This window comes from Symphalangus syndactylus, chromosome 10, assembly GCF_028878055.3.
Source record: "Symphalangus syndactylus isolate Jambi chromosome 10, NHGRI_mSymSyn1-v2.1_pri, whole genome shotgun sequence".
In the NCBI taxonomy this organism is placed as follows: domain Eukaryota; kingdom Metazoa; phylum Chordata; class Mammalia; order Primates; family Hylobatidae; genus Symphalangus; species Symphalangus syndactylus.
In genome coordinates this window covers 127845771-127989949 of record NC_072432.2, presented here as the reverse complement: position 1 = coordinate 127989949, position 144179 = coordinate 127845771, and the positions used below count along the sequence as shown (strand labels likewise).

General features: G+C 37.9%; 1 long non-coding RNA gene across 1 annotated transcript; it reads right to left on the bottom strand.

The window, feature by feature from the left end:
* Window positions 1-44873: 44873 nt before the first annotated feature.
* LOC129491499 (uncharacterized) lies at window positions 44874-138166 on the bottom strand. Its single transcript, XR_008660566.2, has 3 exons — window positions 137965-138166; window positions 106654-106787; window positions 44874-44976 (listed from the first exon to the last, which is right to left on the bottom strand). It is a non-coding gene; the product is annotated as an uncharacterized lncRNA (long non-coding RNA).
* Window positions 138167-144179: the final 6013 nt, after the last annotated feature.

Below are 144179 nucleotides of genomic sequence, written 5' to 3'. Positions count from 1 at the left end.
TGAAGATGGGGGAGAAACATGTAGTGGTTGTTACCAATTGCTTGTAAAATAGCATATGTTTCTGAAACTTTACAAACATACACAACCTTGTGGACACATTTTTAGCACCCCTCTCAAGGCCTTGAAACAGCAGGTTCCTGAAAGTAAGGATCTTTCTTTTTTTTTTTGAGACAGTCTCACTCTGTCACCCAGGCTGGAGTGTAATGACATGATCTCAGCTCACTGCAACCTCCGCCACCCAGGTTCAAGTGATTCTCCTGCCTCAGCCTCCCAAGTAGCTGGGATTACAGGCAGGAGCCACCACGCCCAGCTAATTTTTGTGCTTTTAGTAGAGACAGGGTTTCATCATGTTGACCAGGCTGGTCTCGAACTCCTGGCCTGAAGAGATCCTCCCATCTTGGCCTCCCAAAGTGTTGGGATTACAGGCATGAGCCACTGTACCTAGCCAGCTATTCTTTTTAATATCCTCTGTGTGAAGTCAACTATGTCCTTGGTGACTTATCATCTAAGAAGACAAAGTCCTGCCATCAGCATTTGAGGTAACCAGGCTCTTCTTTTCACATGACCTAATTTTTCCCCATTTTCCTAGTACTGTTTACACCTCTTCTTAGTTCTTCAAGCTTTCTTTCTTTACTGAATCTTTTCCTCAAAACTAAAATTAGGATTAAGAATCCCCTCATTACAAAAACAGTATTAACATGATTTATAGTCCTTTGGGTATATACCCAGTAATGGGATGGCTGGGTCAAATGGTATTTCTAGTTCTAGATCCCTGAGGAATCGCCACACTGACTTCCACAATGGTTGAACTAGTTTACAGTCCCACCAACAGTGTAAAAGTGTTCCTATTTCTCCACATCCTCTCCAGCACCTGTTGTTTCCTGATTTTTTAATGATGGCCATTCTAACTGGTGTGAGATGGTATCTCACTGTGGTTTTGATTTGCATTTCTCTGATGGCCAGTGATGATGAGCATTTCTTCATGTGTTTTTTGGCTGCATAAATGTCTTCTTTTGAGAAGTGTCTGTTCATGTCCTCTGCCCACTTTTTGATGGGGTTGTTTGTTTTTTTCTTGTAAATTTGTTTGAGTTCATTGTAGATTCTGGATATTAGCCCTTTGTCAGATGAGTAGGTTGCCAAAATTTTCTCCCATTGTGTAGGTTGCCTGTTCACTCTGATGGTAGTTTCTTTTGCTGTGCAGAAGCTCTTTAGTTTAATGAGATCCCATTTGTCGATTTTGGCTTTTGTTGCCATTGCTTTTGGTGTTTTAGACATGAAGTCCTTGCCCACGCCTATGTCCTGAATGGTATTGCCTAGGTTTTCTTGTAGGATTTTAATGGTTTTAGGTCGAACATATAAGTCTTTAATCCATCTTGAATTAATTTTTGTATAAGGTGTAAGGAAGAGATCCAGTTGCAGCTTTCTACATATGGCTAGCCAGTTTTCCCAGCACCATTTATTAAATAGGGAATCCTTTCCCCATTTCTTGTTTTTGTCAGGTTTGTCAAAGATCAGATAGTTGTAGCTATGCGGCATCATTTCTGAGGGCTCTGTTCTGTTCCATTGATCTATGTCTCTGTTGTGGTACCAGTACCATGCTGTTTTGGTTACTGTAGCCTTGTAGTATAGTTTAAAGTCAGGTAGCGTGATGCCTCCAGCTTTGTTCTTTTGGCTTAGGATTGACTTGGCAATGCGGGCTCTTTTTTGGTTCCATATGAACTTTAAAGTAGTTTTTTCCAATTCTGTGAAGAAAGTCACTATTCACAATAGCAAAGAGTTGGAACCAACCCAAATGTCCAACAACGATAGACTGGATTAAGAAAATGTGGCACATATACACCATGGAATACTATGCAGCCATAAAAAATGATGAGTTCGTGTCCTTTGTAGGGACATGGATGAAACTGGAAAACATCATTCTCAGTAAACTATCGCAAGGACAAAAAACCAAACATCGCATGTTCTCACTCATAGGTGGGAATTGAACAATGAGAACTCATGGACACAGGAAGGGGAACATCACGCTCTGGGGACTGTTGTGGGGTGGGGGGAGGGGGGTGGGACAGCATTAGGAGATACACCTAATGCTAAATGACGAGTTAATGGGTGCAGGAAATCAACATGGCACATGGATACATATGTAACAAACCTGCACATTGTGCACATGTACCCTAAAACCCTAAAGTATAATAAAAAAAAAAAAAAAAGAAAGAAAAAAAAAGTATTAAAATCTACTTCCTCATTGTTTCCTTATCTCATAATCAATCTATAGTCTTATCTCTTATTTCCTTCATCACTACAATGATCACAAGAGGAGTTACAACTTCTGCCTACACTTTTTCACTTTCATTTTAAAATCAACCTACTGAAATCAGGCTTCTTCCTCTGCAATCTATTGAAAATACACGTGTCATAATCACCTATGATCTACTTGTTAAATTTAAATGCCCTTTTGATTTCTCAGTCTATGAGACTGTCACATAGTACTTTGATTGCTTGTGACATTTGGATTTTTGAATTGCTGTCATTATAATGTATTAATCCTAACTGGCTGGGTAGGTACATATTGCTAAGAGCAAGGTTCATATCTGAGCATATGACTCATTGGGATTGCATATATTAAGTTCCTGAAACCCAGCTCATCCCAGTCCAGCTTATCCTGCTGCCTGCTGAGATCTAAGCTCTTGTTGTGACATTTCCCTCGTTGAGAGGCTGTAAATAACATTCTCAGACCACATATGGGGCACTGTGAGAACTGATGCTCATTAAGTGTGTTAAGTGAAAGTCATGAGTGGAGTACCAAACATTAGCTATAAATCAAAATTAACAAATGTGACTTGAGTTCTCAGGAGGCAAAACACTTCGAATCTTAAGTATTATGGCTGTCAGGAATCACATTGAAAGATGCATTTCTACCCAAATATGTGCATAGATGAAATGCAAAGAAGAAAGCTGTCAAGATAGACAAGGAAAAGGAAATCTGTTGCTTGGCCCTTGAAACAAGCTAATTTAGCATTATAAGCCATTGGAGTTTCCTTCTCAAATGGATCCATGTGGAAAATCCAGATGGCTGAATACCCAACTCATAAATGTGAAAACCAAATACATTAGCTCCAAGGCCTGAGTATAGTCAAGGCATTTTACATTTTTAAAATCATTTGTATTTAGGAAAGAAATATACAAATGATTCCTTAAAAAATATTAGTTCATGCTGACTTTTCCAGCAACAATCAGTATGTAGGGTTAGTAGGGTAGGGAAAAGTACTAGAGAAATTAAGATAATTTAGAAAAAAACATTAACAGGCATCATCTATCTACCAGACACTCTGCTGCTAGATATTGAGGCTACAAAAAGTAGCACTTTTATGGAATTCACTAACTCAGTGTATTACTAATGTTAAGAAAGGGGAAATCATTCTGGACTCTTCTATCTCCCCTATCTTCTTTCCTATCATTTAATAAATTAGCAAGCAGTATTGAGTTTACCTTTTGAAAGTCCCTTCAACATGTTCACTCATTCTTATCCACATTGCTACTGCCTACTACGTGCTTTCCTAATCTCTTAGCTAGATTATTGCAAGTGCCTCCCACTCCCAATATATCCTTCTCACTACCTTCCAAGAGTCCTTTCTTACTGGAAAATCAGTTTATGTTGGTCTCTTGCTTAAAATTTATTAATGGCTACCTGGAGCCCTTATGTTTATGTTTCTCTGCATAACCTAAAACTCTTCCTTCTTGTGTTATCTCAGTTCTCACCTTTATCTTCCACATAGCCCAGTCTTTCTGAGTTACTGGCTATTTCCCCAAATGTCTCATGTTCTAGTATGCATTTATGCCTTTGTACCCTTACTCCCTCTGGCTGGAAGGACTTCATTTTATCTGCCTGAAAACATGCTAGTCATTCATATATGTCACCTGCTGTTTGACTTTACCTTTCAATCTTCACTGACTATCAGGCAAATTTAGATATTCCCTAATTTGTATCTCCTCTCTTCCTTGCCCTTACTTCCATTTACCTTCTGTCGTTCTTTTCCCCCCACTTAATTGTAAGTCCTTTAAAGCAAGGATCATGTCTTTATGTCTTCATAGTCTAAGTGCCTAACAATGGTTGGCACCTAATATGTATGCATTTAAATACAGACTAAAAGGCAATAACATAAAAGCAGACACATACTTGCCCTTATATGATATCTTAGCCAGGTTTCTCCAGCAGGCAAAACTAGACAAAAAAAAAATCATGCATCCCTACTTTATTAATAAGTGTAATTCCAGAGAACCAATGAATGACGGAGGAGGCTTTTGAAATAGGAAAGGCAAGAAAGTCAATATGGCTGGTAGATCATGAGCTGGTTACTATAATTGATTGCTTTTCTGCATAGAGTTGTCATTTGAGAGACCATATTGCATTATAATGAGGTCCATACTAATGGCAGAAAGGAGAATAATACATCTACTGGCTCTCAACTCTCATTAGACAAAAGTATTCTCTGTGGAACATTAATCCCCATCCACTTCCAACATATATGGAAATGGGTGTTGAACAGGTTATGTAGCACTTAATGCATCAAGACAACAAAAATCTCTGGAGCAAGAGGAAAGAGGCATGTGACAGTGGCATGAAGCAAGAAGTTGTCATATTATGACTGGAACAAAATGAATGGCCAACGGGCCAAAGAAAGCTGTGCCTGGGAAGATCTGAAGCAGTGTGCAACTCTTGAACCACTCCAATACCCTTTTACTCTATTCATGTCTGGTTCCCGTTCTACAGTAATGCCTTTTTTTTTTTGGTGGGGGGGACAGAGTTTTGCTCTTGTTGCCCAGGCTGGAGTGCAATGGCACGATCTCGGCTCACTGCAACCTCCGCCTCCTGGGTTCAAGTGATTCTCTTGACTCAACCTCCTGAGTAGCTGAGATTACAGGCACATGCCATCACACCTGGATAATTTTTGTATTTTTAGTAGAGATGGGGTTTCATGTTGGTAAGGCAGGTCTTGAACTCCTGACCTCGTGATCCACCCACCTTGGCCTCCCAAAGTGCTGGGATTACAGGCATGAGCCAAATGCTTCCATTTTTAAGAGAAAAATATAACCCCCACTTCCCCCAAGATGATATGATATGAGTTTAAATAGCTGACTAGACATAGCCTCTGAAATGTTTTAATGCAAATGAAATAAGCCATACTCCCTGATATTGCAGCTGAATATGTGTCCTGAAGACACATCTGAGTTTCATCATCTTCCTCTATACTCTCCAAACAGAGTGGCATCACCTTCACCAGCACTTTGTCCTTTGGTCAGGTAGGCTGCCTAATAGAAAAATCAAACTACATCCCTGTGGGGTCCAAGCCTTTATTGCCTTGTTTTTCTTGGGTAATTGTTCCAATAATTCTCTGTTGTTATCACTGGAGAAACACGATGCAGTCTTTCTCAGTAAATTTTAAATTCTAAATAGGAGTCTCATTTCTCACATTTGTTGGCAGCAATTCTACATCTTTTTTGGTATTTAGGATTCATTACTGCATGAGTATATTACCTACATTTTCTGACTGTTGACACACTGGCATGAAGAGCCAAAAGGGACCACATGGTCGTAGCAGAGTCTAGTTCATTGTAATACTTATTCTACTCTACTCAGAATTGTTTCTCTTTTTTGGAATGAGAAACTCTAACCAGCCGACACCAATCTTATGGGGATGGCAAGCAAAGTTCTGAAAGTAGGCCACTGGAGTGATAGTGAAAGACCAATGCCCTGATTATGCTCATGGATCCATGTGGAGTCAATTGGTTGCCAGAATGCAAAAGTCTGGAAAACATCTCAACAGACTCATCTTGAGTTCTACAATAGTGACATTACCTATAGGAGCATTTGGGGAAGTTATGGGACAATGGCTGGTTGACGTTTAATTACACCTACGACTCTTACTAGCTATGAAAGTTTCCCTTAACTACTCAGCCTCAGTTTCTTATCTGTAGAATGGGGATGTTTATAACAGAATCCACAGCAGTGGAGTGCATACGTGCACACGCACACACACACACACCACACGCATATATATGGAATGAAGAGAATTATAATGATTGTTATGGATAAATGAGCCAGCACATGTTCGGCGGCCTGATATGATGGAGAATGGTGAGTTTAGAGAACTAAGGAGGTTTGATACAGCTAATGCTCAAGTGTGTATGAGATGAAAAGCAGCAAGAAATAAAATAGAAAAGGTCATCTGGTACTAGTTCCAATAGGGATTCTGCTGCTTGATTAAGGATTTTGATCTTTATCCTTTAGGTGATGGGAACCTCTGAAGGGTTTTCAGCAAATGAGTGACATAATCAGACTTTTACTTAAGGAGAGTAACTCTGATGAGTTTGGAGATTAGATGGGGTGGGAGCCTGCAGCTTAGAGGCGGGAAGATGGGACACTGATTAAATGGCTGATTCAGTGTTGCAGGTAAGAAAGGAGACTGAATCAAGATATGTGTGAATACGCAATTTTTTTTCACTTTGCCCTTCATCATCATTCAAAAACTATTGTTTTCTCAAAATACAATTTTTCTAACATGTCTTAATAATTCTCTATTCAAACAGATTGAATAACACATCCTCATGGAATAAGCAGCAGCCACACTGCAGTCTACCAATATGCCTTGCACACTTGCACAAATGCTGCCAGAGTGCCATCCCTGCTGGGTTGACTGAATACCAGCTCATTTCTCACTTATACAATCATTGATTCCTTCTCTTCTTCCCTTCTGCATGGGCACTTTGCTGAACATAGTTTTGTGTTTGCTAGCCTGACTAGAAAAAAAAAAAAAGACTTGTTTAGGTAAGATGCTTAATTAACGAATAGTGCTCTCTTGTTCCTTTCAAGCTGTCTCCCACATTTTAAATTTACTGGACAATGCTAATAAACTCAAATGGGACCTAATGGTTTTCTTTGGGGATAGAGAAAGTTAGAAAATTGCTAAGTAAACACAGCATAGTGAAGACAAAGCAATGCCAAATTCGAATCTTAATGATACCACACATTACACAGATAGTAAAGGAGAGGATGTCAACAACGTTTGCTTTCTCATACACATTAAAATTTTTAAGGGCTAACTGTTCCAGGAGCAACCATGTCAAATCTTTTTATGCATAAAATGATTGAAAAATGAAACATAAAAATATTTTCTTATTTATATTAAAGATTCCAACCTCTCAGACACATAATCTTAAGGTTTTTTTTTACTTTTTTTAATCACAATTTTCTTCTTGAATCCAGAAGTCAATCCTCCATTCATAATTTTAAAACTTTTTGAATTATATGCTTTAGCCTTTCTAAATCTGATTTTTATTTCATAGGAAGGAGGAGAAACCTATTACACGTGGGCATTGTGATTTTATAATCTTAGGGTACATTATTTTCTCCAAGTTATGTCCACCTGCCCTTAACAAATATATTTATTTCATCCTTATTGAATCTTTATTATTAGTTCTGTCTTTGGATGACAGTCTGTTCTTTTCCAGAGAACATGTCCTCATTTTTTTCTTTGTTAAGGCATTTTCTTTTGTAGTAGCTGGCAATTTGTGATTTCACCACACACTTGGCAGAGATACCCTTATTCTTCGTAATGATCACATCAACATCAGCAATGAATATCAATGATAATGATGTCCCTCTTCAGGCTCTTTCCTAGGCTGATGCATCTGGCCGCCTTGAATGGCATTCATTAGAACCAAGCACCGGGATAATAATACACCGAAGCCAATGATGCCAGCCTTTCTCTCTTTGACCAATTACCTCCTGGACCTTGTTCAAATGGAAACCAAACCACCCTGAATAACTTTACTCATCTTTAGAAGTTAGGAAAATACATGAGAAGCTACAAATAAAACCTCAGAGCTCTTTTTTTGGATGATATAAAGAGATGTTCCTTCTAACTATATAATATCAGCATTTTCTTATGCCACTGTTTGTCAGTACTGCAGAGCAGAGAATGAGTTTTATACAGATATTCAAAGTGATAGTGTATAAAGTATTGAAAGTTTAGGGCATATGTTTATATCCTCAACTGTAGGATAACCTGATGGTCATTAAATTAAAGTCCAGGGCTACAGTAATATTGGATTAAGAGAGATTTCTGAACTGTTATATCAATCAAAGTTAAACGAATTTGATGATTAGTGGCTATATCAGTCAGACACTTATTGCAATATAATTCTGTAATGAATAACAATAAAAATAAAGCATAGTATTATGATACTCATGTAGGATACCCGATTATTATTTTTTTAGTACAACATGGTAACTGGAAAATAAACACAATAAAGAAATAGAGTTATTAGCAACACTACAAAACCAGATTGAGAATGAGTCAAAATGTCAGAGTGATGATAAGCTTTTGTGGAAAGCAGCTGAAGATCCTAATTAAATCATAGTCTACACACTTTGATGATAGTACTGATTTCTGACATTGACATGTATATAAAACATACCATTTTATAGGCATATTTACATATATGTTGGTACACATATATAGATACACATATAAGCATAGATGTAGACCAAAACTCCTCATAAAAGGCTTAGCACAACTTTAAATAATTTTACACCAACCATATAATCTTTGTTAACTGATATTCTGCTAATCATATCTTTCTTTTAATTGGTGTTTCAGAACATGTACAGTACCATTATGTTTAATGATACTGTAGTATAGCTTAATAATTTAAAAATGGATTTTGGGCCGGGCGCGATGGCTCACGCTTGTAATCCCAGCACTTTGGGAGGCCGAGGCGGGCAGATCACGAGGTCAGGAGATCGAGACCATGGTGAAACCCCGTCTCTACTAAAAATACAAAAAAATTAGCCGGGTGTGGTGGCGGGCGCCCGTAGTCCCAGCTACTCGGGAGGCTGAGGCAGGAGAATGGCGTGAACCCGGGAGGCGGAGCTTGCAGTGAGCCGAGATCGCGCCACTGCACTCCAGCCTGGGCAACAGCGCAAGACTCCGTCTCAAAAAAACAAACAAACAAACAAAAAAATGGATTTTGGAGTTATTGCTTGGAAACCAAAGAAAGGAAATTATTTGAGAACTACAATAGTGTTTCACCAGAATATTCCATTTTTAACAACACCAGGTAACAAGGAGTTAGTATTTTTATGTTAGTCATACCTTTACTTATGTTCACTGATATCTGCCTTTTATCTCAATTAACTTACAAACTTCTCAAGGACAGGGCATTTGTTAAAAAATCTTTGTTTCTATGTCTGGTTATCATCTTTCAATATAGACTGAAGGTTCATCTCAAATGATAAATGTAACATGAAATCACCTCATAGATTGTGCTAATTTAGATACTATTCTGGGTTAGTTGTGATAGCTCAATTAAGCTGTACAGCCAGTGCCATAGGCAACAGATATCCAAGTGTTAGGTCTACCCAGAAGTAGAAGGATCCGGAGCTACTCACATATTGGATAAGAATCTCATCAACCATGAGCTTGGCACACATGAATAAGTAAGTCATTGTAAAACTTTGTTAAAAACGTTTTAATTTTGTTCAAATGTTTTAAGTGTTTAGAGAAAAAAAGTTTTGGTTCCTAAAGAGAACTACAACAAAACAAAAAAATAAAGAATTTATAAAGTACAGTTAATCCTTGAACAACATGGGGGTTAGGGGTGCCACCTCCCCCCAACCTGTGCAGTTAAAATTCATGTATAACATTTGACTTTCCAAAAACATAACTATAAATAGCCGTCTGTTGACCAGAAGGCTTATCCATAATATAAACAATCCATTAACACATATTTTGTATGTCATGTGTATTATATACTATATTCTTACAATAAAGTAAGCTAGAGAGAAGAAAATGTTATTAAGAAGATCATAGGGCTGGACGTGGTGGCTCACACCTGTAATCCCAGCACTTTAGGAGGCCAAGGCAAGTGGATCATGAGGTCAGAAGTTCGAGACCAGCCTGATCAACACAGTGAAACCCCGTCTCTACTAAAAATACAAAAAATTAGCCAGATGTGGTGGCATGCACCTGTAGTCCCAGCTACTCAGGAGGCTGAGGCAGAAGAATTGCTTGAACCCAGGAGGCGGAGGTTGCAGTGAGCCGAGATCACGCCATTGCACTCCAGTGGGCAACAGAGTGAGACTCTGTCTAAAAAAAATACAAAAATAATTTTAAAAAAGAGGTTTAATGGACTCTCAGAGGATCCCTCATGATCATGGCAGAAGGCACAAAGGAGCAAGTCACATCTCACATGGATGGCGGCAGGCAAAGAGAAGAGAGCTTGTGTAGGGAAACTCCCATTTCATCAGATTGAATGAGACCCATTCACTATCAAGTGAACAGCATGGGAAAGACTCACCCCACATAATTCAATCATCTCCCACTGGGTCCCTCCCACAACACATGGGAATTATGGAAGCTATAAGATGAGATTTGGGTGGGGACACAGAGCCAAATCATATCACTTCTGATTTCAAATTTCCTGTTCTTTTCACTAGAGTATGAAAGGCTTCAACTCTAAAATGATGGTATTTCTAAGTTCCACAATTCTGCCAAAGATTGGTTTTAAAATACATGTTAGAGGTTTACAAATGATTCGTAAGAGTAACTACATTTCTACATGAGGGAGCATATGTTCACTGTTCAAAGGACTAGTGTAAGGTTGCAGCATATACATGTGTAATGTATTAAAAATTAAACATGCATTTGATCAGAAAACATAGAGAAATTTTATTTAAGATCACAGGTGTTTTACCCCATTGTTCCCTCAGTGATCATATGTCTACCAACAAGCAAGTAGGCAGACACAGAGATCTGTTTGTCAGGCAATCTCATTTTCTTCCTGCCACTTCTAATGTGAGTATCTCACCACAATAAGTATGATTTGATTGTTTAAAATATTTTGTCATGTGAGCTTTTTTACCTTAGGCATTGTCTTTAAAAACTAAGCTCTTGGGACTCAGCTCTACAATGTTTTTATTTGTTGTTTTGTAACAACGTTTTTGAATATGCCTGCATAATATTAGTTCTATATGATGTTATACAAATAAAAGAATAAATTCTGAGTTGTATTAATAAATTAACAACATTGACTGCAGGATTTTTCAGTTCGCTTCATATGCAAATGTGAGTGTGAATCTCTAAGTTCCAGGGCAGAGATATATTGGGCAAAATTTTCTAGTGTGTGTCATGGGCCTTGTGTACTTGGGAACACATTTTCGGTTTTACACACACACACACATATACACATGCACACACAATCATATATATATGCACATACATGTATATAATTTTTGTATATGAAATGTAGAGCTGTTAGCTTTTTGTGATGAAATATATACTCTCTAATGTTAGAAAGAGGAAATAGGCATTTTTGAGATGGTTGAAAGAAAAGAAAAGGAAAAGGAAGAGACATGTCTGGAAGTTTCCATGGTATCTACTGACTCAGGATTAAGCATCCAATTGTGAAAAGACTTGAGGTTGGAAAATATTTTCTAGATGCTGGTCAAACTAGGTCCAAAGGCACCACATGGAAAGATTGAAGGGACACTGAGTATGTGCAGAAGAGAGCTGTGTCCGCTGCCATCTCCACTGTCCACCCAACCTGAACCAGAGGGTAGTCTGTTCATTTAAATGGGAGGGCTAACTAAACATCTAGCCATTCTGCAGCATCATCTGAAAATCTCAGGGTGGACCAAATGGGAAGGGTATGATACCAGTAAAGGATACTTTCTGAAGGAAATAATGTTTATGCTAGAAAAAGAGGAAGCTGAGTCCTGTCCCAACACTCTCTTTTGAAGCCATTTGCTTCACTCACCTTCAGGTCCTCATGAAGGAAAGTATTATAAGTAATACAGCCTAATAGGAATGAGCATTCTGGCTTTTTCTGTGGGGGAGTTTGTGGGAAGACTTAGTATACACCAGTGACCATCCCAAGTTGTTCTGAGAGGCATTATAGCCATGTTGGCTACAAGCCAACCTGCTGTACTAGTGTGGTTGACACAAACTACACATGAATCATCAAAGGAATTTATTTCAAGGAATTTTACCATAGCAACATTGACCTCTATCATTCTTGGGAAAATGAGTGTTAGTTAATGTGAGATATTCCCAACACATTTTTAGGCAATTACAGTAGATAGGATAGAATCCAATGGGACAATTCCAGGCATCCCTGGAAACTAACTAATTTAAAACTAGCCTTCAGGCTCCCCACCATCCTATCTTCACTCAAAGTCTGTGCTCTTCCACTGTGGAAGATATAATAATAACTATGGGCCAATGAGACCAGTGTGACAGGGAAGAGAGTCTGCAAAATACGTGTCCAAGGTCAGCCACGAGACACCACTTTCCACAAAAATCCATTCACCTTCATGCAGAGGAAATAATGGAACAGTTTTAAGATTGTGAAATTCATGCAGGCACATTTCAAAGTCATGTAATAATTTCTTGTTTAATATGACCATATCTCTCTGTTTAATTGGATCACAATCAAAAGGATAGTTTGATACTGTTTCTGTAACTGTGTTCAGAATCAGAAACCTAATTAAGCCTTATATTTCTTGGGATAAGAAGAAACAATTCAAGCACAGAATTCCAGGGAAAAAACAAATTTCAGAAGGAAGGGTAGAGAGAAACATATCTGGGTAAAGACAAGATAATTTTCACCTCTTCTTTAACATGGCATGCACACCCAAGCACATCCACCACACATCTATCTACACATAATTTTTCCTTTTATTGGACCTCACGCCTTCCCCTCAGCTTGAAGTAAGGCAAACTTTTGGACTGTTGACAATGATAAATAATTGATGATATCTTATAAGTTTGCTCACAAACATCTAAATATCAAAGAAATACTCTGTACACTCCTGGAAACTATCTAGATGTTCATCTAGAAACATCTCAAGGTGCTTATTCATTAGGGTTGTTCTCTCTTCCTTACATTGCCAGGTTGGTTATATGTGTGGCTAAGAGGGAGCATGCTTACCTGTACCCTGTGATGTAGCACTCTAATAAGGGTTGCTGACAGAGCCATTCACCAAAAATACAGTCATCATATGTCTGTCACAGTGACCAAAATCCAAAATAATACTCCATTGGGGCCACTCATTAAAAAATTATGACATAAAGAATCATATATTTTAGAACCAGAAACAGGACTTACTGCCATTTTGTTAATTATTTTCAACTGTTTTTCACTTTTGTCTTCCTTTATGATAATTTTTTATGGTAGTTTACTTTGATTCTTGTTTTATTCTTTGGTGTATTTACTATAGGTTTTTAAATTTATGGTCACCACAGGATGTACGTAAAACATTTTATAGTTATAACATTCAATTTTAAACTGACAACAATTTATAAACACTCTACCCTTTAACTTCTCCTCCCATTCTCATTTTATGTTATTGATGCCGCAATTCTTATTTTTTATATATTGTGTATAATTAATAAGTTATTTTAACTATGTTTATTTTAATGCTCACCTTGCTTGTACAGCCTGCAGGACTATGAATCAAATGACCCCTTTTTCTTTGTAAATTTTCCAGTCTTAGATCTTTCCTTATAGCAATGCAAAATGGACTAACACAGATTTCATGGACATGGATGTTCATTTCCCTCTCCAAATTTGGGAAGTTTTCTGTCATTTATTTCTTTAAATTAGCTTTCTGCCTCTTTTTCTTTCTCTGCTTCTTCTGGCATCCCTAGAATGTGTATATTGTTTCACTTGATGGTATCTCATAAGTTCAACAGGCTTTTCTTTGCTTTTTCCATGTTTTCTTTGTTTTTTCCTCTGACTGATTAATTTCAAATTTCTTTAAGCTCACAGAGTCTTCAATCTACTTGACTGAGTCTGTTGTCAAAGTTCTCTATGAAATTTTTTCAGTTTAGCCATTGTGTTCTTTAGCAGAAGAATTTCTGTATTTTTTATGGTTTTTATCTCTTTGTTAATGTTCTCATTTTGTTTGTATGTTATTTTCCTGATATTGTTCAGGATTCTATCTGTGTTCTTTTGTAGCTCACTGAGCTTCTTTAAGACAATTATTTTGAGCTTCTTTAAGACAGTTACGAACTTTCTCAGGCAGTTCATAGATATCCATTTCTTTAGTATCTGTAACTAGTGCTTTAATTTGTTCCTTTGTGGATGTCATGTTTTCCTGATTATTTGTGATCCTTATTGCCTAGTATTGATTTTTTTGCATTTGAAGAAGTAGGCACCCATTTCAGTCCTTACAGAAGGGCCTCATTAGGAAAAGCCCTTCACCAGTCAGCTTATCATATATTCTTGGCAAGCTCTCTGGTAGTGTCTGCAGTTAGGCTTGCTGCTGGAGCCTTTGGGCAGATGGGTAGGGTGCATGGGTCAGCAGATAGGCAAGAATGACACTGGGTTTACAGGTCATAGTCTGGTTTCTGTGTCTATATGATTGAGCCTGGAACTTGGTTCTGCTGGGGTGGACCTGGATTCTGGGTCCATGAGGGATGGCCTGGTGCTGGAGTTCACCGAAGTAGACCTATTTACTGCATCTGTTGCAGGAAGTCAGGGACCCTGAATGGAGGGGGCTGGCTGGAGCCATGGCAGAGGAACATAAATTGTGAAGATTTCATGGACATTTTTCAGTTCCCAAATAATACTTTCATAATTTCTTATGCCTGTCTTTATTTTAATCTCTTAATCCTGTTATCATCGTAAGCTGAGGGTGCATGTCACCTCAGGACCACTGTGATAATTGTGTTAACTGTACAAATTGATTGTAAAACGTGTGTTTGAACAATATGAAATCAGTGCACCTTGAAAAAGAACAGAATAATAGCGATTCAAGGGAAGACAACCATAAGGTCTGACTGCCTGCTAGATCGGGCAAAAAGAGCCATATTTTTCTTCTTGCAGAGAGACTATAAATGGACGTGCAAGTAGGAGAGATATCGCTAAATTATTTTCCTAGCAAGGAATATTAATATTAATACACTGGGAAAGGAATACATTCCTGGGGGGAGGTCTATAAATGGCCATTCTGGGAATGTCCATATTATGCGGTTGAGATAAGGACTGAGATACGCCCTGGTCTCCTGCAGTACCCTCAGGCTTACTAGAGTGGGGAAAAACTCTGCCCTGGTAAATTTGTGGTCAGACCAGTTCTCTGCTCTCAAATCCTGTTTTCTGTTGTTTAAGATGTTTATCAAGACAATACATGCACCGCTGAACATAGACTGTTATCTGTAGTTCTGCTTTTGCCCTTTGCCTTGTGATCTTTGTTGGACCCTGATCAGTAGTTCTGCTTTTGCCTGTTGGCCTGTTCCCTCAGAAGCATGTGATCTTTATTTGACCCTTATTAGTAGTTCAGCTTTTTGGCCTTTGAAGCGTGTGATCTTTGTACCTACTCCCTGTTCTTACAACCCCTCCCCTTTTGAAACCCTTAATAAAAAACTTGCTGGTTTGAGGCTTAGGTGGACATCATGGTCCTACTGATAGGTGATGTCACCCCCCAGCAGCCCAGCTGTAAAATTCCTCTCTTTATACTGTCTCTCTTTATTTCTCAGCTGGCTGACACTTATGGAAAATAGAAAGAAGCTACACTGAAATATTGGGGGTGAGTTCCCCCAAAATGCATCTGTGGGAGTGGGCCTAGATCATCTGTGGGAGTCAGCCTCAAGCTTGTGTCTATGGGGACCAACCTGGTGCTAGGTTGAACCTTAAGCCTGAGTCCACAAGGGATGACTTGGTACTCAGATGGTCCTGCAGCCTGGGCCCATGAGGCTGGGCCTGTGTCATGGATATGCTGGAGCAAGTATGGATCCTGAGTTAACTGGAACTTGGGCCTTCAGGGATCAACCTGGAACCTGGGACCAGCCTGGTGGTGGGGATACCTTAAGCTTGAGTCAGCAAAAGCTGTTTTGTAGTCTGGGTTCATAGCATTGGTCCTGGAGCTTGGGTCTGTGGATGCCAGTCAAAGCCAGGCTCTAATAAGGTGGGCCTGAACCCTGAGTCCACTGGAGCTTGGGGTTATTGGAGGTGACCTAAAGTCTAGGACCCTGGGTCTGGCCTGGTGCCTGGGGCCACAGGGAATGGCCTGAATCCTGGATCTGCAAGAACCATACAGAAGGCTAGGCTCATGGGGGCTGGCTTACAGCCTGGAGCCACAGGGGCTGGTCTGACACTGGATAGGACCTGAAAGCTACGATCTTATAGGGCAGGCTTGAACCCTGGGTCTGCTGGAGTGAGCCTGGACTCAGGGTCTACTGTAATGTTTGTCTGCAGCTGCTGGCCTGGAGCTGGGGCCATAGGGGTAACTCTGGTACTGGGATGGGCCTGGTGATACAGTCTACAGTATAGTCATGTTCACTTCCCTTTCATTGACCCACATGAAGGGTGGCTGTCTTTGCACTATGGTGCCCAGGCTTGGGGAAAGGATGAAAAGGGTAATGTAAAACAGTGTTTCTACCATCTTCAATATATGTTTTCTTGTTTCTTTGTTACACTCAGATGCTGTAACTTGTCACCTGGATTTTTCTGGCTCTTATGAAGATATTTTTGTGCATGGATAAATTTTTCAAATCAATCTTTCTGCAAAGGACCAGCACTGGAAAATCCTATTCCACCATCTTGCTGACACCATCCTTCAAAGTCTCCAGTTATTTAGAATCTTTCTATTTCTCCTGGTAAGGAGAGCAATCTTCATTCCTCACAAATGAAGATTTCCTTTAGTAGTGTAAATATCCCTTACAAAAGGATACCTTTCTAATCAGTTTCTCCTGAGTGTACAGTTTCTCAAAATAATCAACTCAAAATAGTATTTATGCCAAAAAGGCATATTCTCGGGTGGGATATTCCACTTTCCTATAATTTATGTACCCAGTTCTATTAAGTAACACTTAGGTTGTATCCTACTTTTTTGTTTTACTTCTATGCACGACATTGGTACATTTCCAACAAGTAATAGCTTTACACACTTCTTTAGTTCTCCCCTAATACTACATCTTTGTATATGGAATCTCCTAAGTCAAAAGTTTGCCAATATTCTTAAGATTCTGGTATGATATTGTCAGATGCATTTGAATCGGAGCAATTCCATCTTGAACAGGGACTGGATAAAATGAAGCTGAGACTACTGGGCTACATTACCAGAGGGTTATGCATTCTAAGTCACAAGATGAGATAGGAGGTTAGCACAAGATACAGATCCTAAAGACCTTGCTGATAAAACAGATTGCAGTAAAGAAGATGGCTAAAATCCATCAAAACCAAGATGGCAACGAGAGTGAATTCTGGTCATCCTCACTGCTGCACTCCAACCAGCACCATGACGGTTTACAAAGCCATGGCAACATCAGGAAGTTACCCTATATGGTCTAAAAAGGGGAAGCATTAATAATCCACCATTTGTTTATCATATAATCAAAAAATAACCATAAAAACGGGCAACCAGCAGCCCTCGGGGCTGCTCTGTCTATGGAGTAGCCATTCTTTTATTCCTCTACTGTCTTAATAAACTTGCTTTCACTTTACTCCATGAACTCACCCTGAATTCTGTCTTGCACAAGACCCAAGAACCTTCTCTTGAGATCTGGATCGGGACCTTTTTCTTGTAACAATATAATAGCATCTCTTTCTGAAAATACAAATATATCTACTACCAGCTGTTCTCAGGAAAAGCTGTCCTCAATGATCTATCACTACTTCAATGCATTAACAAGATGGCATGTTCAAGGCTCTGTTTTGTGCCACTGTGTTCTATTTGCATGGTTTCTTTTTAAGCTTCTTGTTTTGAAAAGCCCGGGGATCATTTGAAGTGGCTAGGGATCAGACAGGAGAGAGGAGGAAGAAAAGAATGCAAAATATAAGAGGGAACCAATGACCAAGAAAATGACCCTTTGTTCTATCAGTTCTGGAATCAAAACCACACCATTGTCTAAAAGCAAAAGAAAGAAATACAGTGGGACATGAAATTTTACTGGAATACTGGCCAGTCAAAGCAATTGCAATGATATTTTCCATTACGGCCAGAAAGATATAATTTTCACTGAGAAGGGAAAATCAGGAAAGATGGTTCAAGAATTCCTATTGCCCTGTGTGTGTTAGTTGTAGCCTCTTCCCTTGAGCAGGCTAAGCCCTCTTTAAAGCTCTCCTAAGCTACGGCTCCAGGGTAACATTTAAACAGCTTACACTCTGCCTTGAGTTACAAGCAAAGGTGAACTTATCAATTTTTGCAGCCATGCCATTCTGGGGAAGCGTTTGCTTTTTTAATTGCTCAGCTAGGGTTCATTGGACATAATTGAACAGCTACCTGATTAGAGGGCACAGGCTGAGAACAGCAGGAACCAGCTGTCATGAGTCTCCTGCACTTTGAGTGGGTTCCTCCTGCTGGCTTTCCCCCTGCTGGGGTGAATGAAACTGAACCATTCACTCATGCTACCTTGACTGAGGAAGTGAACAGGAAGTCCTTCAACCCAGCCAGCTAGCCAGCAGCAAGAAAATAGCCAGCCAAGTGTTTCTCTTTCACAACCAGATGTTAACTGAAAGCTTCAAATTTCAGGGATTTCATTAAATGTGAGAATTACACCTCCTCCTCATCACCTGCGAAAAGCAGCAGACTCCCTGGGGAAGAAAGGCAGCTCCACTTGCAGAGTGCCTCTTTCCTGGCTCCCTGCTGACATCTTTGAATAGGGCTGATGCCATGAAAAGGGATCTAGTTTCTAATCCCGAGGGGCCTTAGGACAGGAAGCATTCACATGGAAGGAAAGAGAACATTTTCTGTGAGCATTTGTCTTTGCCATTGCCATAGTTATACTAACTAAAGTTCATCAGCTTTTGAAAAACAATCATCTTGCAATGCAAACAGCTGCTCCAGCTTGATCTTGCTGATAGCTTTCTAAACACTGCAGGCAGAAACTTCTCCTTTGCCCACTCACTACTTCTTAGCCCACTTAATTTGAGTAAGCAAATCTCTCATAATTATCCATAATCTCTTTATATCATAACATGATAGAATTTTAAAGTGAGTAGAAGCAAAGTATTTGGGATAACCTTATTTTCATGAAATTTATTTATTTATGGTAGTAATAATAAAAGTGTAACCTTATATGACCAAAGATGCCAAAAAATAAGGCCAATTATGCATATGCTGTATTTGACTTAGTACATTACTTCTTTTAATCTCTATCCCACGTAGGGAAAAAATGGATAAACTTTCCCTTTAACCTCTGAAGTTTCACTGAAAAGTTAACTTACAAAGATAGGTTAATTTTGAAACCATCTTTGCAAAAATTATAACAGTGAGAAAATAATGACAGTGAAATAGATCTGATCTAACCAACCCTCATCTTGCCTTTAACCTCCAAACTGCCCTAGGTGATTCCCAGGCTTGGGCCAAGCCCTTCCCCAATTCTAAACCACCTTTATAAAACTAATGAAAGGCTACCAGTTTGGGAGGATCAGGGGCCTGAATTCTGCTAAAATGTAGGTGTAATTAAATAATTACCAGCTGTTATTCTGGAGGTTAAAAGATTTGCAACTTCCCCAATTCACTATTGTGAAACCTAAGATTGGCCTTTTCAGATGTCTTTTCAGGCTTTTGCATTTCTGAATAAATGGCTCCATCCAGATGACTCTTGGCTCAACCTGTCCTGTAGCCCCCACCCAGAGGTGGATTCAATGCATGAGGACCATTTTCCACACTTTTATGATTGCATTCCCAACCAATTAGCACCACCCATTCCCCTAGCCGCCTGCCCACCAAACTACCCTTGAACCCCGCCTCCAAATTTTTGGGGATATTGATTTGAGTAATTACTGTCTCCCACATGTTGTGACCGACCTTGTGTCAATTAAAGTCCTTATAGCAATGCCATAATATCAGTGAATTGGTTTTGTCTTTGTGTAAATGCCCAGTGGGTTCACCTTGCTGCTGCCTACACAGGGGCATTACAATAGAGAAAGAGTAATTCATGAAGAGCCAACTGTGTGGGAGACCACAGTTTTATCATTACTCAAATCAGTCTCCTGGAGCATTCAGGTATCAGAGTTTTTAAGGACAACCTGGTGGGTGGGGGGAAGCCAGTGAGCCAGGAGTGCTGATTGGTTAGGTAGGAGATGAAATCATAAGGAATTGAAGCTGTCTTCTTGCACTGAGTCAGTTCCTGGGTGGGGGCCACAAGATCAGATGAGCCAGTTTATCAATCTGGGTGGTGCCAGCTGATCCTTGAAGTGCAAGGTCTGCAAAATATCTCAAGCACTGATCTTAGGAGCAGTTTAGGGAGGGTCAGAATTTTGTAGCTTCCAGCTGCATGACTCCTAAACCATATTTTCTAATCTTGTGACTAATTTGTTAGCCCTACAAAGGCAGTCTAGTTCCCAGGCAAGAAAGAGGTTTGTTTTGGGAAAAGGCTGTTATCATCTTTGTTTTAAACTATAAACTAAGTTCCTCCCAAAGTTAGTTCGGCCTATGCCCAGGAATGAACAAAGACAGCTTGGAGGTTAGAAGCAATATGGAGTTGGTTAGGTCAAATCTCTTTCACTGTTTCAGTTACAATTTTGCAATGGCAGTTTCATCCTCAGTGAGTAGGAAGAACCCATTACGCGATTACAATTGGAGAAAAGGCACACAAATTTATTAACGTGTACAAGGGGAAAATCACAGAGTGATTACCCACCTCCCAATGGAGTTCAGAAGCTTAACTATCACCCTGGCAAAATAAGTTACAAGAGGAACAGAAGAGGAATTCTGTTGAGGGGCAATAAGTGATTACTAGAGAGAATGAATTGTTCAGAGAACTTGTAAATAGTTCTCTTTGGAATTTGAACGATACTGAGAGACAGATATCACCTTGGAAAAGGGTCTGTTCAGGTGTAGTTACATAGTTGGTCTTTTCTGCAATGGATAATGAGGTAACAGTTCCTCAGTCTTAGGGTTCCTGGAGGGGTCTGAAAATAAAACAGCTTCCACTTAAAGCCAACTCACCAAAGAAAACAACTCTTTTGTTTTGTTTCTTGTCACCGCAGTATGTTCCTTCCTTAGCAACTTTTAACCAGAATTCTTTACTAAGGAGTCAGCGGAAACCAGCTCTAGAAAACAAGAAATGGATAACTCATTTCTTCATCACCTTTAGCCAATCATCTAAGGTTACAACTGACTTCCCTGCCCTCTTTGCGGTTCCAGTGTAATAGCTCCCCGGTTTCACAATACATCCTCCCTAGTAATATTAGAGACCACAGATCATAGAGTGGTTTTGGCCAGTCTAGGAGGATTTGCAGTGGGGGTTTTCATATTCACTTCTTCAGCATTTGATGTCAGAGGGCCAATAGCTGCACCCTCCAATCATACGATTGCCCTATTTTTTGTACATGGAACCCATGAAGAGGCATGGTGCTCAATTGTGCATGAGCATGTTTCTCCTTTCATAAATATATGACTCTTCCTATGGCTTATTGATTAGTATATTTGGCCACCCCATTCAGCATAAATCCCTGTATTATTCTTCTGACATTTGAAGTCCTTATTTTTGGATTTCTGGCCAGAGGCTGCCCTTCCCAGTCAGTCAAAATGGCCACCTGCCGACTGCAACCCTTTCTGAGAAATAAAACTCTCTTTTCCAAATGTATGAACCTCATCATTCTACAGCTGGCACCATAATCCAGGGATGTGCTGCTCCAGCAGCACTTTTTGCCATATTTATTGAGAAAAACACATTCTGCTTTGAAGTTGGCTTTATGAGATGTACTTATATGTCCAGAAAATGTCAATCGACATATTTATCTTGAAGTTGACAAGCTGGAAGGAAGTTTGCCTTTCTAGCGCTTATGTATCATGGCTCTTTCGTGGCTGCAGGCAATAATTTGCTATATTCTTGTTAACATCTATCCCTAAAAGCATCCCCTTCAAATGGTAGCTGTGAACTGAACTGACCTCAGAAGTAAAGAAAATGAAATTGTAATTAAAATGCAGATAGATTCACAGAATACTCTCTCCTAGTACACAAATGTTTGTAGGCTAATTTCCCAGTTGATGATGTGGAACTCAGCTTAGTCAATTGGTTTGGGCTTGTGAAAGCTAGTGTTGTGGACATCTTGTTGCTTTTTTGACAGAGAAACAATGTGAGGGTGGAATTGAAATAGATTCTGAGACATGTTTCTTTAGATAATGAATCCTTTAGATCATGCATTCTCAAAGAGTCTATTACTCCCAAAGGGATAGAATTGATTCTTACTTTTGTGGGTTGAAAAAGTGTATATGTTATACATACACACATATTATATATATATTTCTATGTGTATTTCATAAGTAGTATATCTATAGTATTAAAATTTCATGAGAGATGCAATTAGAAAAAAATTGTCTAAAAAATCTTCCATGGGGGAAAATAAAATTGAAATAAAAGTTAAGAAACACAGCTTTAGAATAAAGATAAAAGAAAACTAAAATAGAAATAAAGACTGCTTAAAATTTTTATTTAAAAGCAAATTAAAATTGATAGAGCAGGAACCCGGTGAAAGAGAAAAAAAGACAGTGTTTTTTCTAGGGAGTGAAAATACACAAATCGTTTTCAGCTTAGGGGCATAAATAGGCAAGTGCTTTAAAACTTATGTTTAGAGATAGCAAGGACCTGCTAACAGAAAGAGGAGTGAAAGCACAGAGGGCTCTTTTAATAAATTAAGCGTATGCTGAGTTAGTAGAGTAACATAAAGTTGCACTTTTAAATTATGTTAATTCTATGTAATGTCTTCTAAATACCTTCTTGCTTTTGTGACACTAAGTTGCTCATTTAAATTGACTAAGAATGCTGTACTTCAGAGGAGAGAACAGAAAAGAGTCTGGCATAGTCAGGGCCAGGTTCATGGACATGCAACCTGTGCAGTCATACAGGACACCATATGTAGGGGGACCCTGTGCTTGGTTCAAGACTCTTTGGGCAAAGGAACCAGCATTTCATTTTGTACTATGTCCTGCAAACTATGTAGCTGGTTCTGAGTAGAATACTAAAATAAGGGCTATCCTATATGAACAGATAAGTCCAGTCTTTGCAGAGATATTTCCCTTTGCCAATTTAGGTGTTATGAGAAGGAAGCTGCCTAGGGGAAGTTGTAGACAAACTCTTCTTGCTTAAGTGCTCTAGGGGTAATGATTTACTAAACATTTGCAGAAGTGAGATAACATAGTCTTTAAATGTCAACATATATTCTACTTATAAGAAAGTATTGCTACCACCAACTTCAGCTTCATGCTGTTACTCAATTGTTCTTCCTTTATGGTCTTCAGCTCCACCACCATTATGATTGCCATAAAAAATTGCAGGTGTTGGAGCTTGGAAACCAATAGCTTAACATATGATTCTTTAATATGCTGAACTGAAGAAGAAACTTCAAGATCTCTTTGACCTCCCTTCAACTATCTCTCCCAAAGAACAAGATAAAGTTGTTCTCTAAAGTTATTTTATCCACTTAAAGCTGACTCACCAAGGAAAACAACTCTTTTGTTTTTTTTTGTCTTCTCCCTGTCCTTTCATGGTCAGGAACTCAACTTTTAGGGTTTCTTTGGGGTTCCCTTGGCCAAGGGAGGATTCTTTCAATCAGTATTTTATTTTTTGTTTCTCAATGGGGACATTGCCATGGGACTAGAGAAAGAGTTGGATAGAAAGTTACCTGAGGCTAAAGATAAAGGGCACAGATAGAAGACTTCAGCACTCTGGTCAGCTTCCCAGGCAAGGAAAGAATGGCCAAAGGCAGTTGTGAAACAGGAACATGAAGTACCACTTTTCCTAAAGATAAGATCAAACTTTCCCAGATCTTTTTAAATGATATTATTGCATCAGTTGATGAATTATCTCTTCTAGTGCATGAAGACATGGCAAAAAGATTAAAGCAAGCACAAAGTATTTACTTCCATATAGCAACTAGCTAACCATGGAATGAGGTTTAACTCAGCTTGAAAGAGATAGCAAAATTTAAAGCGGTTTACTGTCTTGGAATTATATTGCTTGGACCACCTTGAAATTATATTGCTAAAGTAGGACAGCTAGAAAAAATAAAGATCAGTGAAATCATCAAATCCCCATTGTATCTTATTATATCAGCCTTTTTTATGTTTAAACCTACCATAACAACTCCTGAAATAAAGAGATACACAAGTTTGCTTTTTCCATCTAGGAAGAAACTATATAGCAAGCAATAAAATGTCAAACTGGAAAGGGTAGAAGAAAAACAGGCAACAGTCTGTTGAGAACCTATGCTTGGTGAATAGAAAATCAGGAGACATATTAATAATTCCTAATGGAGGACCCCATGATGTTGTTCATTGCTTATTTTTGCTTTTATGTTTTAATTCACCAAATGGTCATTGAGCACCTATTGTATGCAAACAATTATGCTAGATATTCTGTGAGATTGAATTTAAGCTATAGTCATTTTTCTTCCAAGCCTGCCTTCTCCAATATTTATATGTATTTACAGGGTTTTATTTATATTGCAATAGAGGCTCCCTTCATCTCTCCACCTCCTAGCATCCATACATAGCTTTAAAGCTCTTTTACAATTAGCTTGAATGTGTGTGAATGAAGCCCATCCAGGAGCATGTAATGACTAACCTTCCCCAGGCCTGTAAAATATTCAGCAGTGCAGCATTATTTCTCTAGTCATATTAATCTAAATTTGAGGTGAGAAAGGAGCAGGGAAGATGAAGCTGGACCTTTTAACTGAGAAGCATGTTTCTCAAAGACTCAGTCCCTGCAGATCATAATTTTTTTCTTGCTGTAAGATCTATGATCTGCTTCATCATTTGAGGTACAAGAAAGACTACATTTTTTTTTTTCAGTTAACTACTTGGAAACCCCACTTCCTATTACTATTAACAGACCGTTCAGTGCCTGCCTATTAATAACATCCAGCATCATCAAACAATCCAATAACTTCAGTGGGTTTCCTCAGAGGACACAGGAGAAGAAGGGTTCCCTCTCAGGGTTCCTGGTGAGGTCTGAAAATAAAACTGACAAAGACAGACACAGGAGAGAAGCATAAGCATTTATTTAATAAATTTTACTTGACATGGGAACCTTCATCAGGAAATAAAGACCCAAAGAAATAGGGAATTCTGTGTATACTGTCTGCTAAGTCTGATAAAGAGGTGGATAGTTGGAGAGAAACAATTGAACAAAAAGGGTTAGGATTTAAGTCATAAACTTGGGGGAAATCAGCAAGGCCTGTTTGTTCAGATTCTCTTCTGTGTCTTTGTGTCCTCAGAGATTATGACATTCCTTCCCTCTGGGGATAGGTAGGACCTCTTTTGGAAGGAGGGTCTTATGATTACCTATTTCAAGGCAAGTTCAGCTGGGCTTCATGGCCCACTTCAGGGGCAAGGGGCAAAAGAAATTCTGTTTCTATGGCCCACTTCAGCAGATAAAGGGATCAAGGATATTTCAGTTTCTTTGGTCCACTTCAGGAGAGAGGGGGTTGGGAAAAGTTCAGAAAGACCACCCTGCTTTTTCAATTTTCTCAATATTTTTCAGCTTAAAAAAACTCCATATGCCAAGGTGCCATACACTGGGGTATTGTGTTCTGAGCCCCAACAAGTGTAGTATTTGTAATTCTAAGAATGGGAATCTGATTGTTCCTATGAGCCCCTAGTTTCAGGACTTCCATAATAATTCTAAATAGCTCCCTTGAAGAGTAAAACCACCCCACTCAATTTACTGTCTGTATTATGAGTTGGCAAGCTATGGCTTGTGGGTCAAATCCAGCCTGTGGCCTCGTTTTGCATAACCCATGGGCAAAGAATAGGTTTTTTTTTATTATTTTTAAAGCATTATAAATAAAAGCAAAAACAATAGCAAGAAAGAATATAAAATAGAGTACTTATGTGGTCCTCCAAACCTAAAATATTTATCATCTGATCATTTAAAGAAAAGGTTTGCTGACTGAAGCAGCTACATTTTCTGGGGTATATGCCCTGGAGTTCATTGTTGCATGCCAGGAAACTTTAAGACGTGGATGTACATGAGGAGTTTAGGAGTGGAGCTTTAATAGGCAGAAGAGAAGAGAAGAAGAAACAACTCTCTCTCTAGAGAGAGAGGTCACCAAGTGGAAAGGACTGGCTAGCGGCATATGTGCCAGATTTTATAGTCAAGGCTGAGGAGAAGGTGGCTGGTTTACACAGGGCTCACAGATTGGTTTGATCAGGTATGATGTTTACATAGTGCATGGGGAAGGCTTGTTGCCCCACCCTAATCTTATTCTGCAAATGGGCTTTTGATTTGATCGGAGCCATCTTGTCTGCTTCTTACTGTACACATGGCTGGCAGAGAAGAGAAGATGGAACTACCATCTTGAACATGTCTAGTCCCTAGTTCCTGCCAGCTTTCACCCGAGCGAGCTCCCAGCTTGCTTGTATATGTCTGCAGCTTGATTTTACAGGCTGCTCTTCATTAAAAAATGATTTGTAGCTGCTTTTCATTAAAAGGAAAAGCCTTACTTAGGACTCCCATACCCTTGCTATCTGCCTAAGTAATTTCTTCTTAACTCCTGTATCATTCCCCTCTCTGGAGTGGTAACCCTAACTGCTGTTATGGGGTGCTGGACTATGACTCTTCTGACTACTTCCTGCTGAAAAGGGGAGTTGTGTAGGGAACAGCAGCTAGGGCTCCTCCTGTGGTCGATCTAAGGGTCCTTGGAAGAAAAGAGTGTCTATTTGTGGTTCTGTCTGCAACACCATTTGGAGTTTGATTGCAGTCAGCCATCCTGATGGGCTGTAACACTGGTTTGCCTCCACCAGATGTTGCTGAAACGTTAGGATAAAAGTGACATTCTGGCTGGGTGCAGTGGCTCACGCCTGTAATCCCAGGACTTTGGGAGGCTGCGGCAGGCAGATCACCTGAGGTTGGGAGTTCGAGACCAGCCTGACCAACATGAAGAAAGCCTGTCCCTACTAAAAATACAAAATTAGCCAGGTGAGGTGGCATATGCCTGTAATCCTAGCTACTCCGGAGGCTGAAGCAGGAGAATTGCTTGAACCTGGGAGGCAGAGGTTGCAGTGAACAGAGATCAGGCCATTGCACTCCAGCCTGGACAACAAGAGCAAAACTCCATCTCAAAATAAATAAATAAATAAACAAATAATTTTTTAAAAAGTAACATTTCTTTTAGGATAAGTGGCATTGGGTTTGGGTGGCTAGAGTAACTTTAGTGTTAACCTTGGCCAAATCTTTCCTTCAATTATTAATCCCTTCATGACTTCCACATACCATCTAAGACATGCTTAAACACTCTGTCTTGTCCTAAACATCCCTCTTTTAAACAGTCAACTATTCTCTTTAGGAAAAGTATTTACCATACAAGCTCCTTTTTTATATAAAATCTCTTTATAATCTTCTTTGCATAGACAGGATATGACATATTACCAAACCCAATAAGAAGTTGTAGAAGATTCGGTGATAGTAAAACTTTTATGCTTCCTTTATGCTGGTAACTATTATCCCTGCTATAAGAATAATAATTAAGCAAAATACTACAGCAATGGAAACTCTCTGTCCGATATTTCAGTTAGAAGATGCTACCTTGTATAGGTCTACTGCAAATAGCAGAGGGAGTATAGCAATTCCCGCAAGGGTGACATAGTAGAGTATTTCCATCTAAAATTTTACTTGTCAAGATATAAAATTTCCATTTGGAGGTCTATGAATTCCCTTGATTTTATTTTCCCAAAGAAACCTCCAGGTTATCGGCATTCTACTCACTTTCATTACCTATCAGAATTTGCAGGTTAATTTCCCAGAACTAGCATATTGATCCAAATCTTTACATTTTTCATCCCTTTTTATTTCTTCCAAGCTGCAGGAGATCACCATTTGATTCACAGGAATAAGCAGGGTTAGTCTACAATGTAGGCAGAAAGCTTAAAAACAATTAATGAGAATAGGATTTAATGGCAAATGTATAATAAGCTTGGGAGCACAATTTCTCTCTCCAGTCCTCATTTTCAGTAAAAACAAATTATGATAGGACCCTGTTATTTGTAGAATAAACTTTAGTCTTTTACTTGACCTGATTATTTGCATAAAGTGGAGCAAGAATAATTATTTCTACATAGGCCTTTTTGATTGACTTTGATGAAACTCTGTTCCACAGAGAATCTCAAATAAGTCCTCTTTTAGCTGAGCCCTGCCATGGGTTTGTATCCTTAAATATCTGTGAGTTGAGTGATTCTTTTCTCTTAAGGTCACGTGATTAACTTGGAGCTCCTATACCTGTTAGAAAGTGACATTCTTTACAGACCACAGGTCAGGAACCCTATGCAGGGACTGTGTATGTGAGGGTATGAGGCCAGTTTTCCCCATGGGGCTTTCAGCTCTGTGAGTCGAGATTGACTGCTTAAAGGGAAACACAACCTTCCAGTCAAAGCCTTGGTAAAATAACCAGTTATTTCCAATTGTGTCCTGTTGCAAAAGAAAAAATGGATTCTTACTGAACTGACGCAAATAACTGTATTGCCATAAGTTAAGAGTACTCACAGATAGTTTCCAAATTCTAGAGGAACCAGACAGAGAGAAACAAACATGCTCCAAGTTTTTTGTTCATAGGAATATACCTTACTAAATTATTAAAGGCCATAAATAGATCAAAATAAGTTTCCTTGATTCTGAAAAACAAACAAGGATCAACAATATTCCAAGCATAAGTTGAACAGGTTGCTTTAGCTTTCTTAGGGCGGTCCATTTAGTCAGCTCTTGTTTTGTTTGATATCTATCTGTGAACATTTCAGTTCTTCACAAGTCCTGTATGTTTTTATTCTCTATTCTAATGTTACAATCTTCAAGGTATTAAAAACCTGCATTTGAGAACACATGTTAAATTCCTATAGCTTGATTATAAACCATCTTTTGAGAAGGAACAATGCAAAACAGTTATCTGCTAATTACAAAATTTCCAGGTAGTTAAAATTAAAAACATGACTGACAAAGAAGTTTAGTTATCCCCATGGTTTACAATGACTTTAACATTAATTATGACTCATAGCATATACTTAGACATTAGATTTTAGAAATCCCATACAATTTTGGAACATATGTTAGTATTACTCATCAAAACATAACCCAAATAATATTGGACATGATTTTGGCAATCTCATACAATTAACAGGTCAAATAATCCTGTTTACCACTTCTCTGGGTGTTTCATGGGCCATCTGAACCATCCAGAAAGCCAGGCATCAGGAAGACAATTTTGAAACTTGAAGTTTCAGTGTTGGGACACCTGTTAAATGTTGAAGGTTTAAAACACTTGATGTTATGAAATAGAATTCCAATTGCTATAAATTATATATTTTGCCAAAATGATGACTCAAAAGGCAAAAATCTTTATTAGCCTTTACTATTACATGAAAATCCTGTTCAAAGCCAAATTTTACACGTAAATAAGTTTATTAAAGTTAAACCACCTTTTGATGAAACCTCATCGAAAATTTCATCTAATCATAACCAATTTGACCATGAGGTAAAATCTTTACAAACCCTTTATAAACCCTTTTGCTAAAAGGCAGACTAGCATCTTAAGACAAACATCTGTGCTTTTATTTCAATACTCAATTTATAAAAAGACCATGTAATACTCTTTTGAATTTAGTTAATGTTTACACATTTTTTGCAAGACTAAATTTTATAATATTTCCACAACTTACTTGAATGCTTAGCTTTATCTTATCAAATTTAAGATAATCTCTTATCTCTGGGAAAAATTTACATTTCCATGCTTTCTTATAATCTTTTACTAAAAACCACATTACTGTTTTTATACACCTTGCATGTAAAACCATTTAGTGATCTCAAATACATGTTACATGGTTAACTCTTAGCAAATTTTACTTTTGGTGAAAAACCTAGTTAGTAAGCGATTTTAATTATGTATAAGGTGTGGAGCCAAGGACCCAGACAGAAGTGCAGATAAGGTCTGATTCTTTATAGCATCTAACTCCACGTGTCCCAGGCCTTACCTAGTTGTAAAGCAACAGTATACAACCTTGGAACATTTAGCAAACCTAGTATCTAAGTTGTATAATTTAGACTATTTGCATTTTGACAACACTTGCATTTTACGAATAATCCTTAAGACTATTTTTATTTCTTAAATATTTAAGGCACACGAACTAAAAAATACTTGATTTCAGTGCTTATTTTTCTTTAAGCCAATCAGTTAGAGCTCTTTTTATAGACATTACACACAACACATATATATCAACATAAAACTGACAGAAGATTCAGCACTTGCAAGATTTTTCATTTGCCAGTTTCTTAATTGGCTTACTGGCTTCAGCATGGGGCCCTTGGAGGGAAAGCGCCAGGATAGCAAGCATTTTTAGGTCCTAATAAGCAGACACAACTGAAGGCAAAGACAGATCCCCAAAATTAAGAGTGCCATTTTGTACTGGATCTTGGATCTCTGAAAAAATGGGAGATACTGTGGAAGAAGATAGTGCAGTTTCTACTACCCATTTCATTGCAAGGCAACCCAAAACCAATCACCTTATTTTGTAATCAACCCATCCCCCATGGGAGTCTCATCTCTCAGTGGGGGGGTGGGAATATTTCCATAGCTTTCAGGTGGCCATGAGCATGCTTCTCTGATTCAAATGGGCAGAGTTAAGTATCCCTCCATAACTACTATTAGCCATCACTTAAAGTGTATTTCCTACCTAGTTATTACACACCAAAGCTCTCTCATAATGCAAGGTAATTTCTGATACCCACAAAACATAAAACTGTCAGGTAACACAATGCAAAACAGAACACAGTCTTTGATTTTGAGAGAAATCTATCCAATTTTAATTCCTGGGGTTTCATGAGGAAAACATAGGTTTTTGTTTTTTTTTCTCTCAAAAGGAGGTCTATGTCTCCTGTTTTTTCCAAGGAGTCCCAGAGTACCAGAAGTTATCTTAGGGCCTCTCATGCTTGCATTAAGAGTGGCAAGACAAAAAATGGAGAAAAATAATTCAATCGGCTGAGAAGGAAAAAACCTTTTTCAAGAAAAACAAGATCCAAGAACAGAAAAACATAAAGGTATTTAAGTATACCTATAACTTCAATATCCACTTTTAATTAAGCTGAGCACTCTGTAAGAAAATTTATTTAAATCCCTTGTTACTCTACATTAGCCACACCAAGCAGTTAAAGTTTTTGGCTTTTGAACTTTACAAAAAGTAATTTCACAGGTGAAACCAACAATCCCTAATTAGGTTATGACTTAACCATGAGTGTAAAAGGTATTTTTAAAGACATGATAAACAGTTTTAAAACCATCATTGCAAAACTGTGACTGAGACAGTGAAAGACATCTGACCCAAACAACCCCATTTTGTTTCTAGTCCCCAAGCTGTCCTTGCTCATCTTTGGGTGTAGGCCAGACCAACTTTGGGAGGAGCCTGTTTTACAGTTTATAGTCTAAAACAAAGATGACAACAGCCCCTTCTTGAGATATACTTCCCTTCTGCCTGGGGACTGGATCAAAAAATTAGCCACAGGATTAGAAACTATGGCCCACAAATCAAGCAGCTGGAGGGGACAGAATTTGACCCTCCCTAAACTGCCCTCAAGATCAGTGCTTAAGATATTTTGTAAACCCTGCCCTTGATAGATCAGCTGGCCCCACCCAGATCAATAAACTAGCTTATCTGATTTTTTTCCCCCAGCCAGGAACTGACTAAGTGCAAGAAGACAGCCACCATTGCAAAATGGCAGAGACTACAACAAAGTATTGCTACATGGTTACAGGTTATGTTCCCAAGGACATAAAACAAGATGGAGAACTGCAGCAAAGTTTATTACTGATCATTTTTTGGCTGGCTTGAAGGGAAGGCTTATGGGGTCCTGGTCCTCCATTCCAACATAACATACCCTTTCTTTTGACAGAAAAATACAGAAAGACATAAAAAGCACACCAAATTGGCTATGGCTTAAGACCAACCTCACAAATTAAAACTTTACAGAGAATATAAACAATGATGCTTATTATCCATTTTGCCAGTTCGAACAGGGAGAGAGAAGCAAAAACTCAACTGGTAAACTTTTACCCTTTTGCTGGCATGTCAGGCATCTGGGTTCCCTTCCCTCTAGCTCAACTCTAAGCCAAGCATTTTAAGATTTGGGAAAACTAACTTTTCAGAGTTTTGAGGAATATTATAAAAAAAGAGATACAAGCAATTTTAAACTGTAAAAGAAGAAAAAACACCATAGAAAAGTCTGGAGGTTCCAATTAGGATTGTCAAGAGGTACTGTCCCTCTTCCTATTGGAATTAGTGTTTCCCGTATTTCTTCACCTTCCCTATTTTCTCTTTTCCATTATGGCCTAGTATAGGAGACCTATTGCTCATCTCTGAAATTCTCTGCTGTTTTCAGAGATGGATGCTTCTTAGCTGCGGTTAGGGTTTGGCTCAGGAGCAGCATAACATTCCTCCATGAGAGGTTAAATGTCTGAGTTAAATTTTGGAAGGCTTCTATATACCTATCAGGGTCTCAGAAAATCAGCCAAGTCTCCCTTTACTTGCCTAAGGTCCTTCAATGAGAAGGGAACATGAACCCTAGTGGCATTACCTCCACTGGGCATTTCTTGTAGGAGTAAGAGTGAAGGTGAGGAGTAGGAAATTTTGGATATGGTGGAGGTGGAAGAACTTGTGGTGTGGTTGGACTAGAAGGGCTATGACACCCAATAGCTGCCTCAGATGGTTCCCCTGGAAGTTGCTTTTCTAGTCTTGGGGAATCATTCTGTTTGGGCCTGCCTTATATGATTGCTAAAAGGGCTGGGTTGATTTTGTAACACCTGCAAAGGTCTAGTAAGAAGGCCATGGCCCTGTGCAAAAGAAAATGAGCAACTTTTTCATCAAAGTCTCAGACTCAGTGGAGTCTCTGTGCTTCAGAATGCACTCCAGAGGAGTACAGGCAAAATATGATAAACAGAAGTGAGAAAAAGGCATCCCTTTAGTCTCCTTCCTTTTGGTGTGACCCAGGGTGGAGAGGAAGACAGTGGAGTTGTCCCCTCTGCTGTTTTTCCCTCCATGGTTCCTGGGTCCCAGCACCTTGTTGAATGTGCTGTCCATGGTTGAAGACATGATCTCCAGCAATGGAACCAGGGGAATTAAGAGATTGGGGTTAGTCATGATCACCCATGTGGCTCTAGTCCTCTGCCAATGATTTCCCTTTGACTTCCTAGACTTGTGTGGCCTGCCTGTCTCCCCAGAAAGTGGATCTCAGGGGAGAGACTATGTGCCTGTTGCATTTGGGCAACTGTTGTACTTCCCTCCTTAACAGAGAAAATGTGCTGATTTGAGCTCTATATCCTTCTATTATGGCCTGTGCAAAAGTGTTTACCCTTAGAGAATGGTTTCAGTTAACTTCCTAAATTAAAATCCCCTTATTAATTAAGTACCATTCTAATTAGAAGCAGAATAGGTGCCTTAAAAGAATGTAGGGACAGAATAGCCATTTTCCTGCTGATGGGACTGTATCAAGACTAATATTTGGCTCTGGAGGATATTTTACTCCTAATTGTTGAAGGCAGAATTTTCCCACTTACAGAAGCAGCATAAAGCCTTGTCTCTAGTAGAGGGGCCCAAAAAGGGAAAACTGGGAAGTTAGAGCGTTTCACTAAAAGGCCAACAATGTGTCTCGTGGAAAGGATCCCTATTCCACTAGGTGTCGCTGTTGACCTTGAAATGCCATGTGCTCTCCAAAACAAGAGCAGAGTGACCTTGACATGCCATGTGCTCTCCAGACCAAGGTCAGAGAGTGACCTGAAAGTGCCATGTGCTCTCCAGACCAAGGGCAGAGAGTGATGCTCACTGTGTGGGGGGACCCTCTTTTCCTAGAAAATAAAAAAGACACCTTCCCTTGAGCTATATCCCTGGTTACTACAACATTACCTGATTTTCCCAAACAAGATTACTTCCCTAAACTGTAAAACTTCCCAAACATTGCATACACAGAGAGGATAAGAGGTATGACTCTCACTGACAGTAAAGGAGGAAATTGCAGTAGAAAATCTAGAAGCCTTTGGATAACACCGGGGGTAGCCCCATCCAGAAATCCTGTTGCCCCAGGACCTCTTTCATCCCCACGTGATGGCTAAGTCCTCTGTGAAAGGAAGCTGGTTCAAACATGGCCAACATGCCCAGCAACCTGTGGGTGCTGGGGGACTCTCCATGTTCTCCCCAGTAAGCCACTCTAATTGTTTTTAAATGGCTGAAGGGGGCCCAGTATTTGGTTTGATTTGGTACTAAAATGGAGACTGAAATCCTTAAAATGAAAGGATCTAGTTGGAGTCCACTCCTCTACTCACTATTTTGATATGTGTTGTACCTTGTTATCTTGGACAAGCCCCTATGTGAAACGGCTACATTGTCTGGGATTTGTTGTCATGCAAGAGGAAAATTTAGGACATGGACACATATGGGAGTTTAGGAGCAGAGGTTTCATAGGCAGAATAGAAGAGAAAGACAAACAGATCTCTCTGTAGAGAGAGGGGTCTCTGAGAGGAAAGGACTGGTTGGTGGCGAGTGTGCCAGATTTTACAGTCAGGTTTGAGGAGGCAGTGTCTGATTTACATAGGGCTTACAGATTGGTTCAATCAGGTATGATGTTTATATAGTGCACGGGGAAGGCTGGTGGCCCCACCCTAATCTTATGCAAATGGGCCTTCAAGTTGATCTGTGCCATCTTGTCTGTTTCTTACTGGACAGTTTGGCTGGCAGAGAAGGGAAGATGGAGCTGCCATCTTGAATATGTCTAGTCCCTAGTTCCTGCCTGCATTCACCCATGCAAGCTCCCAGCTTGCTTGTATATGTCTGTAGCTTGACTTTACAGGCTGCTCTTTGTTAGAAAATGATTTGAGGTTGCTTTTCATCAAAAAGAAAAGCCTTATCAATGGCTCCTATACCCTTACTATCTGCCTAAATAATTTCTTCTTAACTCCTGTATCACAACCACTAATATCCATTAACAAGATTTTATCATTTCATTGTCATTACCAGTATAACTTCACAATTCCAGGAGACTCTTGGAAAATAAATTGTAGATAACTTTATTATTCATTATAACAACTTCCAACTTCCAGAATGACTAATCAGCTCTTTAATAAAGAATCAACATAGGCAGTTTGCATCCTAATAATCTTGAACTGCTCTCTTCAAAATCTTCCTTTGGCTCTGTCTTCAAATCCTAAACTATTTTATCATGATTCTTGCCCAATACTAATCTTTTCCCCAATCCCCACTGCCCTAACTCAAACTTTATTATCTCAATAGATAGACTTTATTCTTCCTCCTCTGTTAGGAAGACTATCAAATTCCATTGAAGCAGTAGTCTCTCTTAATGCAATAAAAAATAAACTTTCCTTTGTCTTAGCAACATGCTTTTCAGATGACATTTGGGAAAGTTTTAAAGAAAAGATAACTCTGACACTTGTTAAAAGAGCGAGGAAGACTATACGAGACCATTGTAAAAGGTGTCAAAGCCATTAGAATAGTGAGGAGAGATCAGAATCAACTTCAAGTACAGCAAAAATAGCTGGGGACTTACAGCCAATGAGAACAGTGAAAGGATCAGTGGATGCAAAATTACCAAGAGGAGACATCAAGGGTAGAGGAGATTCTTGCTAAACCTACTTAATGAGATTCTTGATAAAGGCAGGCCAGGGTCACCAAGTACAAGGGTAGAGGTTGAAGAATTCCATCAGACATCATCAAGAGTGATCAGATATCAAGGGTGGGGGATTTTTGCTAGACTGACTTAACAGGATTCTTGCTAAGACTGAACAATGCAGACCCTGTGAGGATGGAGACCAACATGAAGGCCTTGTTAGGAAGAGGGCTCAGAGGAACCTAACTGAAGTTTGGTCATGGAAACTGTCTTTGTCGTGAGGTAGCATTCTCTAGCTACTCTCTGCAAAACTATTCTGCTTTCTTTCGTGTTGCGGGAAGTCAGGGACCCCTAATGGAGGGACCCCTAATGGAGGGACCGACTGGAGCCGCAGCAGAGGAACATAAATTGTGAGGATTTCATGGACATTTACTAGTTCCCAAATAATACTTTCATAATTTCTTATGCCTGTCTTACTTTAATCTCCTAATCCTGTTATCTTTGTAAGCTGAGGATGTACATCACCTCAGGACTACTGTGATAATTGTGTTAACTGTACAAATTGATTGTAAAACGTGTGTGTTTGAACAATATGAAATCAGTGTACCTTGAAAAAGAACAGAGTAGCACTGATTTTCAGGGAACAAGGGAAGACAACCATAAGGTCTGACTGCCTGTGGAGTCGGGCTAAATAGAGCCATATTTTTCTTCTTGCAGAGAGCCTATAAACGGATGTGCAAGTAGGGAAGATATCACTAAATTCTTTTCCAAGCAAGGAATATTAATAATTAATACCCTGGGGAAGGGATGTATTCCTTGGGGGAGGTCTATAAATGGCCGCTCTGGGAGTGTTTGTCTTATGCGGTTGAGATAAGGACCGAAATATGCCGTGGTCTCCTGCAGTACTCTCAGGCTAACTAGGGTGGGGAAAAACCCCACCCTGGTAAATTGGAGGTCAGACCGGTTCTCTGCTCTCGAACCCTGTTTTCTGTTGTTTAAGATGTTTATCAAGAAAATACGTGCACCGCTGAACATAGACGCTTATCAGTAATTTTGCTTTTGCTCTTTGCCTTGTGATCTTTGCCCTGTGCCTTGTGATATTTGTTGGACCCTTATCAGGAGTTTTTGATTTTGCCCTTTTCCTGTTTCCTCAGAAGCATGTGATCTTTGTTCTCCTTTTTGCCCTTTGAAGCATGTGATCTTTGTGACCTACTCCCTGTTCTTGCACCCCCTGACCTTTTGAAATCCTTAATAAAACTTGCTGGCTTTAAGGCTCAGGTGGGCCTCACAGTCCTACTGATATGTGATGTCACCCCAGGTGACCCAGCTGTAAAATTCCTCTCTTTGTACTCTTTCTTTTTATTTCTCAGCTGGCCAACATGTATGCAAAATAGAAAGAATCTATGTTGAAATATTGGTGGTGGGTTCCCCCGATACTTCCCTTTATTGTGGATAACCTATCTTAAATTATCTTATCTTTAGTTACTGACTTACTTTTAAATTTTGTGTCTCTGCTACCAGAATTTAATCTCTTTATTTTGTATTTGTTAAAGATGGGGTCTCACTCTGTAACCTAGGCTGGAGTGCAGTGGTGCCATCACAGCTCACTGCAGCCTCACCCTCCCAGGGTTCAAGTGATTCTCCCATCTCAGCCTTCTGAGTACCAGGGACTGCAGGTGCACACCACCACCCCTGGCTGATTTTTGCAGATATGGGGTTTCATCATATTGCCCAGGCTGGTCTCAAATTCCCAGGGTCAAGTGATCCTCCTGACTCAGCCTTCCAAAGTGCTGAGATTATAGGCTTGAGCCACTGCCCCTGTCCTACGCTCTTTAAGGGGAGAGATTATGTTGGTTTTGTTTGCTGCTGTATTCCCAGATCCTTAGATGAGATCTCATTACATTGTAGTCACTCAAATATTTAGTGAAAGAATGTGAATTACCTTGAAGAGGGCTGTAAGATGTCACTAATGAAAATAAGTCTTATCCAGTTCTAAGCATTCTTGCTCACTGCTGTGTTGCCTTTATTACTCCAGATCTTGATACCATCTGCAATGGTACCTCACACTGAAGTTTGCCAAGCAGCAACCATTTGTATTTCCTAATCACATTCTCAGCTTTTGCTCTTAAAGCAAGGTTATCATGTCAGGGTTGCTGGATCCAGGAGACTTTCCAACCTCAAGCAGATACAGGAATCAGCACCAAGTGTCTTCAGTAAAACTTTTCAGTTCTCATGAAAAGCCTGTGTTATCAGGATGCTTTTCCATTTCTGTTCTTTACAGTTCCCCTTGGACAGTCTTGGTCCTATCCTGCCAGCAGATCTCAATTAGAGCCTTTCTGTAGATAGATGATATTTGGTGCAGAATTAAATCTCAAAAGGGAAGAGGTCAGATTTTCCATCTTTTTCCTCCAGGATGGTCTTTCGGCAAATTTATGCAGTGACCAGTTTTGCATACCAGGATATATTTGGAAAAGATGTCTTTAGGTCACAAAAGGTCTTCCTGCTTATCCTCCGAGGTTAAGCTTGGGTGGCTACTAAACTAATATTTACATAACCAAACAGGGTTACTCAAAGGTTGCTCTTCAAACTTAGATTTGTTCAAGGTAAATTTTTGTATTTCTCTAAGCCTAGGTGGTATACCTTGTGATATGTGACACATCTAGATTCCTCTTCAGGAATGAAAAACTATATGGCAGTTGCTGGGAAGTTGCAGGAGACCAGCTATCAGGAGTTATCTCCCTTTGGGCTTACATCTGCTGAAGAGAGCTGAGGTCATATCCCTTCCAGGGAAATTGCCCACATTAATGACTGAACTGTGTGGGAATAGAAAGACCTGGCCATCTTACACTGACTTGGAATATCTCTGAATTTTCATTCCAGCTTCAGATTATCTGTAGTATTGACTAGGACTCCCAAGAAAACTACATGGCCATTCAACTTCCCCAAACAATTCTATTCCTCATTCATTCCTTCCATGGCTATTAACCCTAAGGGCACCTCATGCATGGGAACACAGCATGACCACTTGTAATGATAATTATTTTTATTGTTAAAAAGCCAACACTATTATAATGAAAAATAATCTGTGACAATTTACTTATAATTTGAAAATAAAGACACTAAAGTTTGAATACTAGGCTAAACAATGGCTAAGTTTCTATTACAATAAAATGAAATTAAAAATGAAACTTAAAAAGATAGTTAAACAATAGAAATGACTATAGAGTGATTGAAATTAAGATGAAAATGTACCAGGGAAAAATGAAGGTAACTTGCCTGAAATTTTGCAGACAGTGCTGACCGGTGATCCAAATAGTAATTCACATTTGCATTTGCTTTACAATTTCTAAAGAATTTTACATACACCAACCTCTTTTGACATCTCAACAGATCCTGGGGGAGGAAGGTGGGTAAAAAATATTTGCTTTTTAAGAGTTAGTGAACATGCTGAAATATACTCTCTCCCCCCACAATGTAAGATAAATCTTAGATCACTCATTATAGGGGATCTGTGAGAATAAAGTAAAATGTTATTTGAAACTATTTAGCATAGTCATCAAATGTAGCAAATGCCTGATCAACGTTAGCAATCACCATCATCACCATCACCCTCCCTCCAGCTCCTTATAACACCCTTCCTGAAGGTACAAGATAGAACTTTGTAGTCCACTATTGAGTTCCATATCTTACCAATGTTGGAACTAAGACTCCAGGAAGGTTAAAAACTCTACTCAAGACAAATGGGATAGTAAGAGTCACAGGTAAGAGTACAACCTGGGTCTCCTGAGTTCCTGTTCAGAAAGTTAGGACTTCCAAATGTGCTCAAGTTATGCATTAAATCTCAGAGAATCTGGTTTCTTCCTTTTGCTAGATACCAAAATCTGAGAAACTATGTGAAATAAAATGATTTTGGTGTAAATGTAATAGATTTGTGCTCATGGCAAGTCAATACATGGTAACAAGTTGCAGAAGAGAAAGAAATTTAATAACAGGGCTGTTGAATGAGGAGACAGGAAGAAACCTCAAATTAGTCTCCTTGAGGAACTTGGAGTTAGGGTTCTTAAGGGTTTTGGAATGGACTAAAATGTGGAGATTGTTGATTTGTCAAGAGGCTATACTGAAGTCATGAGACAGGGAGACAAAGAAACAATATTCTCATGCCGATTTGGTTTCTCTGTAGGGGTCTTCAAATTGGTTGGTGTCAGCTATTCTTCTGGAAGTCAGGATCTGCTTAAGCAACTCTTAAACCAAAGCCTTATGATCCTAATATGAGAAATCCCATCTGTAGAAACAATGGAGATGCAAATGATCAGTAACTAGTGTTAGGTGACTTTTGGTTACAAGGAAGTGGGTTGAAGGACTGCTTAATTATAATTATATTCCTGTTCAGAATTCTTGTTAACCTTGTGAGGATGGCTTCATTATTTAGAATGTAAGACAAAATCTACAAGAAAATTTTGCTCCCTGGATATTCAATCCAACCTATCCCATAACAGGATGAAAAGTAAACACCAGGCATTGCACCTTCAATAGGGATGTGATGGACTTAGATTATGAAGTTGTGTGATTGGTTAGGTCTATGATTGAAACATAAGTAAGGTTATTAATGTGACTTAATGTGACTTATTGACTCAAGACCCTCAGACACCTCCCTGTCCACACTCATGTGTAAACCCTCTCCATCTCCCCCTTGCTCTCCCTCCTCTGTTCTTATGAAAGAAAAATGATGTGTTGCATTTGTTTCCTTAATGCTCTGGAGATTCTGCTCAGTGGATTATTTTAGTTTACTTATCTATTTTTTTGTTTTAAATGGAGGTTAATTGAGGAGATTTACACAGGCTTGTGGGTTGCTTTTGGTACTGGCAAGATACTAGCTTCTAAGATCCTTTAGTCCTGACACTGAGTCACTCTGCTTTAACACCACAAAATCTGAAGTGAAGTGTTTGCAAAGAGTCTCTCTTGTGTTACTCAAAATATGTATCTTCTCCCTTAACACTGCCTAAGCAAACTCAAACTTGCCAATTAGCAGGTTCTTGCTGCTGAATTCACCCTTGCATTTCCCAAGTTGTTATTTTTAACTTAGGAGATAAAACTTCTATGTCTCCATTTCTAAGTAGAGAATACTAAGGGCAAAGGTGAAGAGCTACGAAGATGTTTTCTAACTTTATATCTGTTACAAAATAAAAGTAACAACACAGTTCATATTGAGTAAGAAACTTTTTATTAAAAAAAGGAAGAAAGAAAAAAAAAAGCAACAACAAATTTCCCTGAACCCAATTGCCTGAATAAATGCAGATGTTTTGCTACAGTTTCTACTGTGGTCTTCTTCAGTGGTTGAAAAGAATGCTGAACTTAATAAAACTGTGGTACACATGGAACCTGTGTTTCTCTTCTCATTTTATAATAATAGATGGCCAGATTAAGTAGGATAAAAGAAAAGATATAGAAAGTTCTTAGGCAGGTATAGTATGCTTCTAAGCAAGAACTGCTGAATATTGGAACCTAACATATGGAAGATAGTACTTGGAAATTATTATGATACTTTCATTTCCTTTCTTCTCATTTAGTGTTTCTGAAATATTAGAGACAGCAGACTGGGGAGTTGTACTTATTCTTGATGAAATGGTCTGTGCAAAGTCTCTCAGCATTGATAGTGAAGATGAGGAGTTGAAACCAGAGGGGATTCAAAAGGTGAATCTGTGTGATGCTCTTCAGCATTTCTGAATAATCTATTTTTTATTGACGAAACCAACTTTTTCATTTATGTTAATTCCCACTCCCACCTCCAATCCTGAGACCCTGAGATGTCTCTTGGTAATCCTTTCATAGGCAAGTCTTAAGTTTTAAAGTTTCTCACAAAAACAATAATAATAATCATAAAGGTCAAATAGGTACATTTGCATTTTATAGAAAAATTAAGTATTTATTCCCAATGTGTCCGGAATTGGTGGGTTCTTGGTCTCACTGACTTCAAGAATGAAGCCGCGGACCCTCATGGTGAGTGTTACAGTTCTTAAAGGCGGTGTGTCCGGTGTTTGTTCCTTCTGATGTTTGGATGTGTTTGGAGTTTCTTCCTTCTGGTGGGTTCGTGGTCTCACTGGCTCAGGAGTGAAGCTGCAGACCTTCGCAGTGAGTGTTACAGCTCTTAAGGCAGTGTGGACCCAAAGAGTGAGCAGCAGCAAGATTTATTGCAAAGAGTGAAAGAACAAAGCTTCCACAGTGTGGAAGGGGACACCAGCAGGTTGCCACTGCTGGCTGGGGCAGCCTGTTTTTATTCTCTTATCTGGCCCCACTCACATCCTGCTGATTGGTCCATTTTACAGACAGCCAATTGGTCTGTTTTACAGACAGCTGATTGGTCCGTTTTGACAGGGTGCTGATTGGTGCGTTTACAATCCTTGAGCTAGACACAAAAGTTCTCCACCTCCCCACTAGATTAGCTAGATACAGAGTGTCGACACAAAGGTTCTCCAAGTCCCCACCAGAGTAGCTAGATACAGAGTGTTGATTAGTGCATTCACAAACCCTGAACTAGACACAGGGTGCTGATTGGTGTGTTTACAAACCTTGAGCTAGATACAGAGTGCCGACTGCTGTATTTACAATCCCTTAGCTAGGCATAAAGGTTCTCCAAGTCCCCACCAGACTCAGCAGCCCAGTTGGCTTCACCCAGTGGATCCTGTACTGGGGCCGCAGGTGGAGCTGCCTGCCAGTCCCATGCTGTGCGCCTGCGCTCCTCGGCCCTTGGGTGGTCGGCAGGACTGGGCACCATGGAGCAGGGGGTGGCACTCGTCAGGGAGGCTCGGGCCATGCAGGATCCCATGGGTGGGGGGAGGCTCAGGCATAGCGGGCTGCAGGTCCCGAGCCCTGCCCCATGGGGAGGCAGCTAAGACCCAGTGAGAAGTCGAGCACAGCAGCTGCCGGCCCAGGTGCTAAGCCCCTCACTGCCCGGGGCCAGTGGGGCCGTCCAGCCACTCTGAGTGTGGGGCCCACCGAGCCTGTGCCCACCCGGAACTTGCGCTGGCCCACAAGCACTGCGTGAAGCCCCGGTTCCCGCCCACGCCTCTCCCTCCACACCTCCCCACAAGCTGAGGGAGCCAGCTCCGGCCTTGGCCAGCCCAGAAAGGGGCTCCCACAGTGGAGTGGTGGGCTGAGGGCTCCTCAAGCACGGCCAGTGTGGGTGCCCAGGCCGAGGAGGCATCGAAAGCGAGCGAGGGCTGTGAGGGCTGCCAGCACGCTGTCACCTCTCACCAAGGCCAAGAATTTTATAGTGTTTAGTCCTAAAATCAATTTTGGAGACAAATTGTAAGAACTGCTAAGGCAAATTGCTAAAATGGAACTCTTCCATAAGTGTCTGTAACGAAGTGGCCACAGTAAAGGTGAGTCTGAAAGCACAATTTTCCTTTGTCTCACATCTCTGCTCAGAATTAGAATTGCTTCTTTGTCATGCTAACAGGGACAGATTTTGAACCTTCTGTTGAAAAGAGACCTCATGGCTAACATAAACTCAGGATCTATCAAAAGCAAGGACAGGAAAGCATAGAGGTTTTTTATGCGTTTTTTACTTGACTTTTGTTTGCAATTTTTCAAAAAAAAATCCCATTTTATGAAAATTTTTAAGTAGAAGAGAAATTAAAAAGACAGTAGGGCGAATACACACATACTTTCTACTTAGGTTTTAAAATTAATCTTTTATTCTAATTGTTTTATTTAATACTACCCACCAGTCCATTCTTCTAATTATCCATCAATCCATCTAATTTCCTTGATGCATTTCATACTATAGAATCAAATTATAGAATTGTGTCCTAAGTTTATTCCTTCCAGTGGGTTCATGGTCTCACTGACTTCACGAATGAAGCTGCAGACTTTCATGGTGAGTGTTACAGCTCTTAAAGGTGGTTTGTCCGGAGTTTGTTCCTTCATATGTTTCCAGAGTTTCTTCCTTCTGGTGGGTTTGTGGTCTTGCTGACTTCAAGAATGAAGTCGTGGCCCAGTGCGGTAGCTCACGCCTGTAATCCCAGCACTTTGGGAGGCCGAGGCAGGTGGATCACAGTCAGGAGATCGAGACCATCCTAGCTAGCATGGTGAAACCCTGTCTCTACTAAAAAATACAAAAAATTAGCCAGGCATGGTGGCAGGTGCCTGTAGTACCAGCTACGTGGGAGGCTGAGGCATGAGAATGGTGTGAACCCGGGAGGTGGAGCTTGCAGTGAGCCGAGATCGTGCCACTGCACTCCAGGCTGGGTGACAGAGTGAGACTCTGTCTCAAAAAAAAAAAAAAAAAAAAGAATGGAGCCAGGGACCTTTGCGGTGAGTGTTACAGCTCTCAAAGATGGCAGGGACCCAAATAGTGAGCAGCAGCAAGATTTATTGTGAAGAGTGAAAGCACAAGACTTCCACAGCGTGGAAGGGGACCCGAGTGGGTTGCCCCTGTTGGCTAGGGGTGGCCAGCTTTTATTACCTTACTTGTCCCCACCCATGTCCTGCTGATTGGTCCATTTTACAGAGTACTGATTGGTCCATTTTACAAATCTCTAGCTAGCTACAGAGCACTGGTTCATTTTACAATCTTCTTTTAAAACAGAAAAGTTCTCCAAGTCCCCACTGGACACAGGAAGTCCAGCTGGCTTCACCTCTCAGAATCAACTACTTTTTACCACAAACCACTTCAGCACACGTTTGCTTGATTGTTAACTTACAATTCTGTTTGCAAGAAAGCTTTATGAAGAAGCCATGCATGTAAGATCCACAAAACGTGTCTCAATTTCAGACTTTTATAATTACTCATTTATTACCTCCATTATATTTAATATTATAGTTTATATAAAATGTTATTCATATGAATTAAATATTTAAATATTATAATCACTTAATTTTATAACATGAAATATTATAATTCAATATTTTTATAATAATATGTAGTTTCAAATTAGACCACACCATTTCATAAAACCACACTATTATACCATACATCATATTGGAAAAACTTGAACTTTTTATTTTAAAGCAAGCAGTATATAATAGAATTAAATTAATAACTAAAGTTTCTTGCTCTTGCTCCCATTACTAGCCCTACTGATTTTGGCTGTTTCTGTTTTCACTTCTACAGTTGATGGTCACCTTAACTCAAAATAACTTAAATAACAATAGCAATTTCATTTCTGGATACACCAACTTTAGACCACACAGCTCTATTGTAACAGAGAGGAATTCTTACCTACTTTTTTCTTTTTGTTCTGCCCTATTTTAAAAAATATGTCCAACAGCTAGGTAAGGTGGTACATACCTGTAGTCTCAGCTTCTCAGGATGCTGCGGCAGGAGGGTTCCTTGAGCCCAGGAGTTCAAGATAGCCTAGGCAACAGTGAGACCAAGACCCTGTCTCAGAAAAAAAAAAAAAAAAAAAAAAAAAAAACAGGTTTAGTTTTAGTGTTTAATTTTACTTATAGTTATGTGTACAAATATAAATGATATTCCTGAACTCCTGTTTCTTGTTCTACCAACTTTAGGAAGTGCTTCTTAGCATCTCAGTATCATAGGAGAAAGACAGAGGTCTTAAAACCACCCTTTATCTCTTATCACTTTTCTGCAATAGCAACAGACTCACGAAGATTAAATAGATTTGGATATTTTGCAGACTTTTTCTTGCTCCCAGTGTCTAGTTTCTACTTGCTGTTGGTGCCCTCTCCAATTTTGGAGGCATGATCAGGGCTGCATGCTCCAGGAACTGGCGAGAGCCAGGCAAGGGGTAGCTCTGCCCCTTCTGAATTGGTTGGGCAGGAGCTCCCTGGTTGCAGCTGCAGGCATCCATCCCGGGTGGGGACCCAGATATTTCTGTGCTCTCGGGGCCCAGGAAGTTTCCCTTGCTCTCCACAGGCTCAGAAGTGCCTGCTCCCAGTGCCTGGCCTTTCCCTGCTCCCAGGACCTGCTCTGATTGTGGAGCAAGGTTGGGGCTGTGCCTGGGTACTGTCGTAGTGGGCATGCTCAGGGCAGTGGTGACACGCCTGCTTCCTGCCACCTCTGGACTTTGATCCCTAGGAGCATGGGAGAGAAGCCGAGGGAGTGAGGCCTGCAGGCTCCCCTTGTCACAAACAGCCTGGGTGCCATGAAGCTGTGGGAGGCAGACTGGCTCGTGGGTGGAAGGAGGCTGCCACGGTGAAGCCCCACCTTCAGGCCAGGGAGGGCCTGAAGCTTGGGAGCTGGGCTTCCAGTCCTGTCTACCAGAGGAGGAACTCATGGTGCTTTTTCCTTGGCCCACTCATGGTTGCTCATGGACTAATCAGCATGTACTTCCCTCTAAAGGGAAGAAAATCCCTGGACTCAGCCAGGAAAAAGCAGACTTCTCCAGGGCTTCCTTTCTGCTGAAAGCTGCGGACAGTTGGGTTGACTAGCTGTAGAGTGGAGCTACCCTATCTTCTGAGAGCCGAACACTCCTCAGGATGACCTGCCTGGAGGGGAGGCCCCCACTCCAGGGCCTCCTCTCTGCTGAGAGCTGATCACTCGATGGGACAACCTGCCTATGGAGAGGAGCTACCCATTACCCACCACAAGCCTCCTCTGGGCTGTTGTAACACTCAATAAAGCTCCTTTTTGTCTTGCTCACTCTCCACTTGTCTGCATACCTCATTCTTCCTGAACAAAGGATAAGAACTCAAAGGCACCATTGGCCACAGAGGTTTCTGGCCAGAAAAGCAACACCCCAAAGACCTCACAACAATAATATCCACTATATTACTTTCCATATCAAATGTATACAATAGAGTGGAATTTTTCCAAATTTATAAAAGAATTTATTGATACATATATATGAGAGATAGATACGTGCATTAATATAATTTATATGTACATTCAGAACTTGTTTTAAGTATGAAAAACAGCACAATGTAGTAGGGAAACAAGCAGCAGTCAGAAGTCTTGTAAGGTTGCTGATTAGCTAAAGAAAGAATAATCCCATAGATTATTGGTTGGAATGGACTCCTGTTACAAAAGATAGATTAACAAGAAAAAAAACCCAAAAGAAGTTAATTAGCACATATATTTCATATGTACATGGAGAGACCTAGGGAATGAGAAGTTCTCAAAGAGGTGACTTTGAATTTCAGCTTATTTATACAGCATCTTCAACAAAGATCAGTAAATGTTTAGAGAAATGACAAGAAAAAGAAAAAGGACTTTGAGTCTCTAAGGGTGGAACTTGGGGGAAGGCAAATAACTGGCAGATAAAAGCTGGTTAGTAAATCTGGTTAATGTAGTTTCCCCTGGTATAATCTCCACATGATAGGGGTCTAAAGTTGTTAACCTTTATTCTCCATGGTAGAGGGGAGGCAGGATTTTTTTTTTGAAAATAAATTTATATCCTGATTTTAAGTAGATAGAGGGAAGGCAGAGAGCTTCCAGCATCTGCATCTTCTTAATTGCTTTCAGCTCAAGAACATTTTGGGGTGGCATATTATGGTCTCCCATAGTTGTGCATTTATAAGATGCAATTTTATATTCTTGCAATTTAGCTCCCCAATTTGAGATGGATGTTGCATTAGATTCATATATAAGGTTCTTTTGATATGTAAGTCAAAATAATTATTAAATGAAACAAAACACCATAGTGTAATTAATAATTAATAAAGTATTATTCATTATCTACTATATTAATGACCTTTAGCTAGGAATGTCTGGGAATGCAAATATATGTATGTACATATATAAGAATCCATGCCCTCAAGAAATTATTAATACTATTTATTGGATATGTAGAAAATGAAAACAGAGTACAAAGATACCAATTAGTAATGAGATTTTTTTTTTCTTTTCTTTCTCTTTCTTGTTTTCTTTCTTCCTTTCTTCTGTGGAAATAAATGAAGATCAACCAAATGAGAACAAACAAAATCTATGTATTCTGAGCTTGCTGTAGCTAAGCAAGTCAGTCACTATCACTTGCATTTTGGTAAATACTCAAAGTCAGGCAGAGGAATGGGGAAGCTTCATAGTGGAAAGGAGGGAAGGCTTCAGGTGTGTCCAGATTGGAGGCTGTTGGCATGGGAAGACTGTGGGTGGGCTGACTAGAAAAAAGACATCCTCTGGGATTAGTTAGGGGGGTATATTTGGCTTTTCCTGGTTGATCCTAAATTTGAAGTAGGGATAAAAATTGGGGGACTGGTCAGCTATTAATCAAGCCCAGGCCATCTTGGATCTGTTGTTCTGAAAGTTATTGTTTAGCTTCCTGGATTGTTATTAGAGATAGCACTTTGGATTCCTACAAGTCTGACCTGTAGCAGGTTGGCTTCTTGGGCTGGTTGTTGTAGGTATGGGGGTGAGTTTTCTTAGCAGATTTTTGACTTCTGTAGGTTGTGGGTGAAAATTCTATTTTCATATATGGTCTGGCCATTGTCTATCTATTTGGCCTCTCACTTCCTTTCTTTCAACTGCATGCTCACTAGCTTTTTCTTTCCTTCTTTCATTCCTTCCTTTTGTCTTTCTCTCTTTCTTTCTTTCTCTCTCCCTTTCTTTCCTCCCTCCCTCCTTTCCTTCTCTTTCTTTCTTTCTTTCTCTTTCTTTCTTTCTTTCTTTCTTTCTTTCTCTTTCTTTCTTTCTTTCTTTCTTTCTTTCTTTCTTTCTTTCTTTCTTTCTTTCTCTCTCAGCCTTTTTTCTTCTTTTCTTCCCTCCATCCTCTCTTTCTTCACTCCCACTCTCCCTTTCTCTCTTCCTTCCTCCCTCCCTTCTTTCCTCCCTCCCTCCCTTCTTCCCTCCCTCCCTTCCTTCCTTCCTTCCTTCCTTCCTTCCTTCCTTCCTTCCTTCTTTCCTTCCTTCCTGTTTTTGTTTGTTTTAGCGTTTTTCCCCTGAGAAGGGAAGGAAAAGGCAAAAGACGAGAGTAAAGTGAAGAGAATGAGAAGAGAAGAATGTCGCAATGGGGTGAGTCTGGGACTTGTGTGCTATCAAAGTACCCCGAAGGGACGTAAATGAAGGACATTTGATAGTAAATGTTGAGAAGGAGGAGGTTGAATGTCCACAATGAAGCTGTACACATGCTACATTGTAAACCCCATACGTGTTCCCCTCTCCCCTTCTCCCTCGTGCTGCAGTTTCCTACTACCACACCCAGATGACTGAAGTAAAAAGCACATCTGTGAACACTCTGTGTATTTGTATATGTGTATGTATTTGTGTATATGTTTGTGTGTTTTGTTTTGTCAAAAATGAGCAAGTAGTTAACAAGAGCACATCAGATGTCTCAGTATTTTAGGTAGATTAATCTTGAGTTAACATTCTCCTTCTTGCCTGACACATACAAAACAAAGTTCGTTGTTGACCAAAGAGAAATATAAAGGGAAAGACAAGATTGTTTGTTTTGAAAACCTCAGCATTTCCCATTGTAGCTAAAATGAGTAAGCAGGTAACTGTAGCAGATGACCTCGGCCTCACCTCCCTCATTCTCATTTCTAGCGAGTTGTCCTTTTCAGAAGTGCCCCTTTGAGTGATGAAAGCACTTTCTGTGAACATGTGCATTTGCCCTTTAATGCAGCTACGACCAAGCGGTTACAGATCATGCTCTCTTGGCTGTAATTTGCTCTGTTTTATAGTTCTCAGTCCTGTGTGGCTCCCCCTACTCAACATTCTTTCCCTGCCCCTAGATTGAGAGATCAATTTCAGATTTACTGTAAAAGGCAACAATACTTTTTATAAAACAAAAAAGGAAAACAAAACAAAACAGTGAAAGCCTAGAAAGTTTGATCAAGTCTCCCCACAAATTTAGTTACAACTTTTGGAAAAGAAAAAGCAGAAAAAAAATTACCAAATCCCAATTGGAGGCATGTGATCCACAGATCATAGGCAAGAGACACTGTCCCTGGCCCTATCTCATGCCTGCAATCCCGGCACTTTGGGAGGCCAAGGTGGGAGGATCACTTGAGCCCAGGAGTACAAAACCAGCCTGGACAACATAGTGGGACCCTATTTCTACAAAATTTTTAAAATTAGATGGGCATGATGGTGTGTGCCTGTGGTCCCAGCTATTCAGGAAGCTGAAGTGGGAGGATTGCTTAAGCCTGGGAGTTAGAGGCTGCAGTGAACCGTGATTGCACCATTGTACTCTGGCCTGGGTGACAGAGAGATACCTTTTCTCAAAATAAAATAAAGTAAAATAAAATAAATGAAACAAAGCACAGATGGTCAGTTTTGATCTTATCTAAATGTCTTTTCTCTTTTCACTGCAAGGCAGAAAGGTGATTATTCCTCCAATATTTTGGAGTTGTATATTGATCAGTGTTTGATTTCTAAATTACACACCACTTTTCTAAAATTGGTGCCTGTTTCACTTATGCAAATTTAAACTCACTTATTAGGAGATTTTATTGGAGGAAAGCGCAGTCATTCCTTCCCATTCATGGGTCTGCATCCATGGATTCAACCAACAGCGGATTGAAAAAGAAAAAAAAAATAGTTGCATTTGGACATAATATGTGCAGACATTATTTCTTATCATTACCCCTAAACAATACAGTGCAACATCTATTTAGCTAGCATTTACATTGTATTAGGTATTATAAGTAATCTAGAGATGATTTAAAGTATATGAGAGGATGTGCATAAGTTATATGTAAATATTACACTATTTTATATCAGGGACTTGTGCATTCACGGATTTTGGTATCCAAGGGGAGTCATAGAATCAATCCTCTACAAGTACTGAGGGACAACAGTATACCAATATATAGTCAGGTAAGAGCACTGGGGTCACACAATATGGTTTTAAATCCTCGCTCTATCACTTACTAACTGTGTGATCCTGAAAAAGTTATTTAATTTATCTGCACCACAGTTTCCTTCATCAGTGAAATGGAATAGCAACTGTGCCTAGCTCATAATTTTCCTATAAGGTTACATGAAATTATCTGTAGAAAGTTCTTAGCCCAATGCCTTTCTAGCTCATAGCAAATTATCAATTAATATTTAAAGTAATAATGGAAGCCAACTGGGGGATGGGTAATCACTCCTTCAAGGAATGTGGTGTTCCAGAAGCAGGTGTCATGAGAGAGAGTCTCATTCAATAGGTATTGTATTTATTTTGAATTTTCTGATATCGATATTTTTAAAAGCATTCATTTCTTAATTTAATACTCTTGCCAGAATTTAATATGCTTAAACATATTAAATTTTAAACAATACCCATGCCTAGGGTATCATGGATATTATCTATATTTTCTGTCTTTTCCTCTGGGGTTCATTACGATATTAATTATTATTTTATTTCATCTTGTGACTCTGATACAGTCTTTAAGCTAAAGATTATTATGAAGAGTGAATGATGATTAAAAATATTCATTAAAATCATGTTTATCTTCCTCTGGTCATATATCATCATATGTCTCCTTTGGTAGAGTGCTCCCTAATTTATTAAAATCATTATTGTGAGTGTAGATTGTCCTATTAAAGGACCACTCTTGGTCAATATTATTCAGTTATTCAGTAAAGTGTTTCAAAAGGCGGGGAAACTGAAACAATAAATAATTAAATGTTACAATAAAATGATTCGACTACCAGCTTTTCTGTTAGCAACTTCGTACCAGCAGGGTAAGTATCTGTCCTGTTCATTTTCTTTTTTTAGTACAGATGGGGTTTCGTCATGTTGGCCAGGCTAGTCTTGAACTCCTGGGCTCAAGTGATCTGCCCCACTTGACCTCCCAAAGTGCTGGGATTACAAGCATGAGGCACTGCACCCGGCCTTGCCCTGTTCATTTTCATATTCTCACAAACACTGTGACAAATTGTAGATGTGTGATAAATACGTATTAAAGTGAATTAAAATAGATTATCTCAATTCCCTTTATAACAGTATGGTTATTATTGAATACCAAATATTTGAGTAAAAGGAAGTTATTTTCATTAGACCAAATAATATTTCTTGCCTGCTGTAGAATATTATGAGAATTTTGAATTGTAAAGTAGGTGGTTTGGGAGATGGGAGTTTATTTTAAAATAATGGATTTAATATAAAAAGCCTAGGACTCTCATAAAAAAAGTTAAAGAATTCAATTTTTTTCTTAATTAGAAAAAATTAAGAGATTACAAGTTCAGTAACAGATTTTGCTTGATTAAACTACAATAAACATGAAAAATAAAGAAAATAGATAGATACTGTATCTTAGTTTATTGCTCACATTTTGCGCATGTCATGTGCTTTAAATTTTCCTATCCATCCATACTTCCATAAGTCTATTCAATCAGAAATATTTATTGAGTTCTTATAAAGGGCAAGTACTAAATATACTCTCCCCAGGTCTCATGGAACATTCAGTCCTATGAGATAGGAATGGATCAAATTAAGTAATGATACTGTGTATATGTGGAAATGAGATTGGGGCTTGGAAGAAACGGAATATGCTGGGGGAAGAAAAGTTCATCTCAGGAAGTGACATGAGTAGAGATCAGGGTGATTATGAGTTTATTTAACAACAAAGAGAGGATGAATATACAGACACAGGGAACTGCATCTGTCAAGATCCTGTTACAGAAGGAAACATGGCACATTTGAGGAACTGCAGCAGAGTGAGTGACAGGATTCCAGAGAGTGAGGCAAAGAAGATGTCAAGTGGGGCTTCCAAGGCAGGCAGGAGCTTTGACCAAACAATCCCTTGAGTACTGATTTGGTTTGGCTGTGTCCCCACCCAAATCTCATCTTGAATTCCCACGTGTTGTGGGAGGGACCCAGTGGGAGGTAATTGAATCATGGGGGCAGATCTTTCTCACGTTGTTCTTGTGATAGTAAATAACTCTCAAGACATCTGACATTTTTAAAAACGAGTTTTTCTGCACAAGCTTTCTTTTTGCCTGCTGCCATCAACGTAAGATGTGACTTGCTCCTCCTTGCCTTCAGCCATGATTGTGAGGCTTCCCCAGCCACGTGGAACTATAAGTCCAGTTAAACCTCTTTCTTTTGTAAATTGCCCAGTCTCAGGTATGTCTTTATCAGCAGCATGAAAATGAACTAATACAAGTACTTTCTGTTTTCTTATCTTTAAAGGAATAGAGAACACTAAAGAGTTTTAGACAGGGGTGAGGTAGGGAGGACACAATCATATTTGTATTTTGAAATAATCAATTTACCATCATTTTGGAGAATGAATTATAGTAGATTGGGGGAGACCTCGTAATGAACTACTACAGGTCTTCAGGTAGGACAGGTTGGCAGCTTGGGCTAGGTTAGCAACCATGAAGATGGAAAGAAGGGATGAAATTCGACAGATATTCACAGTAAAAAGGCTTTGATGGGCCTCAGAAATGGATGAGAAATGTAGGCTGAGGAAGAGAGTTTCTGGTTTATATAACTGGGTGAACGATGATGCTATTCTACCAGATAAAAGGCACTGGAAGAGAACTGGGTTGTTTTCTTCTGTACATGGATAGAGAATCATACAATTGGTTTTGGTTTTGTTGTATCTGAAGATATTTGAGGAAGTAGGTAGAAGTATTGGTGGACAGTTATACACATAGATCTGGAACTCAAGAAGAGAGGCCTGTGCTGAATCATTGGCATGTCAATAATGCTAAAAGTATGGATTGGAATAAAATCCCTAGCCAATATTGTGGAGGGAAAGGAGGGTGAGAATCTGAACTTTAAGAAAAGAAAATATTTAATGCCTGTTTAGAGAAGGAATTTTCCAAGAAGCATAGAGAGATTGACCAGGGAGGCAGGAAGAAACCTAGGATGAAAGAGTTGCAGAGGCCAACAGAAGAACATATCAAGAAGAAGAAAGGGGTTAACTCTATCAAAGGCTGCTGAGAGGTCAATCAACATGATTTCATTGAATACTCTAATAATAGCCTTTTCCCTGCAGTGATCAGAAAAGACACAAGATTTTTGCCTGAGTAAAAGATTAAGGATGGAGACATTGAGATTAAAAGTTTGGCTTTGACAGAGAGGAAATGGAGGATGAGACTTGAGTGTTATTGGGATTCAGGGAGAGTTTTTATCAATATAAGGGATACATCAACATGTTTAAATATCAGAGGGAAGATTTGACTTAAGGAAGCAATGAAATATCAACAAGATAAAAAAATATTAATATTCAGAGTTTCAGAGGTTTTAAGAAGTGGTGAGCAGGTGGGATCCAATGAACAGGTAAATGAAATGTCTAGCCTTAGGCAGGTAAATAAATAATATCTCTTATCAGAAAAAAAAAGATGGAATAGTGCAGAAACAAACAGTGCAATATTTGTTATCGTGAAGGTAAAGACTTTTGTCTGGTTGTTTCTATTGCTCTGATAAAATAGAAAACAATTATCAACTAACAGCATGAGAGAAGAGGGGGTGGCTTGGAATTCTGAGGACAGTGAAGAAAGTGTGAAATAGTTGTTGTGAAAGTGGGTGAATGAGTTAAGTTGAGACATATGGGGAGCCCATTTGAAGTTGATGATTATGTCTTCATGGAAGCAGTTTGCCTTTCTGTACCAAGTAGTACTTGGCTATAGGGAGTAGTTGTGGAGAAAGAAGATAACAGGGGTCTTTCAGGGTTGGTGTTTGGCTGAAAAAAGTGATGAACAGCAGTGAGCAAAGGATCTTGCCAAACGGACCCTAGGACTTCAGCTGGATGATGGGGAAAGTGAAAAAGTAGAAACTGGAGGTCTAGGAGAAGATAAAGGGTTTAATGTACAAGAAAACTTGATGATCTGAAAAACACCAGGAAGAACTGAAAAAATAGCTAGAAGGAGGGAAAGATGTAGTTATAGTTTAATACTTTCGAATTTGAAATTTTTGACAAGGAACAATTTCAGGAAGTGACCAGGTCCTGGCTGTGTCTATAGAAGCAGATAGCAAAACTGGAGTGAAAGAAAAAGTCATTGAAGATGAGATCACCAAAGACTGATAAAGCCAGGATATGCAATGATATTGAAGCCACTCTGGATGATTTCCACAGCTTGGAGTAGTGAGGAGGATAGTGATCAAGTAATAAAATCTTCAATAAATAGGCCTGAGTGACTGGTAGGTTGGTGTACCCAGCTGGAAGATAGAGCAGCATAATCCAATAGCACAGACCCCAAACTAACAGAGCTTTCAACATGGGAGAAAGACATGCATACTGATCTGTAGTAAGGGTGACAAATGTTCCAGTAATGACTGAAAGCACAGTGGTTATTACAGTGGAACGGAGGGAGCTAACTACTTGGGAGGTGGGAACTCTAAAGAAGACCTCCAAAATGACATGAAATCTTAGCTGTTACTACTAATATGAATCGTTGCTGTTAACATATTAATTATGATTCAAATGCCAATTTCTATAACAAGAAGTGTGTTCCTTATAATGTTTAAATCTAATTCCTGTAATGAAAACACTTAATTTATCTCCAAACATATGTCCTCCTTTTGGCCCTGGACTTTTTCTTTTTCTTTATTTTTCTGAGACAAGGTCTCATCACACTGTCACCCAGCCTGGAATACAGTGGTGTGAACACATTTCACTGTAGCCTTGACCTCCTGAGCTCAAGTGATTCACCTCATCCTCTCATGTAGCTAGGACTATAGGCGTGCACTACTACACCCAGTTTTTTAATTTTTATTTTTTGTAGAAATAGGATTTCACTATGTTGCTCAAGCTGGTCTCAAACTCCCGGGCTCAAGTGAGCCTTCTGCCATGGCCTCTCAAAATGCTGAGATTACAGGCATGAGCCACTGCACCCAGCCTGGACTGTGTCTTAAACGAACCACATCCTTAACCATATTGCACCACTTCTAATAGTTTCAAAGCCTTAGGATTTGGATGTTCATTGCATTATTTCCAACATCATGAAGTAAGATAGCAAAGCTCCCAGAAGGGCTGGGCATGGTGGCTCACAACTGTAATCCCAGCACTTTGGGAGGCTGAGGCGGGCGGATCACTTGAGGTCATGAGTTCGAGACCAGCTTGGCCAACATGGTGAAATCTTGTCTGTACTAAAAATACAAAAAATTAGCCAGGTGTGGTGGCAGGCACCTGTAATCCCAGCTACTCAGGTGGGAGGCTGAGGGATGATAATCGCTTGAATCCAGGAGGCGGAGGTTGCTATGAGCTGAGATCACGCTACTGCACTCCAGCCTGACGATAGGGCGAGACTCCCTCTGTCTCAAAAAACAAACAAAAAAACAAATAAAAACAAGCAAGCAAACAAACAAAAAACAAAGCTTCCAGAATATTCAGTGTCTATTAGGGGGATTGCTTAGGGAACAGCTGAGGGCATTGTTCTAGGCATGCCTGTCAGAGGGAAAACTGTGTCTTCATCATTATCTAACCCTCACATGAAAGTTCTTTTCAATACCTTGTCTTCATTGGATGCACATGGTTAATGAGGAAATGCTTTGCTTGCTGCATTCTTCCTGCCATCATTGCAGTTTCTGGCAAGTAATTTATTTAGTAGCTGTGTTGTTTCTGAGTATTATAGTCTTCTTTACTCACTCTTAATGTGTAAAGTGCTTTAAAAATCTTGCAACCTTCAAAGTAAAAGATGCAGTTCAGTGCCTCACTCCCCGTCATTGCCACAGGGCTCAATAATCTATAGATCATGTAATAATTTCATTTAGCAGCACAATAAAAGTCAAATTAGTTTCCATGAGACAGTTATGTATGATAATCTGGATTACTGTGGCCTCCTACTGACTGTATTAGCATTGTAATGTTATTTCTGCTTCTGGGATTCTGGTGGAATTTTTTCTTCAGTTTATATTTATTGAATCATTATGAAAACTGAGTTCTCAATGTCTTGAAGAAAGAGATTTATAAAAAAAATTAATGTGCAGTGATAATGATCTTCACTTCCAATGCGTCACTTTTTTTCCTTTAAAGTAGCTACTCTAGCTGCTGGGTTTTCAATGTACTTGAAAATGTGGCACTATGAGTTTGAAGCTGAAAACTAATGGCTAAAGCCTGTTTTCTATCCCTTATGGCTAGCCTTTGCCAGAGGCTTTCTCATCTCCTACAATGGTATTCTCCAGGTATATGGAGATGGAGAGTCCACTATTCTGTCTGCATTTCAGAGTACTTGGCCATGATACCCAATCTTCTATGTAAGTTCCTCCCATACTTCATTTCTGGGTTTTGGCACCAAAAAGAAAGAACATAGGTGTGTGTGTGTGTGTGTGTGTGCATGCATGTGTGTGTGTGTGTGTGTGTGATACATATATACAACAGTTTCATAGTCAAGTATAGCCCTATGTATCCTACATGACAAATAAGAAATAGGTCACTTTTAATAGGATTAATCTGCTGTGTCTTCATGTTTCTGAAACATTACGTTCATACATCTTCTTAAGACCTTTTGTAATATATAGTTAGCTGTGTAGCTATCTTTCAAACTGACCTTTCTTTTAAATATTTACAGGACTTATCAGGATGCAGTTATTGCTGGAGAGGGTGACAATTGGGAGAGCATTCCATCTTACGAACAAAAAAGTTGGTCCTATGGAGTTTCAGTATCAGACTTATAAAACTCATAAATATAGACTCATATTGAGCCCACATTTAGTTAGTTTGTAATTTGTGAACACTGGGCCATTCTCTCTGCTTCTGCTCTTACCTAGGAGCTCCTGTTGGCTGGATTGCTTATCTCCATGCTTCAGTACGTCCTTAAAGTGTTTTTTCACCCTTCTTACTTGCAGCTGACTCACTTCAGTTCACCAGACAGCATCGTCTCCATATCCTGTTATCTTAGAGCTGCCATGTGTGTCCAACTCGGCGAAGTTATGCACCGTAGAACATCATTCAGGCTTGGGAGACAGGGCTTGGTAGCAGGAACCCACTGACTTTTTGGACATTTTTCATTAGGCACAGAGGAAACTAAAGCAGTAAAATACACACTGTGTTGGCTACTCAAGATATGTTTATGTTAGAAATGGAAGGACATAGAAAGTGGTAAAGGAGAGAAGAGAAGAAAGAAACCATGAAGGAAGGAAGAAAAGAGAGGAGAGAATTAAAGAGGGAAAGAAGAACGGGAAAGGAGGGAAAAACAGAACAAATTTACAGCAAGAACCCTGACTTTACTCTTCATTTAAGATTTTACCTTCTTAGAGAACTTAACCTCTCAGAAAGAAAACACAACACAAAAAACAAACCAATACAAGGCAGTGCTTCAGCACGATTCTGGAAAGTGTTTCCTTTACTCACAATGTACATAGATAATGACAAAATTGTTAAGAAAATATGATTGAAATCACATCATGAAATTAGTTATATTCAGTTTACTTAAAATTAAGCACATAAAAAGAACATAAATACAAACTATATATAATGAGCAGAATTAATGTGAAATCTTGCTTTTTATTTTATTTTATAATTATTTTTTTTTGAGATGGAGTCTTGCTCTGTCACCTATGCTGGCGTGCAGTGGAGTGTAGCTCACTGCAACCTCTGCCTCTTGGGTTCAAGTGATTCTTCTGCCTTGGCCTCCTGAATAGCTGAGATTACAGGCATGCACCACCATATCCAGCTGATTTTTGTATTTTTGGTAGAGACAGGGTTTCATCATGTTGGCTAGGCTTGTCTCAAACTCCTGACCTCAAGTGATCCACCCGCCTCAGCCTCCCAAAGTGTTGGGATTTCAGGAGTGAGCCACCACGCCTGGCCTGAAATCTTGCTTATTAATGACTAGTGAAATTTATAGTCAGGGGCATTTGTAATGAATTGTCTTTGTTTTAGTCCATTCCAGACCTTATTCTGGTTCAGTTTCATTTGTCAGTTATCTGTGCTGTCTTTATTTTTGCTAAAATGCACCACTTCCATGATTGTGGCTTTTAAAATAAATGCAGAGAATTCTCAATCTGCAATTGAAAAAAATCAGAATTTCAGGATAGCTATGCTTCATCAGTTGTAAACTCATAGCCCTACTTATCTCTCTTCTGATTTCTTATTTTGTGCCAGAAGCTTTGTTTCTTTCAATGCCCTCACTACAAAATGACTGTTGCAGGTGCTCGTTATCATTAAATGACAACTCTCTCTCTGCTTTGCTCTGTGATGTGACGGTTGAAGACATTATACAAACTTCCTTGTCTTTTTACAGGAGGAAAATAATTTTCAACTTGAGTATTAACTAAAAAAAAACACACCATTAAGCAGAAGTCAATGACTTGATGCAACTTTCCCTCCTAAATTGCTAAATTGCAAATTAATTCTTCTCCTTCCCTTATACACATTTCCTCTCCACTTTCCAGTAAGCAGCTCTGTTGGTACCAGTAGTTTTTCTGTTCAGAATTTTTATGCCTCAAATTGTGGATTATCTTGCCTTGGGACAATAGTGATTTCATGTATAAGGCATGATGTGAGGTGCAATCCCATTGGTCTTTTAGGTAAAATAAGTTACTCAGAAGTCATAAAATGTGCCATTAATTACCATTAATGGCAACTGACATTGGGTTCTGAGGATTTTGAGAAAGCTATGCAACAATTAGTCAGAATAAGGAATGTATTTTTTTGTTGTTACTCTTCCAGATTACTCAAATTCTGCATTTCTTTTTTTTAATAAAAATGCAAACTTGGTCATTTTAGTTTCCTGAAACAATACGCTGAAATGGGTTAAGGATCATGTATCTTCTAGAAAAAAATTAATTTGTTTTAGATTAATATGAATTCTGGTTTTTAATATTTCTGTCTGATTCTCCAAAATTCTTAGAAGATAAACACCTTGGATAGGGAAACGTCCTACCCCTGGAAGGAACATTTGAGATATCAAAACTGAATTGTTGTTCTAACCCAACAGCGGTCATTAGTATCACCTACTATATGAAAAACACACATTCCTGGAATTCTGTTTCCAGAGATTCCCATTCAGTAAGTCGAAGATTGAGCACAAGAGTTTGCATATTGAAAGAGTTGCACAGGTTATACTGATTCACATACTTCATTTATCATATTGATCATTTGCCTAAGTTTATAGCACTTACTATGAACAACTTATAGAATGGAAGCCAGATATATTATATTCCAGTAATATTTCTATTGTTACTGAAGGAAAAATTGCGACTGTATCATCACTCCTGTGTTGTCATACCCTCAGGATGAAATATTAAGTCAAAGGTAAAAATCCATGCACAGATGAGATGATCTAGATTTGGACAGTGCTGGGGAGTCAAAGGATTTAATTGGTACAATCTAATGTAGTGCAAATAGCATATATAATCACAGCCTTAATTGGAACATGGATTAGATGGTAAAGAGTAGGTTAACATCCAGGGAGAGTAGACAGAGAGGTAGTAGTCAAGGTAACTGTGAGGCACAAAATGCTACAGGGAATATCAAGGTGTTTAGATCAATATATGCAAGCAATACCCTTACAGCAAAATTCCATAAAATAGGCACTGTTGCTCCATCTGACCTGCATAAGTGCTTGTTGCTAGGGCAGGACCCCCTCCCTATTCCCACCCCCTATTCTTTAAAGGGACTGGTACAGTTTCTGATCTCAATTTGAGCGATTGCTGCAGGATCAGTATATTGAGTTAGATTTTCACACATCAAACATCACGTTTGATCTCTGTTTACATCTTACAATACAACTAAACAATATTAAGGTGAAAATTCGGAACAGATGAAGAAAGTAACACTAACATCATACAGAAAAGCATAAAATAAGATTTTATAGTAGATGGTTCTAAAATTGGTACCTTAATCAGAACACATAATTCTTTCAAGGAAAATTGGTAAATTTTACTAATAGCGAAAAGTAATTTATAAAAGGCTTAGAAATCAACCATTAAAGGAAACAAAATGAGAGACAGAGCAATGTCTGAGAACAGAACCCAACCAAACCACAGGCTCAAGCCCTCTACATTTGCCCATGTAACCTGACACATCAAACAGGTATTTTTACTAAATTAGAATGCCCTCACAGAAACAAAAATCATAAAATAAGCTATTCCGAATCAAGACCAAAGCTGTGAATTCATTGGCTAAAATCTTTTATTATATTAGTCCTACACTAGGTGAAAGGGTTTCTGATTTTAGTTTGTTGTAACCCTTACTGGGTCGAAATCAAATGGACAGCTAAAGCAGTTGTATCCAATTCAATTCAATATATAATTAAATGCATATCTATTATATGCCAGTCACTTTGTTTGACATTAGAGAACACAGATGAATAAAATGATATTTTTCCTTTGAGGAGCTCCTGATCTGGAAGAAGAGACAGAACAGTAAACAATTAGTTGTGACATAACATGCAAATTGCACGATAGAAGCCTGATCCTAGTGCTGTGGAAATAATTAAACGTTGTCTAGAGAAGGGAAGGGAGGTGGGAAGGGAAGTCCACAGGGAGTGAGTGACATTGGAGACCTTGAAGGATGAAGGAGTTTCTCCAGGTGAGCACAGAGAAGAGAGGGAGGGAGAGGAAAACCCCAGGAATGGAGAAAGCACGGAGTGTGTAGAGCATTCCAGAAGTAGCGGCCCAGTATCTAGTGTGGTGACAGCGAGGGTTGAAACGGTAGCCTGCGACAGGTTGCAGTGGTTCTCTGTCTTCAGTGTGGCCTCGGGGGCAGGGTGTGGGGCATATAGGGGATGCAGACTTGGAGGATTTGTATCTGCATTCTTTCTCACTACTAATAACGCTGTGATCTTTGACAAGTTATTCCTTAATTGTGCCTCAGTGTCCTCATCTGAAAATAGAGAATGATAAAAACAACTTCAAACTCATGGTATGGTTTTAAAGAGATAGTGAAATGAAGAACTTAGAACAGGGCCTGTCACCTAGAAGTTATACAGAAATAATATATGGTGGTCGTAAAATAACAGACAAATCCAGGCAACAGTTTTACATGATTAGTAAAAAAGAAGAAAAAAAACTGTTCAAATAACTGCACAAGCTAGAGGCTGATAAAACCATGAAAACCAAGGTGTGGACCAATCTGGCTAAAAATGCTGGATGCAACATGGCCCTGGACTTAACCTAGATTTTCTCCCAGGACCTCATTATCCACTCATTAACATCCTAGAGCACACACCCACCCATGCCATGACAGTTCTGGGAACACCCATGTTTGGTGTAAAAATGGGTGGCAAAACAGTTCTGAGAAATCTCCACCTTTTTCCAGGAATCTCCATGAATATTTCACCCCTTGGTTAAAGAAACCCATAAATCTAGAAGCCCCAGGCCCCATTGCTCAACTCTCTCTTGAGCACACCTAAACTCCCCTTTCTTGAGTATGTACTTTTTGCTTTGCAGTAAATCTCTGTACTTTCACTATTTTCCAATTTGTCCTTGAATGCCTTCTCACTACTGTGTCAAGAGCCTGGACAATGGCTGGGGTCAAGGTCCTACTGGTGTGTGGGGACCTTCCCTAGCTCACCAGTATCAGAAGTATACTAAATAATGTTAACTACTGTCAATATATTTTGGTGGTAAAGAACTTGGAAGGCAAGATTGAATGATGATTAATGGCATGGACTCTGGTGTCAGAGAGACTGGGGAAGTATTTATCACTTACCACCCATAGAACCTTGCAAGTGTTACTTAACTTTTCTGTACTTATAAATTACCAATCATTGTAAAGTATCACAATGTGGTTTTGAGGACCCAGAGAGTCCAATACTTAGCAAAGCCCCCGCCACATAGCAAGTACTCAGTAAGTTTAGCTGCTATCCTTTCAGAGTCATTAAAGAAGAGGTGAGAGTCTGTGTGGGTTAGGAAGGAAATTAGATGTATTTGGCTCCTGTAGAAAAACATGATAAGAAAGCAACAATAAGAGTAAAATGTAAATAGTTTAATTTGGCTTTGGGAAGCAATGGCTAATGCTTTGTGGTGGTGATCGATGATGGTGGTGTTATGTGTGTATGCGTGTGTGCATTTCCTTAGAAAATACAGCTTTTAACTGTTTTTAAAATAGATGGTCATTTGCTTGGTGGATACACTGGCTTCGAGTCTTTCCATTCTTCCAAGTATAATTTCCACAATCAAGCAGAGCCAAAAATCTCTCTCAGTGCAGTCAGAAGCAAGACTCCTGACTCTGAGCATTCAAAATGCATTTGGCCTATGAAGCTGTTTGGCATAGCCACTGATTTCAAATGGCAGAAGCCATGGTTTGCTAGGAGGGGAGAGGCAGCAGCATGAGGAATCTAGCCAGAATGCTATCTAGAAAGAAATCTAACTGGCATGCTAAACCATTTATGTGTTTGTTTGTAAAAAGGCACTTTAAAAATAATATATTTGAACTATCACAAATCATTCTTGATTATGATTAATCTGTTGTTTTTCAACTGAGGAACAGGAGTTTCAGACATGTTAGGTAAATTTGCCCAAAATTTCACAATAAGTCAATAGTGGAATCTGGTCTCCACATTCTCTGTATACATTCTAAAACATCTATCTACATGCCAAGTAAGGTGGTTGTTGTGGGCAGAAGTATAACTTGAACCATATGTTTTCCAAATGGAAGTAAACCAAAATGCATCACTCCACCTTCCTGGTCATAACATTGATTTAAATGAGTAACTCTGACTGTGCTTTAGAGATGGCTTTACAGAAGCATCTTTCAGTTCATGTGTACATTTCCCTGGAACATTATTAGTAAAATGGATCACTTCTCAAATTTGAGGAAACAAAGGCAAGCCATGGACTCATATAAGTAAAGAAGATTGTCACCTTCTTCAGTCTCATAATCCTACCCCATTCTCCAGAGGGGCAGGAACTGCCTTTAGGCTCTCAAGACACTGATCAGCATCCTGCCTTGCCATTCTTGAATTGTTTCTATTCCGTCTCAGGGCACTGATCCTTAAATTTGCTTCAATTGTCTCAATACCATGGCAAGACCCATTTCAAGCCTGATACATAAAATTCTTTCAGTTAAAAAAATTTAGTTAGAAGATGTAGAAGTCTGTAGATGTGTGATATGGATGTATATGTAGTGATATGGGCAGGGGATGCAAGGCTGAGGGAAGCGCAATTGCAGCTGCAAGCTTAATCTAATCTGCCAGCCCCCGATGAGACTCTTCCTCTTCCCTTTATTTCCAGGACCTGAAGCTTGGAAATATCAGGGTTAAGAGAAGCCAAAAATTTGGTGGCACAGGCAGAACATAAGAAGCAGTAAGGAAAGAGAAAGGGAAGTAATTCTTTTTTTTTTTTTTTTTTTTTTTTTTTGTGGCAGGGCCTCCTTCTGTCACCCAGGCTGGAGTGCAGTGGTGCTATCATAGCTCACTACAATCTCTAATTCTTGAGCTCAAGTGATCCTCCTGCCTTGGCCTTCTAAATAGCAGGGAATACAGGCATGCACCACCACGACCGTCTAATATTTTAATTTTTCATAGAGACAATATCTTGCTTTGTTGCCCAGGCTGGCCTCAAACTCCTGTCCTCAAGTGTCCCTGCTGCCTCGATCTCCCAAAGTGAGCCACCACACCTGGCCAAAAGTCATTCTGTTTGTTGTATTTTTATCCTTAAATTCTGTCTCTCATCTGTAAACATCCTTGTATGATCATACAACGGCCCACTTGTCCCTAGGCTCATTAACCTATGCAACCTTTGCTTTGATATAAAGCAAATAAGTTGGTTTGGACTCTCATGCTATCGTTTATGGAAGAAAACCTACGATCTCATCTCTTTTCCTTTGGGATGCCAGGTATTTCGGGAGGGTTTACAGCTTCTTTACCATTTTTTTCCTCTCATCTCTTGTTTCTGATTCATCCTTGTTTAATTTTGACTCATTTTCTCTGTTCCACACCCCTTAGCTCTTCTCAAAGCTACATTTTGGGTGCTTAAAGTTTCTTTTTCTTTTTTTGTTTTTTGAGACGGAGTCTTGCTCTGTTGCCCAGGCTAGAGTAGAGTGCAGTGGCGCAATCTTGGCTCACTGCAACCTCCGCCACCTGGGTACAAGTGAAATTCTCCTGCCTCAGCCTCCCGAGTAGCTGGTATTACAGGCGTGTACCACTACGCCAGGCTAATTTTTTTGTATTTTTAGTAGAGACAGGGTTTCACCATCTTGGCCAGGCTGGTCTCAAACTCCTGACCTCTGGATCCACCTGCCTCGGCCTCCCAAAGTGTTGGGATTACACGTGTGAGCCACCGCGCCCGGCCAGGTGCTTGAAGTCTCTTAACTTTTAAAAATGTCACTCACACAACCAGCTGTGTCTAGCAGACTTTTTGATGAAGATCAAGAGTAATGAATGGGACTGCACACAGTCATCATAGAGTCAACAACTTGAAATCGAGCATTACCATGTCTTTTGTCATGAAATCCTCAGGCATCCTCACCTCCATCTCCTGTCTGTCTTAGCCCTTCAGATTCCTGGTCTTTGTGCAGGGCTACCCCTGGCCTCCTCTCGCTGGTTTTTGTGTCTTCTCCCCACTTATGGGTCTTTTCATCTTCTCTTACCAGCAATGCCTAGAAACTCATTTTTTTCCTTTATTTTATTATGCATAGCTCTTTAGCTTTCCCTTGCTCTTATTTCCCTCGTCTAGTCACTGAAATCTAAAATCAAAATGGCTCATTGAATCTTTTTGGTAAACAAAAGATTTCTCTCTCCTCAAACTAATTTTCCTGCCTTAAAACAATAAAGTCTTTGAGTGAAATCTTAGTTGGGATAAAATTCAGTAAAAATCTCTTCACAGCCTGTGGGGTTGAGGGGTAACACAATGGATTTAGCTCAGTAACCAGTGAACTAGCTTGAGCAAAGCATACAAAGAAAACATTGCCTGCTTTATTTTACTTTTTTATAACAATTAAGTCAGAAAACATTAAAATCTACTGACAAAATTTACATAAAGTTGCTTCTCTTATTGTAAGAACCAAAGGTTTAAAAGTACTTCCAGGCCAGGCACGGTGGCTCATGCCTGTAATCCCAGCACTTTGAGAGGCTAAAGTAGGTGGATCATGAGTCAGGAGTTTGAGACCAGCCTGGCCAACATGGTGAAACCCCATCTCTACTAAAAATACAAAAATTAGCCAGGTGTGCTGGCACACACCTTTAGTCCCAGCTACTTGGGAGGCTGAGGCAGGAGAACTGCTTGAACTCAGGAGGCAGAGCTTGCAGTGAGCTGAGATTGTGCCACTAAACTCCAGCCTGGGCGACAGAGTGAGACTTCATTTCAAAAAAAGAAAAGAGAAAAAAATAAAGTGCTTGCTTCCAAGCTCTGTGTGTTTTGAAAGTTTCCATGAAATATATCTTGTCCAATTTAACATTTTTCTAGGGTTTAGATGTGGCATGGGGCCTAAAAAATATTTGCAGCTACATTTGTCACGAATATATAAGGAATACAAGAACAATGGCAGGGCGTGGTAGTTCAAGCTTGTAATCCCAGCACTTTGAGAGGCTGAGGCAGGAGGATTGCTGGAGCCCAGGAATTTGAGGCTGCAGTGGGCCAAGATTGTGCCACTGCAGTCCAGTGTGGGTGACAGAGCAAGACTACTCTGTCTCTTTAAAAACAAACACAAACACACACACACACGAAGAAGAAGAAGAAAAGAAAAGCAGTTTCAAGCAGATCAGTAGCTCTGAATCTACATTCAATTCGGGGCAATCCCCTGGACAGCTGTGCTGCAAAATCCCATTATGACCCAGAAGAAGAGGGAATCTCAACAAGTGATTTGAAAAGGTTGGGCAAATAGGAAACATTCACACATACAAGAATGTCAGTTCTTACAGTCAACTAAGTATTAGATTGTTGCAAAAGTAGGCCGGGCGCAGTGGCTCATGCCTGTAATCCCAGCACTTTGGGGGGCCGAGGTGGGCGGATCACGATGCCAGGAGATGGAGATCATCCTGGCGAACACGGTGAAACCCCTTCTCTACTAAAAATACAAAAAATTAGCTGGGCGTGGTGGCGGGCGCCTGTAGTCCCAGCTACTCGGGAGGCTGCGGCAGGAGAATGGCGTGAACCCAAGAGGCGGAGCTTGCAGTGAGCCGAGATGGCGCCACTGCACTCCAGCCTGGGTGACAGCAACATTCCGTCTCAAAAAAAAAAGTAATTGTGGTTTTTGCTATTACTTTCAAATGGCAAAAAACCACACTTACTTTTGCACCAACCTAATAGATGGGAAAGCAGGAGCTTTTTTATGTCCTAAAAATACCTCAGAACTCACCTTGCCCATGTACTCAGCTACACACAATTCTAGTGGTTCAGAGAGTCCCGTTTTGTGGTGCACTTTCATTCTGAAAGACTTTGGTGAGTCAGAAGAGCAACTTGTTTGAAGCATACTCCAAAAACTCAAGAAATCTTGCTATTCCAAGCATGGATGCCCCGGTAACCTAATATTTCTATTGAATTTATAGACTGGTATTATGAATACGTGTTGGGTAGTGGGGCACGCAGCTGGGTTAAGGGTTCTTTCAACTATTGATCTCAGCAAAATAAACAGTAAGTGGTGCCACTGGAAATTGGATTCTTATGTGATGGAAATGTGCTGAGTCATCAATTACAGTTTACCCCATGTGTTTCAGGGACATTTATAAAGCTGTGGGGCTAAATCAAATCTGACTTGGAGAATGTACAGAAAATATTTGCAGAAAGCATCGGTGGGGGTGGGGGGGGTAGTCAAAAATATGACTTTAAAAAGCAGTGTTTAGGGAGTTTCTGGAATAATGCTGGGCAAACCACAGAGATGTCTAAAGCCACTTTGAGTGTGCTGAATTGACTTCCTAAAAATTAAATGCAAAATAGATAATTTTAGTAATGCAAAATGTAACAAGGACACAAAATAGCTTATGTGCTCTAATGCCTGTAAATAGCTTTTAAAAAAATCCCAAATGCTAGGCAAATAAAATATGACCCTTATACATATATTGACTCCTATTAAACTAGGGAGAATAAAAAAATAACATCGTGGTTTGGTAACGAGTAGGTTTTTAAAAATGCTTGATAAACTATGCTAAGCAAGAAACTGGCACATAAATGCTGAGATACAAAAATCTAAAGATGCATGGAATTCTTTTTTTTTTTTTTTTTTTGGAGACGGAGTCTCACTCTGTCGCCCAGGCTGGAGTGCAGTGGCGTGATCTCTGCTCACTGCAAGCTCTGCCTCCCGGGTTCACGCCATTCTCCTGCCTCAGCCTCCCGAGTATCTGGGACTACAGGCGCCTGCCACCACGCCCAGCTAATTTTTTGTACTTTTATTAGAGACGGGGTTTTACCGTGTTAGCCAGGATGGTCTCGATCTTCTGACCTAGTGATCCACCCGCCTGCCTCCCAAAGTGCTGGGATTACAGGCGTGAGCCACCCCGCCCGGCCAGATGCCTGGAATTCTTAAGTGATTAATGATAAAGGTTAGGATTTAGAGCTGGAAATGAATAAGCATTTACTAAAAGATGTAGGTATTGATGATGTAAATTTAACTGAGGCCTCAAATTTGAATGGAAACCTCCCCATGAAGAAATCTGGCTTTGTTGTAAATATTCTGTTAATTACCCTTTCTGGTCTATTGAGGAATAGACCATGATAACTGCAAACAGTGATCGAAGTGTTGCAATGCATTTGTAAACCTAACCACACTTCATGATTTATCACCACATTTTAAGGCGGTGTGTTTCCTTTCTGTATCATCTCGCCTTGTCAAGGAATGTAAGAAATCCTTGTGGGGTGGCCAATGCAAGTGTAAAGCACTGAACTTTGAATGAAGAAATCCATAGTTTAGACTTCACTCTTCCATAACTAGATGTATGACCTTGGGCAAGCCATTTAATTTCCCAGGATACTTAGACTAAATAGTATTAATAATTCCAGTTTACTATATGCCAATACTCTGCTAAATACATTCTTATACCATTAATAATCCTTTGAAGTAAATATACTTTCATTGACACAGGAAAAAAACAGAATTTTAGAGATGTGAGGAATATTGCCCAAGGTTGCAAGGCTAATAAAGAGAAGAAATAGGATTTTAATGGAGACCTTTTCATTATAAAACTTATGTTCTTACTTAATATGCCGTGGTGCCATTCTAAAAATACATGCATTTTCCAAGTTAGCTTGATAACATAATAGTTGGGAGCATTGACTGGAATCCAGAAAGCCTCAGTTTTAATCCTGGTTGTTGACACTTAACTAGTTTTGTGACTTCAGTGGGCTACTTACCCTCTGTGTATCTGAATGCTCTCATCTGTAAAATGAAGATAATAATAGTATATCCCCCTTACAGTAGTTAGAAATTAAAAGTGACTCATTTAGAAGAGTGTCTGATGTATACATTATAAATATTACTATTTACTATTATTTTCCCTCACACTAAATGTATAGATATATACTGAGAAAAATGTGAAAATACAGTGAGATGAGAGAACAAGTATTTATTAATATTCTAATACAGTCAACAAGCCTGTCCCAGGTTTTAGGAAGTGCAGCATTAAAAAAATATTGACAGGTTCTGTTGTAAACAGCAGGCATTCCACAGAGTGAAAATTCTTGCCTTCTTGGTACTTCTCTAAATAAAATCTCCTGGAAGGTGCTTTTTTGCTTAGAGAAACTGATATCTATCACGTTGCACTCTCCTTTATCCTAGGTGACTAAGATGTCAGGCAAAGCATTTTTTTTTGGAAAATATTAAGTGATAAATTACTGGTAACTCAGTTTTCTGATTATTCCTTTTAAAATGTATTCTTTTATGGATTTAAAGATATTATATTTTTATTTATTATGACTTATTTCCTTGTGGCCTGGAGAGGATGTATTAATACTTCATGAGAACTTATTTATATTTATAAAGCTTCAAAGAAAATAAAGCTTCAAAGCCAAAGGTTTTGAGTTTGAGACTTTTATGTAGTACAAGAATTGGTGTCTGAATGGTGGAAAGGTTAATTTCACTAGTGGAAAGTAGTTTGTACTTAAAATAAAAAAATTAGTAATTAAATAGGTGACATTTTCCACCCAATTATTGCTAAGGTCTGATTAGAAGCTATGATATTTGAATACTTGGCAAAACATACATTTTACAGAAACCCAAAGTATTCTCTGATAACAGTATGTCAGAGATATAGAACTTAACTGCCAGATGAAATCAAGTGAAGCATTTCTGAATTTGCCTAAGGTTACAACCTGAAACAGAGCTAAAATCTGGTAATCATTTCTGGATCAAAGTCTAGTAAATCACTAAAATCCAGCTGCGTATCACACATTGTATATAGTGTGAGGGTAGAAAGAGAAATTCAATAAGTCAACAAATGTTTATTGAATGCCAATGTATGTCAAGCATTTTCTTTCCACTTGTCACAAAGCAACCTCAGAGTTCTGCATGTTATTACTACTTTTAGTTTGCAGAAAAAGAATCATATTGGGGTTTGGATTCAGCAAATAGTCACCTTTTCTCTGTTCTACTGTGGGTGGAGTATATTTTCCTACTTCATTGATGAGAGTGGGCTGGGCCATGGACTTGATTTGGCCAAAAGGTGTTGTAAAACATTATTCAATCTGAGACTTGAAATGTGCTTCTCCATTAGAGCCATCTCTCTGGGTTTTTGCCATTGCTACAAAAACAGTGTGACCTTGGCAGCCCATTTGTCCACAAATAATTGTAGACATTTTGAACAGAGCTACCTTAGGTGACTGTCCCTGGAATCCTTGGTAACTGAGACAATCTAACCAATCTGCAGACCTGCAATTTGAAACAGATTCACCCCAATTTACCAAAAGACTTTTGAGCATAATAACCAGAGTTTATTGGTTTATACCACTGAGTTTTGGGGTGTTTTTTATGTAGCAATAGCTGACAGATATAATTATGTTGGCCGAAGTCACATAGTTAATAACTAGGGAAAGAAGATTCTTGCTTTCACATTGCTTAACAATCTAGTCAGTAAAGGAAGATAAATCCAGAGCAATAGACAGTAATTGATAATCTAAATTGTACACTTTAGACAATAGGATCTCTTAGAGTTTCCACAGATGAAAGATTAGTGAGAATTGGAACGTAGATACAACATTCAAAATGGTAAAGTAGCCTAATGTCTCCACTGAGGACACAAGGATTGTCACTTTAACATAGGTTTAAAAGCTCTAAAGGGCAAGTATGTTTGACAATTACCATCATGCCAAAATCCTGAACCAATGACATGAGTCCTAAGGCCATTAAGATGCTCTTTTTTGCAGTGCCTGGAAGAAATCTCAACAATCCTTGTTAAAGCAGTACTCTAGGGAGTGACGATCGATAAAAGTTGGCATGTGAGCCAAAATCTGTGTCTCCCTTCATCTTGGCAGAAAATCTATCAAGAGATATTAATATGTTGGGGCTCATGACACAATATTCAAAGTATGGTGCTCTGGCCTGCTAAATAGTTAAAATGAAAAGAGATTAGAAGGGCCTGAGACCTCTCTGACTTTCTCTTGCCCTCCTATCTCTGACCCCTCATTCTCTCCTGAAGCCAATTATAGAAATCAGAATCCCTCTTCCCCAAGGTGGGTCATAGAGACTAGAATCCTTTCCTCCAAAGGAAATCATAAACCTAGAAAGGCCATTCTCTTCCTTCTCCCTTCTCCCTTGAATCTCTCATTCTAGAGAGGTCCTGCCCTATACCCAGGAGGAAAGAACGCTACACACAGCAGCCAAGAAGAATCTGAACAGACAGGCCTTGGTGGGGTTCCCCACTACCTCCATCTATTACCATTAGGTCATATTGACTTTTCCAATCACATTTTTACATCACTGCTAGGCAGTTTTGCTTGGGCCTATGGGTATTCATTTCTGAAGGCTCTTGTGTCACATAAAATTTTGCTTAAATGAATTTGTTATGCTTTTCTCTTGAGAGTCTGTCTTTTGTAATACACCTGTTGGCTGTGACGCTTATGATGGATGAGGAAAGGGATCACATCTTTCTAACCCTGCAGTTTTGGCACACAACCCAGGGTGGCTGAGACACCTGACTTGCTCCAGAGCCTGCAGATGAGAATCTGGAACAACTGACGAAAAGCCAGGCAAGAAAAGATAAGAACTTTTTACTAAAGTCAGCTCTCCTGGATCTCAGACTATAGTGCCTGATTGAGAATGGAAAGTAAACATTTCTCTTTATCCCTCCCTTTCTAAATTCAGGTTAACTGGAGAAAGTCATTTGTTTGGATTGGGAGTCTTTTGTAAATCTGGTTTTGGTTTGGGGATACCCATTTCTTGTTGGTCCTTTCCCTCTCAGGGACAGCTTTTTCTTTCTTGTTTGTCTCATTTTGTGTACTGAGAGTTCGGCGTTGTGACCAGTGAGAACACACTCCGATTTCTACCAGGTAGAGGACAATATTTACAAAATATCTATTTAAAAATTGTTTCAAAAATATATTTGGTAACTTACAACCTTAAAGTGAAATTAACAGATACTCATTATCGGGGTCATTTCTAAGTAAGTTAAAATACTGAAACATAAATTGCTAAGCATAAATTTAAGTTTATATATCTTGGCATCTCTTGTTTTCATATGGTATAGGGAAGCTAAATATATTTGGTTCTATTAATAAAAATTGAGGTAAAGTGAGTTCCTAAAAATTATAAAATAGTGAATGCTGATGTAATACAGATCACAATCCTTGCTAGCTTTCACTAGAAGTAAAGATAACTAAGAGTTAAGTATTACAACTAATTAATGTAACTACATTACTAGAAATTACAATGGAAACAATTATGTATGTGAGAAAAGTAAGGTGTATTTGATAAGGAAAAGTATGAGGAATTAGTTTTTCTTCAAGAAACAGAGCTGATTACATGAAAAAAGGTTATAAAAGGTTTGTGTAAATCTTATATTGTGTGATTAAAACTTACTGAGATTGAATGAATTTATTTAAAAGATTTCATTAAAAATTAGCCTTTAGTATTAATATTACACAGATGCAGAAGTCAAACTTAGTGTGTTAAAATGGAGTATTGGTCTGAAAATTTAGTTTTCTTTTTTTACAAGCTGTTGCTTAGGAAACAAATATTATGTGTTTTATTAATTTTTTTGTAATTATTGTTGTCTTTTATCAGGCCTTTGATTACTTAAGAAAAGTGAGTCTTCTTAATGTTAAAAGAGGTAAGTTGCTTTTTGCAACTATGTGACCTTCTGTTTTTGCCTTTAAAATATTTTGTTGTTGCTTTGATTAAATAGATAAACAAGAAGACCCTATTTAATTGTTTAAACCTATTTACATTTTTGACAAACTTCCCTTAATCCTATTCTAAATTTAGTCTTTTGACCTTGAATTAACTTTGGAATTTCCCAGTTTTGCCACTGAAAAGCTGAAAAGATGTATGTCTCAACTTGTACAAGAGCAATAGTAAATGAATTTGTCTTATTTATATGTTAAATTATGTGAGAAGCATTGCCAAATAAGTGATGCCTGCCATTGATATGAGTATTTCAAAGTTTATGTAAAATTCCTAGGAATCTGATATGTTATCAATCATAATTTTGGTTATTATGTTAAAATGTTATATACCATGAAAATAAACAAATTTCCTCATGAGTTGCACCATTAACTTGATAAACTCATCAGATTTTCAACCATAGTCATTCTAAATATTTGTAATTCAGTTATTGTTTTGATTCTTTTTAAAAAGCATTCACAGTCAGCTACAGTACAAAATAGTTTGGTGATCAGTTTTTGGCTTGGCTTCCTATCCTTGAGAGGCTTCTTAAAAGCTTAATCTGAAGTCCCTTATGAAAATTTTCATCAAAGTAAACTTAAACAGATCCTGTGTGGTCAGTCACTATTCTTGCTGTACTTATGTAAATAATCAGACCAAGTTTAATGAGTTTAGACTTATTTTGCAAACAAATTAGTGTCACTTTGATTATCTTTGGCAGAAATGGAGGTCATTGTAGAGAGAAAAATTACATTAAAAAAACTACAGTACGCCGATTATTAGATTCTGGCTCACTGTTTCTGAGGATTTGTTATCTACCTGAAGTCTGGACTGGCTCTTAAATTCTTCCAGTTTCCTCTTATATCTGGCTATGATTCCTTTAACTAATATTTATAATTTTTCTCTCACCCTTTTAGCTTGGCCATTGAAATTAAGACTGCCTTCTTCCTGAAGCCCCACAAAATGAAGCTAAATGGCTGATATAGACTTCCAAGAAATCATTACAACCACTTATATTGAACAGCTTTTGTGCTTGTTGCTATATGAACTACTCAATGTTTACTGGGACACCAGAAACAAATTGCAAATCAGAAAACTCTCTCAGAATATCACTGCCTGTCCTCATTCTGACTAAGAATGCTTTGAGCCGAAAATCTAGAAATCTCAACTGGTTCCCCTCTAGACCCCAAAACTGAGTTCATAGTTTGTTCTAACCATTAATCCTTTTTTTTCTTTTTTTTTTTCATAGAAATGCTTCTCATGAAATACCTGATTTTTCAAATTATATACAAGCCTAACTTTGGATTGTATGTTGCTCTTCATGTCTTCTTATGAAGAGCTGTCTTTGAACTTACGGAGTTAGCCATTTTCTGTCTTGCTTAGTTACTGCTGTCAGTCTACCTGTTCTTTAGTCATAGCAGGATTTTAAACTCACTAAATGCTTCTACCCCTTGTCTCTCAGACTCCTCTTGTATTTCTCTTTTCCTTATTCAATTTTGAGTCGACTAATTCAGCAAGTCTTTTAAAAGTACCCTAAATTCTCATGACCCTTTCATTTTGTCCTAATAAATTTGTTGTCTCATTGCCTCTAATGCAGATGGGGCATGCACCAGTCTAGGCCACTTTGAGGCAATGGCAGAGACAAGAGGAGAAAGAAGCGGGGTAGAGGAGTGGAAGGAGAAGTGCAAGCAGGGATGGCACTTACCTCCCTGACACAATGCCTGGTTGGCTGAAGATTCTACGGTCATTCTAACTTTAATGGACTGAGCCACTAATCTATTAGACACAGAACCTTTATTGTTCTACATGAAATTGTCATTTTGTTGCTTTCAATGACAAACTCTCATTCAAATGCATTCATTTTCTCTAGTACTCACTTGCTATCATCCTTTTCAGAGCTTTGGTTAATGGCATCAATCCCTTGCAAACCTCTCAGATTTAGTCTTGTTCTCTTACAGTTCACCCAGTATGTCGTTTTCAGGGTGAACCTTTTAACAGAATATGATTTGATTATTCCTGTTTAAAACCCTCCCACAGCTTTCCATTGCTCTTGGAATGCAACTGAAACTTTTTGGGAGTATTTCTCCCATAATCTATGTTATACCTAACTCTGTAGTCTCTTATCAAGCTCCATGAACTCTTACATTTTATAATTTATCATGTTGTATTTGTTTTGGACATTCAAATGTTCTATACTTCCTTATTTCATGGCAGCTGAACATGTGTTTTTTTTCTTACCCCAAAGTTACATTACTGTTTTCTTTTCTCAGTTCCTCAAGCCAGCTTCAATCTAAGCCTCACTGCCCTCAGAATGCCATTTCTAATCACTATATAAGAGTAGCTGCCCTTTTAACTTTTCTAATTTTCCTTATATACTTGCTAAGTAGTAGTTATCAGAATTTATTATCATTGATTGTTTAATTGTGTCTCATTTCTACTAGACTGAAAGTTCATGCAGTAGTTATCACAGATGGCTTATTCATCCATTTATCTCCAGTACTTAGCATAATACTTGGAATATGATGGAACAAAAAACTATTCATCAAATAAGCAATTACTTTATTATAGCCTTGGTTAGATGTACCTCCGTATACTCAGTGACTCAGTACCTTCTAGGACAGGTTAGGCTGATTCATTTTGAGTCATCGGGTCCATAGGAAACATCAGTAGTGAGGAAGCAAGGAAGATAATTTGAGGATATGTATTTGAGAGACTTGAATCCTACTGTAGTTGATGTAGGCAATAAGGGGATACCTACTTTCCTAAGGTAACTTCACCTGAGTGCCCTCTGGTCAGTTTATTGGCAACTTTATAGCAAGGAAAGTTAGCATAGCTAGTAATTACTTCTAATCATTTTTGATTCTGTGGCATCCAGACACAGCATATCATCTGCAATTACGCTGGCAGCTAAAGGGCAAAAATTGAGGGAAGATTTGATGTAAATAGAACAAAGAAACTTTGATCTTTATTGAAGACACATATTCCATTGCACTTGAAAGTATTCATTACTCTCATACACAAAATAGGTGGCAGAAATTCATTTTAAAAGTGGAAGGTTAAAATTTGATGGGTTGTTTGTGTCACCCTCAAACATCTTTGTGATCATAGACAACTAACGAAGTATCAACAGGCATATCTCCTTTCTTAAGAAAGCCGGAGAACAAAGAGCTTCCTATCTTACTTTGCTTTCCAATTAAGGGTGTGGTATTTGACATCTGAACACATGGAGAAATGCTCACCAAATCTGATCTTTGTTGTTGTTGTTGTTGTTGAATAAAGTCGATTCAGAAAAAAAAGTCATTCAACCCATAAGATAAAAGAAAGTCTGTCTGTGAATAAATTAGAAGTAAATGAATTTGAGGAGAGAATACACTGATTCATATCTCAAAAGGCATGATTTAAATGCTTTTGTGTAATGAATGTTATGTTTTATATTTTTAAAAATCGGTATATCACTATGAGATATTTTTAGCATTGTTAATGTTATGTTTAATATGTAATTGTTATGTTTACCATTGTCATTTACTTGGCTGTAGCTACCCAATAGTACAGAAAAAGAAAGGGCAAAATATAGATAGTAATGCTAGTGCAATTACATAGACATCTCTCATGTTTTCAAGATTCATTTGCAGCACAGCATATTCATGATTCATGTACCTGCTGCTCCCACTAGGATGAAGGACCCTACAAACATGCTCAGCCTCAACAAATGAACTAAGGATCCCTTGGGCTGCCTTTCAACATCGAGAGATTGTTCTTTGTGTTCAAGGTGATGCTACTGGTGTATTAAATACTTATCTCCCACTAAACAAATATCAGTAAAAAAAACCAATGTGTAACCACAAACTGAAATGGAAAAAAAAGTATTAAGGTTTGTTTTGAGAAAGCTCTAATGCTCAGATGTTCAGTGAGTTTCCCTAGTGGACTTTCCTATCTCATGGCCCTCTCAAGTCCTCTTTTCATACATTTAAAGTTTTTCTTTAACAAATCTCCTCCCTATTTGTTTGCTTTCAACTTCAACTGGCAAACAATGTACCTTTTCAACTCCACAATACTAGCCCTCTAAAAGGAGAAAATAAAACTATCTATTCCATGTCAGCTCATCCCCAAATGAGGTCCCAGAACTGCTTCTTCATAAAGAATAGCCTGGAATATTTACTATAAGCACTTATTTCTGGATCTTATCCCAAATTTATGAAAGAATCTCTGGGGTGCATCTCATGAATGCACTTTTTTTTTTTTTTTTTTGAGATGGAGTCTTGCTCTGTATCTCAGGCTGGAGTGCAGGTGGTGCGATCCTGGCTCACTGCAACCCCTGTCTCTCAGTTTCAAGCAATCCTTCTGCCTCAGCCTCCCGAATAGCTGGGATTACAGGCACTCACCACCACACCTGGCTAATTTTTGTATTTTTAGTAGAGATGGGGTTTCGCCATATTGGTCAGAATGGTCTGGAACTCCTGACCTCAGGTGATCCACCCACTTCAACCTCCCAAAGTGCTGGGATTACAAGAATGAGCCAACGGGCCCAGCCAAGAATGCTCATTTTAAATGATCTCCCCATGTGATGCCTCTGACACACACTAGAGTTTGATGTTCCTGTGGTTTGACAAAGAGAGAGTTGAGATGGAGTAGGCCTTAGCTGAGGTTGTGCCTGTCACCTAGGGAAAAGCTAGATTAATTCATAAGTGTGGTTTATATTATAAATAGAATAATAGTGGCTAACATGTAAAACTTATTGAGTGCTTAACACATGCCAGACACTGTGTTAAATATACTTATACATACTATTTCATTAATTTTTTACAATATGACCATGAGACAGATGCTATTATCGCCCCTAAACAATAAACGAGACCTTTTTCGGGGTTGAAGATGTTACATAACTTTGGTGAAGTCACACGACTACTGACACCTAACACTTAAAACCATTTTATCTAACCATTGTCACCATAGTATCTCCCAGAAAGAAATAAGCAAAGATTTGGTATATAATAATCAAGTCCTCTACAGACCAGTGAGGTTACATAATCCTTGCTCTTGTTATATATGTAGAAAAAATAGTTTATATGTAGAAAAAATGTTAGACACAGCCTCTTAAATGTGATTGTAACTTTCTAACTTTTCTAGATTGTCTCTTAACTGCAGGTCTGATTCTTCTTATATGCTCTAAAGAAAACACCATACATCAAAATTTCCTCGTTTAAAGGATCTCCTCCCTCTTTCTAATAGTATACCTTCCTACATTTTTTCCCCTCTACAATAGCTCTTTTTTGCAATTCATTGATATAAGAGGTATTTATTGAATATCTACTGTGTATCAGCCACAGCAGTAATGTTAAGGACACAGTTATGGACAGCAGTTTTTGTCTATGCCTTCAAAATAAATAAGCCATATAAATACTTAGATATAATGCTTAATGTTAAGAAGTAAACATAAAGGCATGAGATATAAAATCTCTGGAGAAACTAATTTTATTGTTTATTTATTTTTTAACTTCACCAGGACCAGCTGAAAAACAAATCAATTTTAATTAAGATTATCAAAACCTTTTTTTTTTTGAAGAGCTGACATTTATGCTGACACCTACAGCAAAGTGAAGAGAGGAAAATGGTCCTGTAGAGAAAGAATGACAAATTCAAAGTTTTTGAGATGACAAAGATCTTGCATGTCAGAGGACTTTAGAGAAGGCCCATGGAGCTAGCATTCAGTGAGAAATGAGGCTAGTGGCCCAGTTCTCAGTCGGTATCCTGCAGGGAGGGCTCAGGAAATTGGGTTATCTTCTGAGTTGAAAGGGAAGCCACTGAGGGGTTTCATGCAGGGGAGTGACATTGTTATTTAATTTATTTCTTAAGAGGCTGTCTTTTGCTAACATGTGAAGAAAAGATTGGAGGGGAATGAGTCACTGAAAGACCAGTCTGTTGTCTATTACACTATTTTGAATAAGAGATGATGGTGGTCTAAGGGGATGATTTTGGAAATAAAGGATGTGGATGATTCTGAAATATTACATACACATGTAATTAACAGGATATGCACATGTGTTAAACAGAGGGCAAAGGGAGAGAAAAGAATCAAAGTTGACCCTTAGTTTCTAGATCTAACACCCTTGAGAATGCTGAGATGAAAAATTTAGAAATAGGGGATATTTCTGGGATTAGGTAGGGGAAAGACTGGGAAAACAAGACTGATTATAATAAAATTTTGTTTTAATAAAACTTGAGGTGTCTATGAGAAAAATTATGTGTAACTGGCTACTGGCTATACAACCTTAAGACTCAAAAGAGAATTCTGTAATAGAAAGATAAGTTTAAGAATAATTAGCATACATATGCTATTTAAATTCATAGAAGTAATGAGATCATGTAGTCATAGAAAAGTATTTAGAATGGAACCCTGGGAGGCTCTAGCATTTAGAGGTCAGATGAAAGAGGCTGAGAAATCAAAGAAACTTAAGAAAGAATGGCCCTAGAGGAAAGAAGAAAACAAACAGAGCATGTTGTCATGGAAGCCAAGAGAAGAGTGTGTTAGAAATAAGAGAATGTGGCCAAGTATATTGAATGCAGGTCAAGTAAAATAAAGACAAATAATTTGTACATTCAATTTAGCACTATGGTTATCATCAGTGACCTTAACAAAAGCAGTTTCAGTGACGTGAGAGAGAGTAAAACCAGATTACAGAGGGTGAAAGAGTAATGGAAACAGAGCATGGTTTCAAGAAACCCTACCATAATCCAATGAACTGAGTCCAAAAATTTCAACTGTATAAAATGTGGAGGGCTGTTATTTCAAGGTTAATAAAATGACCTGTGCAGCAATCATGCTGGTAGTTCTAAGGGTCCAGCTGTGTGATCCACATTCATGCAAGTTCTGGCTATAGTTTGCAACCACATAACAGTTGTCCACTCTTGTTCAAATATAGACAGGGATGATTCTGGATCCTGTGACTGTCTGGACTCCCATGACATCTGCAGTGATTGTGATGTCTCCTGATATTAGAGTGATTGAAATTGTGCTGGAAAAATACTAGGGATTTAATGTCTACTGCATGCCATCCTCATTCAATCCTGCCATTCCTCAGCCTAGACACTCTTCTTATTCTTCATTCCAAGGTAAAGAACTTTAGCCTACCCTCTCTTGAGACTGTGGGTTGGTCAGAGAACTGGATCAAAGTGCCAACTGCTTTATATCAAAATTTGAGTTGTAAATTTTTATTATGTCTAAAAACTTTTTGCTGCAAAGAAAAGTTAAAAAAAAAGAGTGATATATGAGGTGGAGTTGAGAGGGTTTTTGTTTGTTTAATGTTAAGATGGAGCTAGTTAAATATGCAAGACGCTAATGGAAATAATCCAGCAGATGAGCTTCCTTAGGAACACAAAACTGCTCACAGTAATGTGGGCAGCAAGGACTAGCAGCACACGGCAAGATGAGAGCCTACTTGTCTGGATTTAGTGCAGGATATCTGATCCTGAAAGGGCAAAAGGAGGAGGAAGTAAAATTGCTGATTTAGGAAAATATGAGACTCCTGCAAGAAATTAGAGCAAGGAGTTGGGCTCACACCATAAGAAAAGACTCAAGTTACTGGAACTGGGACATGAAGCAAAAACTTGTTTTAGAAACAAAGCACAAGTTTAGAGGCAAAAGATCAGAGCAATAGCAGCAAAAGGTCCAGCTCAATGTTAAATTTTAGGACTACCAATTGTGATTCCAGTCAAGAGACAGCTTAAGAGACCTCTCCCCCAAGACACGGCTAAGTCAATAGCTGGTAATTCAGTTCTTACCAAAGAGCTGGACATTGGAGGGATATATGATCAAAGCTATGAATACTATTGGATATAACTCTTTAATTGAGTATATCTTTCTCTGAAGACTCAAAACATCACTTAAAAATTGTCTACCAACTCTACTTTCATTTCAGATTACTCAGCATTTAACATATTTTTCTATATTACATTTTATAATACGTTTCATAATACATTTCCTGCCTGACTTTTTACATTTCTATTGCAAAATGTCATAAATCAGAAGAATACAGGTTTTATAATCCTACACACCTAGTTTTAAATCTTCAGTCTACTACTTACTACATATGTAATATTTTACAACTTAAATCTAAGTACTGATTTGCTTTTTGTAAAATAGTGTTAATATCTGATAATTTTAAGTGTTTTTTAAAAGTAAAATGGCATGTATGTAAAATATCTAGTGTGATCGAGTATATAGTAGGTACTCAATAAATATGAGTTTCTTTTTCCTTTCACAATTTAATAAACATAGATTAGAAAAATACGTGGTGAAATCTCCCCGTTCTGTTTGCATTCTTTGTCTGCTTTATTCCTTTGACAATAACTTTGAGTAAGTTCATATCCCTAAAATACCCTTAGTCGAATGTTTAATAGATTATCAACAACATAATCTCTAGATTTAGATCTCCAACTATCTTTTATGTAAATTATCAAATTCCAAGTCAGACTTGGCCATTTAATTGCTGCTTAAAAATGTGCTTCTTCAGACTAGTGTTTCTCTCCGCTGCTTCTGTTTAGAATGTTCTTCCTAATTCTCTCGACCTAACAAAGCTCTATCCATCAAGGCCCAGATCTAGTAGTGTCTTTCATCCACAAAGCCTTATGGTATCCCTGAGCCCTTAATGAATGTTTCTCATCCAAAATCAGCACTTATTTTTTTACCCCTCATTTGGCAATTAATCTTATATAAGAATTGCCATCTGCAATGCTCCCCAACAGTGTTAATTCTTGGTTCATTCACTGCTAGGTAACTAGGAATTATGCTCTCCTTTGCTAGACTTTACTTAGTACTATACTACTTTCTGGAACTAGACTTGGATAAGGCAATGGACAGGAGCAATACTAGTTGGTGTACTTCATTCATTTAAGTACCTGAAGGTCCTTTCCATGGAATCTCATAAATATCTGGCTACCTGCCAACATTTCAAGGATCCTCATGGCCCTTCTCATTCTCCTTACACAAATATTCTCTGACTCTCCCTTGGGAATTACTTTTTCTTTCAAGAAAAAGTGGTTTTGATGTTGGGAATGAAAAGAAAAAAGTAGAATAAAGGAAAAGAGAGAAAGCATCTGTCCATATACACATAATTCAAGTAATGAACCATCAAATATTTTCACATTTCTATGCCTTTTATAAAATAATATTATCCAATTTTAAGTTTAGTTTTAAAGCAAATAAAATAAATCTAAAAGCCTCAGCATGTTATAGAAGATTTCTTGAAGGACAACATAAAAATGAAAGAAAAGAAGATAGCTGAAATTTCTGTGGATGATCTTTATAGGAGATAAATTAACTTAGGCAGTTATTCATTTATCCATTCAATATATATTTACTGAACATGAACTAGATGCAAAGCAGCTTTGCTCCAACCTAGGCACAAAGATGAATAACTCATTTGCTTCCTGGCTATTAGGAAAGATACATGTTAATCAACTTATTAAAAAACATGAAATTGGCTAGGCGCAGTGGCTCACGCCTGTAATCCCAGCACTTTGGGAGGCTGAGGTGGGCGGATCACCTGAGGTCAGGAGTTTGAGACAGCCTGGCCAACATGGTGAAACCCCATCTCTACTAAAAATACAAAAATGAGCTAGGTGTGGTGGTGGAGACTTGTAATCCCAGCTACTCAGGAGGCTGAGGCAGGAGAATCACTTGAACCCGGAAGACGGAGGTTGCAGTGAGTCAAAATCGTGCCATTGCACTCCAGCCTGGGTGACAGAGTAAGACTCCGTCTCTAAACAAAGACAAAAACATGAAATTGTGATAATGTCAAGAGCTGTAAAAGGTGCCCAGCACTATGGTAGCCCTAATAGAAGGACTTTGTCCTAGAAAGGAAGCACATAGAAAGCTTTCTTAAACAAAATAGTAATTACCTAGGTAAGGAAGTGGAGATTTTCTAGGTAGAGAAAATCACATGTGCAAAGGTCTATGCTATGAAGAAATGTGAAAATTACAATGAACCAAAAGAAAGTCAGTGGCATGGGTGAGAATGATTATGAAGAAGAGCAAAGGGCAAGAGGAACCTGGAGAAGTCAATGCCAATGACAAGCCTTCCTGGCCATGAGGAGGCACTTGCTCTTATCCCAAGATCATGGAGCTATTTTTAATTGTGTCCGACATGAGGAAGAGTGACACAGATTAATTTTAATTTTCAAAAGATCACTCCAGCTGCAAAGTTGCAAAAAGAAGAAGAGCTTTTGGGGTAAAAGGTTAGGACACTGTTGCCATAATTTAGGCAAGATGGGGGAATTAAAGATTGATATAGAGATAGAGGGATTCATGATATTTTTTATGGGTAAATTAATAAACAGCAATTATCAAAGTAGACTACCAGGTTTTTGGCTTTTATAGCTAGATGGTAGGTGGTAGCTCTCACTGAAACAGAAACATTGGAGAAAAACCACATTGGTGGCAGACAACATACAGGTGATTTGTTTTGAACATACAGTTTGAGATACCTCTGATACATCCAAAAGAAGGCATCAACCATGCAGTTGTACATACAATAAAAATAATTGCTAAACTTATAAAGCATTTAACATATTCCAGGTTCAAGTGATTGAATATATCAACTCAAATGTGTTCTGGAAATCCAAGGAGAGCTTAGCTAGACGTACAACTGTATGAACTACCTGCATTTAGATGGTAAATTTATCTAAGAGTTTGTATAATATTACCTAGAAAGAAAATATGGAATGAAAAGAGAAAGATTAGGATTGAGTCTTGAGCAACTCAAATTTTTAATGCCTCATAGATGAATTTAAAAAACAAGGACAGTGAAGAGGAGTTGCCAAAAATGTAGAAAGAAAAACAGGATACTGTTACTTTAGAAAAACTAAGGGAAAAGAATGCTTCAAAAAGGGCAAAGTGATTATCAACACCTAGTGCTACCAGGAAGTCAAGTAAAATGAGGACTCAAGACTATTTGTTGATTGTAGTGAGACACAGTCCGTGGTATCAGTAGTAAGAGCTCATTCAGAGGCATGGTAGATTAGATTCTTTTTTTATTGTGTAGATATATGAGAGAAAGGTGAGAAATAAAAGAACATAAGAATAAATAGACAGCTCCTTTGAGAAACTTTACACCAAACTGAAGGAAATATGTAGAGGAGAAGAGGGAAAAAGGAATAGATACACAGATGAGAAGTTGAGTGAGCATGTTTTCTTTTTTGAAAGGAGAAAAATTTGAATGAGTAAAACAACAGCAACAGTTATCATATCCAAAACGACAACAACACAAACATTGGAAAAAAATCTATTAGAGATCGAGAGGCTGACTACAAAATGGAGATGCAGTAATTGTGCAATTGTTCTTGAGAAATCAACTGAAGAAGTTAGGCTTGTACAGAAGAGTGACAGAGAACGTGGATTTATTTTTTTGGTATCTTGAAAATGAAGAAGTTACTGTTTAACAGATTATTTTTTATTGGTAAAATAGGAAGATGAGAAAACTAAATGGAGAGTTTGAGGAGAAATAGTCTAAGAGGTAGTGGGTGGTAGAGTGAGTAAACAGAAATGTGGTAGGACTTTTGAGTAGTATTGAAGGATCATTTGAGATTGAATCATAAATGTATAATGGATGCCATCTTCTGTGTTGTCTGTCTCTTACTAGCAAGATCAATGAGCTACTAAGAGATGGGCATGGAGGAGTGGATAATTGGTATATTGGCTATCACAAGGTTCAACTGTGAGTAACCAAAAAAAAAAAAAAAACCAAACCAAACCACAACAACAATTGATGATAACAATAACAGTAGCTTAAGAAAAAGAGAAATTTTAGCTCCCTGAACATTCATTAACTTTGGGGATGTTCTATCTTTGAATGTTGGTCGTGCTCCAGTGTTCCATCTAGTTCATTTGCTGTGTGTGGCTTTTTTCCACATTTATATCATGAAGCAAAAGAGTTTCTGAATTCCAGTTGTTATGTCTAAATTTTAACAAGCTTTACATGGGAAGGAGTGAGCAGAGCGTGTACTCTTTCTCCAATGATACTTCCTGAAATTGCACAACATAGTCACATGGTCACCACTAGCTGAAAGAGATGTTGACATCTTTGGTGTTTATTTCAGACTTCCATGTGCCAAAACAACATTCAAATGTTCTGTTACGGATATGAAGGGAAGATTAGCTATAGATGGAACCTTGAAGTCTCTCTCACAGTTGGGATAATCCAGGAAAAAAAAATTTGTCAAGGTGGGTGGTGGTAGTAGTTGCAAAAGAAGCACCTGGATAACACAAAGGCTATCACTGAAGTGAGATGCTTAGATTGGAATTTGATAGGTGAGGCAATGATAAATAATGAAGTAGCCAAGGCATGCCAGAGGATGTCCGTGGACATGAGGTGAGAAGCCGAGACCCCTGTGATTGAGTCTCAGAAATTCATGTTAATGCTGTTTCAAATGAGAGCAGAGTTTGGAGCAGGGAGAAAGCACATCCCAGGAACTGAAGTTGTTCCTGAATTAGAAGTTATCAGAGGCATGGCAAATTATAGTAGGAGAGGACAGGAGAGAAGGATATGGCTGACTATCATGAACTTTGGAGAGATAGGCTTTTAAGATTATATTGGTGGGGTGATGATCTGAAAGCAGCAACAAGTAGCAAAGATAAATCTAGACCAATTTCTAGTTTGAAGATGTAAGATTTGGGAAAATAAACTGCCGCCATCTCAGAGGGTCTAGAGGAATCAATACCCTCTGAAGATCAGCAGGTGTCAGTTAAGGTAATGAGAAAAGAAATTAAAGACTGAGAAATATTTGTTGGTCCATGAGCTGCAATTTCATAGAGAGAAAGTTTAGGAAGTCAGAGAGGCCAGGATGAGGGAGGGTTTCAGATAAATATGGAGTAGATAGTGGGGAAGACGATGAATGGGAATTGTAGGAAAACAGGGAGCAACGGAAGGGACATTTTGTTTCTACAGCCACCTTGACTTGGATGGACCCCGGGCATAATGGCCTGGAAACTTCTCACTCTTGTGAGGTGATGGCAGACCCAGAAGGCAGAGACTCCACATGCATCAGAGACTAGATGAAGAGAGTCATAGCTGGAGGCTCGCTGGTTAGTTGTTTTGGATCATGGTGATTCCAGGAACTTGGAGGCATCACTCACTATCAGTGGGCTGATATTAGACCCACTCAAATCACTCCCCACTAAAATACTTATTTAAAAAAAATTTAAAATATTTAGTCTTATGTCTAAATTAATATATATTTTATAAAATATAGATACGTATCAAGAAGAAATTTTTAATCACGGTATTTTCATCCTTCCAAGCAAATATCTTTTAAAGAACAGGGAAAATACTGTATATTAAGTATATAATGCATGTAGAAATTAATGCTTTTGTTAAAAAGTAATTAAATGTATTCAAAGTCTGTACCTTTTATATTATTTTTGGTTCTTTTGCATAATCCATGGATGCTGTACCTTCACATTTCAGTTATTGGACTCTGATTATAATTTAAATGATTACCAAGGTTTAGAGTTTGCATTTGCTAGGTTATTCTTTCTAGCTTTGATTTATGTAATATAGAATGAAGGGCAAGGAGTGCAACATTCAATGGTTCCATTATCATTAAAGTGGTCGATGGTAAAATGAAGTTTCCCAGGATCATAAAAAATCGAAGCTGGAGATAAAATCCTCTCGTCGTCTAAAATCCTCTCATTTTACATGAGGAAACTTGAGCACATGAGTTCTTGAGCACAGCACGGTCTTGTCATCAATCACTGAGCTAGTTAGTAGTAGGGATGAAACTAGAACAGTGCTCATATCTACAGAGACCGTGCTCTCCCAATGCTTCGCTTCCATGGTATTTTCTGTTACCCTCTAAGTACAAACTGCTCTGAGTATCTGTTCAAGAACAGGGGAGGCAGCCATCCCCTATGCTGATTGGTGACATCTTTTGTGCCTCCACTTAAGCATCCCTGTGTATAAAGTTGCCCTTCCTCTTACATGTCATCTTCATTGTAAGTTGCCTACGGGCAGAGATATGATCTGGTTCACTCCGTATTCCCTCAGCACTAAGCAGACTATTGCAGACAGATTGGACCTTCAATAGTGTTTGCTGGATGAACACATGGCCAAATAATCCTACTTTTTCTCCTTAGGTAGGGTGGGATAGGAATTTTTAATAATGTGTAATATTTGGTTTGAAAGATGGGTAAATAAAGAACACCTGAGTGAGAAACAGTGTTGCTCCATCAGAGGCACAGAGTGATCCCCCTTAAATGGTGGCCCAGCAAGAAAAATAGGTTGTTTACGGCAGGGGATGTGTCCTGAGGGGGGACTCCCTGGTGAGGCGGAAGCTGGTTTCCGGAGGGATCATCTCATTTAAACAGAGATGGGAACATTCAGGTTAGTTTGACATATCTTTGAATGTTTTTATTATCTTTGTAAACCAAAGTTCTGAAGTGTATCAGGGCTCAAAGCCAGGCTCTCACTATGAATAATGAACTTAAATGAGGCCTTTTGTGTTGATTATCTGATGATTCATTCTAATGGAACCATCATTTTGAGCTATACTGAGAAAAAATACAGGATGTGTTCAGGTGGCATTTTTGATTCATGGCATTTCTTTTATAATTTATTATTCTGAGGTATTCAGTTTGAAAAGCAAATAGTTTGATACCAAGTGATAGATTATTTTTATTCAGTGTGAAGAAAGCCATGTTGACAAGCCCGGAGGAGGGACTAACAGTAGGAGGGGAGAAATTTCTGTCCTCATGATCCATCAGGAAGAGGGACTGACTCTGAAAATGAGACACTCTTTGTATAAAATAATCATTTGTTGAAGCCTTTTATTCCTTTAATAAATAATTTTGAATACAAGCCTAATTTAATGTCAAGGCCTTTACTAAGTACAGTGGAGGAGTAACAAAGTGGAAAACCAGCATAGGCTCTTAGGGAGGGACAAAACATGTTACAGGAAAGGACTCAAGAGTGGTGAAAAGGCCTCATAACAAATGCACACCAGAGTCAAGCAAAAAAATGAAGGGAAAAAGAGCAAGGAAGTGATCATAGTGAGATAGAATTTATCAGGAAAGGCTTCGGAAGAAAACCAAAGACGTTAAAATCAAACTGAATTCAGGCATTTGCAGAAAGCTGGGCTCTGGAAGATCAGGTGTGTAGATGTGGTTGCAGAATCTCTGCTGTCTTGAGATTACTTTAAAAATTCTGAACAGAGAGTAGGGAAGAAAAGAGAATTGTGAAACTGTACTAAGGGCTGGGAGCGGTGGCTCACACCTGTAATCCCAACAGAGGGATTTGAGAGGCTGAGGCAGGTGGATCATCTGAGGTCCGGAGTTCAAGCCCAGCCTGACCAAAATAGTGAAACCTCATCTCTACTAAAAATACAAAAATTAGCCAGGCATGCTGGCAAGTGCCTGTAATCCCAGCTACTTGGGAGGCTGAGGCAGGAGAATCACTTGAACCTGGGAGGCGGAGGCTGCAGTGAGCTGAGATTGTGTCATTGCACTCCAGTTTGGGCGACGAGAGTGAGACTCCATCTCAAAAAACAAAAAACAAGCAAACAAACAAAACTGTACTAATGATATTTTAAAAGATCAAAATAAATGCAAAATACATATTATTTTATGGAGAAGAATATTGTGATAATATAAACTCTACCCAAGTTCATCTATATATTCAAGCCAATTCTAAAATATTCCCAAAAGACTTTTATGAACTGGATTCTACGATTGTTAAATTTATCTGGAAGAGGAAAGTGCCAACGATAGCCAAGAACTTGCTATTTTTTTCAAAAAGAAGTAGAAAAAGGTTCTTGCTTTTAGGACTTTTAATAAAGCGATTGCAATAGCCTAAGGTCGTGAGCCTAGGAATAAATAAATTAGGCAGAGGGATAGACAATAGAGCTTAGATCCGATCCACATCTTTCTGTGTCCATGTTAGGGAAAGAATATAAAGCTAATTTGGGGCGAAACTCTAATTTCAACTAGCAACTTTTACGAAAATGTTGTTAGAATTTAAAAAAAGTTGTAAGTACTTGGCTAGCTAAAATAGATTTCTTTAATCTTCAGTTCTATTCTCCAGTGAATGTCACAGATGTGAATGTCATTCATTTGGTCAATGTTTTTTACAATATATATTTTTGATTTTTAAAATTCAAAATTTAATTTTTAATCATTTCTTTATTTTAAATATATAATTCTCAAAAAATTGTAAGTTGTATAATGGCCTTATTTTGACCCCTTTAAATGTTGATTCCTTGGTGAAGGGGCTCCTGACTCCCTGTGACCAAAAAATTGCTGTGCTCTTTGAGTTTCCCCAGCTATCTGAACAAATACTCATTATAATGTATTTTATTTAAAAAAAAAAATCTGTCTTCCCTTCTATACAGTAAGCTCATCAAGGGAAAAGGCAATATCTTTTCATCTTTGTGTCACTTGGGCTGAACAGGGCAGTCAGTTTATGGTTAAGCATTAAATAAATATTTATTGAAAGAATAAAAGAATGAATGGATCTTTCCAAGATGGTTTAGATAAAGTGCTTTCTGAATGCCAGGACAGAGCCTGGAATATTACTTAGGGAATTGTTTCCAGCATTGTTTTACAAGTCACTGATGAAACAGGAATGGGGATGTTAAAGACCCAAAAGTAAAAGCAAATGAAAATTCAATTTATCCAGAAAACATTTTCTTTTCCATTGCAAGCATTTTAAAGTTACATAATTTATTCTCACTACTAAACTAGTAACTTCAGAATAGCAAAAAAGTTATATTTTATGCTTTCGCATTAGAACAAAACGTATTAATTATATTGTGTGAGAAAGAATAAAAGGTGCTTTAAAATTCCAAACAAAAGTGATTTCTCAATGACAAGAGGCGAACAAATTAAAATCTCATACTGAAAAGAAAAGTTGGGCAACTGCATTGTAACAGACATTTTTGAGAATGCTGCCGGGACAATGATGCTTGTCTATCATTTATTTCAACCTAAATAAGACTAGGAGCAAAAGAGACCTGTCAGGAATATTGCATAAATTGAGTTATGAACTAGCCCAGTGCATTGGTTTAGGATACACTTGTGAATTCCCAGAAGAGGTTTCTATATCCCTCTTCATATAGTTAATCACCAGTTTAGTCATTTGTTCATATATACACATCTCTACCCAACTGTATGTTTTTATTAATACAGAGAATATGACAAAAAAAATTACACATCTTCTCTAAGTTAAAGCCCCAATTTTCCTTCTTAGAAGGCTTTATTAAGCAGGACTTGCCATGTTGCCAAAAATCAGTAGTTTATTTTTATAATTCAAAACTGTGAGCTCTAGATATACCTTTACAATCATTAACTTAGGTAATTGGTATAGTTTGGGTTCTAATTTCACTATGAAGATCTTTTTAAATAGTAATTCTCATTTGCTGTATTCTACTTGCATTTGTTGAGGCATATTTATCATCAGAACATACTGTTTCATAGCCATTCCATAGACTTCAAAAATTAAAGTAGCATTGTATAGGGGTTACAAACAGAGACTCTGGAGCCAGAATACCCGGCTTTGAATGTCAGCTGTCACTCACTCGCTTCATGATCTTGGGCCCATGGCATAAGTCTTCTGTGCCTCTGTTCCATCATTTGTAAGATAGTTGTGATGACAATGAAAGTACCTACTCATAAAGTTATTTTAAGATTTGAGAAGTTTACTCTCTATATTAAATCATTTACTTATTTTTTGTTTTTAGACAGGGTCTCACTCTGTGCAATAGTGCCATCTCAGCTCACTGAAGCCTTAACCTTCCAGGTTGAAGTGATACTCTCACCTCAGCCTCCTGAGTAGCTGGAACCATAGGAGTATGCAATCACATTCAGATTTTTTTTTTTTTTTTTGTAGAGATGGGGTTTTGCCATGTTGCCCAGGCTGGTCTCGAACTCCTGGACTCAAGCAACCTGTCCATCTTGGCCTCCCAAAGTGTTAAAGCATTTAGGCCACAGCCTAGCATACAGGAAACATTGTATGCGCTTATTATTGCTATTATTATTTTTGTTGTTATTGTTATAGGCTTCTGTCAGGATACCATACTATTTTAACCATAACATCTTCAAACCTACTCACTATAAGTGATCCCCAGAAAGGCAAACAATCCCCAGAAAGGCAAAGTGAAGTACTAGTGTGGAATCAAACATGTATAGACTGGCATTGTAATGTATTTATTTGAAAATAAACAACAGGTGCTGGAGAGGATGTGGAGAAATAGGAACACTTTTACACTGTTGGTGGGACTGTAAACTAGTTCAACCATTGTGGAAGTCAGTGTGGCGATTCCTCAGGGATCTAGAACTAGAAATACCATTTGACCCAGACATCCCATTACTGGGTATATACCCAAAGGACTATAAATCATGCTGCTATAAAGACACATGCACACGTATGTTTATTGCGGCACTATTCACAATAGCAAAGAGTTGGAACCAACCCAAAAGTCCAACAACGATAGACTGGATTAAGAAAATGTGGCACATATACACCATGGAATACTATGCAGCCATAAAAAATGATGAGTTCATGTCCTTTGTAGGGACATGGATGAAACTGGAAAACATCATTCTCAGTAAACTATCGCAAGGACAAAAAACCAAACACCGCATGTTCTAACTCATAGGTGGGAATTGAACAATGAGAACTCATGGACACAGGAAGGGAAACATCACACTCTGGGGACTGTTGTGGGGTGGGGGGAGGGGGGAGGGACAGCATTAGGAGATATACCTAATGCTAAATGACGAGTTAATGGGTGCAGGAAATCAACATGGCACATGGATACATATGTAACAAACCTGCACATTGTGCACATGTACCCTAAAACCTAAAGTATAATACTAAAAAAAAAAAAGACATAAAAAAAAGAAAATAAAACAAACTGTCTATGAGTCACAGAAGTACCACCCACCCCTTTCATAGCACCACTATCCCTGGATACAATTTGAGAAACTTTACATGATTTACTTTTGTGCATCATTGAAGAGCGTGGGTCAGCAAACTTTTCTGTAACAGTCAAGAGATCATGTATGTTCAGCTTTGTTGGTCATACAGTCTCTGTAGTCATCTGGTAGTGCATTATGAAAACAGCCACAAGCCAAAAGGTAAACAAAGAGATGTGACTGTTTTCCAGTAAGGCTTTCTTTAGAAAAATAAGCCTGGGCTGGCTTTTGCCCATGGGTTATAGTTTGGTGACCCCTGATTCAGAGCATCAAAGATACTGATTTTAGTTTTGAGCAACTCTGTTGACTGCGCATGTTATGATTTTTTGCAGAGTAAAGGGTCACTAATATCAGCTTCTGCTTTCTTCCCTGCCTCTAAGTTTTCTAGCTCTATCCATGAAGGATTAAGTTATCCATCCCAACTATAGATTTGGACCCTTGTTGACTTCCTTTCTTTTGCCCTCCAGATCAACTCTCCACACTTCAACAATCTTGTTGGGCTGGTGTATTAGTCTGTATTGACAATGATATAAAGAAATACCTGAGACTGAGTAATCTATAAAGAGGAGAGGTTTAATTGGCTCACAGTTTCACAGGATGTACAGGAAGCATGGTGAGGAGGCCTCGGAAATTTACAATCATGATGGAAGGCAAAGGGGAAGCAGATATGTCTTACCTGGCCAGAGCAGAAGGAAGAGAGCAAAGAAGGAGGTGCTACACACTTTTGAACAATAAGATCTCATGAGAACTCACTCACAATCATGAGGACAGCAAGAGGGTAGTTCACTCCATGATCTCATCACCTCCCACAAGACCCCTCCTTCAACATTGGGAATTACAATTCAACATGAGATTTGGGTAGGGACACAAATCCAAACCACATCATTCTGCCCCTGGCACATCCCAAATCTCATGTCCTTCTCACATTACAAAATACAATCATCCCTTCTGAACAGTCTCCCAAGTTCTTTTGTTTTGTTTTGTTTTGTTTTTTGAGATGGAGTTTCACACTTGTTGCCCAGACTGGTGAGCAATAGCACGATCTCTGCTCACTGCAACCTCCACCTCCCAGGTTCAAGCAATTCTCCTGCCTCAGCCTCCCTAGTAGCTGGGATTACAGGCACGCACCACTAGGCCCAGCTAATTTTGTATTTTTTTTTAGTAGAGATGGGGTTTCTCCATTTTGGTCAGGCTGGTCTTAAACTCCTGACCTCAGGTGATCCACCTGCCTCGGCCTCCCAAAGTGCTGGGATTACAGGTGTGAGCAACCACGCCAAGTCCCAAATTCTTAACTCTTTCCAGCATTTACTCAAAAGTCCACAGTCCAAAGTCTCATCTGAGACAAGGCAAGTCCCTTCCACCTATGAACCAAAGTCAAAAACAAGTTAGTTACTTCCAAGATACAATGGGGGTACAGGCATTGGGTAAATACTCCTATTCCAAAAGGGAGAATTTGGCCAAAAGAAATGGGATACAGACCCTGTGCAAGTCTGTTGCACAGTTCCAAAGTTGATTCCAAATTTTCAGGTATCTTTATAGCAACACTCCACTTCTGGTATCAATTTTTGGTATCAGTTTATTCTCACATTGCTACGAAGAAATACCTGAGACTGAGTAATTTATGAAGAAGAGAGATTTAATTGGCTCACAGTTCCACAGGATGTATAGGAAGCATGGCTGGGGAGGTCTCAGGAAACTTATAATTATGGTGGAAGGCGAAGGCGAAGCAGTCACGTCTTAACACGGTTGGTGCAGAAGAAAGACAGCAAAGGGGGAGCTGCTACACACTTTTAAACAATCAGATCTCATGAAAACTCATTCACTATCATGAGAACAGCAAGGGGGAAATCCACCCTCATTATCCAGTCACCTCCCACCAGGCCCTTCCTCCAACATTGAAGACTACAATTCAACATGAGATTTGGGCAGGAACACAGACCGAAGTTACATCAGTTGGTGTGATTAGAGTGGTAAGGTTGGATGCTAGCCCATGGGGACTACATGACTGGGTTTCCACATCCTCTAGCTTTCAGTTACGTTCATCCAATAGGGATCCCAGTTAGAGATCAAAGGAAAAAGAGAATTGAGGTCAGGGTACTTCTTTCTCTATGTTCTCTCACTCCCTTCCTGTGACTACCCCAGGGTGGCTGTGTTCTTCCACAGAAGTACTAGTCTTCTCAAGGTGAGCAACACACTACAGCACTCTTTTCCTCTTTGGTTTTATGCACTCCTTTTTGACCTCATACTTTTGAGCTTATGAGGAATAAATTCTGGATGACCAAACTCTTTCATGTGATTCCCTACCCCCACATCTATGGAGGTAATGCTTTGAGAATGAATCATTATCAACATGTCCTAATTTGAATGTTTGATCAGTTTCCTGTTGAGACCTAGGCTAACAAAGACTTGGTCTCTCAGAATAAACCCTACAGGAACAGAACTGGCATCAGCAGGCTCAACATCAATGTCTTATGAGCCTTAGCATTTGTTTTATTACTGATTATTCCCGCAATGTGAGGTTGGAGTTTACAATGAAGAGTAGTCGGTGTTGACTGTACAGGTCTTTGAGCCACACAGAATGTTGGGAAATGTTTCTCAAGAAGTTCTGAAGAGAGGGAGTTATCAGAAAGTTAGCATGGTAGCAGAGAAATGAAGGCAGAGATGAAATCTCTGGGAGATACAACTGGCAATTCAAGACTCAACACAAATAGATCAACTTCAGTTTTAGGCCAGGCACCAGATGAGGAGGAATTTGATCTGGTGAATCAGAGAAGAGCACAATTTTGCTGCTGAGACAGAAAGAAGTGGGTACTGAGTGTAAGAATTTCATATCCAATGTCACAGGTCCGTTGTGCTGGATCTATGAGTTAACCCATAGGTCTGCTTCTGTCTTGCCTTGGGTGTGGTACTGAAGTATACATATCTGAAACTGTCTTCTTGAGAGATTCCTTCAGGACATTGGAAGAAATTCCATCCAAGTCCATAGTATCCACCAGATACTACACCAATCCCTTCTATTTCCCTACCCCACTGTGTTGAGTCATCATTCTTTGTATTCCTAACTACAGGTTGGAGTCCTATTATATCACAATATCCAATAGCTAAAATGCAACAACCCCTTTGTAGTCAGAGTTCTTCTGAGAAATAGAATCAATAGGATATATATATCTAATATATATGTATATACATATATACATGTGTATATATATGTAATATATTATATATATATTATATATATATATATAGACAGAGAGAGAGTTTTCTTTTAGAAAACTCTTTTAGGAAAATGCTTGTGTGATTTTGGAGGCTGAAGATCCCATGATGTCATCTGGAAGCTAGAGATCCAGAAAAGCCAGTGGTGTAATTCCACTTTGAGTCCAAAGGCCTAGAAATCTAGGGTGCTGATGGTATAAATCTTAATTCAAGGGCAGAAGAAGACGAATGTCTAATCTAAAACAGGCAGGCAAGAAACAAAAGAGGGTAATTCCTTCTTCCTTTGCCTTTTGTTCTATTTGGGGCCTCAATGAATTAAATAATGGCCATTCACATTGGGGAAGGCAATCTACTTATGGAGATCACTGATTCAAATATTAATCTAATCCAGAAACACCCTCGCAGACACACACAGAAATATTTAATCTGAGTACACATTGGCTCCAGTAAAGTTATCACATAAAATTTACCATTATGCTTTATTTAGTAAATTCTTGCCTTCTGTCTTAGATTGATATGTTTTCTCATCAGAATTGAATCTCCAGGAACAAACTCATTGTATTGGACCTTCTAGCTGTACTTGTGTAGACCAATCTCTATAGCCAGGTTAATTATCTGAGAACCATGTCATAAAAGTCAGAGAAAAGGACTCTGACCAACAGGCTTCACCTTCATTCACTGTGTGCTGCCCATTCTAAATGCTTTGCTACTCTAACTGCTTTCTATTTTGAAGTTGGCCTGTCTGAAAATTCACTGTGCTTCTTGACCTTGAAACGTCCACACATTTATACACATGTGCACATGCACATACAGGGAATGCAAAATGCTCTTTGATTTCAAACTGCATTTGGTTAAAAGCAACAAAATCTAAGTGTGAAGTATTGAGGAATCAGAAAACGCGTCTACTGAGAGTCAGGATGCAGAGATAGTCATAGTTTTCATCTTTACAAGAAAAAAGCCAGGCCAGAAGTGATATATGGAGAGTGAGAAAAGTGCAAACTAATGGGTGGCTGGTTAAATTAATCTTCAATAATTCATTTAGATATGAGTAGCAGAATAGAGCCTGAGAAATCTGAAAATGTCAAGAAGAGAGACCTATTAAATGACTTTCCAACTGTTATCCAAGGTCAGGAGAAACATTAGCTTGAAACCATGAACGTCCTGGCTCCTAGGTTCCAATTTTAACAACCAGATGATGTGTCCTGTTTTTCCAGGTGCAATCTTCATTCATTGAGGAATGAAAAGGAAACAAACCCAGAGATAAACAAATTTAATCCAGATTATTCTGGCTTTATCTGTTAAAAGACATTTGTTTAGTAGAAGTAGCAGTGAGTGTGAATTATTCAACGCCCATATCCTTCCCAACTTTAAGGATGTTTTTAAAGCTAGGTATAAAGACCATTAATAATTGATAAAGCATTTGTAAACCCTTAGCAAATGAACTGTCAAGGGACACATTAATAAAACATCTTTTAAAATCTCCATCTCTGGGCTGATTCTCATCATGCTGTCCCAAAGCAGAGTACACCGGGCTGCTTACCCTGCAGCTCTTGGTACTGCCCAGCATGTGTAGCAAGGTGAGACAGAAGACAGAGGGCAGGGCCTTTTAGGAAACCAGTGCCATCTTTCACACAGGTATCCACACCCCTCCAGCTGATTCACAGCTTAGAACCATTCCCTAAGTAAATAAATCCTTAGCCAGAATTTATCACTGGGTCACTAAATATAAATTTATAGATGGACCTTTTGACATTTCTATTTGCAAAGCAAAACATTCAAGATCCTAGGGGAATTGAAGTGTTAGGCATTTAGGAGGAGCCAATGAAAGTTTTCACCTTGCAGTCACTGTTCACATTCAGCCCAGGCTAAAGGAGCGGTCAGGGTCACTGAACAGCACAGCTTTGAGGCAGTTAAGTGGCTTGGCTCATCTTATTCTCACTGGTTAATGCAAAAGATATAAAAATGTATTTTACTGACATGGCATCTTTCTTCTTCACAATGAAGAGCAGTGCAGGCACAAGAAGAAATCAGCTATTAGCATATCAACCTGTCACTGCCCTTGGACAGAGCAGGGGTTGTCAGGAAAGCTCAGTGTAAATAAGATCAACAGCAAGGATCCAGAATCAGGAGCAGGAAGCATTTTCTACAATCCTATAAAAAGAACTACCCACCTGGGGTGTGACTAGAGGTTAACTAGTAAGGATGTATTCATCAGGTAATCTGTCCCTATGTCAAGGCACAGAATAGTCATTTTAGGTATGGTGAAAAATTTTGTCATTAGTAGCACCCCAAATACTTATTGAACTCTAGCTATATGAATGACTTTGTTGGCACTGAGTGTATAATGATATCATAAGAGCCAGTCTGTGCTTTCCTGATGATATCATCCCATTTTTGAAGGTAAAATTCATAGGTAAACAGGAAAATAATTTTTCAAGGTGGCACAAAATTTCAAGGTATCAGAGTAGAATCAATTTTACAGAAGTACTGAGATGAGATGGGTGTTTTAAGAGTCTACAACTGATATAATTAAGGACATTATAGGATAATAAAACAAAGATTTTCTTGATTCCTATACATTTTGGCCTAACTTACTTAACACTGAGCCCACTTAGAATCCCATATGTCAGTTCAGTCCTGCTTCATCTAAATGAAGGATGTGAGCCTCTTATTTGCCGGAACACTAGTTGAGACGCAGAGTTTATATTTACTGCTCTGAAGGAAGTCTAGAGTCTTTGGTTCGTCTTTTGAAAGTAAAACTTTACCAAACCTATATCCAAATTTCCAAAGGAGAATAAAGCCCTTTCTCTGTATAATTTCCCCGCTATTCCCTTTAGCTTGTGGAAGGGTTAGAGTTTGGGTTAGGTAAGGATTAGAATTCATGTTGCCTCACATTTTCCTGATTTATAAATAAAGGTTGCCAAAATAAAGACATGTGTTCATTCCAGGAAGACTTCCTCTTTGTTTCATTTAATTGCCTACGTATTTTGTACTCAACAACCCCAGGGTGAAATGATATAATCCGCCTTGGCTCAAGACTCATTCACTCTCACCTGGACTAACACATCCTCCTTATAACTGGTCTTCCTCTTGTCATTCTGGCACACTTATAATCCTGTTCTACACAACCTTCAGAAGGGTCTTCATCAATGAAACTTAGTCTGTATTACCCGTCTGCTTAAGATGCTCCTTCTCACAGCCCACTAGCGCTAGCTAATGGTTTCCCCAACTTCTATCCATCCCTTAATGTTTCCAAGAGCACATACCCACATACTAGCCATTTTTTCTTTGCTGTGCCTTCCAAGTTCATAATTATCTAAGAAAGAGGCTTGCTCTCTGTTGCTTGTCCATAAAACACTCTAATAAGATATATTTGCATCTTCAGTTCTTTCTTTTCCTTCAGGCCTCAGCTTGAACATCCCAGAAGCCTCTTCTGATTATTCAACTCCTCTACTATCTACCTCCTCATGCATAACAATCCACCCCACCTCCACCGCCTGGTCACTCTCTACAACATGACTGTTTTGTATCTTTTAAGAATGTTTACAGTGTTAATATGTTTATCTTATTATTTTATTTGCTTCTTTATTTTTTATTTTCTCTACCCCTACCTTCAATTAGAAATGCATTCCAGGAAAACAAGACTATGTTGAATGTTCACGTTTATGTGACAGTGCACTTAAGATATAGACCCCACTCTTAAGAAAGATATGTAGTAAAGAAAATTGGAACGCACCAAAATAGGTATGAAAGACAATGTGCAAGAAGTATTATAAGTGAAGGTGAGCCACAGATTAGAAGAGGTCAAGGAAAGATGACTTCTACCAACAATGAATAAGGAAAGCATTGTGATCGAGGTGATCCTTTAATTGACAAAGGATCTGGGTTTGACGGTGATTTGGGGGGACTATTCCACTCAGGCTAAAGCATAGGCAAATATTTTTCAAGACACATAGAAAATGAATCCCAAGCTACCATCCAAGAATGATGGAACAGAGACCAGGTGAGGCAGCCAAGGCCCTCCAGAGGATTTTATTATTTCTTTCATGATGTGGCAAAAATATTTCCCATCATTCAAACTAAGAAATTCAAGGCAGTTTTTCTTAAAGATTTGGAAGCAGTACATAAATAACTTATTTTAAGGAATTATGTTACCTGGCACGGTGGCTCATGCCTGAAATTCCAGCACTTTGGGAGGCCAAGGCGGGTGGATCACCTGAGGTCAGGAGTTCAAGACCAGCCTGGCCAACATGGTGAAACCCCATCTCTACTAAAAATACAAAAATTAGCCAGGTGTGATGGTGTGCACCTGTAATCCCAGCTACTCAGGAGGCTGAGGCAGGAGAATCACTTGAACCCAGAGGCAGAGGTTGCAGTGAGCAGAGATCACGCCACTGCACCCCAGCTTGGGGGACAGAGTAAGCCTCTGTCTCAAAACAACAACAACAAACACAATAACAACAACAAAATGACCCGTTGGCAGGGCGCGGTGGCTCACACCTGTAATCCCAGCACTTTGGGAGGCCAAGGCAGGCAGATTGCCTGAGTTCAGGAGTTCAAAATAATTTGGGCAACATGGTGAAACCCTGTCTCTACTAAAATACAAAAAAAAAAATAAAAATTATCTGGTCATGGTGGTGAGCACCTGTAATCCCAACTATATGGGAGGTTGAGGAAGGAGAACTGCTTGAATCTGGGAGGCAGAGGTTGCCGTGAGCCAAAATCCAGCCACTGTACTCCAGCCTGGGTGACAGAGTGAGACTCTCTTTCAAAAAAAAAAAAAAAAAAAGGAAAAGAAATTACATTCTTCTGTAAAAGGAGCATATGCACATAGCTTACATATATCATATAATCAAATACTTGGCCACCTATAATAAATCATGCTTTACTTCCCTTGGCCAGGATATTGTTGCTTAAATAACAGTAGGGATAATCTCAAAGAATCTTAAATCCGATGTTTCTTCTTCTCAATGATTGTCTCCTCAACGACAAGACACACACTATTTTTGAATATATAAACAAACTGACTACCTAAAATAAAAAAAAATAGCTGTGACTGTAGATTCAAAAGGCCTGGAAATTATTCTTTGTTACCAAAAATGGTACTCTCTTCTCCCAGATGATACTTAAGCCCGGCCAGCATCCCAATCGCTCACTCCCGTTCCTAACCCAGATATTTGCTCTTATAATAGTCTTGTTCTTCTCGCAGCAGCACAATTCTCTCCAACAACCTCCTATATCCTTATAGACAATGGGCTGTGTCCATCCCTATCAGCACGAAGGATGCAGTGAAATAGATCTTGAGGTATATACCGTGTAGTGCAAAGCCCAGGAAAGAGGTTTTGACTATGACATGGCCCTGGTTGCTTATGAGCACTGTCCAATAAATCACCCAGTTAGACCCTTACTGCCACTTTGCTTCTGTGCTGCTGTAGTCTGATATTTTTCAAAGCAAAGTCCACCCAGCCATTAAAATAAATAAGGAAACCATTACTGACTTTCAATCTCTTCACAGAAAAATAAGTTAAGAACACCCACATGCAAACACACATATACATAACACACTCCAAGACCAGTGGCACTGAAGATTTCATCAGCTGTCTGACAAGAAGATATTTAATTAACTCTCCTACCTGTCTCTCCCTGCATGAGACAAACAAGTCAAACAGCTTTGGAAGAATAATTAATTCAAGATGTAAAAGCAGCATCAGATTAAAAAAAAAAAAAAAAAAAAAACAAGAGACAGAAGCGGTAGGAGTCTGGAGTGCTTAATTTTCATTAAACAGCACCCTTGCTAAGAATTTTGCCACCAAGCATGCCTCTGAGGTCAGGACTTAGCATGTCCTGATCCACCAAAATATATACAATAAACCCGACGGCCCTAACAGAGGGCCACATCAGAAGGTGAAAGTTCGCCTTTGGAAATGAGTGCACCCAGAGTATTAAAACAGCTCTCCAATCTCATCTTTGGAAGTGTGTAGGTTGGGAGTTATTTTATTTATGGTGAGGATGGGTGTTGGCTCATGCCTGTAATCCTAGCACTTTAGGAGGCCGAGGCTGGAAGATCACCTGAGGTCGGGAGTTCAAGACCAGCCTGACCAACGTGGAGAAACCCCATTTCTACTAAAAATACAAAATTAGCTGAGCTTGGTGGCACATAACTGTAATCCCAGCTACTCAGGAGGCTGAGGCAGGAGAATCCCTTGAACCCGGGAGGCAGAGGTTGTGGTGAGCCGAGATTGCGCCACTGCACTCCAGCATGGGAACAGAAGCAAAACTCCATCTCAAAAAAAAAAAAAAAAAAGTCAACTACATCCTGGCTGGGTACAGTGGCTCATGCCTGTAATCCCAGTGCTTTGGGAGGCTGAGGTGGGAGCATCACTTGAGGCCAGGAGTTTGCTGCAGTGAGCTATGATTGTGCCCCTACACTCCAGCCTGGGTGAGAAAGCAAGAAAGCAAGACCCTATCTCTACCAAAAGGAAAAAAAAAGAAAGAAAAAGAAAACAATTATTTCCCCTCTGTCAATTTATGTGTGCAGAGGAGCTCTATCCTCTCCTCCTATCTATAATCACCCCTACCCAATGGGAAGAGATGGAACTTTCTTAATTGATGAATTTGGAAGAAGTACTTGAGTGTGCTTAGTTCTGCTCTTCCTGCTCTCCGCTTTTGGCCTGATCTTGTCAACAAGAAACTTCTATTTTCTGATAGTTCCTCGCAAGGGAACTTCGAGTTTCCTGTTTTTCCTGTCATGGGGATGAGGCATTAACAAGATCAGTATATCACAGATATTACATCACATTCTCCACATTTGCACTGTTTTGTAGTAATGAAGCTACTATTTTGTTCTCCATCTCTCTGGTGTCTCCATCTTTCTCTCAATGATTGTGGAACTTGGAAAAGGAGGATGGATGTATTTATTGGTACCACAACATCTCTTTAACCTTGTGAATGGAATGTTTAGATACCTGCTGTGGTTTAAATGTGTCCTCCAGAGTTCAGGTACTGGAAACTTAATCCCCAATGCAACAGTGTTGGGAGGTGGGGCCTAATGGTTGTTTAGGTCCTGAGGGATCCACCCTCATGCAGAGATTAATGCTGATCATAAAAGAACAATGTCTGTGGTATTCTTTTACAGAAACACAAAATGAACCAAGACAATACCATAAAGATAATTTCAATGATTTTCTGTTTTCTTTTGCTACGTTAATAGACTCTTAATAACTTTTTGACTTCAGGCAAACCAGGATAAAATTAAAAGGAACAGTCACACAATCAGAAATTGTTCCTTTTAATGTGTGTTGATTTGAAGTTATGAAAGTTAGAAAATGGTCTTAGGAAAGAATTCACAAACAGAGGGATGGGGGTCAGGAAACCCTACATGCATTTACAGGAAATGTCAGACTGAGAACAAACTGTCATTTACTTCCTATAACTTCTGTCTACTACATTTTCATTAATAACAGTGTGAAGAAATTTATGTATTTTTAAGAAGTAGCCACACTTGCCAAGCTTTTTGCAAGGAGAGTCATTTGCTTCCCTGGTTACATCTTTAATACTAGTTTGTTCTCCATGCACTGAAAACAATCCCGCTCCTGGTGGCCTCAGGCCCTGTCTTCTGACTCTGATTTTCCTCTCCCAAAACCTCTTGATTAGCTGACTTTGCAGATCCCTTATTTCAGGTCAAGTTTAGTCCACATCTTTCTTCCCAATACACTTGGTGCTTTCAACCATCTCCTGATTTTCAAGCTTTATCAGTCAGAGAAAATTCTTTTTCTTCCTCTTTATATACCAAACATGTGCAGCCAATAATAACCTCCTCCTAACATTGATACCTCAAACACTTCTGGATATGAGCCTAGACCCTCTACAAATTTGGAAGGGTTAGTGACTACTTTTGCTATATACCCAACACTTTAAAAATGTTATGATACTTATACCAATACAAAAGTACATAAGCACAAGGTTATTCACTGCAGCATTCTTTGTAAATGCAATATATTAGAAACAACCCAAATGCCATAAATAGGAGAGCATTTGAATAAACTAAGTTGTAGCCACACAATAGAGAACTATGCAGCAATAAAAAAAGAATAAGAAGATATTAAGTCAGATGGATGAATTTCTTGGATGTATTGTTAAGTGAAAAAAAATCAAAACATATATAAATATCTATGTATGCTACTTTTATTTAAGAGAGAGGAATATAAGAAAATATATATGTACCTAATAACATATGCAAAAATAAATATAAGAATAAACCAGAGACTAATGAGATAAGTTACCTAGGTGGGGAAGATGACATTAAGGTAAAAAGAATGAGTAAATGAAAATGGGATAAAAGGATCGGCAGGAGTCATACTTTGCTGAGTACAACTTTTGTTATAGCTCTGATCTGTAGAACATATCCAAAAATGAATGAATGAAATTAATTCATTGCTAGAGAAATCACATAACCATATGTGTGTGTGTATATATATATATATATAGCCATGTGTATATGTGCATGTGCATATGTGTGTGTTTGTATTATACACATATTTCCTAACAGTCTTTATTGCAAATACCTGGAAGCAATAATATCTTAGTAGGCATCAGCTCACCTAGCATATGGATCTTGATTTCTAAATGCAATTTCCCAATAAAGACACTAGGACTCATTGGAGAAACATCTGATTCCAAAGTTGAGCAGAAAAAGTACAAGTTGAGCCTGGAATTTTTGTGGTTACAGAAAGTAAGCAAATACTCAAAAAATGATGGGACTACATTCAAACAACTCAGAGTCTAATTTGACATAACTCTCAATGGTCAAATCTAGGAAGATTCAAGCAAAGACCACTGATGGAAAGAGATTATAACCCATATAATAAAATAGATGTACATGAGTCCATACTGATGTAAGTAAATAATTAAATAAATACATAGGGAAGAAGAGATAGTTCTTCCTTACAGTAAAATTCCAGTTAATATGCAGGAATAGTGAAAAATAAGTCACCATTAGGTAGTCAGCACATAAGGGTTGCAGGCAGGAATCATGGATAGATAATACAATTAGTGGACAGAAGTATGAGAAAAGGGACACTTGTATGGTCACAAAATATCTCACCATAAGACATTCATTACAAAGAAAAAATGGTCACCTTACAGTGATAAAATCTGGCCGGCCCATCTTCATCAAGTGATCAAAATTAATATCACTAATAACAAGCCATAACATCATGTTCTCGCTGTTTTGTTGTACTGAGGAGGGCTCATCACACAATCATCACAATGCTACACACTGGGCTGCATTCTTGAAAAAAATGTGTAATCTCAATCTAATTATAAGAATAAATCAGCCAAGTCCAAATGGAAGGAGAGTCTAAAAAATAAATTGTTAGTACTATACAAGTCAAAAGTGTTAAGGTCATGAATGACAAAGAAAGACTGAGAAACTACCACAGACTGGAAATCACTAAACAGACTTGAAAACTAAATGCAGTACCAAATTCTGAATTGGATCTTGGACCAGAAAAGAGGATATTAATGAGAAAATTGATGAAATTTGTATAATACACATACATTAGTTAACAATCTCTAAATTTGAATGATATCAATGCTAGTTTCCTGGTTTTGATAATTGTAGTATGGTTATGGAAGGTGTTAACATCAGGAGAAGCTTGATGAAGAAACTTTGTGTTACTTTTACAACTCTCTAGTAAGTCTAATATTATTTCAAAATAAAATTCTAAAAAATTCTATACTTCATTCTCTCATTAACACTATTGTATAGCTATTACTACCCCCACTTCATAAATGAAGAAACTGTAACCCAAAGAGAAAGCACCAATATTAAGGTTGCTAAACAAATGAGATGCTGGATCCGAGTTTATTTGACTACTATTATGAACAGGTATTTTCAATATACTACATTGCTTAATCTTTCCTTGGTTGTTCAATTCTAAAATTAGATGGGCTAGGTGTCATCTCTTTTACTTATGGTACAGACGATAGTAATAAAATATTCCTGCTTTAGATAGACAACAGAGGCCAAGAAAAATTGCGTGATATTACAACAAATTGAAGAGTGATTGAGGACATGAACACTTCCAAACAGACCTAGAATTAAAACCAGCTTACCAAATTCATCAGAGAAAACAGCAATATCTCTGGAATCTTTATGCTCTATATTAGATGACAAATTCTTTTAGTGCAAGGGCAGTCACTTAATGTAGAGTATAAAGATGCTGTTGTCTACCTTATCTTGAACAGCTAACATTTTTCAGGGATCTACTATATAGCAGACCTCATACTAAGAGCTTTATATAATACAGTGTTGCATTTCTTCTTTGCAGTCTTCCATGAGTTTGGAACCAACATAATCTCTATTATCTCAGAAAGATATGTCATGGGTTAGGTATCTTCTCTGATGGGAAATTTAGATCCAGACTTTCCATCTGACTACAGAGCCCACGCTCTTCCCAACTGCACATAACACTCAGTGTAAATGGAGGATAAGTGCATTTAACTGTAGTATGTTGTTCTCTTCTTCTTTTGGTATCTTTGAAAACTCAGTCTGCTTCTAGGACACATTTATGACTGCTGGTTTCTTGAAAAGGTCAAGCAGTACCCCTGAAGGTGCATTTTTCCATCACACACCATGCAAGCATATCTCTTCCAGCTCTGTCGTTTATTGTTATGGATTTCCTATATTTTCAATTATGTTCTTTTTTTTTCAGCAGGTTAAATCAGATTTGAGGAAAATAAAGTGTTAATGAAATGATCTTGGTGTAATTACTCATTATAAAACATCTCCCTCTTCGTTGAGGACTTATTTGGAAAAAAAAAGTCTCCTGTGGCAGCAGTAACAAAGGAAGCTGATAAAGGAAAGGAGAGCTGCCTATTCTTTAGTGAGTTTTATTGCAAATGGAAAAAGCATGTTACTTGTCAAAGGCGTTATTAGGAAACTCACTGAAAGATAAAAAAAAAAAAAAAAGAACCCCCCCCCCAAAAAAAAGTAACACACTGCTTTGCTTTTTCTCCTTGCTCAGGAATGTTTGTATTTGCTTGTTTAAAATGACAGTTTGAAATGTAAGATGGAAAACGGCTGGTTGACACGAGCCTTTGTTTTCTACTCTGTGCCTATTGTATCTGCATGCACGGTATATGCATAAATCTTGCCAACCCTCCCTCCTCCCCTTTCCAAAGTGTCTTGATAATGACATGATTGGAATGCTTATAACTCAAAGTTGTATCTTAATTGAAAGAGAAAGAAAAGGAAAACAAAAAAGACAGCAATAATAAATATCTGGGGTTGTCTTTTACCTAAAGTCAAATGGATTTACTCTATACTTAATCTTTATTACCTAGTCATTTTGTGGAAGATGTTTTGGTTGATGCCTGGCTTTTTTTTTCTACAGCAAAAAGCATTTATATAACTCAAGCTGTTAAAATCATGCATAGAAATGCCAAGGTTTTGAGGTTTTGCCTCCCTCCGGTATGGAAGCATGGTACATCGCCATCCACGAACCCGAAGTCATCAAATCCCCTTTTCCACTGATAAATTGGTGCTAAATGAAGCTGCATAAAAAAGCAAAGATCAAAGCAGAAAATCTCAAGAGATCTGTGCGCTTCATATTTTAGACAGCTTTCTACACAAAATTACTTAGGAGTAGATGGCAGAAAAACACTGGGTTCCAGTCCTATCTCAGCCCTTATCTGATTTGAACACTAGAAAAGCTTCTCACTAACACCTTTACCACAAGTCTCATTGCATTTCAGTTTTTAGTTGTACAGGTGTCTTCCTAAAAAGCAAAGTTAATCATGACATTTCCCCATAGAAAAGAATATTTTAATTACCTGAATACAAAGAATAAAATTAAAATTGTTCAGATAGACATTTAAGGCCCTTCACAACTGTAGACTTTTCTAGAATCTTACCACTTGTTTGTCATCTTTGTCATCTTTGACAGGCTTTGAAAAGTGGAATAGGAACGTCCGTAGCCTCTGACAGGGCTTGGCAGATTACTAGGTGAGTCAATATGATTCTTTTCCTGGAGTTTGTGTTAGGAAACCTGGAGGGAAATCATCAAATTGTTAACAGAAAAGTAAGTGGACAGATAAAGAGGTAGATCTGAGTTAATAGTAAAGAGTTAGAATAAAAATTGTGAAGCTTTGCTGCAGAGATTTCTAGAGCTGCTTAGGATTCAAATGATTGACTTGTCCAAGCTCAGAGACTTTAGTTTTGCTACTGTTTCTGCTCCTTCTTAGCTTGGATGCTTTGCTTTGCCTGGCTTCCTTTGAAATCCATGCATATGGCTGAAATCCTTGTTTACTTATTTACATGTCTATCTTTAAAATAAACTCTACATAGTTTAAGGTAGCCATAGTTAATCCTTGAACAACATGGGGGTCAGCGTTGCTGAACCCCCAATCCTGTGCTGTCAAAAATCTGCATATAACTTTTGACTCCTCAAATACTTAACTGCTAATAGTCTACTGTTGACTGGAAACCTTATCGATTACATAAACAGTCAATTGACACATATTTTATATATGTATTATATACTAAATTCTTACAGTAAAGTAAGCTAGAGGAAAGAAAAATGTTATTAAGAAAATAATAAACTAGAGAAAATATATTTACTATTTATTAACTGGAAGTGGATCATCATAAAGATCTTCATCCTCGTGATGAAGGTTGAGTCGGCTGAAGAGGAGGTGGAAGGGGAGGGGATGGTCTTGCTATTTCAGAAGTGGCAGAGGTAGAAGAAAATCTGTGTAAGTGGACCCTTGTACTTCAAATCTGTTTTGTTCAAAGGTCAACTGCATAGTGAGCTTATCATTCCCAAACATCACCAGCACGACCAACTTAAGTTCTGCCAACAAGAATGAAATGGTAGATTGGCCCTAAAATAACTTCACCTGGAAAATACTTACTCTTTTTTAAAGTTCTGGGTCTAATATCATGTCCATTGGAAAACCACAGTGCTCCAGAGAGAGCTTGGTTCTACTCCATTTCACCATATATTTTGCTTCTATCTCTGTTACAGCAGGTAGGGAGTTCCTCGGGCTGCCACAACAAACCACCACTTAGTAATTGGAGACAGAGGACATTTCTGTTCTCACACTTTTTAGGCCTGAAGTCCAAAATCAGTTTTGGTAGGACCATGCTCCCTCTGAAGGCTCTAGGCAGGAATACTTTATTGTTCCTTTTTGCTTCCAGGGATTCCTGGCATTCCTTAGATTGGGAAGCATAGTCCCAATCTCTGCCTCTGTCTTCACATGGCCTTCTTCCCTGTGTCTTTGTGTGTCCCCTATTCTGTCCTTTTAAAGTACATTCATTGTTGGATTTAGGGACTGCCAAAACCAAGATGATCTCATATGAAGATCCTGAACTTAAGTAAATCTGCAAACATTCTAATTCCAAATAAAGTCCTGAAGATATAGGTGATCGTGTCTTTGGGGGACCACAATTCAACCTAATACAGAGCAGTTATTACATTATTTTATAATTCACTTGGCTTTTCTTTGAGACTACAGTCCCTCAACTTCAAGACTCACACCTTACTTTTTTTATATCCTGGTATTCAGCAGTATCTGACACGTAGTTGAAATTCATTGAATAACACATTGAATAGACACACGAATAAAAATATTAAGCATTTCTCTCTATATTTCTAGGCTTTAATTTTCTGATATTTAAAATGAAAGTCTTACTTTGCTTTTTGGCCACTTTTAGCATTTGATTAGTGGAACAAACAGGAAGAACACTAAAATTTGGGCCTCTCAACCTTCCAGCAAATCTTTCTGAAAAGATCGTCCCTTATATTCTTTGATAATTTAAAATATCTAGCCCTGAAAATAAGTCTTTTTTTAAAAAAAGTTATTCTATCCAATGCTTGCTTTGGAGGTAAACCTACATACAGGATTAGCAGTATACATTAATGCCCTTATGGAGATACATCTATTTTATAAGTCAAAAAACTGGGACTATGAACAGATAGGTAAGAACATTTTTATGGCAATAAAGTAAAATAATATTTTAAATCAAGTGTAGTTTATACTATGCTATACAGCCCAGATTACTCCTTCAGGACTGAGACAAACATTCCGCCCACAGCTGGGAGTAGCTGTGCAGATGACCGTGCACGGATGAGTCACTTGCAATGCCCTCTGTGGAAGAGAACTTTCTTGCCTAAATCATGATCTTCACTGGGTCCAAAGCTCAACCAATGGCAGGTCAATTGTGGGGAATGGTAGGGGGTCTAAAGGCCCAGCCCCCATTCCTCCAGGATAGGACACTTCTGAAGGGCCACCTTGGCACCAGAGATCTAATGGGATCAACATTTCAGTTAAAATTCTCCTTTGGCTTAATCCTATTTCCAGTCAGGCATCAGTCCTGAGGGCACCCTCCAATAATTTTGGGTACACGTCTCTGTCCTAGAGTCTCTTTCCCTTGGGCCTACACCTAAGATACCAAGCCTGTTCCAGAAGATAATTTAGCATATATTCTGTTTAGCTTTAGTCTTTTTAAATTTAGTTTTTAATTGTTTAAACTGAGACATTGTAATTGTACATATTGAGGGGGTAAAATTTGATGTTTTAATGCATATCTATGTTGTACAATGATCTTTCAGGGTCATTAGTGTATCCATCACCTCATACATTTATCATTTCTTTGTGGTGAGAACATCCAAAAGCCTCTCTTAGCTATTTTGTAATATACAATAGTTTGCTGTCAACCATAGTCACCCTACTGTGCAATGGAACACCAGAATTTATTTGTGCTACCTACTTGTAACTTTGTACCCATTGACCAACCTTTTTCCATCCTCTCTGTAACATGTCCCCTTGCAAGTCTCTGGTAGACACTCTTGTACTCCCTGTTTCTACTCTATTTCTTTTTTTTTTTAAATTCTACATATGAGTGAGATCAAGCACGATTTGTCTTTCTGTGCTTAGCTTATTTCACTTAACATGATGTCCTCCAGGTTCATCCATGTAGTCACAAATGACAAGACTCCATTCTTTTTTAATGGCTGAATAGTATTCATATATCTATATCTGTATATCTATCTATCTATCTATCTATCTATCTATCATCTATCATCTATCTATCATCTATCTATCATCTCCCCTTTTCTCCACATCCTTACTAACATTTATTTTCTTTTGTGTTTCTGATAATCGCCATTCTACCTAAAGTGAAGTGGTACTTTGTTGTGAATTTGATTTGCATTTCCCTGATAAGTAGTGATGTTAAGCATTTTAAAAACATCCCTGTTGGTGATTTGTATGCTTTTTTTTTTTTTTTGGAGAAATGTCTATTAAGGTCTTTTGCTCATTTTTAAATCAAGTTACTTGTCTTTTTGCTGTCTGAGTTTCTTATGTAGTCTGGATATTAACATCTTGTTAGATGTGTAATTTGCAAATATTTTCTTTTATTCTGTAGTTTTTCTTTTCTCTCTGTTAATAGCTTCATTTGTTGTACTTTTTAGTTTGATGTAATCTCATTTGTCTGTTTTTGTGCTTTTGAGGTCATGTTTAAAATAACCTTGCTTAGTCAATGTCATGCAACATTTCCTCTGTGTTTTCTTCTAGTAGTTTCGTAATTTTCCATCTTACACTTAATTCTTTACTACATTTTGAGTTGGTTTTTCTATATGGTGACAGATAGGGGTCTCATTCTTCTTCATGTAGATATCCAATTTTTCAGGCACCATTTATTGAAAATACTGTCTTTTCTACAATCTGTGTTCTTAGAAACTTTGTTGAAAATCAGTTTGCTGAAGATCTATGAATTTATTTCTGGGTTCTCTATTCTGTTCCACTGATCCATGTCTGTTTTTACGCCATGGTTACTATATGTTGGTAGTATATTTTAAAGTCAGGTAGTTTGATGTCTCCAGCTTTGTTCCTTTTTGCTGAGGATAGCTTTGGCTACTCAGAGTATTTTGTGGTTTTATATAAATTTTAGAATTTTTTTTTCTATTTCTGTGAAAAGTGCTCTTATGATTTTGATAGGGCTTGCATTATATCTGTACATCTTTTTGGGTAGTTTTAACTACCATTATTTTGGCTATTTTAACAATATTAATTGTTTCAATCCATTCCTGTGGGACATCTTGCTATGTTTTTCTGTCTTTTTAAATTTCTTGCATTAATGTTTAATAGTTTTCAGTGTAGAGATCTTTAACATCTTTATTTCTAGGTAGCTTATTTATTGTGGCTATTGTAAATGAAATTATTATTATTATTTATTTGTTTTCAGATAGCTCACTATTGGCTTATAATGAATTATGTATGTTGATTTTGTATCCTGCAACTTATCTGAATTTATTTATTAGTTCTAACAGTTTTGTTGTCTTTGTTGAAATCCTTAGTGTTTTCTGTATATAAAATCATGTCATTTGCAAAAGGTACAATTTGACTTTCTCTTCTCAATTTGGATGAGTTTTATTTTTTTTTTCTCTCTTGGCTAATTTCTCTGGCCAGCATTTCCAGTACTATGTTGAATAGCAGTGGTAAAAGTGGGCATTCTCATTTGTTCTTGATCTCAGAGGAAATGTGTTCACCTTTTCTCCATTCAGTAAGATGTTAGCTGTGAGTTGGCATATATAGCCTTTACTGTGTGGAAGTACATACCTTCTATGCCTAATTTGTTATAATTTTTATCAGGAAGGGATATTGAGTTTTGTCAAAGGACTTTTTTGCATCTATTGAAATGAACATATAATTTTTATCTTTCTTTCTCCTAATGTGGTGCATCACATTTATCGATTTCTGTAAATCGTCCTTGCATCCCTGGGATGACTCCCAGTTGATCACAGTGAGTGATCTTTTTAATGTGCTGATGGCTTTGGTTTGCTAGTGTCTTGCTGGGAATTTTTTAATCTACGGTCATCGGAGCTACTGGCCTGTAAATTTTTGTTTTGTTTAGTTTTGTGTGTGTGTGTCCTTTTCTGGTTTTGCAATCAGGGTAATGCCAGCCTCATGAATAAGTCTGGAAGTATTCCTTCTTCCTCAATTTTTTGGATCATTGATATTATTATTATTTGAATATTTAATAGAGTTCAGCATTGAAGTAATCAGATTCTGAGCTTTTCTTTGATAAAAGACTTTTTATTAGATTCAATTTCCTCACGCATTATTGGTCTGTTCAGATTTCTGTTTCGCTATAATTTAATCTTGGTAGGTTGTATATATCCAGGAGTTTATCCATTTCTTCTATGTTAACAAATTATTTGACATTTAGGTGTCTATAATAGTCTCCTATGATTCACTGTATTTCTGTGATATCAATTGTAATGTCTCCTTTTAAACTGTTTTTATTTGAGTATTCTTTCATTTTTTCATAATTAATCTAGGTAAAGGTTTGTTAATATTGTTTATCTTTTCAACAAACCAACTCTTCATTTTGTTTAGTCTATATTTTGTTTATTTCTACTCTGAGTTTTAGCATTTCTTTCTTCTACCAATTTTGTGTTTAGTTTGAACTTGTTTTTCTGGTTCCTTGAGTTGAATCATTAGCTTATTTATTAGAAATCTTTCTTCTTTTTTGATATAGTAGACATTTATTGTTATATATTTTCTACTTAGAATTGTTTTTGCTGTGTCCCGTAGATTTGGTGTGATGTATTTCCATTCTTGTCTCAAAATTTTTAGTTTTTTAAAAAATTTATTAACTCCTTGATCTTTCAGAAGCATGTTAATTTTATGTATTCATAAAGTTTAGAAAGTTTTACTTATTGTTAATTTATATAGTTTAATATCATTGTGGTTGGAAAAGATACCTGATATTATCTCTGTCTCATTAAATTTAAGACTTGTTTTGTGGCGTAACATGTGATCTATCCTGGAGAATGTTACATATGCAGTTGAGAAAAACAAGTATTCTGACACCGTTGGATGAAATGTCCTGAATGTTCTGTAAATGTCTGTTAGGTTCATTTTGTCTATGATATGATTTATATCTAATATTTCTTTATCTATTTTTTTTGTCTAGATGACCTGTTCATTGTTGAAAGTTAGGTGGTAAAGTCTCATACTTTTGTGATATTGCTGTCCTTCTCTCTGCTTAGGTTTATTAATATTTGCTTTAGTAGCTGAGTGCCTCAGTGTTGGGTGGACATTTATTTATAATTGTTACAGTCTCTTCTTGAATTGATGTCTTTACCATTATATAATGCCTTCTATGTCTCTTTATACAATATTTGATTTAAAGTCTAATTTACGTGATATAAATGTGGCTACTCCTTTTCTCTTTTGGTTTCCATTTGTATGAAATGTCTTTTTTCGTTTCTTCACATTCAGTTTGCTTGTCTTTAATGGTGAGATGAATCTCTTACAGGCATCATATAGTTGGGTCTTCTGTTTTTTGTTTGTTTGTTTTTGTTGCTGTTTCTATCCATTCAGCTACACTATATATTTTTATTTGAGAATTTGACCCACTTACATTCAAGGTTATTATTGATAGATAAGAACTTAAGGATTTACTCCTTCGTTTTTGTTAATTTTTTTTCTGAATATTTTGTAGATCCTTTGTTTCTTTCTTCCTCTGTTTGTTGTTTACTCTGTGGTTTGGTGGTTTTCTGTGGTGCTGAGCCTTGTTTTCTTTCTTTGTATTACTTGTATATCTGCTACAATTTCTTTCTTTGTGGTTACCATAAGGGTAACATAAAAAGTCTTGTGGCTGTAATAACCTATTTTAAGCTGAGAGCAATTTAACCTTGGTGGTATAAAAATACTCTAGACATTTTCTCTCCTCTCCACAATTTATATTTTTGTTGTCTTAATTTACTTTTTAAAAATCTATTATGTGTTACTTAGCTGCTAATGATAGCTTACTGTTTTTGACTATTTTGACTGTAAACTTCCATACTAAAGGATTGAGAGATTTACATTACACTGTTACATCACTGGGGTATTCTGAGTTCAATTTATGAATTGGCAAGTTTTCTATTTTATTGTATTTTCATGATAGTGATTATCGTCCTTTAGTTTCCAGATGTAGCACCCCCTTAAGCAGTTCTTGTAAGGCTGATTTAGTGGTCATAAATTTCCTCAGATTTTGTTCGTCTGGGGAAGTCTTTACTTCTCTATTTCTGAAGTATAGCTTTGTTGAAGGTAGTATTCTTAGTTGACAGTTTTTTATTCTTTCTGAATTTGAATATATTATTTTATTCCCTCCTGGCCTGCAAGGTTTCTGCTGAGAAGTCTGCAGGTAGTCTAATAGAGATTCCCTTATATGTAACTTGGTGCTATTCTCTTTCATCTTTTAGAATTCTCTCTGTTTTGAATTTGATAGTTTGTGTATAATATGCCTTCGAGCAGATCTTTTTGAGTTAAATGTAATTGGGCACATTTGAGCTTTCTGAATCTGGATGATCATATCTTTCCCCATATTTGGGAAGACTTCAACTATTATTTTATTAAATAGGTCTTCTGTGCCTTTCTCCCTCACTTCTCCCACTGTAACTCCTATAAAGCAAATAGCTGTTTGTTTTGTGGTGTCCCATGAGTCCTGTAGGCATCCTTTAGTTTTTATTACTTTTATTTATTTTTAATATTCTGAGTCGGTTATTTCAAAAAATGCCTATCTTCAAATTTAAACACTTTTTTCTTCTGCTTGATCTATTCTATTGTTGAAGCACTCAGTTGTGTTTTTCATTTTATTTATTGCATTATTTAGCACCAAGGTTTCTGTTTAATTCTTTTTTGTAATTATGACTTGATTTTCATTCAGACCATGAATCGTTTTCTTAATTTCACTGAATTATTTGTGTGTATTTCCTTGTATCTCGATGAGTTTCCTTAAGATCATTATTTTAAATTTATTTTCAGGCGTTTTGTGAGTGTTCTTTTCTTTGGGGTCTATTACTGGAGACTTATTGTATTCTTTGTAGAGTGTCATGTTTACTTGATTATTCATGTTTCTTGTGTCCTTACATTGATATCTGCATATCTGTTGGAATAAAAACTTTTTACAATTGTATGTAGTAACTTCTTAAAAATTTACTTATTTATTTAATTCAGAAATGGGATTGTGCTCTGTTACCCAGGCTGTAGTGCAGTGGTGTGATCTTTATGGAGTAGCTTTTATGAGAAGGCTCTTTCCTGTAGATGGGTTCTGGGGTTTTATTTGGTTATGTTGCATTCAATTTGGTTCTGAGTAGACTCAGTAGCATGGTGCAGTCTCTTTAGCTGTAATCCCTGTCAGCATCTTTTGTGTCAGCAATGTCTGCAATTGCCTCAGTGGCCTAGGCTGTGAGAATTTGTGATGACAGTATTATGGTTATCTTATACTGAGGACTAGCTTGGCGTGTATGGGCACAGCTAGGCAGGCATCTGTCTCTCTGGCTGCTGTTGGGTCACCTTTCATGCTGGGTGGCTCTGCAGTGGTCTGTCAGTGGGACATGGCCACTGCAGGACCAGCTGTTGGGGCAGATGTGAGTATGTATGGGAATGATGCGACCAGGCAGCTATACTGCAGTCTTCTTTGGGGGACAAATTGCAAGAAGACTGTGTTTTGTTGTACAGCTGCACTGTCCAATATGGTAAGCACTAGCCAAATACAGCTAGACAAATTTTAATTAAATACAATTGAATAAAATTAACAATTCAGTTCTTCATCCACATTACCCAAATGTGGCTAGTGACAATAATGTTGGACATCACGGATATATAACATTTTCATCATCACCACAAAAATTTCTACTGGGTGGTGTCTTAGTCTGCTTGGGCTATCATAACAAAATACCATAGACTGGTGACTTAAACAGCAGAAATTTATTTCTTACAGTTCCAGAGGAAAGATCCCTCTTACTGGCTTGAAGACTGCTGCCTTCTTGTGTCTTCACATGGAGGCGAAACAGAGAGAAAATAAGCTCTCTGGTATGTCTCCTTATAAAGGTACTAATCTCATCGTGAGAGCTCCACTTTTATAACCTCATCTAAAGCTAATTACATGCCAAAAGACTAATCTCCAAGTAACTTCACACTGGAGGTTAGGGCTTTAATATATGAATGCTATGGGAACACAATTCAGTTCACAGCAGTCAGTGATATGTTAGGGTACAGAATCATTTTACTTATACTTCTCAGCCTTTCCTGCATTCCTACCTTAACCAAGAACCATTTCTATAGTCTTTGATAGATGGGAGAATAGAAATGTAGGAACCAGGTTATCTTGTTTCCTTATATAAATAGTGTTCTGTTGATCCTCTCCAATTGCTTTTTGGGAAGGAATGCTGATGCCTGTGGCCTGGCAGAACATGCACAGCCACTTTCTTGTATGCTGGGCATCTTTCCCTACACGTATGGACATTCTCCCCAATTCTTGAGAATGTGGCATCTGTGAAATGCAACTGGTGGTATTTTAGAAATCTCTGAAAAAAAAAAAAAACCAGAAAGTGAAGGAGCTCATTGGAAGACCTAAAATTATAAATACTATAGAGATATGTATGGAAAATAAGAGTGAGATAGGAAAGAAACAATGCACTAAGCTGCTTTTAGTGATAAACTTCTCATCTATTTCAGGGGGAACTGGAAAGTATGAGGCATAAAGTACTAGATTTGAATCTTGCCTCTTTCACGTATACTCTATATAAACCTGAGTCATTTTGTCTCTTTGAGCCTCAATGCTTTGCCTGCACAATAGACCTAAATTATATTTTGAAAGTTAAATAAGAAAATATGTAAATTCAATTTAACCTTTTATCTAATACAGTGTAAGCTGGCACCAAATATTTGTTCTTTCTGCATCCTATTCCATAAAGTTCCACAGGAAATAATTTTCTTAGCCATTCTTTTTAATGGTTGCTTCCATTTACTTTTGTTTACCTTTATTCGAAAGTATAAACAGTGAATTGTATACTATCATGGCCTGAAGTAGACTGAAATAATGCAGTATGAGAAGACGGCTTGAATTTGGGCTCTGAAATCAGATAGATTCAGCTTTGAATCCCAGTTTCATAACTTACTTTATTTATAACCTTTGACAAGTTTGACTCTCTAAGTCTCAGTTTCTTCATTTATAATATAAAGATAATAATTGTAGTAATTATCCTTTGGCTATTGCTAGAATAAAATAAAATAACGTCTGCATAGTGCTTATCTCCATGTCTGACAAATAAAGTGGAAGATAAAAAGAGAGAACGAAGAGAGAAGACGAGCATTTCGAAGTCATAGAAAACTTTAGAGTAAAATCATTTCCATGGCTTCAAACTTCCTTTGGTCCCACTTCATTCCTAAGTAGTGGAGGCAGTGTGCCACAGGAGAAGGAACACTGGTTCAGGGGGTTATATTCATTTTCTAGAGCTGCAATAACAAAGTATCATAGACTGAGTGGATTAAAACAATGGACATTTTTCAAATCTCCCTACTTGTTTGGTCCTGTGTGTCTATCTCTGTGTCCCTTGTTGTTTTCTTACAAAGACACCAGTCATATTGGATTAATGGTCCACCCTACTCCAGTATGACCTCATCTTAATTAATTAATCTAACTCATTTGCAATGAATCTCGTTTCTTTTCTTTTCTTATTTTTTCTTTTCTTTGTTTTTTTGAGACAGAGTCTTCATCTTGTTACCCAGGCTGGAGTGCAATGGCGTGATCTCAGCTCACCACAACCTCTGCCTCCCAGGTTCAAGTGATTCTCCTGCCTCAGCCTCCCTAGTAGCTGGGATTATAGGCATGAGCCACTGTGCCCTGTCAACAAACCTATTTCTGTATAAGCTCACATTCTCGGGCACTGGGGATTAGGACATCAACATCTATTTTTGGAAAACACAATTTAACCCATAACAGGGGCCAAAATTCCTGGGTACAAATTGAATATCACCTTCATCACCCTCTAGCTGTGTTCATTGAGTCCAGTTATTTTAACCAAATCTCCCTTCCTTCTTCTCTAAATTTGGAATTATAATACGCATTTAACTGTTTTTTTTTTGTAAAGAGTAAATGAAATATTTGATATCTGTTATATAGCAGGTATCCCAAAACTCTGGCGAACACATACACACATAATCATTCACCCACAGAAATCCATATATGTATGTTTAGCAATATATTCTGTTATATAAAATATAATTGAAAGTACTGGAATAAAAAAGGTTATTCTGGTTCAGAGAATTTTTTCATATTCTAGTTTTTTTTCCAAGTGAATTTTTTTAGAAACTATATCAGAACTCTGTTCTGATCACATTGTTTCATAATTCTCAGTAGAAGAAAAGAACAAAATAAAGCAAAATTAAAAATTCTACAAGCTCAATTTTGGAGTCTTAATACTCATACTACTTGTTATCATTTTTAGTTGACAATTTAGCCCTATTCAAGTCCCTGGTAATTACTACAGTCATCTTGGTTTGTGTAAAGGATGAGTGGTTTTCCTGTTATAGAGTGATTATTTATTTGCTCTATTGCTTAGCGAGACTTGTGGGTGTAGCAGTAAATTGAAATCAAAATGATAATTTAAAATGTCCTCTTTGTTGTTGATTCATCTTCAGCTTCCAATGAACTGTGACAAGCACAGCAAACCCATTCATGCCTACTACACTTGTGTATGTCCTCACAAGACATGAATGCCTCTGCATTCAACTGGATGCTTATAAATTGGATCTCCATGTCACTCTTAAATGAGAAGGCAGGAACACAATATAGCTTAATGTAAGAGCAGACTTGTACTGGATGCCCGAATGAAGTTAAAATAGTAAAAGCTCTGTCCTATTTTCAACAAGTTGTGTGTGCATTGTACATACAGCATTTTATTTTTAACAAAAGATCATTGATGAAAGTCATTGCATTGCAGAAAGTAAATAGCATAATTGAAGGAAAACAAACCTGCCTGAAGTACTAACATCTATTTTGTCCCTTTGAGACACAACAAGAATGTTCATGTGGCTGAGTGTTGGACCAATGAGAATTTGGGATCAATGCTAATTTTATAACAGGTCAAAATTTTAGGAATTAACTTTCTACAAAGATTCAAAATTAGCTTTTTTTATTCTCTTATTGTTATATAAGTCAAAATATTATTAAGAGTATTTCACACTGGACTTTCTCATTCATTTGCTTGCATTCCCTGTCTCTCTGTGTGCATTTATATCATGTTTAGTAATTCCTCTGACTTTTTAGGTCCATTGGTACTTTAATTTTGGAATTTTACATTCATTACTTCCTTAGGTTTCTCCTGCTATAGATAACAATCTCTTTCCTTAGCTTTTTAAAACTTATTATTTCTAAATGGATCTTTTCTCATTTTTCATACTCATCACTAGGCTTATAATTGCTTGTTTTCCATCTGTCTCCCTTCTTTCTTGCCTCTTGGGGCTTCTTAAAATCTCATCAGAAGCTCATCAATGAACCACACTATTAGGAATCAAAGTGGAGTGCTCATAGATAACTATTTACATCAAATAAAAGAAATATGGGAGACTATCAGGGCTTCTGGCTAATTCTTCTCTTTTCCAGGACAAGTACCCATAAATCATATGCTAAGAAAGATTGTCTCATAGCTTCCCCAGATATTAGGGACAGCTCTTAACAGAAAGGCAGGAAAGGGAGATTGAGAGGGTAAGTTCCTCAGGTAAAGAAGTGCTTAGTGCATTGAGAACCATAAACTAAGGGGAATAGTATGAGCTAAGGCTATGGGGGAAGTGTATCTCGCAGGTCATTTCAGACCCATTAGTACAATCCTGGAATCAAATTGAAGTATAACTGAAAGTTATTGAAATGGTTCAGATAGGACAATAGTATTATCCAATTCATTATATGTTCGAAGGATTCTTCTGAGCACTATGAGGATAATGGATGGAGATGGATGGTAAGAATAGATGCTAGAAGGTGTATGGTCACAGAAAGTTAAGGGTTGCTTCAGCAAGATGAGAGAAGAAAGTGTGAGTATTTTGTAGGTATTTGTAACACAGTCTAAAAACTTCTACAAATCAGAAAGCAAAAGTATGAGATGGGTGTTTCCAGGTATTTTTTTTTTAAGGACTGCTATTTTGAAAAGAGAAATCCCTGGAAAAATAAGAAAGTTAAATTGGTTGTGATACAATTATGCCCTTTTAATATTAGTAGTCCCCAAGGCTTAGTGTCCTGTAGTAATTTGGTTTGTAGGGATATACTAACTACCAGACTATTTTTTATTTTAATATATCCTTTTTATATTATTATATATTACATATATAATATGTTATATTTTATACTAACCACCAGGTTTTTTTTTTTTTTTGGAAGGACTACTAGTTTGAAGAGAGAAATCCCCAGAAAAATAAGAAAGTTACATTGGTTGTGATACAGTTATGCTCTTTTAATATTAATATTCCCCAAGACTTAGTGTCCTATAGTAATTTGGGATATACTATCCACCAGACTTCATCTGCATACCCTGTTCCAGGACCTTGCCACTTTACTAACTGCTGAGTTTATGTAATTAAGATTTGGTCACATAGTCTTGCTGTCATAGTGTTTTGATCAAATTAAACTGTGATATAATATTAAATCATGATTGTAAGAAAGAGTTGAATTGAGTGTGCTTTACTGCTGGGTAGCTGCTTCCTGTGGATGGTTGAGCAGGTTGTGCACTGTACACTCATACCTAATGACCTTGCATCCACACCGATGACCTCTTTTTGTGGCAGTGAAGTCTCCACCCCAGCCTCCATCTCTTTCTGCTGCAACTCCTCATGCTCCATTGCAGGTGCTTCTCTGGCTTCCACTGCCTGTACTGTCCTTAGTTTAACTTACCCCATCTTGATTCTAACAATGCTTAATGAACTTTCCCTCTGTACTATTGCAATTTTGTTCTCCTGGAAGTATTGGTCTAAAGCATCCACTATAGGTTTTGAAATGCATCAAAGAGAAAAATGAGAATGCTCATCACAAAGCAGCCAGCATGTGAGATGTGGGATGCATGCACATAGCTGGATTAACATGCACTACACCGGAAGGTAAATCCTTTTCTCTGTTCATTCAGACAAGTCATTTGGTTCTTTACAGGTGCTCACTCCTTTCTTATCACTTATGTTTATTATGCCTCCTGCTATAGTTTGCCTTTTTTCCTTGCTGTCTTTCCATTGGACACAAATAATGGTTCTTCATGAAAACCAAAGACTACTATTTATAAAGTCCTTTCAGGTGAAATTGTTTCATTTCTTAGAGCATTCCTATAAGGTACCAATTTATATCCCACTTGTGTCCTTCTTGGTTTTGTTTCTTTGTTTTTCCTATCATTTGTTAGATCTTGATTAACTTAATAAAACATCAGTGAGAAAGGTTTAGATATATCTTTTTTTTCTCAGCTTCCTGACCTAGGATATTTCTGACTTATTTTCAAAGCCCTTTCTAGGTTGTTTCTAAAAGGTTTTCAATTCAATATAATGCAATTAGCTGTTTCCCTGGTGTTATTTTTTAAAAGAATGGCAGGTATAAATCTTGAAGTCCATCACCATCAATGCTGTCATTTCTATCCATTTGTCTAATTGCTATTGACCATGGAAAAGTAGTTTTTGATTGAGGCACAATGTAAAGTAATATTGATTATAGTAAATGAACTTTTCTGCAGTTGCTGAATCAATTAGGGAAAAAATATCTAGAGTTGCTTCTAATGTAATGAAGTCCAATTTTCATGTCACTGACTCGTAGCCCTTGTTCCTTGCTTGGTTTAGGCCTAGATATTTAAAATAAGTCCCTTCTTTTGTTTAATATAAAAATCCTATTGCTCTAAGCAGAAGGATAGTAAAAATAAGTCTGTACTCCGGCTGTTCAAATAGAACAGAAGGAAATGAGAACAAAACCAGATTTTACTTTTAATCCTTCAGATAAGAAGCTTTTCTGCATGCATTTTATATCAAAGCAATATACATTGTATTCTAGGTTAACAATCAAGAAATCCATATCAAGAAGATATCAGCAGTTTTCAGCTGCTATCACACAGGAAGGAGGCTCAGCTCTGATTTTTCTGAGATGACTGATAATGATAGCATTGTAGGTGGATGAAGCACCTTTCACCCTGAAATGCTTTATAGAAATCACTCATGACAGCTGTGACTACTGATGCTTAGGCCTCTAGGGACTTATATGCAGGAACAGAAATGCCACATGGAGGGAAAATGGAGAGAGAAAAAAGAAAAGGCTACAGTACAGGTATAACCTTATGGCTAAAGACCCATTCAGGAGCAGGGAGGAACTCTTCAGGTATACAGTACTCTCAAGATCTGAAGATGGGGGTCTGAAGGTGTACAACCTTGTGATCTGTTGTTTTAACATAACTATTGAAATCCACGCTAGCCTTTGATCTTGGGGCCTCAGTGTCTCTGGGGTGTAAAAGTTAGCAGGCTCAAATGTAACATTAGAATAGCTGTTATTCCATGTAATTTTTATTGAATTTTCATAGCAATCTCTGCTGTGTCACAAATGGGTGGGACTATTTCCGTGCATTTGGGTGCTCAATGTCTAGCAAATCTGTGTATCATTATTACCTAAAATTCATAGCTCACCTTTAATAAGGCATTGCAACTTACAATGTTATATCATATATTTTTTCATTTGCACCCTCACCTTTCATATGTGATAGGAAGGAATATTTTTGTAGTTGTTTTGTTTTTGTGTCATAGAAGGAGATATTAAGGCTTTCAGAATTTAATAGACTTGTACAAAACTATGAAGGCACAACTGATTATCTAACACCAGATCCACTAATGTCTTCCTCTAGACAATATTACTAAATGATGATTGAGGTTCCATTTTTTTTAAATTTGTCATGAAAATATTCCCTAATAAAACCTTCCACTCCTATGCCAATGATTCTGGAACCCCTAATCCACTAAATAGCCCTTCTTTGTGAATACACATTTTCTTGGCAATCTATATATCTATGACTGTAGTCACTTCATTTGTTTTAGAGTTTAGAGGGTGTTTTTAGAGTTAAAATTCACTTTGTATAATTTGAGTGATTCACACTGGTGTTTATGATCAGCTTTTTCTTATGCCAACATTAGCTTGATATGCTTTTAGAAAAAAATACTGAATATGTCTGTTTTATAGATTGCTCAATGAATTTCATTCTTCTGGTTCCCAGACTAAAAGGACTGAACATCTTCATTACAAAACTTGATTGCTACTAATTTATTGTAAGATAATAATTAGTGTAATTATATTATACTCCTGAATAAATCAACTACTCATCTCTCACCCTGCCTTCCTGCAAATATAATACTTGCCATAGTTCTAATATGAGAGTGATCAAGACTTTTGCCAAGGTAATAAATAATGTAATCTTGAGCATATGCGGAAAAGGAATTAAAATGAAAATTTTCCACTCACCCCTTATATATGGCTCTATAGCATTCTTAAGAATGTTAAATCATGATTCTAAGGAAGGGTTTTATTTAGTGTGCTTTACTTCTGGGGGGCTGCCTCCTGAGAATGGTTGAGCAGGTTCTGCACTGTGCTCCCGTATGTAATGACCTTGCATCCACACTGATGACAATAATTATTTCATTCAAACATTAAGTGCTTATTTTGTCCCTTTTTCTAAAAGATAGGAACATCATTAAACGAGATGGCCTAGGTGTCTGCTTTCATAGAACAAATATTTCAGCATATGTGTGTGTATTGTGCATGTGTGTCAGAGGGATGTAAATAAACAAACAAAATATATCAGTTATTTATGTGATATGAATAAAATAAAACGGAATGATGTGTAAGTGATTCAAGGGCTCTTTTAGACTAAGTGGTCAGGAATTGTATTCCTGAAAATGTGACATTTAAGCTAAGATCTGAACAATAAGAAGTATACAACCAAGCAATGTTCTGGAAAGGAGTATTTTAGGTAGAAGAAACAGAAAGTCCCAAGGCTGTATGAAGAGAACATGTGTGACTGGAGTTTAGTAAACAAAGGAAAAGTGATACTAGATAAAGTCATAGAAGTAAAGAGATAAAGAGCAGGTTGTGTAGTAACTAACTAACAAGAGTAAAGCATTAAGATTTTATTTTAAACTCCATATAAAGGGATAGGAGTGTTTTGAGCAGTGGAATGACATGATCTGACAGATGTTTTTTAAAAGATGCTCTGGTTGTAGAGTGTCAAATAGAGGATACCCAGCAGGAATACCAGTTAGTAGTTGCTTCTGTTTTCCAAGTGAGAAATAAAGATGGTGTGGTTGAGGATGCTCTTCATGGCTGTGGTCAGGATATATTTTGAAGGTACAGACAATATAATATGCTAATATCCTACAAATAGGATAGATATTTTATATTTAAGAAAGTAAGGCATTAAAACCAACCCCTGTGTTTTTATCTTTTTATCTTTTTCTTTGTTTCTTTTTTTTTGAGACAGAGTCTTGCTCTGTCGCCCAGGCTGGAGTGCAATGGCACGATCAAGGCTCACCACCACAACCTCCACCTCCTGGGTTCAAGCAATTCTCCTGCCTCAACCTCCCAAGTAGCTGGGATTACAGGCAAGTGCCACCACACCTGGCTAATTTTTGTATTTTTAGTAGAGGCGAGATTTCTCCATGTTGGCCAGTCTCAAACTCCTGACCTCAGATGATCCACCCGCCTCAGCCTCCCAAAGTGCTGGGATTACAGGCGTGAACCACTGCACCCAGCACCCTGTGTTTTCATCTTAAGAACCTAAAAAAACTTTGTTGTCATTTACTGACATGGAAAAGTCCACTGTAGAAGCAGGTTTGTGGTGTTGAATGGATAGAATAAAGAGTTATTTTCTAGATACACCAAGCTTAATATGCTGTTTTTAGATACATACTCAAATGAGTTGCTGAGTAAGCTGTTTGATAAACATATCTGGGGCTCAAGGGGTGATTGAGGCTACAATTAAATTTTTTTCAATATTTGAAAATTCAACAGAAACTTATTGAACATCTATTGAGGTCAGCCACTATGCTAGTAATTAAAACACAGAGGCAGAAATATCTATTCTTAGTCTGATTGTTGTAACAACAGAAAATCTGAACACAATATTTGTGTTGTGATATAGATATGTAAAGGATGCTATGGGTATCATGAAGTTTAGAAGAAGTCATGAGTGAACTGAGTCTTTAGAAAAAAGTGAGAGTTAGCCAGTTGAAGCAGGCAAGTTAAAGATATTTTATGTGCAATCACATGGAGGTAAATGAGAGCTTAACTTTACCATGTGATTTTAGCATAGGTGACTTGTGGTAAGGCCTTGGACATTACACTGTTTACATTTTCTTTTAAAGCTAATGGGAAGCAGGAAAGGATTACAATCAGATTTTGTTTTTAGAAAGAATTCTCTAAAAGCAGCTTTGAGAATAGATTAGAGGAGGATAGTACTGAAGACTGGTTAATCATTGCATTCATTTTCTGTTAACGGATAAGAAATAACTACTAATGCACAAGGGACTTAAACAAAACCCATGTATTAGCTCACGGTTCTGCAAGTAAGAAACTGCAGTGGGTATGGCTGGTGTATTAGTCTGTTTTCATGCTGCCAATAAAGATATACCCAAAACTGAGCAATTTACTAAAGAAAGAGGTTTAATTGGACTCACAGCTCCACATATCTGGGGAGGCCTCACAATCATGGCGGAAGGCAAAGAGGAGCAAGTCACATCTTACATGGATGGCAGCAGGCAAAAAAAGAACTTGTGCAGGGAAACTCCACCTTATAAAACCATCAGATCTTATGAGACTATCATGAGAACAGCACAGGAAAGTTCTGCCCCCATGATTCAATTACCTCCCACAACACGTGGGAATTCAAGATAAGATTTGGGTGGGGACACTGACAAAACCGTACCAGCTAGATTCACTGTTTAAGGTCCCACAAGGTTGACAGCAAGGTTTGACTGGGACATACTTTTATCTGGAAACTCTGAGACTATCCTAAGCTGCACCTCACTGAGGAGCATCATCAGAAGCTTAACACCATGGAAGGAAAAGCTATGTCACTAAAATAATGAGTCACGAAAAAATAAATAGACAAACAACAATAATAAGCCCCAGGGGAGAGGCAATACCCAGAGTTGTCAAAATAATACATTTTAGGCAGGGTGTGGTGGCTTACTCTTATAATCCTAGCACTTTGGGAGGCTGAAGCAGGTGGATCACAGGTGGATCATCTGAGGTCAGAAGTTTGAGAACAGCCTCACCAACATGGTGAAACCCCATCTCTATTAAAAATACAAAAATTAGCCAGCCATGGTGGTGGGCACCTGTAATCTCAGCTACTTGGGAGGCTGAGGTGGGAGAATTGCTTCAACCCAGGAGGCAAAGATTGCAGTGAGCCGAGATCCACCACTGCACTCCAGCCTGGGTGACAGAGCGAGGCTCCCTCAAAAACATACACACACACACCCCCAAAACATATATATAGTCCAGTTTCCAAAAACAAAAAATTATGAGCTACACAAATATAAAAATATGACCCATATACTAGAACAAAAAAAGCATGCAACAGAAACTGCCTATAAGAGTGACCAGAAGTTGGATTTAAGAGAAAAAAGACAACAAAAGTAGCCATTATAAATATGTTTAAATAACTAAAGGAAACCATTATTGAACAAGTAAAGAAGATATAATAGGTGGGAGTAAAGTTGTATTAGGCCGAGGAAATGACTCCAGATGGCAACTTTAAAATCCACAAGAAGTAATGAAGATAATTAGAAATCTTAAATAAGAATGTGAACATTCTTATTTAAGTTTTTTTTCTTACTTTCTTTCCTCCTCTCAGCTTCTTTGAGACATAAAATTATACACAGTAATAATCATAACAATATATTGTTGGATCTGTACCATTATTAGATACAATGTGTGTAACAGTAATACCACAGAAATAAGAAAAATAAATAGAAATATACAGGAATAATGTTTATATGTCTTAATGGAAATAAGGTAGTGTAAACCTGAAGCTGGTTCTGGTAAGTTATGATGTATGTGGGAAGCTGCAGAATAGCCACAAAGAAGCTACTTAAAAAAAAAAAAGAGCAAATTACTAAAGAAATTTAGTGCCTTATTCGAAAATATTTGCTTAAGGAAAAGGAAAGCAATGAGAGAAGAGGAACAAAATAGATATGAGAGACATGTAAAGCAATAATTAAAATGGCAGGTATAAATCAAATTATGTAAAAAATAACAAGTGTGAATGGATTAAACAATCCAGTTAAAAGGCAGAGTTCATCAGATTTGATTTAAAAAAACTATATACTATTTACAAGAGACACACTTTAGATTCAAAGATAAAAGTAAAAGGTTAGAAAAAATTTTATCATGCAAAAGGTAATTACAGATAGCTATAGCAACTATAGTAGTATAAATCAAAATAGACTTCAAAACAAAAAGTTACTAGAGATAAAAAGGGGACTTTTATAAGGATAAAAGGATAAATTGATCAGGAAGGTATAACAATTGAAAACATGCATGTATTGAAGAACAAATAATTAAAATATATAAAGAAAATACCTTACCAAAGTGAAGAGAAAAAGGGGAAATTTACCATAATATTTAAAGATTTTAATACATTACTTTCATTAATGGACAGAACAACTGGCCTAAATATCAACAAGGAAATTGAAGATTAAAATAGCAACATAAATTTATTACACTTAATGATGTCTTTAGAACACTCTACCCAATAAAAATCAGAAAAGGAAAAGAAGGAACAAAACAAAGAAAAAGCTCAATAAATTTAAAATAATAGTAATAATACAAAGTATGTTCTCCATTCACAGCATAATGAAATCAGAAATCAATAACAGAAAAAGATTTGGGGAACTCACAAATAATGTGGAAATTAAAAAACAGACTCCTAAATAACCAATGGGTCAAAGAAAAAAGTCAAAAAGGAAATCAAAATACTCTGAATGAAAATAAAGACTGAACACATCAAAATGTGTAGAGTGCAGCTAAGCAGGTGCTTAGAGGTAAATTTACAGTTCTACATGCCTTTCCTAAGAAAGAGGAAAGATTTCAAATTAATAACCCAAACTTCAACTTCAAGACACTGGAAAAAGAGGAGCAAACAAACCCTACAGCAAGCAAAAAGAAGGAAATAATAAGAACTAATGTGGAAATGAAGTGAAGAATATTAAAAATAAAATAGATAAAATCAGTGAATTCACACTCTTGTTCTTTGAAGACATGAACAAAATGGACAAACCTTGAGAAGGGGGAGGTGGGGAGATAAAACAACATGCAAAACTAATGGAATTATAAATTCATAAATGTAAGATGGGACATTATTGCAAACTATATACAAATAAAAGGAATAATAAAGCAATATTTTGAACAACTGCATGCCAATAAATTAGATGACTTAGATGAAATACACAAGTACCACAAAATAAACAAACTATTCAAAGTGACTTTTGAAGAAGTAGACAATATAGAATATAGACGACACAGAATGTAGGATAGACCAAGAACAAGTAATCAAAAGCTGCCAACAAAGAAAAGCTCTGGATTTAGATGGCTTCACTCGTGAACATTTAAAGAATTAAAATCAATTCTTCACAAACTTTTCCAAGAATGTAAGAGGAGAAACACTTCTCAACTCATTCTATGAAGTCAGTATTACTCTGATACCAAAACCAGAGAAAAACAAACATCTAAAGAAAAAAAAAGCTACAGACCACCCTTGTTTATAAATATGAACACAAAATATACTCAAGGAAATATAGTCCAACTAATTCCAGAAACATATAAAACAATTATTCACCCTGACAAAGTGGGATTTATCCCTGGAATGCAAAGTAGATTTAACATTCAAAAATCAATTAATGTAATACACTATAACAACAGAATAAAGAACAGACACAATATGATCATCTTAATAGACATAATAATAAATTTAATAATATGTAATACAATTTTATGATCAAAACACTCAACATATTATAAATTAAAGGGAACTTCCTCAACCTGATAAAAGTCATCTAAGAAAAACTCACAGATGACATTATACTTAATGGTGAAAGACTGAATGCTTTCTCCCCAAAATCAGATGACATAATCTTGTATGCAGAAAAATCTTTAGGAACGCACCACAAATATATTAGAACAAATAAACAAGTTCATCAAGATTGCAGTGTACAAAATCAGTATGTGAAAATCAATTGTGTATTTATACATATGCAATGATCAATCTGGAAATGGAATTGAGAAAACAATACAATAAAATGCTTAGGGATAAATTTAATGAAAAAAGTGCAAACTTACTCTAAAACTACAAAACATTTTTTAAAGAAATTAAAGAAGATCTAAATAAATAAAGAAAATATTCCATGTTCATGATGGAAAGACTCCATATTGTCAAAATAGAAGATTTCATATTGTCAAAATGGCAATACTTCTCATACTGACCTACTTATTCAATGAGATCTCTGTCAAAACGAGATATATGATAAAAATGTTCTAAATTTTATTGAGATAATGGTGATATAACTCTGTGAGTACGTTAAAAAATTGAATTATCCACTTTACATGAGTAAGCTGTATGGCATGTTAATTATATCTGAATGAAGCTATTAAAAATAAAATGAAAACTTAACAAAGAAGGGGGGGGGAAGAGTTAACACTGATTCCCATAAATTTTTAGTTCTAATATTTAAAAGTATACAGAAATTTACATTTTAAAAATAATAAACTGTAAAAAATAGCAAAACAGCAGCAATTTGATTATGCTATTCCTTCTCTTACAATGTTGCTTTGAACATGTCCACTACTTTGATATTCTATTTTGAATGACCTCCAGGTTGTCACACTGAAGAGATGGTGTCCCTAAGTGAATTTATGGCCCAGGATGGAGTGTTTCTCTCTCTTCCCTTGTTCTAGACAGTCTTCTTCTAGAGATACAGTCAAATAGCTCGGTACATCCTGCTTTCCTCTCTAAGTGCTCACAGAGCACTGTTTCATTGGTGAGTTCTAAACTGTGGAGCGGAATGGGTATCAAACTCACTTTTAATAATTTCAACAACTTACCTTTTTCTACTCCTTGAAATTGCATTATCTCAATTTCATTCTTTCCCAATCATAAAGCTGCATTTTCAAAGTTTCCTGCTCATATTTTAGGGATCTCAGTACTTTGAGCTCAGCTCCTTACTTCTCTTAGACTCCAATTTCCCCTTAACGATGTTTCTTTATCTATCTGTCTGTCTATCTATCTACCTATCTACTATCTATCTATCTATCTATCATCCATCTATCTATCTGTCTATCTAAAGAGGGGTTGACAAATTTGTCCAGATAGCTTTCATTCATTATCACTGTGTCTTCAATACCAAGCTAAAGGTCTGTTATCTTTTCCTTTAGAAAATGTCTTTCAAAACCTCTTTTTTTAAAGTTGAACTTAACTTTATTTTATTTTATTTTATTTTATTTTATTTTATTTTATTTTATTTTATTTTTGAGACAGGGTCTTGCTCTGTTGCCCAGGCTGGAATGCAGTGCTTGATCATAGCTCACAGCAGCCTCAAACTCCTGAGCTCAAGCTATCCTCCTGTTTCAGCCTCTCGAGTAGCTAGGACTACAGGTGTGTGCCTCTAGGCCTGGCTAACTTCTTGAAAATTTTTAAATTTCTAATTTTGGTGGGTACACAGTAGATGTATATATTTACTGGGTATATGAGATGCTTTGATATAGGCATGCGATGTGAAATAATCAGATCATGGAGAATAGGGTATCTATCTCTCCAAGCATTTATCCTTTGTGTTACAAACAATTCAATTACTGGCTAATTATATTCTTTTTTGTAGAGACAAGGTCTTACTTTGTCGCCCAGGCTGGTCTTGAACTCCTTTGCTCAAGCAATCCCCCTGCCTTGGTCTTCCAAAGTGCTGGGGTTACAGGCATGAGGCACTGCGCCCAGCATTAGCTTTTTTTTTTTTTAATATTAATTCATGGGGTGCCCTTTCTATTATATACCATTTTAATAATAATAAATTATTTCCAGCATATTATTTTGAAAACTGTATTTCTCCAAAAAGTTTCTGTGTGATTTCCTCCTTTTTTTGTGGTCTAAGATCTGAATTTTATCAGACTAGCTTGTTTCCCAGCAAGTCATTGTTTTACTCATCTTTGGCTATGTAATGAGTAATGAAAATACTAGCTGATACTTATTTAAAGTTTACTATGTGTCAACTTCTTTCCATCAGTTTGATATGGATTATCATATTTAACCATTACAACAACCATATGCAGGAGGTATCCTCTTTAGATGAGGAAACCAAAGCACAGAGGATGCATAACTTGCTTAATCTTATCTGGCAGGAGAGTGGTAGAGTTAGAATTGAATTCGGAAAGTCTGACCTTAGAGATTGTTATCTTGATCATTATTATAGATGTTGTCTCCCTTCAGCCCCCTGACCTCTGTCCTTGGTTCCCGGGTGTCCCAGGAGTTTTGTGAATTTTTTTGCCTGCTTGATTTTTTTATATGCGCACGGGATCAAGTACCTTCTTTTCTTAGTATCCATTGCACCAGATGACCTTTTGCGTCTGCTCCATCCTCATCACACAAGCTTTCTCTAGGATATGTTAAAACAAATATAGATGAGGTTTAGAGGTAGAAAGATTTGGTGTGTATATGTTTTATACTACTTGTTTTGTTACGTAGGTGTCAGTTAAGTTTTGAAAGGTAAGCTGAATACCGTGGGAAAGAATATTTCCAGTAAAAGGAGCAGCCCATGCAAAGGCGTTGCTAGTGGTTTGGTAGGTAGGAAGACAGGGCACCTGGGAGGTGGGCCAAAGTGAGGCTAGAGAGGAGGAAGTAGAGGGGAGAAAGATCACGATAAGGTGGTAAGTTATGTGAAAGAGTTTATGATGTTGGCCTGGCGCGATGGCTCACGGCTGTAATCCCAGCACTTTGGGAGGCCGAGGAGGGTGGATCACGAGGTCAAGAGATCAAGACCATCCTGGCCAACACGGTGAAATCCCGTCTCTATTAAAAATACAAAAATTAGCTGGGCTTGGTGGCACGTGCCTGTAGTCCCAGGTACTCGGGAGGCTGAGGCAGGAGAATCGCTTGAACCCGGGAAGCAGAGGTTGCAGTGAGCTGAGATTGTGCCACTGCACTCCAGCCTGGGGACAGAACAAGACTCTGTCTCAAAAAAAAAAAAAAAAAAAAAGAGTTTGTGATGTTATCTTTAAGTTTTTGTCAGGGGAATAATCAAATCATATTAAAATTTTAGAATTCAAATTTAAAATCAAATAATAAAAACTATGCTACTTTAATTTTTGTGTAAAAAAGATATGCAGCAAATGTGGCTAAATGTTACTGTTTTTTTATATTTGTTTACTAGCAAAAATAACCATTTATAATTAAATATATGAATTAATATTACATATATTTTAATAGTTTATAATGGAAATAGTAATAATAATAAGCAACGCCATGGTGGAAGTGAGGGGGAAAATTGTGAATCTAAAGCAAAGAAGAGGCTAGAATAGAGAGAGATCTTGGTAATAAGAGGGAAAGGAAGGAAGGAAGGAGAGAAAGAGAGGAAGAAAGAGGAGGTAGGAGGAAGAAAGGAAAAAGGAAGAAATGAAAGAAGAAGAAAGGAAGGAAGGAAAGTAGAAAGGAAGGAAGGAAGGAAGGAAGGAAGGAAGGAAGGAAGGAAGGAAGGAAGGAAGGAAGGAAAGAAGGAAACAAAGAAGGGTGTTTAAAGAGAAAAATAAAATGAGATGTCAAATATTCAGATGAGTATGTAGGGGTTAAAGGTCAAAATTGGCATCTTTCTCGTTTAGAATCTAAATTTTAGGTAGTAGCTAAAGATGTGGGAGTGTATGATATGGCTAAGGAAGACAGTGTAGAATAAGAAGAGGAAAGGGAGCACAAAGTTTCTAACTGTGGAAAATATCACATTTAAGGGGCAAGAAGAAGCAGACATGCTCAGCTTAGAGTATTTGAGAAGGGTTTTTGTTTGTTTGTTTGTTTTTTGTTGCTTTTTGTTTTTGCCATGACTGTGTTGTTGACTTAATTGTGGGGGTGAAGACCTTTTACCTGTACCTTAAACCATCCAGCCTCTTGGTGGTGAGCCAAAATGTGTTCTCTCAAGTATACCTGAGTTACGTGCTGTTTCCTTTCAACCTGGAAGCCGACCCAGATTGTGTCTGAAAGTGACCCTGCACTTGTTTATTGTCTGTTCTATATTACTCATCCCTGATCTTTAAGATATAATAAGTTTCATTGAAATAAGGTACAATTCCAGGATTCTTTTTTATCCATCATTCCAATATATGTGCCCATTTTCCTGCCCCCATTATAGTTATATTAAATAAAGTCTGAAGATTTTTTAGTCAATTACTGGGAAGAATTCATCTACTTACTTCTATTTGCTTAGGGTTAGAACTTCTTGATTGCAATATGAAGATTGATAAAGTGACAAGCAACTTTGTCTACTACACTATATTGCTGTTGACTGCAGCAATATAAAAACTGAAATTAAAAACCATGCTGTTCACCTTCATTTGAGTCCTCCCAGTTATTCCAGACATAAATCAGGTAAGCGAACTTGGAGTGTCCTTGAGATTCTTTACTGGTGACCTTAGTACTGAGCATAAAGCTCAGTACTGCAGGAGCACTGCAGCCACATTGGTCTCTTTGTGGTTTAACTCACTTTGTATTTATTGTCAGCACTGCACAACTGCCAGGTTGTTTCATTCGTTAATTGTTCTATAAAGTTATTGTCACTATTGCTTTCTATAAACTTATTAATTGTTGAATGTATATAGACCATCTTTCAACAGTTAGTATAAGGTCTTCTTTAGGGGTGAAAGCATGTTTTATACTCCTCTTGAATGCTGCAGTTTTTGGCATATTGCCGAATACAGGCAAAGTACTCAATAAAACCTTTTGATTTATCAATTAATGTACTGATTACTTACTATCATTCTTATAAAACCATGGTAGGTAAAATAGAAATACTAATGATGCCTTTGCCTTTTATATGATTGTTGTGAGGATCAAATCAGGTATGAGAGGGGAAATTACCCACTAATATTATGAAGACCTATTAGGTCATTAACAGAAATTCAGCTGAAATTGTTCTTTATTTTATAGGATGTGCTTTTTTGCCTCCTGCTTTGGAATTTCATCAAAACAAAGAAAACAAACAAATCCTGAATATACCCTGAATGGTTTGACTCTAGTTAGAGATTTTTAAAGTTTTGCTCCAGACCTTGGCTGACTCCAATTCTAAAGACAACTGAGCAGGCTAGTTAGGAAATTCTTATGCAACTTATAAAATAGAGACCCCAGAGGGTTTTTTGGCATAATATAATAGAATACAATAGAAAAATACTTTTGATGTGTTGTTAGGGTTTAATCCCTTCCTCTTCGTCACCATTAAGGAAGAGAAATACTCCTCTAAGATCGAAGCAAAGATTTTGACCTGTATTTTCCAAACACTGTGCAGAGGTATTCAATACCATGTCATGGCACCTTCCTTTCAATGACATATCTTTGTGAAGTTCAGTTTGTAGCAGGTATGATAAAAAGCAAATATGGGATGAAAATTGGGGTGGAACAGGAAATGAAGATGGCTATATGCAATCTGATTCTAAGGTTTGAGAAGTCGTGCGGTGCCTAACAGTGCTCACATGCCAACCCCAAATAGACTAGTGCCCCCTTATCCATAGGAAATACATTTCAAGACCCCCGATGGATGCCTGAAATCACGGACAGTACGAAACCATATACATACTGTGTTTTTTCCTATACATACATATCTCTAGTAAAGTTTGATTTATCAGTTAGGCACAGTAAGAGATTAGAAACAGTAACTAATGATAAGTTAGAACAATTATGACAACATACTGTAATGCAAATTATGTGAATGTTTTCTCCTCTTTCTCTCAAAATACTGTAATGTTTTTAGATCACAGCTGATGGCGTTAACTGACGCTGCAGAAAGTGTAACTGTGGATAAGAGGTGACTACAGTTTTGGGGATAAGAATGAAATAAGAATATATTTTTATTTTACGTATTATATTTTTGGGGTGCTAATAAGTTGTTAAGACATAAATACTTGCTAAGGTGTTTGGATCTACTTTAATAAACTGAACTGTTAGGTCTTCATTTTTGCCCAAGTATGCTATAAAAAATCATTGAGACATTGTGAGCACTGAAGATCAAGAAAGTTTGGGAGCTACTCGCTTAGTGCAATGAAATATGTTTGATTTTCCATAAGCCAAATATTTTATATCTGCTTAATTTTTATGTCAATTCCTTTACTCTCCTATGACAGTTTTAAGAGTTTTTTTGTATAATCTATCTAAATAAAATGTATTTTTCTCATAGGGCACCCAGGAGAGGTTCTGATATACGAGTGTCACCTTTTGGATTAAGAAAGTCACTTCACCACTGTTGGCCTTGATCTCTCCACATCTGTGAAATAATAGTGTGGATTATTTGATATTCCCAGTCTCTTTCCAATCTAGAATTCCATAATACTATAAACTTAGAAGATTCTTATAATATAATGAGAAGGCCATCAGACGGTGGAATCAAGAGAGTTCTCCACCCATTGTTAATTGAAGAGAGAATTCGCATTCTGTCTGGAAGCAATGGCCTACACTTCTGACGTCTGATATGCTGCACTGATGTGGGCATTGTCCAAAGTAAAGGGTACCAGAGAAAGACCCTGGATCAATAGGTGTCAACGCTCATGGTACATGAGACAGGGATGTCTGAGCATTGTGGAGCAGGCAATTCTTCAGACTTTATAATTTTACTTGGGTCTTGGAGTTGGAGGAAGGATGGTGTAGAAGAGAACGTGCTACCATATTTTTGATAGCAATGTACTTAGAACTCAGTCCTGTTCTTTCAAATGTCCTAAAACTCATGTCATATGTGTAAAGAAAAAGTTCACAACCATTTTCTTTTGCTCCTCTTCAGGGAGGTTGATAATGTAGCTAAATTGTGAATGCAGGCAGAATCATCTCGTTGGATATTTATGGTGATATAAGTGTCCCTGACATAAATTTTCTAATATTGCAATAGCTGCTTTTATGTATAAATAACTCTTAATTACAGTTTAAGAATACTTTTATCATCCTGTTGATGCTCATTCAAGCAATATCAAATGCTTTTGCAGTAGATTTAAAAACAAAATCAAAACTCAGCCTATTTGCAGTTTACATTTTCCTTACACCCATCACCCACTTTTGCTCTTCTATGCTGTGAGTGGTGCTCTCATGCTGTCTGTGTATTGTCTTAATATCTGTCACTTCCTCAACACTTTTATCCTTCTTGTCTTCATCTTTTGGTTCCTCTGATTTTTTTTTTTAAAGTAGTGTGTGAGTAGTGCTCGCATGCCTTCTGTGTATTGTCTTAATATCTGTCACTTCCTCAACACTTTTATCCTTTTTGTCTTCATCTTCTTGGTTCCTCTGATTTTTTTTTTTAATTCGCCATGCAGTTTCTCTCTGATGTTTTTCTCGCAGTACTTTTATAATCTGTAATGCATTTATTGTTCTTTGCAGAACCTTGGCGTTGCCATGTTCATTTGTTTTCCAATAATCTTTATTAGATCTTTTACTTTGTATTTTTTCAAGTCTTTTAAATCCCTTCTTATGCAAATTCTATTTTTTATTTAACTTGCTTAGCTTGCCTTGTCTCTGATCTTCCTTTGACAATTTTATTACAGTTTCTCTCATCATCTTTACACTTTTTTTATGTCTTTGAAATATGATCTTCCCACTTTCCTTTTACTGTTTCTATGATACCACCCCTATGTCCCCTCTCCCATTCTTGGCCTTATAATTTAAAATAATTCATTATCTTACCTCATCTTTTTGCCTCTCCCCCTTCCTTTGTTTTGAATTGGTCCTTTACAAAAGAATTGGTTACCCAGAATGGCTTTCTTAATTGTTTAAAGGAGGACCAAACTTATATTGCCAAATACCTAAAGCTTTACAAAAATCAAGGTCTGAGAGATGACAAATTGAGGGTCAGGGCTGAAGGGCACCTATATGACTTGCAAGAAGAGGTTTAACTCAGGCAAAATTATATCATTTTGTAGGTTATATGTGCCATATACATTCCATAGTTTTCTAAATAAGCCCTCCAAAATACAGGTGATTTCTAGGTTCTTGGCATTTTTTAAATTTTTATCTTGCTCTGTCACTTTGGCTAAAGTGCAGTGGAGCAATGATACCTCACTGCAGCCTCGAACTCCTGGGCTCAACCTTCTGACTAGCTGGATTACAGCCCAGCTAATGTTTCCTACTTTGTACAGATGAGGTCACTATGTTGCCTAGACTGGTAACTCTTGACCTCAAGCCATCCTACCACCTCAGCCTTCCACCCTCCCACGTGAACCTCCCAAATATCTGAGATTACAAACACATGCCACAGAACCCAGCAGGTTCCTGGCATCTTTTATTTTCTCTCTCACCATTAGAAACTAAAGTCCAAATTTCTAAGTTAACATAAGGCCTATAATTAGAGGGAAGACAGTCTTTTCCAACCTCTGAGTTAACTTGGGATGGGGAAAAAATATAGTAGACACTTGCTACGTCTCTTTCTTCCTTTTTTAAAATATTTGCTTTTAAAGCTCGGCTGCTTCTTCAGAATGGGGTAAAATAAAAATAAAGCTCGGCCGGGCGTGGTGGCTCATGCCTGTAATCCCAGCACTTTGGGAGGCCGAGGCAGGTGGATCACCCGAGGTCAGGAGTTCAAGAACAGCCTGGCCAACATGGTGAAACCCCGTCTCTACTAAAAATACAAAATTAGCCAGGCATGGTGGCATGTGCCTGTAATCCCAGCTACTTGGGATGCTGAGGCAGGAGAATCGCTTGAACCCGGGAGGGGGATGTTGAAGTGAGCTGAGATTGCATCACTGCACTTCAGCTTGGGTGACAGAGCAAGACTTTGTCTCAAAAATAAATAAAAAATAAATAAATAAATAGATAAATAAATAAAACCAATTAATCCCTTCTTGCAACAGGATGGTCCCAGAAGAAGGCATAATTGTTTGATAGTAATTGATTAGTGAGTATTCTCCTAGTAAGGCATTGCCAGTGTCCTTGCTATTTTTAGGTGCTAAATATCAATTTAGTATACTGCTCTGTAGGATGAGAGGCTCAGCAGAGTGCTGAGCTCAGGAACTGATACAGCTGCTATTGGATACGAGCATTGGGTAGAAAGGACAGCAAATCTTAGCTGCTGATAGTAAGGTAGCTACTGCTGAGTCTTCCCTCAAAACAAATGGCACATTAGGCAGAGCATCCTGTTATGAGTCTGTTAACCTGAATCCCTGCCTGAGTTACTGACCTGGGGCTGTAGTGTGACACCTGTCGTTTCTCTCTCTCCTTCTAAGCTTGCTCATGCAGAAGATGAATTGGTTGCACTCAGTGATGTCCAAAAATTCCTTTCAGCTCCTTCTCCTTTGTCACAATGTTTCAAGTTCCATCATTAAACATTGATTTCTTCTGGTTTCTAAGGCTTTTAGGTTTTTAAGGATTGCCATTAAAATGCGAACCTGAGGGGAGAAATAACATATTAGAGTGTTTTTAGCCCATATATTTGAGGAGGTTTTGAATGATCTCTTAAGGGGCAGGCCATCTGGGAATAAGGCATGGGTGATCCGCCAGGACAAAGGGGGCTAGGAGGATCAGGGAGGGACACAAATGGGGCGACAGAGGAGACAACAGACAAAGAATAACTAAATGCTAGTTTCTTTTACACATATTTTATCAATTCCTGCAGCAAATCTGGGATTTAGTCATTACCATACCCATATTTCATATGAAAAACTGCTTCAAAGACCAAACATGACACATGTACAGTTACTTGGTGAAGCAGAGATAGCATGGGAACTCAGGTGGTAGGACGCCAGGGTCTATGCCCATATTCTTCCCACTGCAGCCAGCTACGTTTTGCTTATTGTTGTTTACAATGTTACCTAGAATGAGTTCTGCAGAAATAAAGTACTTCGCCTAGATTATCACATTCAGTCCTCATCAGTGGATACCATTACTTTTTTCCAGCTTTCCAGAGGAAGACCCTGAAGTTTAAAAGTTTAGTAGTCTGAATAACAATACATAGCTCATATCTCAGGGACAGATATAATAGGTATGTACATATACATGGAAAAAATGTGTTGGAACTTTTGACAAAGGCCTTAGCTCACACTGTCTTGAATCACTACTGCTGGAAAAAAAAAAAAAAAAAAAAAAAAACCTTTTATTTCCCTCTACCTCTTTGGCTTTTCTATCATATTCTCATTTCTAATAATCTAAAGTTTTAAGAAATCGATCCCCTTTCCCATCTTTATTTTTTATCAGAAAACTATTTCCTGTAGGCCTCTTTCAATTCAAACTGCCTCAGTCTTGGATCTGAAAGTCAGGTTATACAATCTGGTTTATTCTTTTTAATCAATTCAAAATTTTAAGAGGCATTTTTTCAGGTGTCAGATGTCATAATTAATTTCCACAAATACTTGTTGTTGAACAGCTAAGCCAATTCTGTAGTCAAATTTTATAAAGTTTGTCTTCTTTCAGTATTACTAGATGGCATTGCACAAATTATGTCATTTCTCTAAGACCAATTTTCTGTAACTATAAAAGAAAGGAGTTGAACCACATCGTCTGTAAGAGGCCTTGCAGCTCCCAAATGGTGTGCTTCTTACCATGCCAAAGCCTTCACTAATTTATTTGAAAAACATTGAGAGCATAGAGTGTGCCAAGTACTACATAAGGCATTGTAAATATGATCATTAGGTAGCCCTGTGTCAAGGAGGTGAGAATCTGCTGCAGAGCTCACTGTAGTAGAATTACAACATTGATTTATGTTTGCGTGCTGCTTACATATATTTAACACACATTTTCTATGTAGTTTCCCTTGTGTCTCACACTATCCACCCCATAACAACATGCATTTCTACTCTTCTTCCTTACCACCAACAATGGGTCCATTCTCAATCTGCCCAGATTTCAGGCTTCCCCAGCTTTCTCTTCCATACATAAAAATCACAGATAGAGGTAGAGTTAATAATAAATTGAGTGGATGCCTGATTTCCTGATAGGGCTTAAAGGGATTTTCTGCTTGTAGATATCTATATCTATATCTATATCTATATCTATATCTATATCTATATCTATGTCTATGTCTATATCTATATCTATCTATCATCTATCATCTATCTATATATCAGGCTGAAGTGCAATGGTGCAATCATAGCTCACCGAAGCCTTGATTTCCTGGGCTCAAGTGATCCTCCCACCTCAACCATAGCTAGGACTACAGGTACACGCCACCACACCTGGCTAATTTTTAAAATTTTTTGTAGAAGTGGAGGTCTTTCTATGTTACCCAAACTAATCTCAAACTTCTGGGTTTAGCAATCCTCCAGTGGCCTCTCAAAGTGTTGGGATTACAGGCATGAGCCACGGCACCCAACTGAATTTTATTTATTATTTTTATAGTGTTTGAAGAAGAATAGAGATAATAGAGGTTTTAGGCTGGGAGGAGACAAGCTAGGGAAAAGTAATAGGCAATGGATATAGTGATGAAAGGGATGTTTTGGTGTGAAAGATATACCCACTAAAGGTCTTCAGCCTACCCCAGTTTTTTTGTGGCCTATCACACTTTTGAGCTGTTTTAGTCTGAGTCATAACAGTTGTCAGCTAGTTTAGAAATATATTAATGTCTTGGTGTTTGTACAGTTTGTTATTCCTTCATGGACCATTTCTCCACTTAGCTTCCTGGACGCATACCCTCCTGACTCTTCTCTCTCCTTCTTTGTTCCTTAGCAGCCCCCTTTGCTAGGCTCTCCTTCTATTCTTAGAGGGTCTCATGGCTTAGAATTTGCTGATAATCCTACATTCACCTCCCACCACCACCCTTCCTAAACTTCATATTCATATACCAAACTACCGACTTAACATCACTAGCTGGGTGCTTAAAAGGCATCTCAAATTAATATATCAAAAACGCAGCCTTTGATGCCCCTGCATACTCATCCTTCACTAGTCTTTCCTGTATTGGTTATGATCTCTTCATTCTAATTACTTGGGCCCCAAATCTGGATGTCATCCTTGCTTCTTTATTTTTCCTCTTTACTTAGCACAACAAATCTATCAGTAAATCTTGTTGTCTCTACCTTCAAATTATATCCTGGAAATAATATACTCCTACCTCCATCTCTACCACCCTAATCCAAACCACCCACATTTGTACCATAGACCAAAGCAATAGTCTTCTAAGTACTTTGTCTGTCAGAAGCTATTTTTCTATTTTTCTCATTACAGCCACGGCAATCTTTTTAAAATCTATTTTTTTTTTTTTTTTTTTTTGAGACAGAGTCTCATTCTATCGCCCAGGCTGGAGTGCAGTGGTGAGATCTTGGCTCACTGCAACCTCCACCTTCTGGGTTCATGTGATTCTCCTGCCTCAGCCTCCTGAGTAGCTGGGATTACAGGCACACACCACCACACCTGGCTAATTTTTGTGTTTTTAGTAAAGATGGGATTTCTCCATGTTGGCCAGGCTGGTCTCGAACTCCTGTCCTCAAGTGATCTTTTTGCCTCAGCCTCTCAAAGTGCTGGGATTACAGGCATAAGCCACTGCTCTTGGCCTAAAAATTTAACATTTAATAGACTGTGAAACCTCTTACTTGAAATCCAACATTTTCCCAATATATGAACTCCCTACCATAGCCTTCAAGGCAGTGCATAATCTTGCCCCTATACACCTTTTCTATCTCATCTCATGATTCTTCCTGGCTTGCTTCACCGATATTACAGGTCCTTTTACTGTTCTTCCTGGTATACATCATCCCATTGTGATTTTGTATGACAACTTGGCTAGGCTATAGTTTTTACACATTTACTCAAACAACATTTCAGGTGTTGTTATGAAGGTACTTTGTAGATGTGATTAACATCTACAATCAGTTGGGTTAAAGTAAGGCGTATTAACCTTGATAATCTGTGTGGCCCTGATTCAATCAGATGAAAGGCTTTAAGGGCAGAGCTGAGGTTTCTGTAAGAAGAGGAAATTCCACTTGTAAACTACAGTCAGCTCCCGCCAGAGAGTTCCTGATGGTCTTCCTTACAGATTCCAGACTCACCTAGCCAGGCCCTAATGCAAGCCAATTCCTTGGAATAAATCAATCTCTCTCTCTCTCTCTCTATATATATATATATACACACACACACATATATACACATATATATACACACACACATATATACACATATATACATACACACATATATATACACATATATATACACACACATATATATACACATATACACACACATATATATACATACATATATACACACACACATATATATACACATATATGTATATATAAACTAATAATCAGAGTGCTATGAGAAATGGAGCAATATTATACATAGTTTTATGTGTAATTATATACATATAAAACCTATGTAAAATATTATTCTATTTATATATTGCACTCTCTCTCTCTATATATATATATGTACAATGGTGCAAGCCAATTCCTTGCAAGAAATGACTCTCTCTCTCTCTCTCTATATATATATATATATAAACTAATAATCAGAGTGCTATGAGAAACAGAGCAATATTATACATAGGTTTTATGTATAATTATATATATATAACCTATGTAAAATATTCTATTTACATATTGCACTCCCTCTCTCTCTCTCTATATATATATATATTTATATACATGTACAATGGTGCAAGCCAATTCCTTGCAAGAAATCAATCTCTATTCACATTTCATACACACACACACATATATGTGTGTGCGTGCCCCTGCATACTCACCCTTCACTAGTCTTTCTCATAGTGATTATCATACAGTAAAGAATCCCTCCAGAAAGAGGAGCTAGAGACACATTGGGGCTTAAGAAAATATATATTTTTAAGAAGGTGGCAGTATATATATGGAAAAATGAACCAAACTGCGCATTTAAGATTTGTATACTTGACATCACTTGAGAATAATGTGAAAACAAGATCACTCTCTCTAGGAATTAAATATGTAGCTAGTTTGGCTTGTTAGAACATACCTATTACAGTAAATATTCTGGCGCTCAGGTAAGTTAAACCAAGTAAAATAGTTCTCGCCTCCGGCCGGGCGCTGTGGCTCATGCCTGTAATCCCAGCACTCTGGGAGGCCGAGGCGGGTGGATCACGAGGTCAGGAGATGGAGACCATCCTGGCTAACACGGTGAAACCCCGTCTCTACTAAAAATACAAAAAATTACCCGGCGTGATGGCGGGCGCCTGCAGTCCCAGCTACTCCGGAGGCTGAGGCAGGAGAATGGCGGGAACCCGGGAGGCGGAGCTTACAGTGAGCCGAGATCGCGCCACTGCACTCCAGCCTCGGCGACAGAGCGAGACTCCGCCTCAAAACAAACAAACAAAAAAAATAGCTCTCTCCTCCAACACCCATGTCAGCGTTACAGGGTTCCTGCTGTAGAAGCTTATTTCTGTTTGCATGTGCAACATATTACTCCATAAACATGAGAAAAAGCCCTGATATAGCCACAAGAGTAATTTCTTTCGATCTGGCCCTGCCGAGGCTTTCAGCATTTATAAAGAGCTGAAAGCAGTCTGTTTTAGCATTCTCATAAAGCCCCCTCCTTTAACCAAGGGCCAGCTTTCTACTTCTTTGATGTTTGTGGCTAAGTTGCTACTATACACACCTTCAAATGCCAGAAATCACAGGCAGTCTCTGGGATCCTTGCGTCTTGGTGCAAAGTCCTTCACACTCTATTGGTAAGTGGCCCTCCCTCCTAGAACTTCTTTCTCTCTCTTCAACTCTGCTGAGGCTTGCTCAAGGCCAGGGCATTGAGTGGTGTGTGCTAATGACATATTGGATGTAGTGTGAAGACGAGAGGGACGAATAGCAAAGAAGATGAATTAAGTTCCAAAATACTAACTTTAATTGCTTTTGCCTGTTGAAATAGAGTTATGTAGAAGGACAGCTAGGGTAGAAATATACAAAGCATTATGTGTTACTGAGACCATCCCAGAGGCTGCTAATACTGGAATCTTTCATGGTTTGAATTATTTTCGATTCTTCTATAAACTCTTCAAATTATAACTTTACATTGCCTAAGTGTTTCTTGGTGTTTTATCATGATAATGGCTAGCATTTATACTCCACCTGTAACACCGATAGGTCTGTGGGTAGTTCCAGAATGGTACATAAATTCTAATATATAAACTAATTAGAGAAAACCCCTCTGTTTCAATCAGATCTAGAGAAGGAATAAAAATGTACAGTAAATGTGTCAAATTTAATATACTTGGCAAGAGAAGGCATAAATATGATATAATACCAATACTCATAATGGAGTGCTTGAAAAAATGTAATGCTCCTTCCTATGGATGTTAATGGACTTTTCAGGAATTATCTGGTGGCAGATGTAGAAGTCACTGCAGAGGAAACACATGAGGTTTAGTTGAGTTCAGATGTAAGGTTCTGAGCTTCTTTCTGCCAAGCAGACACTAAGTGATCTTGAAGCAGTGAA